This window comes from Sarcophilus harrisii, chromosome 2 (assembly GCF_902635505.1).
Source record: "Sarcophilus harrisii chromosome 2, mSarHar1.11, whole genome shotgun sequence".
Taxonomy (NCBI): Eukaryota; Metazoa; Chordata; class Mammalia; order Dasyuromorphia; family Dasyuridae; genus Sarcophilus; species Sarcophilus harrisii.
The window spans coordinates 130,061,018-130,175,575 of NC_045427.1; the positions used below are offsets into that span (position 1 = coordinate 130,061,018).

Sequence of the window (114,558 nt, forward strand, 5' to 3'; positions counted from 1 at the left end):
GAGGAACTGAAAATATTTATCCTTGAGAAAAGAAGACTTAGAAAGTATATGATAGCTGTTTTTCCATTATTTGAAGGTTTGCAATATTGGAGAGAGAGGGAGTAAATTTCTGCATGGACCTCCCATGTTCTGGGAGGGCAGAACATGGAGGAATGAGTAGAAGTTCTAAGAGAGGAAGATTTTGGCTCTTTTTAAAGGAAAAACAGCTTAAGTAGAGAAAGGAGTGGATTCCCTCTTACTGGAGGTTGTCAAGGGAAAGCCAGATGACTGTATGCTGTAAAAGGAAACTTGATTTAGGAACAGGTGGGACAGAAGCTCCTCTCTTCCCTTCTATCTCTGAGATTCTGTGATTCTAAATGGTACTATGTTGTTGTTCAGTCATGTCTGACTCTTTTTGTGTTTTCTTGGCAAAGACTGGAAACAGCTTGCCATTTCCTTCTCCAGTTATTTTAACAGATGAAGAAACTGAAGCAAACAGTGAAGTGACTTGCCCAGAGTCACACAGCTAAGTTGTCTGAGGCTAGAATTGAACTCAAGATGATTCTTCCTGATTTCTGTGCTCTTTGTGCACTATGGCAGCTGAACCTCCCAAGATACCTTGGAGTTTACTGTCTGGATTTCTTTCTTAAGGACTAGGCTTTAAACCCAAACTACTCTGATTCTCATCGATGGGCCACCAATAGATCCCAAGTCCAGCTTCACTTGGTCACTGTTTGAATCCTGATTGATTCAGATTGAATGTATATAGCAGTTATTTCTGCTTTGGTCAGAAAACCTGAGGATCTTCCCCTCCCAGATTCATTCAGAAATTTTTTTTGGACTAGGTGAAAAAGGACATTCTTTGCCACAATTGCCAACTACCTTAATTACTGAATGGGTATGGCCTCGAGTCAAAAGGAGACCGGTTAAAAACCTTAGCTTAAAAAGGTCAAGGTCTCATTACATCTCTAGTCATCTTGATCTATATCTGGCCACTGGAACTAGCTGGCTCTAGAGGGGAAAGTGAGGCAGGTGACCTTGCACAGCCCTCCCTCACTGAAATCATGTCACATCCTCTTGGAGAACAAAGGAAAAACAACAACCTAACAGCCTCCACATATATACACATATACGAATATATATGTGTGTATATATATATATATATATATATATATATATAGAGAGAGAGAGAGAGAGAGAGAGAGAGAGATGGATAGCATTTATAGCACAACCGATGCTATTTACCTGTATGTGTATCTATGTATACATTTAGCACACACCAGTGCTATCCAGCTGTATATATATATATATATATACACACACACACATGTATACAATAGCATTTACAGAACACACCTGTTATCTACCTGTATGTATAAATATACACGGGCATGAACACACATGCACATATGTATCTATAGCATTTAAAGCACACCCCATGCCATTTGCATGTACATGTGTGTACGTACCTATATATACGTGGCTAAATAGCACAGGGATGCGCAATAAGTGCTATAACACGTGTATCTACAGCATTTTCGCACACGCCTGTTATCTACCTGCATGCACACATGTCCACATAACATACACGCGTGTACACAGCGTCTATAGCACACATCTGCGCCCCCTACCCACACATGCCCGGGCACACCCGCACCGGCACATACACATTCCACCTCCACGGGCGCGTAACGCACTAACGGCGCACACACGCATCACTCCCCCACAGATGCCACCAGATCGGAACCTCCCGGAGGGCAGGCTCCGGCAGCGGCCCGCTCAGCTCCGGCCTCGGCCCCCGCCCGCCCTGGCCCCGCCTCCCCCTCCCTCTCCCGGAGCAGCCGATGACTCATGGCGGAGGCGGCTACGACGACAGCAGCCCGGCGCGAGGAGGCGGGGGAGGAGACGGCGGCGGCGGCTGGGCAGGGGGGAGACGAGTGGCGCGGGCTCCGCGGCAGAGTCGGCGGCGGCTGCGGAGGGGAGCGTACGCGCGCCGAGCGGACTCCGCGAGCAGGAGCCGGAGCCCAAGCCCGAGCCGGAGCCCGAGCCGGAGCGGCCCCAGGAGGAAGGCCGGGCGGCGGTGCAGCGGCGCGAAGGCAGCCCGGGGCAGCGGCGGCGGACCACGACATGGGCGGGGGGCTGTGGAGCGCCCGCGGGGCGCTGGCGGCCGCGCTCCTGGCCGCCTCGGTGCTCAGCGCCGCGCTGCTGGCTCGCGGGGAGCTCCCGGGCCCGGACACGCAGGAGCAAGAGCGGCAGCAGCAGCTGCAGGAGCAGCAGCCTCGGGGTGAGTGAGGGGGGACCTCCCGGCCGGCAGCCCCGGGCGTGTGGGCGCCCATCCGCCGTGACCCGGCTGCATGAGTGCCTGCGCCCACAGACCCCACAGCTCGCACGCAGTATCCCCCCCCCCCCCCAACACACACACACACAACATGCGCCACGTCTGCGGGCAACACACATCTGAGCCCCCTGCACAGACCCCCACCCTTCGCATTCCCACACGACATGCCCCATGTCTCCCAGGCAACACATCTGTCGTCCCACGACAGCCATTTTAGTGTGCACACAGCTCGCATGCAACAGTCACGCAGAACATACTCCGTGGCTCCTGACAGTCCATACCCCCCCCAGTCATACACCTGCACACAGAATCGCCCCGCTCACACTCATCGTCCTCCCCGCCTCCCTAACGACACACACACAGGCACCTGTAGTTCACACGCCACACATGACCTTTAATGACATGCAACCTAGAGACATTTAAAAGATTCATTTAAAAATTTTAAGTTCCAAATTTTGTCTGTCTCTCCTGCTCCTCCCCCACCCACTGAGAAGACAATCAATACGATGCCCATTGTCCGTGGGAAGTCGCCCAAAATGTTGCCTTTTTAGCCACAACGTACATCCATATATCTGAAATCATACCTCACCCAATAAGTGTGTGTGTGCGCACGTAGATGTGCATTTAGACACAGCAGACACGCACAGCCTTCTCTCCCTGGCAACACAGTCTGGAGTCTTACACTAGCTGCAGATGTGCCTGTGCAGACATACAGCCAACACAGTACATTCAGACGCAGAAAACACACATGCACGAACACATTCCCTCCTTTTTTTCCTTCCTTCCTTCCCCTTTTCTCCCTCTCTTCCTCCTTTGTCTTGTTCTCCCTTTTTCTTTTTCTCCAGGCTACCTCTCTCCCTCCTTCCCCACTCTCCCCTCTTCTCTTAAGGTGTTTGAATTGGCTTTGGTTTTGCTCTCAACCCCATCCCACCCCACCCTACCCTTATTCTCAATTATCTCCCCTTTTAAGCTTTGGTGAAAAGCAGGATACTAAATTTCTTTCCTTCTTTGGAGAAAAAACGTTGTTGTATTTGAAATCCTGATAGATCACATGCAGAACCTCAGCACCCAAACCCCTTCCCCCAAAACAAAAGACAAAGAACCTTCTCCACAATTTCCCCCCCCCCCAAACAAACAAAAAAACCCCTTTCCTACTAGATTAAAGAACAAAATAAAAAAAAAAAATCCTGCTTTTCCCTCTTTTTTCTTCCCATATTGGCACTATGCTTGCCTTCATATGCCTTGTAGATATATATTTTTAAAAAAGGAGTGCCATTTACCAAATAATATCAGTAAGGCATTATAAATTATTCTCCATCCAGAGTTGTCTATTATTGCATAATTGATGATAATACTAGCCAACATTTGTATTGCCTTTATTATTCCTTTTGGTCGACAAATCAAAATTTGTTTGGGAAATAGGTGTGATTCACCCACAAAGGCTGAAAAAGAATAAATTCCTGGCCCCATGATTTGTATCTTAAGAGACAGAATTTAAACTGAGGCTTTCTATACATCATCCACCAGACACTTAGTTGCCTTAATGTTGGGAGAGATTGGAAGGGAACATTGTTTCCTTCTCCAGGCATCCTGTCTGCTCCCATGAGAAACCAATTGTTCCTTGCCCACCTTGTACATCCACCCACCATCAGGAAGAAGTGACGCAGTTGAGAAGGAGCTGAAAGATGAAGAGCTTTAGAGTCAGATACCCCAGATCTGACAAAAGCAGGAGGATTTCTGGCTCTTGCCAGTTGTACTGTGATAATGATCCTATAATTCTTGGAAGAATTTGGAGATGCTCCAGATGCTTCCTAAATCCTGTATTTTAGAAGAGATGAAATTAAATGGATGAAAGGGGGAGGGGAAATCACTTACATCCTGGATTTCTGGTACCTAATAGGAGTTCCTTCAACATTATTATCATCATCATCATCATTATAGTTAGCATTTGTATAATGCTTACCATGTGCCAAAGTATTGTGCATTTTACAATTAGTATCTCATTTGATCCTTATAACAACACTGGGAACTTGATGCTATTATTATCATCATCCTCATTTTACAATTGAGGAAATTGAGGCAAATAGGGGTTAAGTTACTTGACCAGGATCACACAACGAAAAATAATAACTAACATTTATATAATTCCAGGCACTCTGTTAAATACTTTAACAATTAGTATCTTATTTGATCTTCACATCCTGAGATGTAGGTACTATTATTATTACCCCCATTTCACAGATGGGGAAACTGAGGCAGACAGTGGTTAGGTGACTTACCTGAGGTGACACAGCTGGTAATAGTCTGAGGCTGATCTTCCTGACTCCAGGTGCAGCTCTTTATTCACTGCAATATCTTCAGAGCCTCCAGTCAGTCAATAATTATTAAGTACTCATTAGGTTTTAAGATACTGGGCTAAGTATTGAGGCTAGGCAAAAATAATGCCTTCCTCCAGGAGTTTACTTTTTTTTTTTGGGGGGGGGGAGGAATGGAAGGCTAGGCAATTGGGATTAAGTGAGTTAGTTGTTCAGGGTCACATAGGTAGTGTCAATTATCTGAGGCTGGATTTGAAATCAGGTCCTCTTGGTTCCAGGACCCTTTAGGTGCTCTGTCCACTGTGCCATCTAGCCACTCCCAAAGGAGCTTATAATTTAATAAGGGAGATAAAATATACATAAATAGTTCCATATTAGATAGGGTAACCTTAATCCTAAATCATAACCCTAACCCTCAAGTGACTTAATTGCTCATGATGGACAAAAGGTTTGGAATCAGATTTTTGTTTCCTAGGCCATTCTTTGTCTACTAAATCATGCTACCTCTCATCTTGTACAAAATAGGTGTCTAATAATTGTTTGTTGAATATAATTGCATTGATCAAATGAATTTTGAGGTTCAGAGGGATCACTTGGTATCATTAGTTCCATCCAGGTTACTTATGGTCTTCTAGTACAATTCTTCAATTCTGGATTCTGGTAAAGACCACTCAAGACCTCTGTTGAGCAATTTTTATTATCATTTAATTAATTATTTTTTTTTTTTTGCTTAGTCAGTTGTGCTCAGGGTCACACAGCTAGGAAGGGTTAAGTGTCTGAGGTCATATTTGAACTCAGGTCCTCCTGAATTCAGGGCTGGTGCTGTATCTACTGCACCACCTAGCTGCTGCTTATCATCATTTTATAATATTATTTGACTGGGGGAAGTCATTGACACAAGACAGGAAAAAGAGGATTAAGATGATATTTTACTTTACTTGCCTATCCCTCATTGTGGGCAGCAATGAATGGGGAAATAACCCCGTAGGAAGGCAGAGATAATACACAAATTATGAAATTGATTGTCTATTCTATGTTTCTGGGAATAGACCTCAAGTCAAGAAGGGATGAATGAATCAAAGAGAAGTCATTTAGTAAGAGCTTATAATGTGTTATTTCCTCTTATTCAAATATCAGCTCCTAAAGGGCAGGGACTGGCTTTCTTTTTGCTTCTACTTGTATTCCCTGTGCCTGGCATCATTAGTGAGGATTAGAAAAATACTTGTTGACTTGGCAATTTGTCAAGCATTGGAGAGATGGTATCAAAGCTAGATATTCCAGGTATTCTCAAAGAACTTGCAGTATAATTGGCAAAAATCACACAGGGATTGGCAGGGAAAGGTGTTTTGGTCAGAGAAGTCCGTTGGATGGCCATAAGTTGGTTGGGGGGGGGGGTTATGAAGTGGGGGGGGATGTCAGTGGGAAGGGATATGGCTGGATAGAATGTGAAGTAGGATCTGGAGCCAGCCTGACATATATAGCAGGCCAGGATAGGAATTCCAAAGATGAATGAAGTTTCCCAGGCATAATGTCTGGAAGCAATAATCATAATAATTGCTAACGTTTATATTGCTCCTTAAGGTTTACTAAGTGCATTTCATCGTTAATCTATTTTTTCTGTTTTTAAATCTTGCTTACAGAATTTAACTGTTTGCCTTATTAAGAACAAGTCATTTAGCCTGTAAAATGGGTATAACATTCTTAGTAACTACTTTGTAGAATTGTTGTGGGAATCAAATGAAATGAAGAAACGTAGATTATTTTTCAGTAGTTTACCTTATGTTACATAAATGTAGCAGTTATTGCTTTATTAAATAGATTTGGAGAGGAAGGTGGTGTATTTTTCCTTTGAGCATGTGGTGGACAGCTAGGTGCCACAATGGACAGAGCTCTGGTCCTGAAGTCTGGAATACCTGAATTCACATTTGGATTCAGTCGTTTCATAGCTCTAGTAGCTAGGTGGCCTGGAATCATCTTTCTGAACTCAAATTCATATTTAGACACTTATTGGCTATGTGAATTTTGGGAAGTCACAGAACACTGTTTGCCCAAGTTTCCTTATCTATAAAATGAACTGAAAAGGAAACAGCAAACCACTCCAGTAGCTCTGCCAAGAAAATCCCAATTGGGATCACAAAGAGTCGGATATGACTGAAATTACTTATTAGCTTAATGACTGTAGCTAAGACACTGCCTTAGTTTCCTTAATCATAAAATTGGGATAACAGCATCTCTCTGTCTCAGGGTAATTTTGATAATATTTGTAAAATGCCTGACACTTAGCAACTTTTGTTTCCTTCCTTCCACATTACTAGGGTATCAGAGTAGTAACTATAGAGTTTTTTACTCTTTTTTAAAATAACAGTTTCAACTTATCTAAATTCTAAATATGCTTTTTCATGAATTTAACTTTATACAACAAAAAGGTTCTTCAGAACCTTTCATAATTTAAAAACAGTTTTGAACAAAACCCAATAACTGTCAGTTATTTCTTTATCTCCCCCTTCCCATCACTTTGATTGGTCACTCACATAATTATGCAATTTTTTTGCAATCGTGTATTCTGCTAGGACTATTTGCTTTGCATTTTTAATTTTGTATATTTCTATATATTTATGAAATTTGTAATTTTTAATTGGAATTAATGATATACAATATTATTTAGCCAGACCCTAGTTATTGGATTCATGTTGTTTCCAGTTTGTTACTATTAATTATAATTTTTAATATACTTATTGGATTTTATCTTCTCTTTTTAATTATATTCTTGGGGTATATTTTCACTAGTGACTTTACTGGGACAAGAGGCACTATCCATAATGTAACTTTACTTATGGAATGCCAGGTAAGTCAGGTCCATTTTAGAAGTCTTAAATGGGGATTAATTGATCATGGCTCAAGAATGGTTCTTTTCAATCAGTTTTCAGTGATATCAGACAAGATTTTCAGGGTAAAGGGTAAATAATGAGTAGAAAAGTCTGTCTATCTATATACACACATCTACTTAAATAAGTGGTGAGTAGAAAGATATATACATATGTGTATATTTGTATCTATACCCAGGTATGTGTGTATGTTTGTATATTGATGAGTTGGCTAGAACATTTAATAAGGAAGGATGAAAATTGGGAAGGGACAGTTAGTTACATAACCTACCTTACAGGGTTGTTATGATGAAAGTGTTGTGGGGGAGGGGACTGAAAAAAGGAAGAGTAAATTGAGGGAGGTGATGATCAGAAGCAAAACACTAGTGATGAGGGAAAGGGTGAAAGGAGAAACAAAAGAAAGTGTTATTTAACTGTGAACAATTAGTACTATTATTATCATCCTCATTTTACAAATGAATAAACCAAGAGTCAGAATTTAAGTGAGTTGCCCAATTTCGTATCACTAACAATAATAGCTGACATTTATCTAGCACTTGAAAGTGTGCAAAACTCTTCTTTTGACATATAATAATATATGATTTGATCCTCAACACAACTCAGTGAGGTAATTGATATTATATCATTTTTACATATGAGGAAACAGGTTCAGAGAAATTAGGTTTATGTTTAAGGTTGGATTCAAACCTGGAGCTTTCTGATTTCAAATCCAGCACTTTGTCCACCATGCTGCTTATTTAATAAGTATCAGAGGTAGGATTTGAACCCAGATCTTTTGATTGAAAAACCATTGAGCTTTCCTATCTGCCCAGATGCCTTTCTATCACTGTTGGCCCACTTAAACACTAGTCATCATATTATTTGATTTAAAAAAAAATTATCCTCTCTTTGACTTATTCCTTAATGGAGGGAAAACCTAGTCCAAATAAATTCATACAACAGAAGATATTTGAAACGTCAGTATCTTAGAATCTTGGAAGATAAGGGAAGCCTTGGTAATTCATGGAATCACCAATTTAAGTCAGATTTTTCATTGCTCTGGTTTACAATGTGCTATGCCCTTGTCTTTAACAGAAGACTTAGCTTTCAACAAAGAGCATGAGTGGGAGAGCTAAACTGTTTCCTAGGGCATAATATTAAATGGCTAGAATTGAGCATTTTGAAAAGGAAATGGATCCTCATCAAGAGCCAGCATGGTTTCACCAAGACAAAGACATCCTGGAATAAACTCATTTCCTTTAGTGATGGAGTAAGTAGGATATTGGTCTAACTGGATTTCAGTAGAACACTTAACAGAAGTCTCTCATGCTAACCTTGTGGTTTAGCTAAAGAAATATAGACCAAACTATAGTGATAACTTACAATTCAGCACATTTAGAATTGGTTAAATGACTAGACCTAAAGAATAGTTGTTAAATGATCTGTCTTTGGTCCTGTGTTGTTGAACATTTTATCAGTGACATGGATGAAGACATAGAATTTATATTTACCAGATTTGCAGATGACACAGTGCTGGAAGAATGACTAATGCACTGGATCACAGAATTAAGACCCACAGAGATTTTCATGGGTTCAAATGATAGGCTGAGTCTAATAAAATATTATTTAACAGAGGAAAAGATAAGAGATAAAGCCTGAGCTTTTCATTCCAAAAATCAAAGTAACAAATAGAAGACAGTGGTATTTGTGTCTGGATGACAGTTTTTATGAAAATGTGATAGGTGTAAAAATTATTGATTTAAATGTTAGATGAAGCATTTTTTTTGGACTCATTAGGACTATTTTACTTGGCCTTTATGTCAAGTTCACCAAAAGAAAATTATTTGGTTATAGAACAAGCCTAGAGAAAATGGAGTTTGAATCCTCCCTCTACTATTGATTACAAGGTTGTGACTCCAATAAATCACTTCTCTGAAACTCAGTTTTTCCTTATGTAAAATGAGAATTGTTTGCTGAAAACAAAAGTTAAGTCATTGGCATATGAAGGCAGGGTAAGAAATTTCTCCTTCTAGAACGTGCTAAAGAATTGTACAAAATACTATTATTGTTATTATTCCCATGTTTATTTTAGCTAGAAATTGGACATTCAGAACTCAACATCAACTCCATAGATCTCTGCATATAATGGGTGATCAATGTTGACTGACTAGTATATGGAGACATCTTTTTTTTTTTTTTCCCAAGCATAATTCATTTTTTTTTTTTAATTTAATAGCCTTTTAGTTACAGGATATATGCATGGGTAACTTTACAGCATTAACAATTGCCAAACCTCTTGTTCCAATTTTTCACCTCTTACCCCCCTACCCCCTCCCCTAGATGGCAGGATGACCAGTAGATGTTAAATATATTAAAATATAAATTAGATACACAATAAGTATACATGACCAAAACGTTATTTTGCTGTACAAAAAGAATCAGACTCTGAAATATTGTACAATTAGCTTGTGAAGGAAATCAAAAATGCAGGTGTGCATAAATATAGGGATTGGGAATTCAATGTAATGGTTTTTAGTCATCTCCCAGAGTTCTTTTTCTGGGCATAGCTAGTTCAGTTCATTACTGCTCCATTAGAAATGATTTGGTTGATCTCGTTGCTGAGGATGGCCTGATCCATCAGAACTGGTCATCATCTAAGATTGTTGTTGAAGTATATAATGATCTCCTGGTCCTGCTCATTTCACTCAGCATCAGTTCGTGTAAGTCTCTCCAGGCCTTTCTGAAATCATTCTGTTGGTCATTTCTTACAGAACAGTAATATTCCATAATATTCATATACCATAATTTATTCAGCCATTCTCCAACTGATGGACATCCATTCAGTTTCCAGTTTTTAGCCACTACAAAAAGGGCTGCCACAAACATTCGTGCACATACAGGTCCCTTTCCCTTCTTTATAATCTCTTTGGGATATAATCCCAGTAGTAACACTGCTGGATCAAAGGGTATGCACAGTTTGATAACTTTTTGAGGATAGTTCTAAACTACTCTCCAAAATGGTTGGATTCGTTCACAACTCCACCAACAATGCATCAATGTCCCAGTTTTCCTGCATCCCCTAGTATATGGAGACATCTATAACAATAAGGGTTTCACATTTTGATAAAGTATGAGTTTGTGAAGATGAAATGCTTCTCTAATTCATGTGATTTAGAGCTGTCACAGGCCAAATAAAACCCATTCTTCCCTGCACTCTCATTTGTGTTAGCTTAGACTTTTCACCTCTACATCACCCCAGCTCCAGGTCTTTACCTTTTTCCCCCTTCTCTCCTATGTATCATTTGTCACTTCTCTACAAGTGACTCTCAAATCTCTCTTTCTCTCTTCTATCAATTAGTCTTGTATTGCAGTGGACATCTTTATCCGAGTGTTCCATTGGAAACTTAAATGCATCATCATCTTCCCCTCTAAATTGCTATTCTTCCTTTAAACTTTACAATTTCTGTTGAAGATGGCCACATCTTCCCATTCACACAGATTGACAACCTCAGTGTCACCTTTCACTCTTCCTTCTCCTTTACCACCTATATTTAATCAGTTGCTAAGTCCCATTGATCTATATCTTTAACATCCCCTGCTTTCTAAGCTTGACCAAAGTCTAAGCCTATGTCCCTCTTGATTGAGCTATTTTAAGAACTTTCCAATTAATTTCCCTGATTCCAGCCCCTCCCCTCTCCAATCTAGTCTTCATATACCTGCCAGAATAATTTTTTTAAGGCAAGGGTCTGACCATGTCACTCCTCTCTTCACAGATTTTTGAGGGTCCCTATTGCTTTTAGAATTAAAAAAACACAAACCAAAAAACATATGCTTGTCATTTAGGGCTCATCACTATGATGAGTGAAAGATGAAACAACTGGAGAAACAAAGGTTTGATCTTTGGAGCCATATCAATTTATTAAGCGGTGCTTGCCAATTGCTTGACAATTCTGGAGCAGACCTCTTCAGTTTAGGCTTGGACCCTGAATACAGGTCTTAATTAATTAAAAATAATTAATAAAATAAGGGCAGTTAATGAAAAGGAAACAATGCAAGATTAAGTAATCTGATTTTTAATTGGAGAAAAGATTTGGGACTTTTCCAAGTTGGAATGCCCTTTCTGAATTCAGAAAAAAAGAGGTTTCCCACTCTTCCCATGTATCTGTGAACATACAAAGGAATATGGAAACAATAGAATGGGATCAGTTTTCAGATAAGATGTATGGGCTGCATCAGATATATAATTGTGAGAAAACTCTTTGCTTCAGTTTTTGGAACTGAATGAAGTTTCTCATCAAAATAACCTAGAATCAGGGATCCTCAAACTATGGCCCTCAGGCCAGATGCAGCAGCTGAGGATGTTTATCCCCCTCACCCAGGGCTTTGAAGTTTCTTTATTTAAAGGCCCACAAAACAAAGTTTTTGTTTTTACTATAGTCTGGCCCTCCAACAGTCTGAGGGACAGTAAACTGGCCCCCTATTTAAAAAGTTTGAGGATCCCTGATAGATCCTTGGGTCAGGATCTCTAAGTAGTAGGGAAGGTTGGTCCAGCTCCCCACCTGCACGGAACTAGGTTCAAATAATGCAGTAAGTTTTTCTTCCATTTCCCACAATTGAATAAACTTTTCTCAAGAGACAGAATTTTGACTAGACTCATAATTGAATAGAAAGGGAATTGAGCTGGCTCCAGAACTGAATTACAAGATAGAGTCAATGTGGTTCATTCAGTTCCCACAATTAATTACTTGCTGTCCTAATCCCCTCAATTCCCTCATTATCCATTCTATTTTTACCTTCCTTTCCAGAATTATGCTATATATTACTCATCTAAATTCCAGCCATATTGAACTATAGTTGTTAATGGATTTTGACATTCCATCTTCTGCCTGCCTATTTTTACATACATCTTCCATGCCTATAATATACTCCATTCTCATTTGTGCTTCTCAGAATACCCGATCTTTCTTCATGGCACAGCTTGAGTCCTGCTTCCTTCATGAAACCTTCCTTAATACTCCCTTCCATTTCCCTTCCCCATTAGTATACACTTTCTTTCTCTCTCTCTATAGCTTATGCTTAAATACATATGTATATTATACCCCTCTACTAGAATGTAAGCTCCATGAAGGTGGAATGATTTCTTTCTTTCTTTTTTGTACTATGTACTATGAATAGGACAATATTTAATTTATAGTAGGAATTTAATAATGTTAAATTGAAGTATAAAATGTGACAGGATATTCAAAGACTGGTATGGTGAGGAAGGAAGAGTCTCAGAATGAATTTTGAAAATCACTAGTTTGCAACCAACATTTCAATGTGTATAACTTTCCTGGAGGAATAATTCAATTTGTACTGTTTTCTTTCCTTTTGCATCTTAATTGGCACCAGATGTAAACAAAAGAAAATTCCCTGAGTTGAAGATGGATCAGGCTTTATTAATTATCCACTATGAACTTCACCATGGAGATGGAGATTTGAATGTCTACTGGCTTTCCGACCACTGTTATCAAGTAAGCATATTCTTTTTTTTTTCAAGTAAGCATTTAAAATTTTTTTATTTTATTTTAGACAAATGTATTCTTATTCCCAATGCTTGTTAGACCCATGTAATTCTTTAAGAATGAGTATTAGATTTTGAAGTCAGGAATACTTGAATTCAAATGTTGCCTTATAGTTGGTGCCCAGAACTATCACAATGCAAACTGCACTACAAAACTATAATCAGCAAAAAAAAATTGGGAGTAAGTAAGAAGTAAAGGAGTTGATCAATAGAACAGATCAAGTATACCGCATATAGAAACAAATGAGCACAGTAGCCTAGTTTTCTGGATAAACCTGAGGATCTTATCTATTGGGGAAGAACTCACTATATGACTGAAACTATTTGGAAAACTGGGAAGTTGTCTGGTGGAAAGTAGATATAGACCAACATCTTATACAGTTCATCAAGATAAGCTTCAAATGGGTACGTGATTTGGAAATAAAGGATAACATCATAAAGAAATTAGAAGAACACAGGAATTACCTGTTAGATTTATGGGTAGTGGAAGAATTTATGAGCAACTAAGAGATAGGTTTGTATGAGATAAAACAGTTTTGATTATATAAAATTAAAAAGTTTTTCCACCAACAAAACCTGTGTAGCTAAAAATGAGAAGAGAAGCAGGAAATAAGAAAAAAAAAATCTTTGTAGCAAGTTTCTGTGATAATGTCTCATTTTTAAGGTATATAGTGAACTAATTAACATTTTAAAGAATGTGAGCCATTTCTTGATTGATAAATAATCAAAGGATATGAGTAAATAGTTTTCAGATAAAAATAAATCTAAGCTATCAATAGCCATATGAGAAAAAGGCTCTGAATCACAAATAATTGGAAATATGCAAATTTAAACAACTCTTGAAGGTCTACTCAGCAGGATGACAAAATCGACAAAAAAGAAAATAAATACTGGAAGAGCTCTGGGAAAATAAGATACACTAATATACTGTTGGTGGGACCACAAACTGGTTCCACCAGCTTTCTGGAAAACATAAAATATGGTTCAAAAGTTATTAAATAGTGTATATCCTCTGATCAAGTAATACTGCTACTAGATTTGTACCCCAAAGAGATCAAAGTAAGATTAAAGGGACGCATATGTGCAAAAATATTTATGGCAATCCTTTTTTGTGGTGGCAAAGAAATAGAAACTTAAGAGGTGTCCATAAGTTGGCAACAGCTGAACAAATTATGATGTATAAATGTGATGGAAATCCATTTTTGTTCTTTGTATCCTCAGCTCCTGGCACTTAATGAATGCTTGCTGACTGATTGATAGATTGCCATATCCAAGTCTGTGGTGATAATATTTAATACACAAGGCTGAGTATAGGTCTCTGGGAGACTTCCTTCCAAGTTGCCATTGATGCCCTAATTAACGACCATTCTTTGTTTATGGCCATTCAATAACTTCTAAATCTTCCTATGTTGTATTTTTTCTGTTTCATATTTCTCTATCTTTTCCAGAAGAAAAGCTCAAGATACGTCATTAAATACTTTGATAGAATCTAGGCAAAGTAGCATTACTCTTCATTATCAGGCTAGAGAAATTGTCAGAAAAGGAAATAAAGTTAATCTGGCATGACTGGACTTGCTCTTGATAAAGTCATACTGGATTGATTACTGCTTCCTTTTTTAGTGGTCATACTTTTGATTTATGTTAGAAGTTTTTGGGGAATCAAAAATCAAACTCAGTGGCCTATGTTTTATAGTCCATCCTTTTAATCTTTGAGAAATTGGAATATTTGCCCTTCTCCGGTCCTGCAATGTGTCTCAAGTTCTTCCCAGTCTTTCAGAGATCACCGCTGATGGCTTAGCAGTCATATCTGCTAGTTCTTTCCATTTTTATGATGTAGTTTATTTGGGTCAATTATTTGACTTGAACTTTTCAAGGGCAACCAGATTTTTTTTTTTAACTGTTTTCTTACTTATCTAAGGCATTGATTGCCTATTAACTACTTTTTATACAAATTATACTTTTTGTATAGTTCTTTCTAGTCCAAAGGTCATTCTCTTCGTCAGAAGAAAACTAGGAATGGAACAGCTCTTTGTTTTCTCTGTTATAAGTTATCATTGTCTTATCCTGAAGTGGAAAAGCACCCCAAATGAGACCGTGAGAAATATAATCTTGAATCTTTGTAGTTAGAAATTTATTACTAGTTCTTCACTCCCTAATGCAGATGGTATTTTTAACAACCCAGATGTGCTGTCCTGACAAACCCAAGACCTTGACAACCTGATAAGCTTCAAGAAATACTGCTTATTGCTGTCTGGGAATGACCCCCTTAGAGTGATAACTTTTTCCTCCTGCTTAAAATAGAAATTCCTTTTATTATGACAAACATTTTGATGTCTCTCTCTCTCCTTTCTATAAATATGTGGCCCTGAGGCCACTCATTACTGACCCCTTCAGTCTTGGTGTTGGGGGATCAGTCTTGGCCAGTAATAAACGCTCTTAAAACTTCATTGTTTTGGCTGCCCTGTTTTCCTCTCACCTGGGTACTTCAATCCATCCTTAAATAGTGATTCTACCCCTTTTTGACTCTAGGCTGTTTCTTTTGATTATATAAGGTGTGTTCTCTGAGATTCTAGTCATGAATCTCATTCCACCAAGTCTTAGTGTTTCTTATTAATTAAATTTTCCTCTTTACATTAGAATCATTGATTTATCTTATTTATTACCCCTATTTAGTGCATTTTTTTTCCTGAGGCAATTGGGGTTAAGTGACTTGCCCAGGGTCACACTATTAGGAATATTAAGTGTCTGAAACCAGATTTGAACTCAGGAGGACAGAGTGAAAATAGATTTCTACTATTATTACCAGGTCAACTAGTAGTTGTCTTAATACCTTTCAACAATGAATCACTATTTCTTCCTCTTCCTCTTCTGCTCATCCTGTGACCCTTACTGGCCGATCTTTGATTTCAGAATCTTTATGTATCCACATTATCATTCCTTGGGAAATAGCCTTTCTTTTCAGAATATCTGTTCTACTCTCCTTTGGGAAGAATTTCATCCAAATTGCAAATCATATAATCGACTTCTGGTAACTTTATAGTAATGTCTTATTTTTGTATTTCTAACCTTGCTTTAATTTTAAGTAAAAATTATTTGTATGGAAAATAAAATACTTCTATATTTTAAAATGTGTAAGTAACTATATATGGCTGGGGATAGTGGAAGAGAATTCAACAAATAGTATTGTATCTGTTCATTGTAAACACTTAGATGAAAACAAGACCTGGTGGATGAAATTCATATCAGGATCCTTTTTAGTTTGATGTTAAAGTCCTTTAAGTATATGTGTGTGTGACTTATTCTTTGTGTGTATGTGGCTACTTTTTTGTGTGTACATATATACACAAAAAGAATTAATCACACAAACATATACACACATATATGTAATCAAAAATATGAAGAAATATTTTCCAGAAGAAGAATCGTCAATTATTTTAAGTCATGTGAATGAATGTTCCAAATCAATAACAAGAAAAATATAAATCATTGTACACTCTGCAAATTGACAATAATTGGAAATAGTGTCGGAGGGATTGTGATAAATACACTGATGAAATTTTGAAAAGCAATTTGTAATTATGCAAATAAAGTAAATAAAATGTCCATATCTTTTGAATCAGAAACTATAATTAGATTTATTCTGAGGGAAACCATCAATAAGACGAAATTCTCCATACATTCCAAAATATTCATAGTAATCCCTTTTGTGATCATTAAGAATTTTTAAATAGTATTTTATTTTTCTGAATGTCTTTAAAGATAGTTTTCAACATTCATTTTTGTAAAACTTTGTGTTCCAAATTTTTCTCCCCCTCTTTCTTTCCTTCCCCTCCCCAAAACAGCAAGCAATCTGATATGTTAAATATGAGTAAGATAATTAAGAATTGAAAACAAAGTAAATGCCCATCAATTGGGGAATAACTAAACAAATTGTGGTACATAAATGTAATAGAATATTTCTGTGCTGTAAGAAAGATGTGTAATACATACAGAGAAGCATTGGCAAGTCTCTATGAACTGATGATACAAAGTAAGCAGAGCCAAGAAAATGCACAATAATTACAACAATGTCATTGAAAGAACAACATGCCAAAAATTTAAAAGTGAATGCAGAAACATTTTAAATATTCAACCAGATTTGAATGAAGAGATAGAAGATGACACTAACCCACCCTTTTGTGGAGATGGGATCTCTGCAGGTGTTAAACACTTTGCACATGTTATCAGATTGTTTTCAATGTATTGACCAGGTGAGCTCTAAAAAATACTATTTGTCCATGGATGATTCTCTGGGAAGGGGAGAAGGAGGGATACATGAGATAACTTTGATGTAAGAAGACATCACTAAAAACTTATTTTTAAAAAAAACAGCAAACTTTAAAAATCCCCAATCCCCTTCCTTCTTGTGCTTCTATTTTTATAGTGCTTGTATCAGTTTCTGGTGTCCGTTCCAGTGCGTCTTGGACACCCTAGCATTGCAGCAGTAGCAGTGAGCACTCAGCACCCTGTCACCCTGCTTCTAAATGATACCTTGGAAAAGAAAGAGATTTGCCGGTCTGTACCTTCTTTGATGTTGACTTATCTAAATAAAATCTACATTTTCTCTCCACCCTCCTCATACCTTTTTCCTTCCCTTTCAAAACGCATCTCCATGTTGTTCTTGGTCTCCAGCAGTCATACTCCTCAGCAATGAACATATCTGTCAAATTCCAACTGTTTCTGAAATTTAAAAAAAATTTGTTATTTTCCCCAATTCTTTGCAGGATACATTATGTTTTTGGAGAATTTGGAAACTATTCTCTCAGAGTAAACCAGATGTCCTGTGACATAGTCGTCAATGAAAATCCAGTCAACAGCAACTTTCGTATGTACCCATTGTTGATTATTTAACTTAGCCTGAAAATGTTTTCAGTTTTGGGGTGCTGCTTGGAAAGAGTTGTAGCACACAAGACGTTTTGGATAATTTAAAACTCAAATTATAGAGCTCATCTCAGAGCATTTGAACCAACATAAAATGGTGGGTAGAGTATTGTATTTGGATTGAGGAAGGGTGGGATTAATTTTTCCCTCAAATATTTACTAGTTCTTAACTTACTCTGGGCAAATGACTTAATACCCCTGAGCTTCAGTTTCCTAATTTGTAAATTAGGGGTGATAATACCACTTATCCCAGGATTGTTGTCAATATCAAAAGACATACTATAGGTAAAGTACTTTAAAAAATCCTAAAGTGTTCCATCAATGCTCAGCTATTGTTATTAAGATTTTTGTTGTTGTTATTTCAGATTTTTAGTGAAAAATGAGTGGAATAATATTAGTTACCAAACTTAGACATAAACAGAACAGAAAGGTTAAGGATAAAAATTTAGAAATAGGAGCATTAAATGAAAGAAAAAACTTTATGTTGCTTTAAGATTAGGTTAAAGAGTTCATTTCATACGAGACCGTCCAAAATCTTTCATTCTCTGACAATTCTGGATGTAGAATTTGTCATCCAAACACATTTCTTGCTTGAGTTGCATTTCAAGTAAGTAAACTGTGGAGTTAGGAAGCATTATTAATAAGTGGATTTCTCCTTTTTAATGCCTTTTGTTTTTCTCCATTGCATATAGGAAAGTTAGCAGAGAAACATGGGGCTCCTCTCCAGTAATATTTTATCTTGCAGTTTTTTCAACAATGATTTATGTCTCTTATAAATTAAAATTAATTTTATGGATTACTATGATGTGACTATTTATAATGTTGACATTATTTGTGATGATATTTTTCTTTTTCTTCATATAGCTATCTACATTGCATTCCTTATTTACATAGCAATCATCATTTCCTCATCAGTAGGAAATTTCTTTGTGAAGTAAGTAGAAATTGGTGGGGGTGGGATAAATTAGAGATTTGGAAAAAGTGGGTCTTGGAATATTTTGTGTATTTCTAGAGGTTTATTTTCACTCCTTTGTAATCCTTCTCTTTTACCATGACACCTTTCCTTCAAAATATAAGAAAAAAAACCCCAACAACAACAAAAACCTTGATAACCCCTCGCTTAGAGTTAGTTCCTAACTAGAAGTCATTATACTTTTTACAGAGCTGTGGTAATCTCTGGGAATTTTAGGAGGTAATTCTCAGGCTTGAATAAAAAACCCCAAGAAAACCTAAATATTTAAATCATCATTCTTCTATGGTGTGAAGCTTCCCCACCCACATTTTCTCTGCTATCACCATTCCATAGCTAGCTAAAATGAGAAAAGACTGGACCTTCCATATTCTCAGTACTTTATTCTTGGCTCTTTCCTAGTTATTTTGATTTTGTGTTAGGATGGGCTAGACTTCTGGAAGGGATCAGAAAATATCTTGAGAAGGGATAAGAATAGAAAGAATGGTCTTGAGAAAAAATGAGAAGAGAAGAAAAGGAAAAAAGAGAAGCAGCATAATCAAAATTTGAATCATTTTGCTTGGAATTTTCATAAGTACTATTTCTTCCAAGTTGGAAAAAAAAGCTCATTTTATAATGCCGGAGAAACTGAGGCAAGATAGAGATTAGAGAGTTTTTAATATTTTATTAATTGGGAGAGTATAATTGACTGGACAGGACTCTCGTCTCAAAGTATCCAGTGACGAAAGTGAGTTCTCAATGACATATATAGCCACATGGCTCAGCTACAGGGATAGACCAAAGCAGGGTTGGAGTCAGAACATTGAGAGTGGGAAGTTTCAGGACCACAAATTTGGTTCTAGCAGGATGGGGGGAAACTGGAAGCCAGAGTCAGGACGTCTGAATAAACAGAAATAAAGATGTCAATGAGGTATCTGCGATAGTCTTATCTTTTGGAATATTTTAGAGGGGGTAGTGTCATAAATTCTTGAGGGCAGAAGGAGTTAGGAGCCAAGAAGTCTGATCTCCCCCTCATCTTGAGTCTCACATTGACAATTTATAACCTTAAAGCAAATGGTCCTCAGTCTTAATGGACCAGAGGAGGGTTTTATAACTAAGGGGATTGAGGGAAAACAGTTAAAGAGACTGAGGCAGAACAATTAGGGAAACTCAGGACAATTAGGGAAATTAGTGCAGGGAAACTGAGGTAGAACAATTCAAAGAGACTGTGGCATAACAATTTTGCCTAAATTCCAAATAGAATTTTTGTCTCATAAGGTCAGTATTGACCTTCTTTTGTCAGAACTGGAGACCAGGTTTAGTATAACAGAAATCTAGTAACTCTCAGGTACGCTGAAGCCTTTAAATCCATAAAAATGTCAAATAGCCTAGGAATGTTTCAAAGAAGAGCAAATTATAATTTTTGTTCTATGATAATGTAGAAGAATAACAGTTTTTATATGATTTCATGAAGGAATAGGAGAACATGGGAAAAGATGAAGAGGAAATAACCAAAAAAATATAGAAATGCAATAAATAGTTATAACTTATGGAAATTTTATGGTAAATTATATTCTTACATATAAAACACACTTAGGATTTGTTGTTTAAAAAGTCATAAGTGTTTTTGTAACATAAAAATCATATCCTAATATATATTTTTGGTTTTGATGTATGTAAATTGCTTTGTGATCATAAGGTATAATACTATAATAATAATAATTATACTATAACAGTATAATGTAATCATGTTAATACTATACTATAATATGATACTATAATAATAGTTATAATAATAAGATATAATAAAATATTATTACTAAGTTCATTTTATTTTCATAGTACACTTGTGTGAACCAAGATACCATGCAAAAGGGTCAAAGGATAAATCCAGAAAAAATTATATAAAAACCCTAGCATTTTAACATTATATTCTTCCCTTCAATATAAAATTTGTCTTTCCAGTATGCCTTTAAATGAATATATATCAAGGAAGATTAGCTCTCTTACCCATTAGAACCTTTAGGGTAAACTGTGCTTTTTAAAGAGACAGATGACTACAAGAAGGCCACTTCAAGTGTATGATAGGGTACTAGAGTTCAGGTCCAATAAGCTTAGTTCAGATTCTTAAGTGGTTAGTCACTTAATAGCTGCATGACTTTTGGCAGATCAGTTAACATTCCTGGACTTCATTTTCTTCACATATGAATGAGTGGTTTGGACCAGGTGACTTTGAAGGTACCTGTGGTCCTGTGACCTCACCCCTTTGTGGGAATGATCTCTTTGAACAAGAATTTGATTTTTTGTGATTTGTGAATAGGTGACAGGATAAATACTCCTTCTTTCATCATTTCTTAGTGGAAAATAAAGGCCTTTTTGTCATATAGTCCACTTATGATTTAACTTTCAAATAGAATCGTGGAGGGAACATGGAGCCAGAAGTAGGGAGTAGATAGCAGTTTTGACAAGTCTTGGGAAATTCTCTGTTAAGTCTTAGATGTATGACTTGGAAAGAAATCTGATCTCTACTGTTGTTATCAAGTAGACCTTAATTCCCCTTAGTAAGGAATCACCCACTCAACTTTTCTCTCTTCCTCCTGTGACTATTTACTTTTGGGGAATGGATATTTCCCTTTGTTTAAGAGAGAATCAGATAAATTGTTGTTTTAACATCCTAATTTCTCCTTTTTAAAATTTTGAGCTTGTCAACTGTTGACAGACATGAACATTTTACTATACAAAGAGAAAAAGAAGATTGTATTCAAGACTGAACTCAATTAGTTTTGATTGTATTAATTTTTTAAAAAATATTTTTATTTTTTCCCCAGTTACATTTAAAACAATTTTTACATTAGTTTTTTTTTTAAACTTTGAATTCTAGATTTTCTCTCTTCTTCCACCTCCAGCCCCCTTTAAGAAATCACATATGAAGTTATATAAAACATTTCCATAAATCATGTTGTGAAAGAAAATATAAATCTCCCCCTTAAAAAAAAAACTTTAAGAAAAATAAAGTAAAAAATAAAGAGAGAAAGAGATTATGCATCAGTCTGTATTCAGATACAATCAATTCTTTCTCTGAGTATGAATAGCATTTTTCATCATAAGTCCTTCAGAGTAATTGTGGATCATTGTATTGCTAAGAATAGCAAACTCATTCATAGCTGATCATCTCACAATATTCCTATTACTTTTTCACTATGCATTTCACTTTGCTTGAGTTCATAGAGGACTTTCCAGGTTTTTCTGAGAGCATCCTGCTCATCATTTCTCACTGAACAAAGAGTATGTTAAATTTAATGAGAGTAACAAAGATGGCCTGCTTTTCTGTGTATTCTTCTGAACTTCATTCTGCTCCCTTTTGTGGTTTTTGAATGTTTTATTGACTTTTATTTCTGTTCCTTTTTTTTTTTTTACTATCACAAAACTACCAATGTTCTCTCTTCCCAACTTTTAGTTCCTCGCTCCTCAAATAAAAGCCTTCCTTTGTAATTAATATGGTCAATCAAAACAAATCAACACATTGGCTATATTTCCTTCTATATCTTTAGTATATCTCTTTATATAAATCTCAGGTTTCTCCAAATCTGTCATTTTTATATAAATTCTTACATTATACTCCATTACACTCATCTACCATAATTTTCTCAGACATTCTTCAAGTATTGGAAATCCACCTTAGTTTCCAGTTTTTTTTGTGACTACTATTAATATATTGTATATGTGAGCTATTCTTCTGAATTTGACCTCTCTGGGGATATGTGCATAAAGGGGCATGTATATTTTAGTAACTTTGGTGGGGAGGACATAATTCCAAATTTCTTTCCAGTGTGTTTGAACCAATTCACATACAGCTCCACTAACAGTACATTATTTTGCCTTTCTTCCTATAGACCTTCAGCAATTACCATTTTTATTTTTTGTTTATCTTTGTCCATCTGAAGGTTTTTGTAAAATGGAACCTCAGAGTCATTTTAATAATTTCTTTAAATTATTCATTAAGATCTATTTAACTCTTTTCCATAAAATGATATTAGGTAGAAGTAGAGAGATGATTTATGAAAGAAAATACATTTGAAAACTTTACATTGATTAAATAAAGATTTCAGCAAAATTTGTGTAGAACATGAATGCTTATGGGAAGCATGAGTTTCATTTCTTTTTTTTGCAAGATAAATTCATGTACTTTTGTGAAAGATTTCTTCATTTTAAAGCAGAATTATCAGCTCTAACTGTCTTGTGCTGTCTTATTATGAATTAATTTAGCAAGGGATATCATTTTAAGGAAATCATTTATGGAAAAGAATGCTGACAGATTCTTATTAATTTACAGACTTGATCCTGTTCGGAATTGGTTGTATAAAAAAATGAATCCCAGAGAAACTGATCGTCTCATTAATTCTGTGAGTAATTGGAATGCCCTAATTTAGGGTCTTCTCTATCGTCTACAAGATTTAGAATTTTTTTCTCCCAAATGTAATAATTGTTGCTTCTAGTTTAATAGTTCTTATCCATATTTGTCACATAGTTGCCTAAATCCACTCATTGAGTGGATTGAGTGGCCTGTGTTCTCAAAGGCTGTGTAATCAGAATCATTTCTTCCAAATGTAATAATTGTTGCTTCTAGTTTAATAGTTCTTAACCATATTTGTCACATAGTTGCCTAAATCCACTCATTGAGTGGAAGTGAGCCTGTGTTCTCAAAGGCTGTGTAATCAGAACCCTCCAAAGTGGGGACAGTTTTTAAATCTAGGATCTGTGAGAGAGAGAGAGAGAGATGATGTATGTTAGCTGAGAACCAGAGTTAATATACTCAGAAACTTTTGTTTTTGCTGTAGTGACTTGAAGCTGATGAGAAGTTATGGAGGGATGGTTCATATCCATTAGATAACAGGTCTTTGAAGGATACCTAAGTATGTCTGTCTCACTTGCACTGACATAGTGTTCTTTCTAGTTCCCTTTGCAACGTTCTAGCTGAATTTATTTCAGACCTCTTCTTGGTAGCTATGTCTTTCACGTGTCCCATGGACAAGCTTAGGAAAAACAGCACCAAATCAAGTGAGGTTAAAATCTGAACCTTAAGATCAAGTAATGAATACATTTTTTGTTTTCTTTTCTTGCTGAAGGAACTGGGATCTCCAACCAGAGCAGAGTCTTATAGTAGTGACCTGCAAGTTGAAGCATGGAGACTGACCCTTCCAGTGTATCGCCTTCGCTCTCTAGATACATTTAGAGGGTAAGTAGAAGTTCCCTCAGAATTTTGTTTGGATCCTGGTATCTCCCATACCTGACATGTACTCTTTGTCATTTCAGCCTGTTAAATCTTACCCATCCTTGAAGACTCAGCTCTGATGCCATCTCTTCTGTGAAATGTTTCCTGATTCCCCTCATCTTCTCTTTCCTTAAACATTTTATAATATTTAGTCTCCTCTTTTATATTTTCCATAATCCAATCAGTATTACAGTTTTTTGTGTGTTCTTATGGTATCCCTACTTCCACCAAGATTCTATTTAGGTCTTCTAGGTGGTGCAGAGGATGGCGTGGCCAGGCCGAGAGTCAGGAAGATTCATTTTCTTGAGTTCTAATTAAATAGCCTTGGACACTTAGTAACAAATTGTGACCCTGACCAAGTCATTTAACTCTGTTTACTTCAGCTTCTTCATCTGTAAAATAAGATGGAGAAGGAAATTACAAACTATTTCAGTTTCTTTGTCAAGAAAACCCTAAATGGGGTCACGAAGAGTAGGACATGACTGAAACAATTGAACGACTATAACAAAATTTGCACATTATAGATACTTAATATAACATTGTTGTTTTTAAATGAAAATTTGACATCTTTCAAGACAACCCAGATGCTTCCTTCATTGTCTTTTATTATATCCATCTCCTTTTCCCTTTTTGTTCCATCATCCTTCAAGAAAAGATACTTGCCACCGGGGAACATAGAACTTTATGGTAAAAGTAAGTTATATACTAAGAGTTCTGAAGAATGGCTTCAGAACACACTAAAGTCTAATTAACAAGCTTTTATCCTTAGAGGTACCATCTTCTTTTTCCAGTGATATATTAGCACCACTCTAAATTCCCTCTGATCTATCATAGCTCCTGAACAATATGGGTAAAAGAATACTTTCAAGTGATCTAGTCTAATAGGTAAAAATTATCAGGCAATCTAACTTCTTACCGATAAACCCCATTTGTACAAGTTAGTCAGTCAGCCTACAAGACCCTGTTCTATGCCCGACATCACTGACGCTGGGATGCTGAGAAGCTGTTAAATAAGACTTCTCTTTGTGGGTATAAAATGTTTGTGTTAAGTCTTCCACACTATCTTGGTATGTGGACTCTGCATTCTTTGTATTTTCTTGCTTCTTTTAGGATTGCTCTCATCATCATGGTTTTCGTGAACTATGGAGGAGGAAAATACTGGTTCTTCAAACATGAGAGCTGGAATGGTAAAGTATTTGTTAGTCAGTTTTGCCTATTTCAGTCAGCTTTTGAGAAATATGAAGAACAAAGTCTTCTGTCCCACCTTGAAGGGTATGGAAGCAAAGTTTCATGACCTTCCTCGTTTATGTTGTTTATCTTAAAGATGGTTTGTCCACTGCAGTTAGTTGTTTTGTGAGATTTTACATCTCCTCTAGCAGGCCATGGGCCCATAAACAAGGTCCAGCAATAAGAACTAAGAGTGTTTATAGGTGTTTCTTGATAAAATGGCTTCTGAGACTGTAGGAAAATAACAATAATTTGGCCTTTTATTGTTTTTGCCATATTCTATGTCTGCCTTTGTTACAAATCCTTGTACTCTTCAGTGTTGTATTTTAACAACATCTTAACTTCTAAGTTGTCACAAGTGCTAGGAACTTTCTGTGTTACCCTGAATAATTCTTGTGAAATCTAATTTAGAAGTTCCATGATTAGGATTAGCCCTTAAGACACTGCTTTAAAATGATATTCTTCCCTTTCAGTGCTCTATTTCCTTGTTTCTGGATCATTGCTTTCTCACAGTAGATGCTCACAATAAATGCTTTTGACTCATAGACATAACAAAAGATTTTTTTTCAGTAGAGTTTTCACTGGAATGTGGAATGAGGTTTTCACATTTCTTTCATCTGTGGAGGATTTCTTCATTTTCATAGTACTCCGTGAGTCAAAGGGTCATAGATCCAGAGTAGGAAGGAGCTAGTTGGTCTGACACCTTTTCTTTAAAAGTCCAGATAGAAGATTCTACATCAACCTTCAGAATTAGAAAGGATGCTTATGTGAGAGCTGGTTTTCCTTACTATTGTTGTATTGTTCTTTAGGTTTGACTCTAGCAGATCTGGTGTTTCCATGGTAAGTTGGCAGTGCCTTTTCCCTCCCCATCTACTCTAATATCCAAGAGCATTTCTAGCCAGATTATATCAGAGCTTTGTTCTAAGGCCATTCTTGAGATGAATAGCATTAGTTTTTTGCTTCTAGAGCTTGTGTGATATCAGATTCCATGTAAATTATAAACAGTCCTTGTATTTAGGGATCATCTAACTATTTATTGCTCAGGACATTGTTGCTTATGAAAGAAGCCAAAGGAAGCCAAGAAAAGTAATGTCTGAGTCAAAATATATAATTATTAACAATATTATAAATAATATTATATAACATAAAATTTCTCTAAGAAGTTCAGTTAGCTTTCTGGGTTCTGTTTGTTTTAAATATCAAGGAAATTTAATTAGAGAATAAAAAGATGTGGTTCAATAGGGTTCCTAAGATCATTTAAAAAAAAATTAGCAAGCATTTGTCTTTTCTTTCTTTTGGAAAAAGGAAAACAGAAAAACGAAATCCTTATAACAAATATCCATAATCAAGCAAAACAAATCCCCCCCATTGGCTATCTCCAAGAATATATGTCTCATTCTGCATCTTCAGTCATAACTTTTCTATTGAAGAGTGAGTTGTGGTTTCCTTATTAGTCTTCTGGACCATGAGTAGTCATTGCATTGATCCAGATTTCAGGTAGCTGCTTTGGCTTGTAGTTGGAAAGAAACAATTATCTCCCCTTTTACCTGGTTCAGGAACCAAGGATGGATTTAGGAAAGGTGAATACAAGTTTTCTGTTTCTATTTCAGAGAGTTTTAGGGGCAAATATTTTGGATTCCTATAATTTTATTTTCTGTTTCCAAACTGCTTGAATAGTCAGTCCTTGGGGATTTCTGGTAGTGTTCACAAATGTGCTTTTGTAGCAGAATTTGAAGATAGCTTCTCCAGGAATAAAAAAGTCCCAATAGTGGGCACTTTCTTTGTCATCTATTGTTAACCAATTCTTCTTTTTTTTTTAAGGTTTGTGTTTATTATGGGTTCTTCCATTGCCCTCTCCCTGAGCTCCATGCTGCGACGGGGATGTTCCAAATGGAAGCTGTTGGGAAAAATCCTGTGGAGGAGTCTTCTGCTCTGTGTGATTGGAATCTTCATTGTGAATCCTAATTATTGCCTTGGCCCCTGTGAGTAATTGTTTCGCTTTTGTTAAAAAACTGAATGCACAAGTTGTAAGGTGAAAATTAAATAGTATCATGTAAAGGGAAGATGTTTAATTAATTTCAAATGCTTATCAGCAGGAAGAGTTAATTAATAGGAATGCATTTATTTCCCATTATACTTTTTAGTTTAGGAAAAGGAAGTTTTTTGGATAGTCATGGAATAACAGAGAGATGGAAATGGGGGCATCAAAAACTCTTCATTTTACAACTGCAATACGAAGAGATTAGGGGACTGTGAGGTTTCATATCTAGACAATGACAGTATCTGTGTTTCTACACATATATCTGTAGACACACATACATATATATTTGTGCATATATGTATATGTATATATATATATACACAAAGCTCTATACATAAATATAAACATATGCATGTGTACAAACATGCACATACAAAACACATACATGAATAAAATACAAAAACAAAGAGAAAGAGTGAATTGCTCAGTGCTGAAGATACAAAGACATCATTGAAACAGTCTCTGCTCTGAAGGAGTTTATGTTCTAATGGAAGAGACAACAGGGGCATAAATAGGTACATGCAAGATACCGTACATAAGAGCAGGGAATGGGTAATCTTTTAGAAGTAGGTACTAGAACCCAAGTATTTTAACTCTTTAGTATTCTTTCCATTTTACCCCATAGTTACCTTAGTTTCAGTAATTTTCATAATGAGGGTTTTTTGTTGCTGACCCACAAATTCAGCTAGGTGGTTCTATGGCTAGAACACTGGGTCTGGAGTTAGGAAGACCTATTTCAAATCCAGCTTCAGATACATACTAACTGTGTGACCTGGACATGTCATTTCTCCCTGTTTACCTCAGTTTCTTCACCTGTAGAATGAGCTGGAAAAGAAGACAAGAAACCATTCTAGTATCTTTGCCAAGAGGAGTTAGATAGGACTAAACAATTCATCTTCATTTTTTTGCATGGTGGTTGAGATGCCTTTAAGGAATCATGCCTCTTGATCCAGTTTAATGCTATTATTTATCACTGGGGCATGGAGCCTGAAGGAAGGGTTTGAGGCACACAATGACATAACCTCTCAATCTCAACAACCGGGCATTGTGTTTATTACTGAAGGGGGTACAAAGAAGGGTAAGATTCATTATATAATCTTATCTATGGAAATAAGACACATGGAACAGATGGGGAAAAGTGTTTTGAGAAGGGCAAATGCTATGAACAAAGAGATGTCTTCAAATCTTCATCATTGCCTTCAGGGATCAGAAAATGGGCTAGTATGACTGGTGCCGAGGGGTTCTTGTAGAAGAATAATGGGAAATAAGGTGGAACCACATGGGACAAAGATTTGGATACAACCTAAGGCATTGGCTTCCTTTCCTTAGACAAGAAAGCACCATTATAGGTCTCAAGTGGAAAAGTGCCTAAGCGAAGAGGTGTTTTAATGGGATTCATCTGACAGTGATGGATAGATGGCTTGGTGTTGGGACTGGAGACACAGAATCCTACAAATTGTTGTAATAGTCTAGGTCTGAAGTGAATAAAGACTTTAATTAGGAGTAGGCAACATGGGTATGAAAATAGAGAGGACTGATTTGAGGGACTTGGTGAAACAATAATGCATAAAACTTGGTGATTAGATTGAATGTGGGTAGCAGTTGTGAGAGGGAGGCAGGTGTCAATGATAATTGAAGATTACAGCTTGGGTGACTAAGAGATGGTGGCACATGAACAGAAATCGGAAAGTAAGAGGAAAAATGAGATGTTGGGGTTTTTTGATCGTTTGTTTTTTGTTTTGGTGGGATGCTGGTTCGGCACTGTTTTTTGAGTTTGTTTTTCTACATTTTAAATTTCATCTAAGAGAGGTAGCATGTTGCATTGAAAAGAGTGTAAATTTGGAGTTCAAAAACCAGGTTCAAATCCAGATTTTGCTACTTATTACTTGTGTGATGTCTGGAAAGTCATTTTAATTCCTTGGGCTTTTGTCTTGTATTTAAAATGATGGATTTGGATGAAATGACCTGGAAGTTTCTTTCTAGCTCCAAATCTATGCACCTAATTCAGCAAGTGTTTATGATCATTTGCTTAATATATAAAACAATGCTACTAAGAGTTGTAGAAGGCAAAAATAAGAATAGCATGTCATTGTTGCCCTGCACAGCTTAAAATCTAATTGGGGAAATGAGACACATGAGTCAAAGGCAGTGTGTAAGTACTGCATGACTGGGACAACTAGATGCTGCAGGGCGTGGTTGTTTTAGGGAAGGGGAGATCAAGGGGTAGGTAGATGGTGCAGTAGATTGTTAAGTAGACACTTAACACTTCCTAGCTGGATGACTCTGAGCAAGTCATTTAACCCAATTGCTTTGCAAAAGAAAAAAAGAGAGAGAGAAAGGGAGATCATTTCTTTTTCTTTTTTTTTTTTTTTTTTTTTTTTAATTTAATAGCCTTTTATTTACAGGATATATACATGGGTAACTTTACAGCATTAACAATTGCCAAACCTCTTGTTCCAATTTTTCACCTCTTACCCCTCACCCCCTCCCCCAGATGGCAGGATGACCAGTAGATGTTAAGTACATTAAAATATAAATTAGATACACAATAAGTATACCTGACCAAAATGTTATTTTGCTGTACAAAAAGAATCAGACTCTGAATTATTGTACAATTAGCTTGTGAAGGAAATCAAAAATGCAGGTGTGCATAAATATAGGGATTGGAATTCAATGTAATGGTTTTAGTCATCTCCCAGAGTTCTTTTTCTGGGTATAGCTAGTTCAGTTCATTACTGCTCCATTAGAAATGATTTGGTTGATCTCGTTGCTGAGGATGGCCTGATCCATCAGAACTGGTCATCATCTAGTATTGTTGTTGAAGTATATAATGATCTCCTGGTCCTGCTCATTTCACTCAGCATCAGTTCGTGTAAGTCTCTCCAGGCCTTTCTGAAATCATCCTGTTGGTCATTTCTTACAGAACAGTAATATTCCATAATTTTCATATACCACAATTTATTCAGCCATTCTCCAACTGATGGACATCCATTCAGTTTCCAGTTTCTAGCCACTACAAAAAGGGCTGCCACAAACATTCGTGCACATACAGCTCCCTTTCCTTCTTTATAATCTCTTTGGGATATAATTCCAGTAGTAACACTGCTGGATCAAAGGGTATGCACAGTTTGATAACTTTTGAGCATAGTTCCAAACTACTCTCCAAAATGGTTGGATTGTTCACAACTCCACCAACAATGAATCAATGTCCCAGTTTTCCCACATCCCTCCAACAATCATCATTATTTTTTCCTGTCATCTTAGCCAATCTGACAGGTGTGTAGTGGTATCTTAGAGTTGTCTTAATTTGCATTTCTCTGATTAATAATGACTTGGAGCATCTTTTCATATGACTAGAAATAGTTTCAATTTCTTCATCTGAGAATTGTCTGTTCATATCCTTTGACCATTTTTCAATTGGAGAATGGCTTGATTTTTTATAAATTAGAGTTAATTCTCTATATATTTTGGAAATGAGGCCTTTATCAGAACCTTTGACTGTAAAAATATTTTCCCAGTTTATTGCTTCCCTTCTAATCTTGTCTGCATTAGTTTTGTTTGTACAAAAACTTTTCAGTTTGGTATAATCGAAATTTTCTATTTTGTGATCAGTAATGATCTCTAGTTCTGCTTTGGTCATAAAGACCTTCAAGGGAGATCATTTCTACATAGCTAGTAATACTTTTCAGAGAGGTAGGATTTGAACCAACTACTAAGCCCATACTCTGCCAAACAGTGTACTAAGCAATGGGGTGGTACGAATACAGAAACTTTTGTTTTTGTATAGAATCTCCTGTTCTTTTTTTTTTTTTTTTTTTTTTTAATAGCCTTTAATTTACAGGATATATACATGGTAACTTTACAGCATTAACAATTGCCAAACCTCTTGTTCCAATTTTTCACCTCTTACCCCCTACCCCTCCCTAAATGGCAGGATGACCAGTAGATGTTAAATATATTAAAATATAACTTAGATACACAATAAGTATACATGACCAAAACATTATTTTGCTGTACAAAAAGAATCAGACTCTGAATTATTGTACAATTAGCTTGTGAAGGAAATCAAAGATGCAGGTGTGCATAAATATAGGGACTGGGAATTCAATGTAATGGTTTTTAGTCATCTCCCAGAGTTCTTTTTCTGGGTATAGCTAGTTCAGTTCATTACTGCTCCATTAGAAATGATTTGGTTGATCTCGTTGCTGAGGATGGCCTGATCCATCAGGACTGGTCATCATCTAGTACTGTTGTTGAAGTATATAATGATCTCCTGGTCCTGCTCATTTCACTTAGCATCAGTTCGTGTAACTCTCTCCAGGCCTTTCTGAAATCATCCTGTTGGTCATTTCTTACAGAACAGTAATATTCCATAATTTTCATATACCACAATTTATTCAGCCATTCTCCAACTGATGGACATCCATTCAGTTTCCAGTTTCTAGCCACTACAAAAGGGCTGCCACAAACATTCGTGCACATACAGGTCCTTTCCTTCTTTATAATCTCTTTGGGATATAATCCCAGTAGTAACACTGCTGGATCAAAGGGTATGCACAGTTTGATAACTTTTTGAGCATAGTTCCAAACTACTCTCAAAATGGTTGGATTGTTCACAACTCCACCAACAATGAATCAATGTCCCAGTTTTCCCACATCCCCTCCAACAATCATCATTATTTTTTCCTGTCATCTTAGCCAATCTGACAGGTGTGTAGTGGTATCTTAGAGTTGTCTTAATTTGCATTTCTCTGATTAATAATGACTTGGAGCATCTTTTCATATGACTAGAAATAGTTTCAATTTCTTCATCTGAGAATTGTCTGTTCATATCCTTTGACCATTTTTCAATTGGAGAATGGCTTGATTTTTTATAAATTAGAGTTAATTCTCTATATATTTTGGAAATGAGGCCTTTATCAGAACCTTTGACTGTAAAAATATTTTCCCAGTTTATTGCTTCCCTTCTAATCTTGTCTGCATTAGTTTTGTTTGTACAAAAACTTTTCAGTTTGGTATAATCGAAATTTTCTATTTTGTGATCAGTAATGATCTCTAGTTCTGCTTTGGTCATAAAGACCTTCAAGGGAGATCATTTCTACATAGCTAGTAATACTTTTCAGAGAGGTAGGATTTGAACCAACTACTAAGCCCATACTCTGCCAAACAGTGTACTAAGCAATGGGGTGGTACGAATACAGAAACTTTTGTTTTTGTATAGAATCTCCTGTTCTGAGGAACTTATGTTCTAATAAGAAGAGATAACACATTTTAGGGAGTTTTGGTTTAGAGAGTTTACAGAGATGGTAAGTGGAAGCATATGGGGATAGGTTGACTCACGCTTTCTAGTTGCAGAGCCAGTATTGATATGATTATGGTTCCACAAATCTTTATGTGTCTATGAATGGAGGAATATGGGAGGGAGAGAGGTATTCAGGGGAAAGCAGATAAACTTACTATAGCAGTGGTTTCATTTAAGGGGATAATGGATGAGAGAAAAGGCTAAAACAGTTGAAGTGAGAGTATGAAGGGCCTTGAATGCCAGTTTAGACTTTAATCTATTAAGCTTTGCAGAATCATTCAAAATTCTGCATTTGAAATAACAATAGGACATTCCAGTGGAAATAGTTGGCAGTCAGATATTTGCCATTAGAAGTATAGGAATGGAATTGACAGAAGACATCAGGACTGGAGAGAAAGTCTTGAGACTTAAATCAAATAGAGGTGGTAATAGTTGAAACAATCAAAAAGATCCATGATTCTATCAGCATCAGTGCTCTTCACTTGGGTTAGAGAACAGAGAAACTTTAAAATAGGTAGCTTCAAAGAGGCTTAGGGCAGCCAGGATATACAGTGTATAGATCCCCAAACTCAGGAGGACCTGAGTTCAAATCTGGATTCAGATTTTTATTAATTGTGTGACCTGAGCAAGTCATTTAATCCTATTTTCCTCAGTTTGCTAATGTGTAAAATGAGCTGGAGAAGAAAATTGCAAACCACTCCATTGTCTTTGCCAAGAAAACCCCAAATGGGGTCATGGAGAGTTGGATATTACTGAAATGACTTACCAACACTAGAGAGACTTTTCCTTGATATATCCTTGGTCTAACCTCAGATTCCTTAGTGACTAGAGTCCAGAAGATTCAGGAGTGAACTGTGCATTCATCTCCAAATGCTTCTAAAAATCTATTTAGGCATAGCATAGTTAGGCTTTCTTTCTTTCTTTTTTTAAATTCATTTTTTATAATAGCTTTTTATTTTTAAAATACATGCAAACCAGAAAAAGAACTCTGGGAGATGACTAAAAACCATTACATTGAATTCCCAATCCCTATATTTATGCCCACCTGCATTTTTTATTTCCTTCACAAGCTAATTGTACAATATTTCAGAGTCTGATTCTTTTTGTACAGCAAAATAACATTTTGGTCATGTATACTTATTGTGTATCTAATTTATATTTTAATGTACTTAACATCTACTGGTCATCCTGCCATCTGGGGAAGGGGGTGGGGGGTAAGAGGTGAAAAATTGGAACAAGAGGTTTGGCAATTGTTAATGCTGTAAAGTTACCCATGCATATATCCTGTAAATAAAAGGCTATTAAATAAAAAAAAAATTATAAAAATAAAATAAAATAAAATACATGCAAAGATTTCAACATTCATCCCTGCAAAATCTTATGTTAAATTTTTTCTCTCTCCTTTCCCCACCCATCTCCTAAACAGCAAGTAATCCAATATAGGTTAAACATGTGCAATTCTTTTAAACATATTTCCACATTTATCATGCTGCACAAAGAAAATCAGATCAAAAAAGGGAAAAAATAAGAAAACAAGAAATAAGCAAACATACAACAATAGTTAGAATTTCTTGCAGACAAAAATAATTATGGTCTTTCCATGAAATAAGATATGCTTGCTAACAATTTAATATGCATTTTCTCCAGTGTCCTGGGATAAGCTGCGCATCCCTGGTGTGCTTCAGCGCCTGGGATTGACCTACCTTGTGGTTGCAGTTCTAGAGCTTCTCTTTGCCAAAGCCGTACCTGAAAACAGTGCCATGGTGAGACCTTCTACTTTGTATAAAGAATATTCTGAGATTCAGTGATGGTTTTTTTTCCCAAAATTCTGAACTTTACTACTACCAAATAAAAGGATCATGTCCAGATACAAAGTAGAACAGGACTGGATATGAAAATACAAATCTTCAAAAGTACAACTTGCTTTTCCTTTTAAGTGAATATTAAATTAAATTAACAATTTAAGTAAATATTAAATTCAATTCTCCCAAATCCCCTCTGATCAAATTGAAAGAAAAACAACTATGGATCAGAAATGAATCATCAAGCAGAACAAACCCTATACTGGGCATATCCAAAACTTGTGTGTGTCAACTATGCAACTCTCTGTTAGGAGTTGTGCACCATGTTTCACTATTGGTCTTTTGGATTCACAGTTTGTCATTTTGTTGATCAGAGTTCTTTAAGTGTTTTTCTTTACTATATTATTGTATAAATTGTTCTTTCTCTATTTACTTTTCTCTGCATAATTTCACAAATGCTTTCAAGATTTATGTGAAATTGTCATTTTTTTCATTTCTTATAGTTGTTATTTTGTTTTGTTTTTTGCTGAGGCAATTTAAGTGACTTTCCCAGGGCCACACATCTAGTGTTAAGTGTCTGAGGTCCTCCTGATTTCAGGGCTGGTGCTGTAGACGCTTCACCACCTAGCTGCCCCGTTTTTTTCATTTCTTAAGGTGAAATAACACTGCATTTTACATATATACCAAAATTTGTTCTGCCATTCTCCATTTGATGGGGCTTCCATCTTTTCCCCTTAATTTCTAGTTTTTACCCCTACAAAAAGAAACTGATACACATTAGTTTTTTATATATTATCCTTTTTCTCATTCTTTGATCTCTTTGGCATATAAGCCTACTAGTGGTTATCACTGGGTTAAAGGGTGTGTACAGTTTATGACTTTTTGGATTTAGTTACAAATTGCTTTCTAGAATTCCAGATCAATTTATAGCACCAATAGTGTTTTTAATGTGCCTGTTTTCCCACAGCCCCTCCAATATTTCCCCTTTTTGTCATAAAAATTGTTCATGTTATCTGTTATTTTCCTTTCTGTCCTTTATTTGATCATGAACTCTTCCCCTATACATATTTGCTGTAGATATTTTATTCCATTGACCTTTCAAATTGCTTATGGTATGGCTTTTTATATCTAGGACATATATTTATTTGGAACTGTCCTTGTTAATATGATAGGAAGTATTGGTCTACTCTAAACTTAATTTCTACCAAACTGCTTTCCATATTTCCCAACACTTTTGTGTACAATAGTAAGTCTTTGTTCTAGAAGCTGGAGTCTTGGAATTTACTAAACCTTATGCGGTGTTCATTTTCCTAATCTGCTCAACTGATTGACTTTTCTAATTTTTTTAAACCAGTATCTGAGAGTTCTGACAATTACTGCTTTGCACTGTTGGGCCTTTGTTCACTTTTTTTTTTCTTTTTGGTTGGTCCCTTGAAATTCTTGACTTTTTGGTCCCTCTAGCTGAAATTTGTTATGTAACATCCCCATAAGGTAATCCTATGATAGTAATTCGTTTTACACTAATTAGATTCATCAGCTCAGCTGTTATTGTTATTTTTATGATATTGGCTCATCCCACCTAAGAATAGCTAATATCTCTCCAACTATCCAGGTCTCTATTTCTAGGAAGTGTTTTGTGTTTGTAGTCAAATAGCAATCTGGGGCTTTCAAGAGCATTTACAATATAGATTCCCTACCCTGTGGTAATGTACCATTTCAGTATTATCTGTCCTTCTCATATATCAATTTCTTACATAGGTGAGCTATTTTTAAAAAAGATTTTATTGGCATATTTTGTTTCTGTATTACCTACATTTCTCTTTGTATCCCTTTCCTTTTCCCCTTTCCAGGCAGCCATCTCTTATTTAAAATATTTTTTTAGAAAAAGAAAAAAAAATCAGTTAAATCAAATAATATATGGAAAAAAATCTGACAGTATATGTAATATCCCACACCCATGGACTGTTGCAAAGGAACCAAATAAAGGGACAGTGTTTTCTCATGTTTCATAGCTCAAGGTACTAAATAATCTCACTTCATCCCTACCAAACTAATGGGATTATTTAATCTCTAGGAGCACAGACTTGTTTCTCCTTGTAGTCTTCATTATTGATACAGAGGACTTGTGTCTGTAACATTTCAGGGATAATATAAAACTAGTTCAAATCCAGCTCAGAGATTGAGCTGCTACTTTTAAAGCAGTCATTAATGTACTTCCTGTGTGTTTTTGTGGATATTTCTACTTCCCTCTTTGCAGAGATTTGATTTGAGTGGTTTTCTGTGTCTTCTGTAGGGGGGTAAACTGTATTGCAGAGGTTAGCTCATCACCAGCAGGTTAGGTAACAGGTGATGAAGTCTTTGACCAAAGCAACCCCTGACGGGGAAAAAAGGAATCCAAAGTGACTCTCAGTTCTATGTAGCCTTGCTTCTGTAGAAATAATGGCTGAGTGGTGGAAAAAGGGAGAGAGGTTGCTAAGAAACGCATAATTTTTCAGGTAAACACAAATTTTCTGTTGCTTTTCTGTATATGATATCCCTCTCCAAATGACCAACAAGTTGATATACTTCTAGAGGATTTGAACCGTTTCAACTAGCTGGATGGTATAATGGGTAGAGGCCTGCCCTTGCAGTCAGAAATATGAGAGTGTAACTATGGACATGTCATTTAACCTTTCTCTCAGTCTCAGTTTCCTCATTTATAAAATGAAGACAATGATAGCATTTATAGGATTCACAGGATTGTTTTGGGGAATCAAATAAGAAAATTATTAAGTATTTTGTAAACTTTAAAAAGCTGTGTAAATGTTGTTATATCATCACCATTATTATTATAATTGTGATAATTATTCTTATATTTTTAAGTGAAACCAGAAGATATAAGGAAGTAGCTGTTAAACAGAAAAATGACTCAAGGGGTTTTTTTGGTTTGTTTGTTTTGTTTTTTAGAGAGGCTTAAAAATAAAAGGGCAGAGTTGCTTTCATCATGTGCCCCAATGCAGCAGGAAGCATCTTTTCATAAGACGCTTGATCATCTTCCCTTTCAGTGCTCATGATGAGCATAAGCAAAAAGGCCACCCTAAGGATAATTACAGCTCGTACAGCAATAGCCACTAAGGAAGATGAAAAGGTGGAGAAATTCTATGAAGAGTTCATCAGAATCCTCCAAACCAAATCAGCCATTCTGTTTTTTTGCTTATTGACTACAGCCCAAAGATGAACACAGACAGGGAAAGGAGCAGAATGACATCCCATATCTTCAAGGTTCCTTTCCTGGAGAGTTAGAATAGTTTGAATTGCATTTATACTACTTGGCCAAACCATCTCCCTTGAGAAAACTATTGCAGTATCAATTCTGGTAGAAATATTTATTTGTTCTCTTTTGATGTCTCTAATCATTCATTTAGAGTCAATCAGTCACAGATATTTTTTAGGAGTTTGCCATATGGCAGGTATTTAAAAGATTTTTCTTTAGTTTTTTTTCTGCCTCTCAGTATAGGTAGATTCTTATTAGCAGATTTAACATCTTGGGTTTTTCTTATAATGATCTTTTAACATTCACAGTAATAATAAACAGCACTTACATAGCATTTTAAAGTTTGTATTTAGAAATGTCATTTGATGTGTTCTGTTAGGTTCTGTTATTATACCCATTTTGTTGATGAGGAAAACTGAGGTTGAGGTATAAATAACTTGTGTAGAGCCACACAGATTGTAGAGTCTTAGCTATGGCACCATGTCCAAGGCTCTCCCCATTATGCCATAATTTATGCTTTCAGACTGATTTTTAATTTTAACACAGCTGGTGGCTGGATACAACTCTGGATGTCAGGAAAACCTGAGGTCAGATCCAGCTTCAAATACATCCTGGCTTCATGATTCCTAGCTCCTACCTCCAAATCCATCCTGCCCATCCTGGGTGGGTCCTTAACTCAGTTTCCCCATCTGTAAAATTAGGATAATAATAGTACTTCCCAGGGTTATTTTGAGAATAAGTTGAGATAATAAAGGGCTATGCAAATTATGTAAATGCTAATTATAGTAATCATGTCATTTATATAACTTGGATTAAAGTTGAAAGTATCTCAATTTACACTGAAATTACATTCTCCTGCATATGGTTCATGGGAGGCAGTGCATAGTTGAGAGTACAAGCCTGGCTTTAGGATTCAGATAATAAGTCATTCAATCCTCTCGATGCCCCCAGACAGTTGGATCTTTAAAATTTTTGACATCTGTGACCTGCTTTAGTAAAGGGAGTTTATGCACTGAGTATTCTGTTCACTAATGAAATCATACATCTGAACCCCAGCCTTATAGATTGATAGCTCATCATTTCTATAGGAAATGGATCTAATCCAGGACTGGTTTGTTAGCTGTAATGAGTTTATTCTGTATCTACTGGCCCCCTCTGACCCTCTTCCTGACCATTTCCTGTCACCAGCGATATTTTGTAGGAATTTAATCATAATGTTTTAATTGTTTAATTTCCTGGTGTAACTAAATATTCTGCAACTTACAGCATGGCTTAAATGTATTATTTACTTGTGTGATTTCATTTCAGAAATTTTAAACTGTATGTGTGCTGGAAGCTAGATGAAACATCACTGAGGGCTGTTAAATAAAGCCTGCCATGGAGTTCTTGAAAATTGATTTCTCTTAATGCTTTCATTGTGATTCTTCATAAAACAAACAGCTTAGAACCCACAGAAATTCATCTCTCATTTCCCTTCAGCATCCCAAAAATAGAGTCCGTGAGTTGAAGGTCATTTGTCTAGAATATTACACAAGGGGTGCCGTGGATAGAGCAACAGTCCTTAAGTCAGGAGGACCCAAGTTCAAATTTGACCTCAGACACTTAACAGTTCCTAGCTGTGTAACCCTGGGCAAGTCACTTAACAACTCCAATTGCCTCAGGGGAAAAATGAATAGTAGAATATTACACAAAGCTCATTTTTTGCAGTCAGTCCTATTTCCCTTTCTGCCATTCATAGTGGAGAGGTCCTGTTCTTCTTTTCAGGATATTATCTCCTATTGGCCGCAGTGGATTTTCATTCTGATGTTGGAAGCCGCTTGGGTGTGTGTGACCTTCTTGTTACCAGTTCCTGGCTGCCCAACGTGAGTAAACTCTCCTTGCTTTTTGCAGATATTAAAAAGGAAAGGCCGGGGTGCAGAGTGGGTACAGCCCTGGATTTGGCCTTTCATGGAACACTTGAGGTTTTTATGCTGTATTTGATACTTGCTGACTATGTTGACTGAGGAAATCCCTTACCTCTCTGAGCCCCAGTTTTCTAATCTGTAAAATGAGGGAAATAAAAATAGTAGTAGTAGTAGTAGTAGTAGTAGTAGTAGTAGTAGTAGTAGTAGTAATGGTGGTGGTGGTGGGGCAGCAGGAGGAGTAGTAGTGAAGCTCAGCATAGCTAGACAGCTCAAATGAGAAAGCATCCAAGAAAGTACTTCCCTTCTTTTAAAGGGCAATGTAAATACCAATTATTGTCATTCCTGTCATGATAGCATTTTTTTTCTGCATATTATAAATTTTATCTGAACTATTTTTGGCAAATGAATCTTTCATCCGCCAACTCTCTACCATGTAAAAACCTTACAGAGAGAAATCCACAGTATGTCCTGAGAAATATTTTGGTGTAGTTTCTTAATTATCTTTTGGAATGGGAATTGTCAGATTTAATAACAGCCTACAAATAATAGCAAAGGCCTCTCTCAAGAGGCCTCTCCTGGTGCTTACAGCTGTTGATGCTCACCATCTCCTCCCCTCTTAAAATATTTTGACTTTAATTATATTTGTACATGTACATGCACTTTATAAAAACTCTCTGTTTTTAACTTTGGATCTCCAGTGCCTGATACCCAGCAAGAGCTTAATAAATGCTCCTTGAATTGTTGAATCAAATTAATGTAAACTTTATTTTTTAAAAATTCTTTATAGCACAACAGTATTGTAAATAATACTTTATTTTTTCCAATTATATGTAAAGACAAGTTTTAACATAATATATATATTTTTTTAAGTTTCAAATTTTCTCTTTCCCTCTCTTTTCCCTTCCCTTAGAAGGTAAGCAATTTAATATAGGTTCTATATGTGCAAAAATGCAAAACATATTCCCAAATTAGTCTGTTGTGGAAGAAGAAAAAAAACCCACCATAAAATAAAGAAAGTGAAAATAGTATGGTTTGATCTGTATCCAAACTGCATCAGTTCTTTCTCTGGATGTGTATAACATTTTTCCTTCTAATCGTTTTAGTAACAGTCTTAACATAACTGCCATTGTGTTACTGAGAAGAGCTAAATCACATTTAGTTGATCAATTACTATGTATCACATTCTCTTGTCTCTGTGTACTTCACTTTGCATCACTGCATATAAATCTTTCCAGGTTTTTCTGAAAACAACCTATTCTTTATTTTTTATAACAGTAGTATTCCATTACATTCATCTATTCCAACTTGTTCAACCATCCTCCAATTGATCAGCATCCCTTCAGTTTCCAATTCTTTGCCCCCACAAAAAAGAACTGCTCCAAGTATTTTTTTTTAACAAATAGATACTTTCCCTTTTTTTTTTTGATCTCTCTGGGATACAGTGATATTGCTGGATCAAACAGTGTGTATAGTATGATTGCCCTTTGGTCATAGTTTCAAATTGCTTTCCATAATAAGAGAAACACTTTTTCACAACTCCACCACCAGTGCAGTAGAGTCCCGGTTATAAACATGATTCTTACACTCCTGTGATGGGCAAAAAGTTCAATCTGTCAATTAATAAGGGATAGTGAACCCTTCTAGGTACAAGGCACCTCAGCAAGGTGCTGGGGATACACAGACAAAAATGGAGCAGTGCCTGCCCTCAAAGTGCTTGCATTCTTTTTTTTTTTTTTTTTTTTTTTTTTTTTAAACAACTTTTTATTTTTCAAAATACATTCAAAGATAGTTTTCAACATTCACTCTTGTAAAACCTTGTGTTCCAAATTAATCTCCCTTCCCCCCCCAAACAGCAAGTAATCCAATATAAGTTAAAAATATGCAATTCTTTTAAACGTATTTCCACATTTATCCTGCTACACAAGAAAAATCAGATCAAAAAGAAAAAAATAAGAAAAAAAGGAAGCAACAACAAAAAAGGTGAAAATATTGTGTTGTGACCCACATTCAGTTCCCATAGAACTCTGGATACAGATGATTCTCTTCTTCACAAATCTATTGAGATTGTCTGAATCACCTCATTGTTGAAAAGAGCCAAGTCCATCAGACTTGATCATTATCTAATCTTGTTGTTTCTGTGTACAATGATCTGGTTCTGCTCCCTTCACCCAGCATCAGTTCATGTAACTCTCCAGGTCTCTCTGAAATCATCCTGCTGGTCATTTCTTACAGAACAATAATATTCCATAACATTCATATACCACAATTTACTCAGCCATTCTCCAACTGATGGGCATCTACTTAGTTTTCAAGAAGCTTACATTCTATTAGAGGAGGTGTGTCTACGTGTGTGTGTGTGTGTGTGTATACATGTGTGTATGGACATATAAACATACATAGATTTCTAAGTATAGTACATTAATGCACATACAAATATACACATATGTGCATCTATATATAGACATCTCTTCTAATAGAATATAAGCTTCTTGAGGACAAGTATTGTTCCATTTTTGTTTTTATCTACTTCACTATAGTTAGATATAGATATATGTACATGTATATAAATATATATGTTTATATGTTTACTCAAGAGATATGCAAGATAATTTGATATGAAGGGATTCAAAAAGTCTTTGTGTAAAAAATAGTGTTTAAGTTTACCCTTTGAAGAAAATCAAATATTCCAAGAGGCAGAGGTAAGGAGAGGTGCATTCCAAGAATGGAAATGGAAGATGGAGTATTGTGTCAAGTATAGTAAGAAGGTTCAACAAGATATCAACGTTTCATTACAAAGGGAATCAAAGGTTTAGAGGTGGAAGTAACCATAGAAATCATCTAATCCAACCCATTTTACAAATGAGGAAATTGAAGCTAAGGCCATAGCCTTCCTGTAATCTGTAAGCATGTATAAATAGTTCATCTAATTATATATTTAATAATTTTATTATTTATTGTTAATGTATTCTGTATTTTATAAATTTAATATTCATGATTTCATCCATAAATTTATTGTCATTCTTTATGAGGTTTCATAAAGTAAGAATTTACTTTTTACTCTCTCTAGTGGTTATCTTGGTCCTGGTGGTATTGGAGACTTTGGAAAATACCCAAATTGTACTGGAGGAGCTGCTGGCTACATCGATCGTTTGCTTCTGGGAGAAGACCACATTTACCAGCATCCCTCTCCTAATGTGAGTAAAATTAGTTCATCCTTGAAGAAGTGAAAGGAAGGTAAAAGGGTACTTCATTGAAAACAGCCTGTACTCAATTGTGGTGGCTCATTTTAATTGTGGAGTACTTTTTGCTGCTGATTGCTTCTGTTATGTGAATTTTTAAAAATCTTTGCGTTATAAAATTAGGCAAGAGTGGATCAGATATGGAGCATGGTAAGTCATGTTGCAGGTAAATTTTTTCTAAGTGTTTCATTCTAATGTTAAAAATTAGGAGAGAGAGAGTGAGCATAGTGTCATGAAGATTGTACAGAGCTAAGCTTATAAGCCTTAGGGGCTTATTAAGTGAACTAAACTTGGCACCATCATTTTATTGGTAGTATTTTCTTAGGTTTCTGTGTTAAAGTAAAGTAGGTTAACATTTACATATGCTCTGCTATCTTAGGATATTTCATCTCTGGAGTCCTTCCTGGAATTTTTTTCTTGAGGCTTTGTTTAGGAGCTTTATGTTTAGGGAAAGACCCTTTTCCAAAAAATCTTATTTTTGTTGATTTGTTTTATGTCATCTTAATTTCCAAATTTATCCTTGCTCCAGCTTCTACCAGAAGAACCATCTCTTGTGACAGAAATTAAGAAGAAAAAAAGAATAAGGGGAAAGAAAAACAGACCAATAAAACCAACCAGCCATCAATTGATTTTGACAGTATATATAGTTTCACACCTATAAGAGTTTCACTTTTGCATAGAGAAAAGGAAGACATTCTTTGTATCTGTTCTTGGAAGACACATTTGGTCATTAAAGTGTTTAGTTTAATTTTTTTCATTCTTTCCATTTATGGTTTAGGCATTGCTTATTCTCTTTGCATCAATTTTTGTCTTTCTTTGCTTTTCTAAATTTAGGCCCATCATTATTTCTTATAGCACACTAGCATTCCTTATATTCATGTACCACTCTCTGTTTAGCCCTTCTTCAATTGATGGAGCAGCTAAATGGGTCATTGGGTAGAGTGCCAGGTCTAGAGTTAGGAAGATCTGAGCCTCAGGTACTTATTAGTTATGTGACCCTGGGCAAGTCACTCAACCCTATCTACCTCAGTTTTCTCATCTGAAAAATGAATTGGAGAAGGAAATGGCAAACCATTCTCTTATCTCTTCCTGAAAAACCCAAAATGGGGTCATGAAGAGTTGGATATGATTGAAATGACTGAATAACAACAGTTAATGGGTGAAACTTTATGTCCAGTTCTTTACCACTACACAAAATGCTTCTGTAAATATTGTGATTATATATATATATATATATATATATATATATATATATATAAATGGGAACTTTATTTTTGTCATTGACCTCTTTGGAGTATGTGCCTAGTAGTGGGATCTGTGAGTAGAGATGTTTTAGTTGGATTTTAAGTGTCATTCCAAATTGCCTTCCAGAGTCTAGTCATAGCTTCACCAATACTTTATTAGCATGTGTATCTTTTTGTTTCTTTCCACCACTGATTTTTTTCCCCCATATTTTGTGTTCTTTGCTAATTTTCTGCTTTTGAGCTGAATTCTCATAATTTTTCATATTTACATTTCTTTTATTAGTGATTTAGATTTAAATTTCATATGGTTATTTATTAGAAGTTTACATTTTTTCTTTTGAGAACAATTTGTTTATCTGTTTGATGGATAACAATTTTTGTCCATCAGGGCTGTGATATATTATATGATAATTTCCTGTATATAGAAACACTTGATGAGGATGCTGGCAAAGATGCTTGTGACGTGCTAAACCCATCTTCACCACTAACTTTCTTCCTGTCTTTCTTGTCCAGGTGCTCTACCACACCAAAGTTCCTTATGATCCTGAAGGACTCTTGGGAACTATCAACTCAATTGTGATGGCATTTTTAGGAGTGCAGGTAGTTTTTCTTTCAAATGCTCTTTTCTTGAAAAATAATATTCTCTGAGTGAACCAAAACAACAAAACAAATTCCAAGGAGCTTCTCCCTTCCACCCACTCCAAGTTAAAGATGCTTTGCTTATACAGTTTAAAAAGTCTATTTAATACTCATTCCGTTCATTGAAACAATGTTCCATTTTACTGCTTGCTTTCTCAGAGCAGATGGGTGAAGTGGATCGTGGGTTTATGATTTTATCAGTATAAGCAATTTCTAGGGTGGAAACTCCCTCTATTGGTAGAGATTAATATTTTATCTATAATTTATAGTCAGAGAATTATGTAGGTCAGCCAGACTTTGTGACTTAATAATAATGATAAATAATAATAATAATAGCATTTAGAAAATGTTGTAATATTTGCAGAATGCTTTCCAAATATTATTTTATCATTAGGACATCCCTGGGAGGTAGTTGTTATTACTATTTCCATTTTACAGAGCAAGACACTGAGGCAGACAGTTTAGTGACTTATTCAGGGTCACACAGCTAATAAATATCTAAAGCTGAATTTGACTTCAGGTCTTAATGACCTCAGGTGCACTTCTCTTAACTGCCTTTGACTTAACCCTGGTCTTACTGCTAGTAGGTGTCCAAGGCATGACTTGAATTTGGGTATTTTGACTCTAAAACCAGTCCTTATACCATTGCAGCTAGCATTTATATAGCACCTAATTTGTAAAGCACTTTACAAACTTTATCCTCATATGAGCCCAAGTATAGAACAGGGGTTCTCAGGTTGTTAGGCCCCATTCTTTGGTGAATACTGCTTACCTCCTGTCAGATTGGTAATGGTACAAATTGAGACCATCAGAGCAGATTGAGATTTTTTTGGGGGGACATGACCAAAGGGAAATTTGTTTTGCTAAATTCCACTACTTCAAGAAATCACAGGAAATTACAGGTATTCCTTCCATACTGCCATTTTCCTCATTGCAGTTTTGATATATTGTGGATTGGCATAAAAAATTAAATGGGAACCTTTTGGGGAATTTTGCAGAAGCTGCAGATGACACATGAAGGTGTTTAGAAACAGAAAACATTTAGAAACTCCGATATGCATAAAGTAGAGTGTTGTCATAATATCTCACCCCATAAAAGAAAAAGAAAAAATTCAGACTTCTTCTCTGGTATAGAGAAAGGGCTAAAAACATTTATGTGCATTTTCCAGATGGCAGAGATGTCATGACCCTAATCCCCACATTATGGAAGAGTAATTGTATGTGTCAGTGCTGTCTGTCTTGGTCAAAGCAATGCAGTCAAAAAGAGATCCATCTTGAGAATGAGAGGGCTTGGGTTCTTGTTCTTGTAAAGATGAGGATGATAGTGTTTAAACCCTGCTCACTTTGCAGGTTTGTTCCAAGGCTCTTGGGGGATCATCTATGTGAAGGGACTCTGTAAATAAAGTTCTAGAGTTGCATACAAATGAACAAGTTCATTAGTGATGGTTTTTTTCTTAGGCTGGAAAAATCCTCTTGTTTTACAAAGATCAGCCCAAGCAGATCATGCTGCGTTTCCTTTTGTGGAGTGCCATGTTGGTAAGTGATGGATTTATTACTATCATTTGTTTTCACTGACGCTCAAAAGGACCACAATTTAAGACTATCTCGAAGGGCCAAGCTGTCTCCATTTTTTAATCCATGAGATAGAAATATAGATGGGATGGCAGTTTTTACTTCAAAGTAAAATTGAAATCAAACTTTTACATTAATATGCTTGGTCATGAAAAATTAATAGAAATGTGAAAATAATTAGGAATGTCATTTTTCAAGTGGATGGTGAAGGTCTGGCTTTTGATTTCATTAATACAGTGGACTCGGGTCTGGAACCTCCCTCCACTGATGCAGATTAGCAACTCCTTTGCAACTTCTAGTGTTGGAAGGAGTTATGAAGTCCGCTGAGAGAGTAAATGACTTACTTATTTTACCAGAGCCAGTGTGTGTCTATGGCAGGACTGGAACCAGTTTTCTGATTTCAATGCCAGTTTACTGGTCATTAAGCTGTACTGCCTCTCATTCATGAAATATGTCAAAATGTGTATAGTTAGAAATACCTGTAAAATCTCTCAATTTATATCCATTTCTATTATACATCCAATGTTTTATTTTCATTGTAACAGTGAGCAATCTTTGATGAATTACCTGCCCTGTCTCAGATTTATAGGAAAAAACCTTCCTTTTTAATTAAGGAGAGGGCTTCTGCTTCTGCACATTAGATTGTCACATGAATAAGAAAAACAACTGTTGTGTTAAGACCAGGGGCTATTTTCCCATGTTGTGTTCTAGAATTGAATATAAAAATTAAATTGGCAGAGACACTGTTTCATGCTGTTCTCCTCTTGGTCACTGATTCCGTGTGTGGGAGTGGGAGCCAGTTCAGGCTTCCTGTTCTCTTCTGTTTCTCGCATATAAATGTTAATAAGGATGAATCAGAAATTACCATTAGAATGACTTTATTTTTTAAATTATAATTTTCAAAGAAAAATCAATTTTCTCTTTTCTTCATCTCTCCTTTCCCCACATAGAGAAAACAAAAAACCTCAACTGTTATAAGTATGAGGAGTCAAGAGAAACAAATTCCTGCATTGTCTACCCCCCCCCCCCCAAAAAAAAAAATACTTCCACCTGCACTCTGAATCCATCTCTGTTGGGGAATGGGCAAGATGTTTTATCACAAATCTTTAGAAATTGTTTGGTTAATATGTTGCTCAGTTTCCAAGTTTCCCCTCCTCTGGCCACCCTCCTTCACTATTTATTTATTTTTTACTTTAAAAAAATTTTTTGGAGTTCCAAATTCTCTCCAACCCTCTCCCCACCCACTGAAAAGGTAAACAGTAGGATTGCTTCCAAGTCTTTGAGAGCTGTTTGTCCTCAACAGTATTGCTGTTATTGTGTAGATTGTTCTCCTGGTTCTGCTCACTTCATTTTGGATCAGTTCCTACAAATCATCCCAGATTTCTCTGAAACCATCCCCTTCATCACTTCTAACAGCACAATAATATTCCATTTCATTCTTATACCGTAATTTGTTTAGAATGACTTGAAAATATTATTTTGTTATAAAGAGTTCAGTAATTACAGTAAGGATATTTTTCCCCTTGTTTGGTAGTGTAAATTTTATATATATATATATATATATATATATATATATATATATATATATATTATATTCCTCTGTCTTTTTTTTTTTTTTTTAAACAGGGTATCATTTCCGGTGTTTTGACCAAATTTTCTCAAAATGAAGGCTTCATCCCAGTAAATAAAAATCTCTGGTAAGTGGAAAGCAAAATATTATTTTAATCCTTTTATTTGATTACCCTGCAATATACTTTAGTGCACAGATGACTAACTATCATTATCTTTTCTCCCTACACCTGCCTAGGTCCATCTCCTATGTGACAACTCTGAGTTTCTTTGCTTTCCTTCTGCTCCTGTTTATGTATTTCTTGGTGGATGTTGCAAGACTGTGGTCTGGAGCTCCCTTCTTTTACCCAGGTCAGTCAGATTAATCCAGGAGCAAAAGTTTACTGTGCTGATAGTTGCACACCTTGAGATCTATGGAGCAATGACTTGGGAATATTTCTGTAAAGAGGGGCACTGAAAAAAGCTTGCCTAGAGGTGAGCCTACTCTGTGAACCTTGCATTTGTGTATGTATGGAAGGGTAACAAGGCTGTCTTTTTGGGATTAGAGACACAAAATATATACTCCATTGATTAGTAAATTTATAATTAGTAAATCTGGCATCATAATAGTTCTCGTGCATTGTCCCTCCTGGAAGACATCAGTCTTTTAATAATATGCTTAATTTTTGTTTTTCTTCCTGGGTTATTTTTACCTTCTGAATCCAATTCTCCCTGTGCAACAAGAGAACTGTTTGGTTCTGCACACATATATTATATCTAGGATATACTGCGACATATTTAACATGTATAGGACTGCTTGCCATCTGGGGGAGGGGGTGAAGGGAGGGAGGGAGGGGAAAAGTTGGAACAGAAGTGAGTGCAAGGGATAATGTTGAGAAAAATTACCCAGGCGTGGGTTCTGTCAGTAAAAAGTTATAATTGTTAAAAATAATAATAATAATAACAACATGCTTAGTTTGATTTATAAGGTTTTGTGCAACATTAATACTTTTCCCAAAATGAAAAATGTCAGAGAATAAGATAGTCTGAGGAAGGATAGTAGTCCCTCCCCTAGTAGGAGGGAGCCAGCATTGGAATGAGACCCAGGGTTCTAATTCTGCTTCCTGGATGTCACAAGCAACTTACCTGATGTCTCTGGGCCTCAGTTGTTATTCTAAATCTCTACGATTTTAAATTACAGATGAGTTGTTGATCCGCATAGGTGAAGGAAATTTCCAATACTGTGAGTTCCCATTCATCAACTCCAGATCTGAGTTCTCCCCTCCATTACATTGTCGAAATCTCTTTTTTATCTCTCTCTAAAACACATTATTCTAGTTTCTCTTTGAAGAGAATGGGGGCAGTCATATGGGGGCAAGCATGTCTGCCAGGATGCAGTCCCCAGTTTGTGAGTCTGGAGCTGAAATGTCCCTTCAGCTGATAATGACTTTTGAAAATTTCTTTTTAAGGAATGAACTCCATCCTGGTGTATGTTGGGCATGAGGTCTTTGAGAACTACTTCCCTTTCCAGTGGAAGATGGAGGACCACCAGTCTCACAAGGAACACTTGACTCAGAACCTGGTGGCCACTTCCCTCTGGGTGGTCATTGCTTACGTGCTCTACCGAAAAAGGATTTTCTGGAAAATCTGATGGTCTTTGCATATCCATTTCATTGAATTGATTCTGGAGGGGCCCAGGGAGATCAGTGAAACAAATAGGCTGTCATCTGTATTAGTGAGAAAAGTGGATGGGCTTTGGAATGTTGGGTTATGGGAATATGATGAAATCCTCTTTTAATGTGCATAAATTAGATGCTATAGTCCTGTGAACTGGTTTAATCCCATACATAGCTCATCAGAAACCCTGTCTTCTGTATATTTGTAAATCATGTGTTTGTAGTGTAACTGACCATGGTAGTTTTTCTCCTTTATTCTGTGTAAATAGATGTGTTTAGGGGCAGCTAGGTTGCATAGTGGGTAGAGCACCAGCTCTGGAGTCAGGCAGACTGGATTCAAATCTGGCCTCAGGCACTTGCTAGCTGTGTGACCTTGGACAAGCCACTTAACCCCAATTGCCTCAACAACAAAAAAAAGTTTGTTTGACAGTTTTAATTCCCTTTTGATGAGGTCTCAGAAAAAGGGAATTATTGCAGGCCTTTTTGCTTTCAAGTTTGATAAAAAACAATTGAAGACCTGATTCATTTCATTTTCCTATAAAATGACCCTTTTAGAGCTTATATACCCCGCTTATGAAGAGCAGCCTTATTTCTCTTGTGAACTGTAAAAGTTATTGAATGTGTTTTTGTGCTGATATGCTCTGCTTTATTTAAAAATCCCAGCTTTTCTGCCGTGTGATTCCTTCTAAGTGAGTTCCAAGAAAGCCTACCTTTCTAAGTGCCCTTTTCAGATCTGCCAGGCGCTTGCTGTGTGACACATGTTTCTGTTCCCTGATGCTTCTTGAAAAAAAATGCCTCTTTCTGCCAAAAGACTTTTTCTTTTGTTTCATTTTTTTTTTTAAAAGATATCATGTATTGAACTTCTTTTCTCACCAGTGTTCTGTAGCTATCTAGAATTTACCTATCGTTTTTCTGAAATTCTCAGTAAAGGTGTATTTTATTATGGAAAAATTCCAATTAAAATGTTTGAGCAGCATTTGTCAGACTATTCTTTGTATAACCCCTCGCCTTAAAACTTTACAATAGAAATCTGCTTTCTGCCCATTGTCACCACAAGGGAGTGTTTTCCATAATGGAATTGAGAAAACCTAAAATAAGAATTAGCAGGTTTCATGTGCTTCATTAGCACATGTTGGTGGGGAATTTTGGAGTTTGGTACTTGGTGGACCCATGAGTTCATGAATGTGTGGTCCATCCACTAAGATACGCAGACTATTGCCCCACTCACACATTTTCCTTGTGAGGCTCATCCCGATTTTTTTTTCTTTTCATTATTTGAAAGTGTTTTGTTGGTGCCTTTTTTTTTTTTTTAATACTCCTTTTACTCCTGAATGACTCCTTTCTGTCCCTAGCAAACGTTCACTATAATAAAAAGTCAAGCAAAACAATATAACACATTGGCCATATCTGCATGTATATGCTTTGCAGCTAGAGAACTCCACCCCTTTCCTGAGAGGTATCCACTATCAGTCTTCAGAAACCAAAATTTATCCAGGAATTTTAGAAATCTTTCAAAGGAGCTGAAGGTCTTCCTTCTTTTAGTATTTTGGAGATACTGTTATGCCTAGTCAAACTATCTATCTGTTATTTCTCATTCCTACTCCTTGACTTGTATAATCTCCCTTTTCAGTCATGTGTCTTCACTACTCCTTGCACCTGATGCTCCCAGAGCTTTCCACAGCCTGTTCATGCCCCCCACTCTGCTTTCCACTGTCCTTTGATTTGTCATTTTAGTTCTCTTGAGAGCTTGATGTGACCTAAGTCATTTGATATTATTGGGAGATGACTGGTGTTAATTCAGAGAAATTAGAGAAAAATAAAAATAATTGCTAGAGCCCCACCCAGTGATCATGAAACAAATACTGCCTCATACAGTTGTAAGAATCAGCTCAGGGGTCACCTTGAGTGTTAAGCCATTTCCAGTCCCCTTAGGGAAAGAAGAGAAAACCTGGGAAGAATTCAGCATTTATTTATCTGTGACATAGGGGCCATTGTTCTCACTTTAGTTGAGGAACCCAAAGCAGACAGGGGAAGTGACTTGCCTAGTTGTCAGTGCTCGCTCCTGCATAAAGTAACAGGAGACAGCAAGACAGGCAGACTTCCAAGAAGCTGTGATGCACTCAGGTTCCAATCTGCAAAACTCTGACCAGACCTGGAAAAGATAGAGACCGAACTTTGACAGGGAAACCCAGAAGTCACTGTGATTCCTTTGTTTGGTCCAGATCAGCACAGGGAGACTGAGAAGTCTCCTGACATTGGGAACTAGGTCAGGACAAGAGCACATCATGGGTGTGCGCTCCGGCTCCTAGGGAAAGGGCAGGAAGAGTTCCCAGACCCCTACTAGGACACCTCCAGACCTACAGCTGTCCACAGAGACAGGGACAGGTACTAGGTAGCAGCTTTGTCGTGCTCTCTCCAGTCCTGGGTCACAGATCCACAGTAGACTGAGAAGGGAACTTGCACGTGACTGTCCTGGAGAATGTGCTACAAGAAGAAAGTCCACTAGCCATCAGCTACCGTTCACACACCCCCCAGGAGCAAAAATAGATTCCAGTCCCAGCATCTAGCCCAGTCTGCCTGCAGAAAACTAATGGAGGGATCAAAGGGGAGCCTGCAGTTGTCACTGAAACAGAACTTCCTAGCCGGCTGGTGGGGGCTGTGTCTAGCTGCATTCTGTAATTGCTCTGACAGAAACCTGGGTCAAGAACTTGCAGAATTGGGAGGAGGGAGAGCAGCAATCAGATTGCCCTGGATCAGACCACTTTGGGAATGCTGAAACTCACAGGTCTTTGGTCTGTGTCTAAGATCATAAAATAACACAACATATCCTAAGAAAGCAGCAATAGGACCAGCCAAAGAATGATTATGGGACAATGAGAAATATTAAAATAAGTCAAAAGGCTAAGTAAAAATAAAGAAAATTTAAGATATTTTATAGCAAAAACAACTGCTCTGGAAAATAATGAAATTTTTTAAAAAAAGAATCACTGAACTCTTTGAATGCTATGACAAAAAAAAAAAAAAAAAGCCTAAAAATCGTATTTCCAAAAATCTTAAAACTGCCCAGATCTCAGAATCAGAGGGCAAAGTGAAGAGAGAGTGACCAGCAGAAACCACAAAATGAAAAGGAACATCATGATGAAAATCCAGAACTTCCTGGATTACCGCCAACAGCCAGAACATGAATTCAAGAACTAAGGAGTCATAGGATCATACATGATTTAGCAGTCACTACTATAAAGGAGAGGAGAACTTTGAGTATATTTCCAAAGGCAAAGAGTATGTGCTTAGAGCCAAGAATAATTTATCTGGGAAAACTGAGTATAATTTTGTTTTAATTAAATAGAGGACTTCCAAGCCTTTCTGATGAGAAGACCAAACCTATTATTTCATTAAGGCAGTTCAAACACAGGAGTGATGGGAAGCATAAAAAGATAAACATGGATGATGACAAAGGACTAAAGGATAAACTGCTTACATTCTAACCAAGGGAGATGATACATAATCTAAATTATCATCAGGGTTCAAAAAAGGAGTCCAATTAGATGAAGCTGATGAGTGGTTCTCGTAAGGTTTTGATGATCTTAAGAAAAAGAATGGAAAGAAGAGGAAGAAAAATGCTGGGGATGGGAAATGGGGGTTGGGGAAGGGAAATGAAGGTTGGGGAAATTAATCTTAAATGATTAGGATACACAAATAGATATTTATATAAACAAGGAGGGAATGGGGGAGAGCAGCTGGCACTTCAATTTTATTCTCATTTGAACTGGTTAAAGGAGGGATGAACACACAGAATTGGATAAATACATTTCACTCAATAGAAAATGAGGGAGGGGGGAGATGAAATTAAAGGAAAGGTAGAAAGTATTTTAGCTCTTTCCTTGAATTTCTAAAGTTTTTTTTTTTGATTAAATGACTTTTATTAAAGCTGTTTATTTTTAAAACATATGCATAATTTTCAATATTCACCCTGCAAAACCTCATAATCCAAATTTTTTCCCTCCTTTCCCACCACCCCCTCCCCTATTCAACAAATAATCCAATATATATTAAACATGTGCAATTCTTCTATGCATATTTCCACAATTATGTTGCACAAGAAAAATCAGATCAAAAAGGAAAAAAATGAGAAAGAAAACAAAATGCAAGCAAACAACAACAAAAGAGGTGAAAATGCTATGTTGTGATTCTCTCTCAAGGTGCAGATGGGTCTCTCCATCATAAGACCATTGGAACTGGCCTGAATCATCTACTTGGTGAAAAGAGCCATATCCATCAGAATTGATCTTCATATAATATTGTTGTTGCCGTGTATAATGATTCTGGTTCTTCTCATTACACTCAGCATCAGTTCATGTAAGTCTCTCCAGGATTTTCTGAAACCATCCTGCTGGTCATTTCTTATAAAACAATAATATTCCATAACATTCATATACTATAACTTATTCAGCCCTTCCCTAATAAGCATCCACTCAGTTTCCAGTTCCTTGCCACTACAAAGAGGGCTACCACAAACATTTTTGCACATGTGGATGCCTTTCTCTTTATGATCTCTTTGGGACACATTAGAGACATTTCTGGATCAAAGGACATTCAGTTTGACAGCCCTTTGGGTATAGTTCCAGATTGCTCTCCTGAATGGTTAGATCAGTCCACAATTCCACCAACAATGCATTAGCACCCCAGTTTTCCCACATCCCCTTCAACATTCATCACCTTTTTCTGTCATTTTAACTAATCTGAGAGGTATGTAGTGGTATCTCAGAGTTGTCTTAATTTGCATTTCTCTGATCAATAGTGATTTAGAACATTTCTTTGTTATAACGATAAATGGTTAAATTTCATCTGAAAATCATCTGTTCTTATTTTTTGACCATTTATCAATTTGTTTCAGTTCTTTTGAAGTGGTGAAGAATGGAATGTGAAAAGATTCCTAAGTTAGGAAATGAGCAAACAAATTATTATATATAAATGTAATGATACTGTCATACCATAAAAAATGAAGAGGATAGTTTCAGAGAAATCACGGGAAAACTTGTAGATGGAGTGAAATGAAAATAAAAACCAACCAAAACCCAGAATAATTAATAAAAATGACAGCAATATTGTTAAGATATTGCTTTGAATTTGTCGTGCTCTCTCATCCTGGGTCACAGATCCAGGATCTTTGGATCTTTGAATCCAACTTTGAACTTTGAAAGAATTAAGAACTCTTATCAGTGTAATGACTAATCATGGGTCCAGAGGAACACATGTTACTCATGTCCTGATAGGTAAAGTACTTCAGAGTTCAGAATTAGTCAAAAAATTTTTTGGACATGGCAAATGTGGAAATCTGTTTTGATATTGTGTGTGTGTGTATGTGTGTGTGTGTTTTAAACAGGATTTATTTTTCTTTAGTTCTTGGGGTAGAGGGATGAGCTAGGATGGGGAATAGTTAAAGGGAAGAGGAAGATCTTAGTTGATAAAAAAAAAATTAGAAAGCAATCATGTGTAGACTCATTCACATGTTAAATGTAAACTTCTTCAGACAGACTGTCTTTCATGTTATTTTTTATATTCTTGGCAACTAATACTTTAGGTAGACCCCTGAGTGTTTGTTGAATTGAGGCTCTCAAACAAAACTAGAGAAACTACAAATAAGAATAATAATAATTTTTATAATCAATTATCCCAAGGTTAATTTCTTCCACAGAGCTTGTATTCACTCTTTTATCTGTTCAGAAGTTTATATCATCTTTGCAGCTCCTTCATCTTCTTGTTCAATTACCTTGAAGTGTCTACCTTATGATCTTTCACATTTTGTTTAGTTCAACAGTTGATCTATTTTATTTTCTAAATTAAATTTTATTTTTAACTTATAATCATTCATTTTTTCTACTTCCTCTTCCAACTTGGAAAGAAAAATAGAATTTTGCCACAGCATATTAATTATAGATATCTGAAATGCCAGCAAAATAATCTTTTGTGCCTGAAAATATTTATGATTGCAAAGTGGACAATTTTTCAGTACACAATAATTGCATTGTTTACATTGATCATTCAAATTAAACCATATTTTATGAATGAAACGATGCAGACACCTGACAGTGAGAAAAGATTGCTAGCCCCATTCTAAATTGCAATACTTGCTGGGTCCACTTCTATTGTTATATATTTAGGCAAAACGGGTATATAACTAATTCGTATTTTTTTAGAGTACTTGATAGCTGCTGTGTAGCCCATTTATTCAACTACTAACTGGGTATGGTAACATTTTTTAAAAATATGATCCATATAATTGTACTTTTAAGATTAAAACTATACTTAGACAAGCTCAGCAGTTAGGGTTTTTTTTTTTTTTTATCATTATTTAGGAGCCTTTTCAAAACTGAATATGTAGCATCATCTAGTAGCAGAAAATATTGTCAACTTAGAAAAGTCTTTTATTGGACATTTATTTAATGTTTCTGTATTTATCCTTATGTTTAAGTTTGTATTTTTAGTATGCTTAAGTGTAGGTTCTAAAACTTACTTATTTACTTCACTAGTTTTAAAAACACCACTATGGGGTAATACAAAAGACAATGGACTTGAGTAATGATTCTTGCCTCTGCTACTTATTACTTGTGTGACTATGATAGAATTCTGTAACCCTTCTGGGCCCTTAAAAGTTTCTTTATTTGAGACAGATTGTGGAGAGTACTGGTGTCTTGAAGACATGAATTCAAATCTTTCCCTAGACACTGAACTACCTATTTGACTGTGGGCAAATCATTTAACCTGATTCAGTTTCCTAATCTATGAAATGAGACCAAAAAATAGCCCCTCTCCCTCCCATGTCTATTGTGAGGATTAAGTGAAATTATTATAAAGTACTTTGCAAATGTGAAGGCATCATATAAAAATATTGTCTATTTTTTGTTATCTAGATGAGGTGATCTAAGATTTTTCCTTTTAGTATTCTTTAAGTGCTAAATCCTATGAGTCTATAAGCCAAAGCAAGGGCATCCATAGATATGTAGGGTCCAAAAGTAAAATTTATGTCCAAAGAATATTAAATGGTGATTTTTCTTATATATCAGTTTTTATATCCTTACATCGGCTGCTGTATCCTGAACCTCTATAATAATGAATTGAAATCATTGACTCTTCACTCCTTAGGGTGAGAAAAAGACAAATGAACTTCTGCAAAAAACTTCCTTAAGAGAATTTCCCAATGTGACAGAACATAATTATGAATTTAGTTATTACCACTTCCCAGAGGTAGAGATCACTCTAACAAGTGGAAAAGCTTAGGAGTAGATTTTGAACCAAGAGTAAAATTAATACTCACGATCCTTCTCACAACAGAAATAAGGGCTAGAATTTCCAACATAGCAGCAAGAGATAAGTTCTTAACTCTCTCCAAACATGTAAAACGCTAACATTAACTAATCGACAAATGTAATCCGATTAAATAAACTCATTTCAATAATGAAGCAGTTTCAGGTACAAATTCTCTTAACGTCTCAGAGGTTCTTGTAAATTTTGAAATTAGGTAGAAAAGAATAGTTTGCTCAGTTGTAGATTCATTGAGTCTTTTCTTTGCAACTCTTTTCATTAGTTTATCATAAGCCAATATTCTTTTAGTAATCAATTTGTTGGGCATTAGTTACAGTAATTTCAAACTTTATTATGCTTCTCTCTTCCAAGTTTTATGAATTCTTACGTTTACTGTTGATAGAAATTCAAGATGTTTGCATTATATCACTGAATGCTAGACTTTTTAAAAAAATCCCTTGATTTGTGGACAGTGCTAAAACATTTTTTAAAAGACTGATGTCTTTTAAAGCTTTGGCTTTCTAGCTTAGCATTTCATATCAATTCCCAGGAAGTCCTTTCATGACAGCTTGGCAACATCCCATGCAAATGGTTCCCACAACAGCACTATATTTTATTGAGCTCTGGCCAAAATAGGTTCTGACTGTTGAAAATGTTACTTTTTGTGTGAAAACATTTCTTTTCCAGTTTCACAGTTAATTTCTTTGAGCCTTGCTCAAAGATTAGTTCTTGTCCATTAGGAGACCATCTCCTTGTCACCTGAGCCAACTGTACACTGATACTTATCTGATAACTGATAGTTATAAAATCTTTATGTAACTTGAATAACTTTATACACATAATGGAAGCACACTGTAAATGGAATATCAAAGGTAGATTCCTAAAGTTTATATGTACTAACACTGTTGATTCTGAGTTAATTTTGTTTCCACAAATGCAATGCATGAAATTAGAGAGCACCAACTAAAAATTAGTGTGTCACCAATATGTTGAAGGTTAAAAACAATGAGAATGAACTGTTTAAAATTTTTACCATTTCATATTATTGATCTATGGAAAATGATGAGTAGGATGCTCTCAGGAAGGAAAAAAAAAAACACCTTGGAAAGTCCTCCATGAACTCAAGCAAAGTGAAATATACTATATATACAAAGCAATGCTGTGGGATGACCAGCTGTGAATGATTTTGTTATTCTCAGTATAACAATTATCCATGACGACTCTGAAGGACTTATTATGAAAAATCCTATCCATACCCAGAGATCGTATCTGAGTACAGATCAAAGCATTTTCCATTTCTCTTTTTTTTAACTTAATTTTTTTCTTGAGGATTTTTATTTTCAATAAGGTGGGAGATCTATGGGTTTTTTTTTTCTTTTTCTTTTCACAACTTGACCTTTATGGAAATGTTTTGCATAACTTCACAAGTTGGTTTCTTAATTGTGGGTAGGGATAAAGGAGAGAACCTAGAACTCAAAAATTCTGGAAACAAATGTTAATTTTTTGTTTTGTTTTGAATATAACTGGGGGAAAATATAAAACTTTTTTTTTTTTTTTTTTTTTTTTTTACTATTTTAGCATCTAAATGCAATTTAAATGTACTTCTATCATAAGCATATCCAAAGTTATTAGATCGTTCTTCCTTCTCCCCAGCCCCCATTCAGTTTGTTTGCTTTTAGTAAAAAAAAGAAAAAAATCCTTGCTTTGTTGGCACAAAAATACAATATCATCTTCATCACTGATGTTCAACACACACTGTGATGTAGCACAGTGCCTTGCAAACAGTAGGCACTTAATAAAATGTTTGCTGAACTAGATATAAAAGACAAAGGGATGGATTCTTTTCATTTCATCCATGCCACATGAGCAGTGTGCCTGGTCCATAGATAAGCAGACTGTCAAAATAACCTTTTTACTTTACCCAGTCCTAAAAACAGCCAAAACCCACTGGCCTCTGAACTGGAACTAGTCACTGAAGGCAAATGATCTTGTTTTCCTGCAAACAGCAACTTTGGATCCAAAGTACATAGATTTGATGTGTGCTGCCCAAAAGATAATCAAATTATCTGAATAAGGGGTTAGGGGAGGGGGAACAAGAGTAAAAGAATAAGCATTTATACAGCACCAATGTATACCAGGCACTATGCTGAGCACTTTATATGTGATGCCATTTATTCCTCAAAACAACTCTATAAGGTAGGGGCTATTATCATTACCCCTTTTACACATGAGGAAACTGAGGTGAACAGGGTTAAGTAACTCACCTAGGGTCATCTAGCTATAAGTTATCAGAGACTTGATTTGAATCCAGGGCTTCCTGACTCCAGGCCCAGGCTCTACACACTGAGCCACAGGAGCATATTTAACTAGAAATAAGGCATAGAATGAAACATGTCATGATTTAAAAAGACCTGATCACATATTCATAATGCACTAATACAGCGTATTAGAAACTAACACTTAAAAAATAAACTAAAAGTTTTCAATGATTGTAGGCTTTTTTGCTGATAATAGCAAGTATCTGTAATCACTACTTTTGTTCTAGTCAGATGACTGTATAGTATTTGACAAGGGTTTTAAACTTCTATTTTGAGCCACTGAAATCCTAACTCCTTTTTTGCATTGTTTTTGTCACCTACAACAGAACTTTGGATTCATTTTTAGGTCACTATATTTACTATGCTTATATTCAAGGAGAATGATTTGTATTTCTCCAAAATATACGTACTAGTTGGCAAGTTCTTCCTTCCCCTCCCCAAAGCGTGGCTTACTCCTCCCAATCTGACAGAACTGAGAGCCTGCTCGGTTCTGCGCCAGGTGGTCCAGCTGGCACTTGCCTTTGTTCCCTCTTGTCCTTATATCAACTGGGGGAATAAGGGTCCTGGGAGCGGAACCTACTACACTCTGAATGATCACAACTTAAAATTAAAGCTTCTCAAAATACAAACCGAATTTCTTTTATCTAACGATCTGAATGATGTAGAAAAGTACTTCTGCCAACAGTGAGAACTTTGGCAATGTGTCCTCTGGCAGGATGCCGCAAGGTTATCTATCCATACCCTGAAAGTTCACTACCAAGTCCAGTCACGCCTCAGACTGCTGGCTGTAATGTTTGCCAAATTACAAAGGAGCTGCTTTGAACAGGGTTCCCTGGAAAGGCCAACACTTCAGAATATGTGTGGAGCTTTGGAACTCTAACCTGAGCCCCCAATCCAGCTGACTGGTGCCTGGGCGCATGCACTTCAGCCCCAAATGTCTGCAGGCCAGGCCCAGGTACCAGGCCTTGTATCAGCTTCTCAGGCCATGCAGGCCTCCACAGATTCTCTCACCATCTCCCTACTGCTTTGTGCATCCCTCCCCTTGTGAGCTCCTCGAGGGAAGGGCCTATCTTTGAAAAGTTCCCAGGGCTTAGCACACAGCCTAGCACGTGCTTAATAAATGCTTTTTCATTCACTCACAAAGTTTTTTTAAGGATGGGTTTTATTTACAAAATGTTTTTTACTCTTCTTTTATAAAAGTTACAAAAAATGGGATTTAAAAATAGAAATACCTTCTTAGACTTTTGTGTTCCACATTAAAAGCAACTAAAGTTAGCATTCAGATGATTTCTTTTTAGAGTCATAAAGCCACAGTGTTATTGATCACAACTTCTAGTAAAGAAAACTGTGCTCATGGGAATCGCTTCATTTAGGCCAGAGCCTGAAGCAGCAAGATTTTCTCATTAATGCAGAACCTATGGAGTACGACCATCAAATTCTCGCCACAGCGGGACACCTGGCGCTCCATAGCCAGGCGGAAATCTTCTTTTACACCTTTGGTGATACCCCTGGTTACTGTGTGATGCCTGAAGTTAGCAACAGGAAAACAAAGAGAAAAAAGGATTATCATCTATGCCTGAAACCATATAAATCCCAAAGAGTAAAGTCTAATACATAAAACTGCCTTCTATTTAAGAGAGTTAAGCCAGTAAAAGAAAAATAAAAAAAATCCTTAAAAAACCAAACCAAACAAAAAACCAAAACAATAAAACATAAAATACTACCCAAATTTTTAAAGATAGATGAGCATCTTCAAAAGTTATCTTCACCATTTTCCCCTTATAAAAAAGGCATAGGTACATTTGACTGGTTAAAATTTAGTTTTGTTTTTTAATCCTTGTCTCCTGCTAAACAATTGAAGCTCTTGAGTCCAACAGGGGAAGATTCCCCCTTACATGTGCAAGGCCTTCACTGTCATTTCTGGGAGCTCACCTTGGAAGTGGAACCAAGGAAAGGAACCATCTAAACTTAGCTCTGTTTTGGAACAGCAATGACAATTGGCAAAGAGGTCAGAGACTCTGAGCAAAAACCAGGCAAATCAAGCAGGAGTGCAGTAGGCTCAGTAATTCAATGGCGTGGCAGCAGCCCTTACAATCTTTCACAAAACTGCCACACATTTGGCACTTGTGAGATCTTGGGGGTGGAGATGAACAGGAAAGTTTGAGGTGGTGTAACATTTTGGGATGCCATCAAGAGCATACTTAAAAGTTCCTTAAATAAGAAGAGAAAGAACAGAGAAAATCCAATAAAACAAATTCTTACCAATGAATAAAATAAACGAGCAGGAATCAATAGCTATGGGGAAATGGGTCCTAGCTTTACTATTTCACTGATTGGTCAAATTTAGATAAATTCAAACAAGAAGTCACCTTGATTCCATTATTATAAAAGTGATGTAGAATGGAGTTATACATTTGCATAACTAAAAATTGCTTATAAACTATCTATTTTTTATGATGTGAAGTAAAAATAACTTCAGCTAGAATAACAAACATTACAGGTGCCACAATCAAAAGTCACACCCTGTATCATAAGCAGGAAGCTTTAAATTGCTTGCTTCAGGGAAGTAGTTTCATGGTAGGAAGTCTTTGGTACAATTTACAAGAGACCTAATTCCTTCTAGGTTTATCAGAGATAACGTACTGATCCATTCAAGGTATCTGAGTTAGGACTGGTGATTGAGTTTAGGTAGGGGACAGTACTAAGAAGATGAATCAGTGTCAAGGGTTTTCTCCTCTAGGTCAGTTAACTTCACATCTAGGAAAGTTGTATTCCAGAGCAACAGACCAACTGCAGCCTGACTTTTATGTCATAACATTGAATAAAAGGTTTGATTCTACCATTAACAAAGTCAGTGTATGGGTGACACAGACAAATCTATCCCCACTGCTAGAAAACCCCCAAGTAGCTTAAATGATAAAAAGCTACTATGACAGTCTGTCCTATTCAGTACTTAAATCAGGAATAGTGTACTCTAAAGAAACTGCCAATGGCGAGGGGGGAAAAATGTTGAAATCCAGCCTATTAAAAATAGTGAATTTAGTCTTAGAAAAACTGGGTTCCAATCCTATGCCACCTAGACAAGTCTTTTAACCTCTAGAACCTCAGTTTCATGATCTTAAAATAGGTGAGTTAGATAAGCTCTCTTCCAGCTCTGTATCTATGATCTCTAATTAGATAAGGGAAAGAAGAAACAAAAAAGAAAAAAAGAAAAAGACTAAAACTGTAGCCAAAACAAAAGGCTGGTAAATCTTACCTATATTTAGAAAAGAGAACTTGTTTTAAAAAATAAGCTAACATCTTAGACCGGCACTTAAACTAGTATAATCTAATAACAGTTTCATATTATCTTCATTTCAGTTTTAATTTGGTGGTGAATATTAAATTGAACACACACACACACTGTCAACTTATGGATAAAAATAAGAAATGTTACAATATTACAACCAGATGGTTTGCTGAGGAATGCAGAATAAATTAAAAGAAAAGCATGGATGAGGGCACTGGGTAACAGAGAGCTGAAAACCATGGGCAGTACAACATGTTGACGAAACAGCACACTATGAGCAGGTGTGTTTTTTCCCACTTGGTACCTGTCAGCAGTCTGTATGCTGGGCTGTAGTACAGGTATGAATTCCTGCTGCAGTAACCCCATGGGAGGGCTAGAAGGCCTTTAAAAAACAGCAAACAGCAGCATTCAAACACCCACACCGACTCACCCTGTACTGTAAAACACTCCAGAGAAAATACAAGAGAGAGCTGGAAGGAGACCATGAGTGCTTTTTTTTTTTTTTTTTTAAACCTGCAACAACCACCTTAGTCCAGCTATGTGCTAAAAAGGAAGGGAGCAAAGCCACCATCCATTTTCATGATGCCCACTGATGGAATATTGTCCAGGTTTTACTTAGTAGAATTTGATTTGAACTGAGTCTCAAGATCAGCATGGTGTCCAAAGAGAGCAGTGAGGAAGTTGAGCATGATGAATTTGCAGTGGGAAAGGAACTACACAGTAAAAAAGTTAATTTTTAAATCCCACTCATTCTTTTTCTCACAAAGTCCAAACCTATATACTGACAAAATCTTTCAAATGCAATTATGTCAAGGTTTAATTAGGAGATAATTCAGTGCTGAGTGATTACATGGCACACACAGTATTCCACTGAAAGCAAAGCATAAACATACCAATACTGCTTATTTCATTCTAGCTTGATCCAACTATAAAAAATATGGCAGACATGTATAAACTCCTTTCTTAAATATATAAGTAAAAAACCTTTAAGTCACAGACTCTTAACTTGGAGTCCATGGACCTCCAAGGGATCCAACCATGAATTCAGATGGGATTAAAAAAAAAAAAAATCACAATTCTATTTTTGCTAACCTGTAACTGAAATGGAGCATTTCCTTCACTTTTGAACATGGATAATAAACATTATTCTGAGAAAGCATTCAGAGGCTTCAGTAGATGGCCAAAAAGGATCCCTTGATCCCCCAAATTAAGAATCCCTGTTTTAAGAATAAAAAAATATATCTCTTTCACCTTTCATCCTTTTTGGATGTACCACATCTGAAACAACTTTGACAGTCCTACAGCGAAGGGAAGAGTGAATAAAATGTCCAAAGCTGTTAACAGTATCTTTATACTGTTCCACAAATAGTATACCATATATATCGACTACCTTATAGCTTCTGAAAGTAATGGAAAAAGGCAGCTATACAATGGGTCCAATTCATTTGTGACCTAGATATTTTCGCAATTGCCTTTTACCTATTTTTAAGATTGAAGTTTTTCCTGATTTAGCATAAACTACCTGAGCAAACCGGGTGTTTTCTGCAGAAGATGCTCATATTTCCACTTCTACAGAGAGAACTAAACCTAAAGATAGGTTACAAGTTGACCACAGATTTTATTACCATCTTCTCTGTTCTTTTATTTACAAGATCTTAATTCTGCACTTTAAAATTATGACCATGTAGCTTAACAGTTTACAACTACAAAGGGTGCAAAGTAATATAAACAGCTTTTCATTATGTCTGGAACAGCTTTTTGAAATAATTTTATAAATCAAAGGAAGTCAATGCATTTTTATTCAGGTGTCTTTCTGAATTTCTTATTGTTGCATCTGTTCTCCTTGCTATTGCAGTTTAGATTAGATAGAGATTTTAGAATGACTATAAGACGTCCACCAAGTATATTAGGCAAATTTCATCGTGCCAAACTATTAAGTAAAGGTCCCAGAAGTATTGGGAGAGTCCAACCCCATCCTGACTCCCACTCAGATAACTTGCTGTTTATTTGTTTTCAAGAATTGAAAACAAGGCCCAGCATGTAGGAAATGGTGTCAGTTGCTCTTAAAATGAAGGCTGGTGTCCTGGAAAGGATAATGGACTTAGCATCAGTAAATTTCTGGATTTGAATCCTACTTCTCTACATATTAAATTAGCTATGTGATCACAAGCAAGCATCTTATACCTTCTGAGTCTCACTTTCCCAATCTTTAAAATGGAGATAAAACCAGCATGTCTCTCACAGAGGTTTGCAGTGAAGAATCAAGGTACAAATTCGACAAACACTTTACAAATCTTCAAAGGCTATGCAAATATCAGCTAGGAGCAAAAGTCCTTAATTTACCCTCAGGATCTCCTGTGGATATAGGCTCTCTGGGGCTAACCTTGACTCTCCCTTCTCCTCCAGACACCTCCCCTGTCTGGGGCTTGTCTGCATTCTAGGACATCTCCTCTGTGACTTTTTGTCTGGCTTGAATAAATCATTTGGTGGGGAAATATTTTGGCTATTCCTCGCATGAGATGCTGCATCTCTTGGCTTGTCTCCCATTCCTCAAATGCCTTCTTCTCAGCTCTGCCTCCTGAAATTCTTGGATTCCTCTGGTTCCCAGCTCAAATCCTGTTTTGCATAGGAAACCTTTCCTGATGATGCCCTCTAATATTAGTGCTTTCACGCTGAGATCATCTAAATTATCTTGTTTCCTTCTTGTTTGTACACCACTGTGTGCGTGGTGTTTCCCCCAACAGAATGGACTGTGAAGTCCCTAGGAACAGGGATTGTCCTTTGGCTCTTTTTGTATCCCTAGCACTTAGCACAATATCTGGCAGATGGAAGATGCTTAATAAGTGCTTGATGACTTGACAAGATTAAAGCAAATAGTTAAAAAACCACACCAGTGATCTCTTATCTCCAAAATAAAAACAATAGTTTTTATTTGTGAACATTTTTCATTGAGAGAGGTTCTCATGTCATTGAGAGAATCAGTCAAAAAGCAACTGCAATGTCTATTTTCCAATCTTTAAAAAAGCACAGGGAAAACAAACGTGCCTCATTTAATTCTTACTAATTCTTTGTGTCTTCAGTATCTTTCTTTGCAAAAGTTTACTTCTCTCCTATGGTCTCTTATAAGTGTGGGGAAGGAAAGGGGAAGCACAGTTGCTACTAGATAGCATGCCATCTTCCAAATTAACTCAGCGAACTTACTGGCCAAAGACAACATTCCTTTTCCACTCTAAATCCCTGAGAAATTAATAATAAGAATCCAGAGAATGGAAGGTCTGAAGGTAAAGAGAGAAAGAGGGGGAAAGTATTGTCTTTCTGTTAACTGAGAACTCATCAATTCCATAGTGAAGAGGAAAGAATCTTGACCAAAGCCAATGATTTAATCCTTTTCCATCTGTTTTAACTAAGGACTTGTTTTCTTGAAGTGACCATAATACTGACCTTTGGGAACAGCAAAAACAAAAACTCAGAGTACACAATTATTCAAACTAGAACTAGTGCTGCGCAGCAGAGGAAGTTCTGTGACTTATTCAATAATCTGAAGGGTTGCTGACTTGGTTGTGGTAAGGGGGCAGGGGGAAGAATCACACTTACTGCTGTGTCTTTTTCTCATCAATAAATATTTATTGAAAAGAATAAATTTCAAATAAGACTGTAGTTTCTCCAGGAGGTACCAGGCTTAACTATTTATTTTGTGCTACGTTAGAGTTGAGTACTTATTTAGCACAGTATCTAGCACGTAGTAGGAATTTAACAAATTCCTACTGACTAAGCAAAACTTGCAATTCAACAGCTATTTGTATATATGACACAGTTGCTAGTCTTTGGGAATTTTTTGCCTCCAGCAAAGAGGAGCAAAGATTTTTTCCATTTTAAAAAACTGAAATGCTTCAATGGCCAATGAAGTGTGTGAGTGGTGCTGGTGGCAAGAAGAGTCAAAAGCTCTCAGATTCAGTCCCAGCCCATCTATTTATTACCTGTCTATGGCCTTGAACAAGTCTTTTTCTCAAGGGCCATTTGTAAAACAAGAGGAAGAGACTAGATGACTCTAAAGGACCCTGCTAGCTCCAAAGCCTATAATTCTATCAAGTCTGTACATTTAAGAAAGGAAAAATAAAAGAAACCACAAACGAGACCTTTGTGTAGTGAAACACCTCTGAAAAATGACAGAAGTAACACCATAAAAATAATGAATGTCATATTAGAAATTAGAAAGTCACTGTGAAAACTTAAGCTTTCAAAATGTTTCCCAAACCTAATTCTGTTCATAGAAGCTGAGACTCAGACCTGGACTTTTATCTTTTTAAAAGATTTTAGAAATACATTATTATAAAGATATTTCCCACAATACACACAAAAAATTCAAGCAAATGATTTAAAAAGCAGTTATTTGTTACGCAAAGTCTTCTAGCAAGAAATAGTTAAATCTTAAAATGGCATTAATGTCACTTACTTGATTAGCATTCCTTGATTGGGCAGTAATTCCAAATGGATTTTTCCACCTTCCTGGGTTCTCAAATAAGCAAATTCTTCCAGCATGTCTATATCTGTAGGCCTAAGTTCAGGGTTTGCCACAAAACTTTACATATGATACTAGTGATAATAAATTAGCTAAGTATTCTAATGAATAAAGAAATATTACTCCTTTGAGCTAGAAATGACAAGATCAAAACCAAGGAGCACTGGAATAATCACCTTCTATATATGTAATAATTAAACAGTCTAGCTACCCCATGTTTTCATCAATAGACTAATCTTCTCTGTTCTTCTAAACTACCTTAAACAGAAGAATTTGCTTCCCACAGTACTGAAGAGAGCTGTTAAATGTGCCTTCTCCCTTCAAGTCTTATCTAAAAAATCATTTATCATTCCTCATTCTCTTATCTTTTATATCAGTCTCTGAAGTAGAGATTTTCATGCTCTCTCTCTCTTGATAAAAAGGTGATAGATTTAGGGTGCAGGATTAAGCATACTTTTTTTTTTTTTGATAGAGCCAATGAAGAAATTTATTTTGGCTAACTACTTATGTTATTATTACGAGGTTCTTTCTCCACTTTGCATGGTTGGAAAAAGAAAGAGAAAACTGATTTCTGTTTATTGTAAAAATTAAAATTTAATTTAAAAAACTGAATGTAACATTTTTTACCAAGTCTATCTCTTTTATTCCCCTCTGGAAGGTTGTACCATCAATTATTCTTTTTTTTTTTTTCTATCATCCTCTTTTTATCAGTGGGCTACTTTCCTATCACTTAAAAACAGATAGGTTTCTCCTATTTAAAAAAAAAATTCTTTTACTTGATCCTAGAAATTGGGGCCAGATTCTATAGGTTTATGAGCTAAACAGGGAAGTTGAGCAGGGAAGTCCCAAGGTCAGATGTATGTTTAAGGAAAAATAACTTTGGCAGCAGTGTATAGAATGAACTGGAATAGGGAGACTTGAGAGGCAGAGAGAACAGTTAATAGGATATTGCAATAATATTAAAGACAGGGTATTGTCTGTCTTTTGTTCTTAAAGAGAACCACAACGTCAGGGAGGTGATGCTTAACATGCCAGTGAATTGAATTTCATCGAGGGAGGGCTGTGCAAGGTCATCTGCCTCACTTTCCCCTTCAGAGCCATCTGGGTCCAGTGGACATACATACGTCAGGAAGGCTGGAGATTGCAGATGTTGGACTTTTTAAGCTAAGGTCTTTAAAAGGTCTCAGTTTGACTATGGCCAAAACCCAATGAATGATTAAGACTAGGTAGGAATGTAAATGGAAGGAATGGGTCTGATTTGAGAGACATTGATAGACTTAGAAATGGCAAAATTTTAGCAGCCATTTGAATTCACGAGGAAAAAGGAGTTGGGGATAATGTTGAAGTTATGAATCTGGGAGACTATAAAGAAGGTGGGAAGTTAGGAATAAGAGAAAGCTGAGGGGGAAGCTAATGAGTTGTTTTGTACATTTTTAGTTAGATATGTTAACCCCTGTTTTGAAATATCTCATAGGAAGCTGATAATGTGAAATTCAAGCTCAAGGGAGAAATTGGGGCTGGATATTAATCATCTGCATAGAAATGATGATTAAACCAATGGGAATGGATGAAGTTACTAAGAGGGAGAAGAGGGTCTGGGCAAAACTTTGGAAAGCTGCTTGGGAAGTTTGGGAAGTTGTGTGATCTGGACTTTGTGCCAGCAAAGATGACTGAAAAATAATCTTCAAACAAGTAAGAGAACTGGGAGAGAACAGTGTCACAAAAACCAAAAGAGGAGACAGTAGCCAGGAAGAAGGTGCTTAATAGCATTAAATACTGCAAGTGGATAGATCAAGTGAGGAAAGACTATCACATTTGGCAATTAAGAGATAACTAGGTAGCTTTAGATTAAGTATGTTCAGCCCAATGCCTAGTACACAGAAACTTAGTAAATGTTTGCTGTTTGAATGAATTAACTTCAATTTTTAAAAGCTCATGAGTAAAAATATGCCAAAAATACATTAGCTGTTAAAGAAAAGAATGAGGAGCAGCTTGACAGCAACTTTTAGGAGATGGATACTCCATGTCAGAAATGGATATCATAGGGCAAAACAGCTAATTATATTCCAAGGGGAGCCAAAATCCTAACAAATGACAAAACTGGCATATTGTGGCTAGAAGAAAGGAAGAGGGCCACCCCTTGACTAGAAGCAGCCACTATGAAGTGCTTGGGCTGACTAGCACTCACAGACCACACGTTCCACTGATTGAAGAGCACTGAAGCTTCTTATTAAAAGATGACCTTTGGATCACTGCTCTGACATCTTTTACTCCTTCTTTCATATCCCATACCTTCCTGCTTTTATGTATACTGTTCTTTAAGCCTTTAATGCTTTCCTTTTTATCTGTACTTGTTAAGTTCCTAGGTATCCTTCAAAACCCAGCTCACCTGCTACCTCTTCCACATAATATAGCTTTTCCTGATGTCCATAATTTTTTCTTTCTTGACCATCTCACACCTCTTTTATGCAATGATCACATTCTGTTTTGTACTACAGTCACATTAATATGTCATTTCCTATATTGGACTCAATGCTTCATGTAAGCAGAACTACGTTTTTATTTATTTATGTATCTTCCCTAGTATCAACTGACTACACTGTAGAGCCTAATTTCTCATACTGTTACAAAATTATGATTTATTATCAGTAAATGTTAGATGTGTATATCTATTTTATGTCTATATACCTGGGATCACATAGAAATTTCTTAGGTGAAAAGGAGTTGTGCATGGAAAAAGTTTAAGAAGTCCAGTTCTAGAGAAGAAGTTTTAAACTAGAAAACTCTCAATGATGCCTGAACCAGATTAAAATATAACTGAGAAATGTTTTATGTTCATTAATATGTGGCCTGCAGGGATCAGTTTCTATTTGAGTTTGCTCTAAATTAGCTTAATAAATGTTGAAAATAAGACAATCTTTAAAGTCTTTTAAAAATCTCTATTCTATTTTCTCTACTCCTCTTTAGTGATGGTTTTCAAGGTAGAAAACAATTTTAAAAACTCAGTACTAAATAAAATACACAATGCAAAAGTCATTCTTGAAAAAGGGATCTGAAAATTGGCTTAATATGAAAAAAGGATACTTGTAACATAGTTGAAAAAATTCTCATACTGAAAGTTGCCTTGCTGACAAATTTTATTGACAGCTTTCAAAAACAGGTTCTCTCCACGTGGCCATTCTTGTTGAAGCAACACGATTACATGGCCCAATGCCATATCATCTCTGTTATCTGTGAAAGCTCTTAACTGTAAGACAAGGATTTAATCAAACAAGAAAAAGGAAAAAGGAAAAAAAAGAAAATGAAAAAATCACCTTAAGAAAAAAACCATCTAAATATATCCTTTCACACTGTGTATAAATTCTATGATAAAACATACCTATGATAAAACACACCTACCATATGAGTTGAACAGAATTCACTTCTTATGTTGTTCTATGAGACTACAACACTTTAACTTTCCATTCCTACAGAAAATCTCTCTAGAGAGTTTCCAATTTAATAAGAAAGCAGAGGCTTTGTTTTGTTACACCAAGTTTCCATAAGATTGTAAAAGGAAGAAAAACACACAAAATCCATAAAAAACAACTTATTCTAGAACAAAAGGCACAATCTTACTAATCTCACTAATAATCAATTTATTTCATCTTAGGAAAACAAAACAAAACAAAACATGATGTGTGTTGCTTCATCTCTAGTTTATCCATATGAATGCAAGTGTAGTACCAGGTCAAAACTCAATGATGATAGTTCATAAATGCTTTTCTAAAAGAAAATTGACCTTTACTATAGAAATAACATTTAGAAACCATGGAGGAAGTTTTAGCTAAGAAGCCAGTCTGAAAATCAGACTGAAACATTTATTAAGTTCCAGGCTCTGTGGTAAGTTTGGGGGCAAGACAATTCCTAGCTTCACGAAGCTCACAATCTAATGGAAACAGGTTTTTTTCTCTCTCATTCTAAAGAAGCATGAAATTAAAACCTGAATTTTTGAGCTGGAAGGGGCTTAATGATGTCCTGTCCAGAGCCTTTCTCACCAAGATGAGGAAAATGTGGTCCCAAGAAGTAAAGTGATTAGCTCAAAATGAGAAAGTAACAAAAATAAAATTTAACCCTCCATTAGGTAGCCCTTTCATAGCCTAAGAATGGAGGCAGGCCCTTCTCCTATAAGGGAGAAGCAGTTATCATACATGATATTATCTTTTATGATCATCACTTTAAAATCTGACAGGAAAATTAAATTAATGTTAACTTGGCAATTCCCATTACTACTTGAAGCCCTTGAAAACTTTGGAATAGAGCCTTTGCTCTAGAGCCAGCTTTACCATTAAACTGCTAATTGAGCAAGTAAGAAATTCTGCCTTGTTACTACACTATCCCTGCTAGATCTGTTCTCTCTGATAGATGATCCCTATGGTTTCTAACAGATGTTGCATTCTGGAATCTAAGAAAATAACATTGGGGAAAGTCCCTCATGCCAGCCAAGCAAATTATGATGTAAAAAACATACCACTTATTTCTAAATTTCAACATTTTAACAAATAGATTAAAATTAACATGTAAAGATTGAGAATTTTTTGGACATGGCCAATGTGCAAATTTGTTTTGCTTTACTATACATATTTGTAACAGGGCTTCTTTTCTCAGCAGGGAAATAGAAAATAGAAGGGAGCTAATGCAAACCTGAAAACAAAATAAACTTCGTTAAAAAATATTAGTCTAATTTCTTTGAAAGAAAATTACTTCTTCCTTACACAAAGATTCTTCTTTGTACATACTGAATAAAATGCTCATGTAATTAAACGTTATAGAATGTATTTGCTCTACTGATTTAAAAAAATTTAAAAAGTAATAAAAAAAATTACAAAGTATTTTAAACTAATAGAAATCCCAGTGAAGATCTTTAGACTTACCTTAAAACAGGCTAACATTAAATGTAGACAATAAGGCATAATAGCCTTATTAGTACAGGGCAGAAGTTTCAAATCTGATCCTTAAAAAAAAATACATTTGTTAGCTTAAACAAATGCAACTTTACATATATAAATATTTAAGATGTTTTCAGTCAAAAAGATGAGAGAAGTCATGATGTCAAGGACATAGAGCTCATGACTATTTATGGCAACAGGAGACTGAAACAACTCTAGGAACAATTCAAAAGCCTTTGTTCCCATCTAAGCCTTTTAATAGGGGCATGAATTTAAAAATTTTTTTAAAATATTTTTTTACAAGTAGCAAGAAATAGTTTTATTTTCTTTTCTCCCCAATCCTGATTTTTGCTGGAATTATTAGTGGGCTAGCTACATGGCATGCCAAAGTAGAAAGGATGAAGCAGCAATAAAAAAAAGTTAGCCTAAGAAATGACTATGTTTTATAACCATACAACCATCAGTATGTCTCAAATTAAATAACATCTTCAAGTACTTTTGGAATATAGGCTTTTTTTTTTTTTTTTTTTTTTGGTAGGGCTTTTATCTCATGTATATATTCTTGTCCCATTTCCCCTCAGAAAGTTGTCATAAGACAAAAAAAATTTTTAGAGAGGGGGAAAAAGGCATAATTGATCAGTATATTGAAAAGTCTGAAAACATGCATAATGTGCTACATCAATGGACCTTTCACTTCCATGCAGGAGTAAGGTTGGGGATGTTCTCTCACATCTTTTCATTTGAATCCCACTTGATCTGAACAATTTTGTCACATTTACTTTTGAATTTTGAGGTGTTCCATTTATGTTGTAATTGCTAGCTCTGCTTACTTCATTCTTCATCAGTTCCTATAAATCTTTCCAAGCTTATCTGGATTCATCACACACATCATTTCTTACAACAAAGAAACATATTCCTTTCTTGTATCACAATTTGTTTAGCTATTCCCCAAATGATGGGCGTCTACTTAGCTATCATAAAAAGTACTGCTGTAAATATTTTGAAATATATGGAGACCCTGGGATATAAACCCAGTAATGGAATCTCTAGCTCAAAGGATATGGACATTTTATTTACTTTATTTGCATAATTCTAAACTGCTTTTCAAAATAGTTGTACTATTTCATAGTTCTACCAACAATATATTATTTTCCATAATTCCTCCAACATTGAGTATTGCCATTTTTGTCAATTTGCAGAGTAAAAGATAAAAGTTCAGTGACATTTTGATTTGCATTTCTCTTGTTATCAATGACCTGGCACACTCTTGTGGTTCAGAATACTTTGCAATTTTTGGGAAGTGTTTATTCATATCCTTTGATCATATATCTATTGGAGAATTAATCATACACAGATATCTATTAATTGTTAATATATTTTACATATCAAATGCTCAGCAGAGAAATGTGATAGAGATTATTTTCCCACTTGACTACTTCATGTCTTTTCCTAGCTACATTAATCTGTCTGTGCAGGAGCTTTTTAGTTCAGATTCCCTTTTCTGAAGTAAACACACTATTATGGTCCTTCAGTTACTTTAATCTTTTAATGTGGCCACATTTTCAGTGGCTCATTTCTCCTGACTACTGATCCCCTTTTCTTGTCTGATGTCCTTTTCCTTTTAGGGTTTTACTAGTTCTCTTTCCTCTTCTGATTTTATGTTTATATATTTCTCTTCACTTCCTTTTTTTGTTTCAGTAGACTTCTCCTTCCACTCTTCCTAGCTAGTCTTTTTTTTTTCTCTCCAGTTTTTTTAGCTAGTACTGTTTCTCAGATTTTAAAATTTCATTTTTTGCACCCCTGTTCAATAAAGGATTTCTCTCACTTCACCCATCTTTTCTTTCTGTTTATTCTCTGATTCATGGTCAATATAATTATCTGATCTCTCTCACACAATCAAAATGTTCAAAATATTCATTCTATGTTCTCCCCTCTAGGTACTTTCTATCACTACTGATAGGACTTATTCCGTGGATTCCACTTTTCCATTGTGACTCATTCTTAGAACAATGTCAATCATTGTAGGTATCAGAAAGAATGCTGACCCATGGTAGATTGTATCCCCTCCACCCCCCCATTTGATGTACCTTCTCATCCTGGCTCTTTCTTCTTTTCTTTTCTTTTTTAAATGGTGTATGTGCTGCAGGATATTTATTTGGGTAGTTTTGCAAACTCTTTTTCTTTGTTATAGAGAACAAAAGTGTGGAATAATAAATATGCAAGTGTTTACCCTGATAATATTCATTTTCTTTTCTTTCTGGTTATATGTGTATATTAAATTTTTTTTAAAGACAGACATTTCTTTATGGATCATGTTGGGAGAGAAAAATCAGAACAAAAGGGAAAAACCATGAAAAGGAAAAAGAAACAGAAGAAAAAGAAAAAGTAAACACAATATGTGTTGATTTACATTCAGTCTCCAAACTTCTCTCTCTGGATGGCAAATGGTATTTTCTATCCAAAGTTTATTGGGATTTCCTTGGATCACTGAACCCTTGAAAAGAACCAAGTCTTTCATAGTTGATCAATGCACATTCTTGATGTTACTACGTACAATGTATTCTTGGTTCTGCTTGTTTTGCTCAGCATCAGTTCATGTAAATCTTCCCAGGCCTTTCTAAAATCAGCTTGTTCATGATTTTTTTATAGAACAATAATACTCCATTACGTTCATATACTATGGTATATTGGTATAATGATTTATTCAGTCATTCCCCCAATTGATGGGCATCTACTCATTTCCCAATTCTATGTACTGACCCTTTTTTCCTACATTTGCCTAGAAATCTAATCCCTGTGTCCATATTCTCTTGCTCATTCAGCAGCTAATTCCTTTAGAGGATTCAACTCCTCCCATTATCAGGACAAGGTGATTTTTCAAACATGAAATTCCCTAGATCTGATCCATTATTCAGTATTCATTTCCCTTCACTAGCCTTCTCTCTTTCTTAAAATAGTTATTTTATTTTAAAAATTTCTAACATTTATTGAGTTCCAAATTTTCTTCCTCCCATCCTATGCTCCCCCTTCCCTAAGATGGTAAGCAATGTGATATAGGTTATATGTGCAATCATGTAAAATCTTATTTCCTATTAGTTTTGTTGTAAAAGAAAAAATTGTAAAGCCATTACAGTTTGCAAAAGGAAAAAACTGAAAAAAAAATAAGGAAAGTAAAATCAGCATGTTTTGATCTGCTGTTAGACTCCATCAGTTCTTTTTCTGGATATGAACAGCATTTGCATCATGAGTCTTTTGAATTGTCTTGAATCACTGTGTTGATAAGAAGAGCTAAATTGAACATAAAGCACAGTTGAACATCGCATAATATTGCTGTTACAGCATATAATCTGATTCTACATGTTACACTTTGTGTCATATAAAAGTTCCAGGTTTTTCTGAAATCTGCCTGCTCATTATTTCTTACAGAACAATAGTATTTCATTATATTCATATGATACACTTGTTCAGCCATTCCTCAACTGATGGATATCCCTTCATTTTCTAATTTTTTTTGCCAACACAAAAAGAGCTGCTACAAATATTTTTGTATGTGTAGGTCCTTTTCTCTCTCTCTTTTTTTATGACCTTTTTGGGAAGGAAACTTAATTGGAGTATTACTGGATCAAATGTTATAGTGTTTTATGGTCCTTTTAGCATAGTTTCAAATTGCCTTCCAGAATAGTTGGATTGGTTCACAACTACACCAATAGTTCATTAGTGATTGACCATCTCATTTCACTCATAGAAGTATTTTTTAATGGAATTACCTCCTTTCTCTATAGTAAGGTCTCCCTCCTCTACCACCCTGCAATTTTTTTTCTTCTCTTCATTCAGTTCTTTGTAAGCTTCCCCCCCCTACCCCTCCGAAACCAAAGAGTTCACTTTTTCCTTATTGCTATTCCCTAAATTGGCCCTGGCACATCATTCACTTCTCTTTATTCTCTGGTCTGCTCTTCCCTTATGATGAAATGTAGTTTTATAAAAAAAAGCAGATTTCGCCTATATATAGGATGTTAATAGGTTCTGTCCATAATACACTCTGTCCACATCTTCATTGCCATTTCTACCTTTAATCTTGTCTCCTTCTGTACATTCACAAAGAAATCTTATCAATCTTTTTGCTGTCATCCTGTTGCTGTTTCATTTTTTCACTCCTTAATTTATGTGATTTGGGGTGGTTGAGAAACAAGTAATTGTTAAAGTTTTATTTGTTTTTTTCCTAAAAATTTTTCCAACTCTTCTTTATTACTGAACAATCTTTCTTTGTCCTGTATGGCTAAATTCATATTTGTAAGACAGGTCACTCATGGCTGCATTTTGATCTCCTTGCTATTCAGAACACATTTCATTCCCTCATTTTTCTAATGAGTGTGTAATAATCTTGCATTATTTGAATATTCTTTCTTTTATATTTGAAGGTCTTTTTCCTGATGACTTGCCAGACTTGTTTCTGAACTATTAAATTTAACCTCTAGGTATTTTGATGTTTGATGTTTTTGTTAAACTATATTTGCAGTACATAGAGCCCAGGATGAATTTGGGGTTGATGGAAATAATTAGGAGGGGTAGGAGGTGAAGTTCTTGGGTTCTTTTCTAGAGACAATCTGTGATATCTTTCAAATGGAATTCTATTTTCTACGATCAGAATCTGAGCAGTTCCCTTCTATTATTTTCTTCATCATGATGGTAAGATTTTTTTCCCTCAATCCTATTCTCTGGAAGACCTACAATCAGTCTGTTTGGCTTGCAGAGTGAACCTATTTTCTTGTAATGTTCTTATTTTCTGCTTCTCTTCCTATAGATTGTCCTTTATGTCTGTGTATTTGCATTCACAATCTAGTATTTTCTCTTTTATTTCTTTGGTGAAGTTTGCCACTGCAGATGCAAGTTTTTCTACTATGCTCATTTTTTTTTGTGGTGGGGTGGGGTGGGTGGTAAACTTCTGTCTTTAAAATTCTCATTTTTCTTTTAAACACTCAAGAAACAGTATTTTGTTGCTTCATGCTCTCCTCAAATTCTGTAAGGTTCCCTGTCTCATCAAATATTGAATTAATTTCCATTATTTTGCAGTCTTCATTCATAGATGTCTGAACTTGTTTACTAGATCTGAAGGCCCTATTTCCTGTTGACTTATCTCTGTTCAAAGTGTAAGTTTTTTCTTCCTGAAACCTTTGGTATTTTGAGTTTCCCCCAGTCACTTCCTCCTTATGTTCCTAATCATTCATTTCCTGGTTCTCTCCCCCAATTGTGGTTTTCTTGGGGGCTGGATCTCAGTGTCATCTCCTTCTACACTAGATAATTTACAGTTCCCACTAACCTGTCTTTGCCGCAAGTGCCTTTTGGGTGGTTAGAACTGGCTCCACTTTGATGCTGTAATCTTTCCTTAGACCTGACAGAGTACGATATTATATCCTCTCCTCCCTCTCCTGGTGTCCTATCCTCCTGTCCCCACTCCCTCTGTTCCTCAGTTCTCTGGCCTGCACTGGGCTTTGTAGTCCTAGATCTTCCAGGTTGTTCCCTTGCCTCAGGCTTTTGCTCATAAAATGCTGTGGCCACATTGGCTGTAGAGGCCTGGGTAAACTCTTGAAACCTGGAGCCAGGGACTCCACAACAAGGGAAACATAGGGAAGGAGGGGGAGTGCTCTATGCTGGCAAGAGTGAGTTTTCATCTAAGTCTCTGTTATGTCCTTGGTTTTATTAGTACAGCTTTGAGCTGGTAGCTTGAGAGATAGGGAAAGAACAGTAATCTCAAGGAAAGTAAGCATCAGTTGCTAGGTTTTAAGATTGCTGCTTTTTTTGTTTGTTTGTTTTTTAATCTTTTGGATTCTGGGTGTCCTAGACCATGAGGAACACTGGAAGTTATTTTATCTTTGGTGGATAAATTTCTTCTAGAAAAGTTTGAGATGACATGGGAACTGGAGAAAATATCTACTTCATCATCTTGTTGCTCATAAAGATGTTTTAGCTGATATTTTTTGGGGCTAAGTGGCATGGTAGATTAAGTATTAGATATGCAGTGACGAAGAACTAAACTCAAATCTAGCCTCAGATACTAGTTGAGTAATTCTGGGAAAGTCACACAACTACTATTTGGTTCAGTTTTTTCATCAGTAAAACAATGATAGCACTTTCCTCCCAGGGTTGTTATAAGGGTAAAATTAAATAATGTTTACAAAGGGCTTTGCAAACCTATAAATGCTACCTATTATTATTTTAGCTATTATTGGTATGATAGTATCCACTAGGGAAGCATAACATAGATTAGCTACAATCCTAGCTATCAGGGCCCTTGGACTTTGATGGGAAATGCTCATAGTCACATTAATTTAAGAAGCATTAGAGATACATACACAATCTAATTTATATTTTAATATATTTAACATCTACTGGTCATCCTGCCATCTAGGGGAGGGGGTGGGTGGGTAAGAGGTGAAAAATTGGAACAAGAGGTTTGGCAATTGTTAATGCTGTAAAGTTACCCATGTATATATCCTGTAAATAAAAGGCTATTAAATTTAAAAAAAAAAAAAAGAGATACATACACAGAAAGGAAGCTTACTGGCATAAGTACTGCATGTGTAAAATAGTCTTCCAAATGCCAAATTACAGTGTTCAGGGGATCACAAACTTTTAAAAAGTATCTTTTTGAATAGGTTATGGTTTCACTGGTAGAGGAACTTCTGATGAGCAAATTTCCTCCAAGAATGGAGTTGTCAGTGCAGACTGGTGACAAGTCAAGTGATTTGATCATGGTCAGAACCTAATATCTGCCTGCAGTGAAATCTTTTAGTTGAATAGTCCTTATCCATCATGCAATACTACCCCTCTCTTATCAGAAGTATGCATGACATAGAGCCCAGAGAACCTGGGTTTAATTCCTCCCTTTGACATATACTAGTTGTGAGAACCTGGGCCTAGTTAAATATTTAACCTTCATATATATACTTTTAATAAGTTCCCATGACTTTACTAGTAAGTCATAGATGGGTATAGGCTATGAAAAAAAATCAAGTCAAGTTAAATGCATAAAACTGTCAAGTCTTGTACAATTAATAATGTTATTTTACTAGCAATTGTTAAAAAGTGCTCTTAATTCTCTTGAGATCCAAAATAAAAATAAAATCCAAACTTAATTCTAACTTACCTTTTCTAAACTTGGGTTTTACTTTAGAGGGTTCCTCATGAGGTTTTCCTCCATCTTGGAAAGGAAGTACCATGTAGCACATAAGATCCAGAATTTTTTCACACGTCAACTAAATTAAAAAAAAAAAATGTAAAAAGTACATATGTGTATATTTACATGTCATGTTCACATGTAGACAGATGCATATATGGATTGATCTGAAGCTGTCTAAAAAAATTGATTCAAATTGAACACCAGCAGTGTACAAATCAAAAGAAACACGGGGCAAAAAATATCTATCTGAAGGGTTTAACACCATCTCAGGATAGTGTATTCTCTTTCTGGGATTATCACATTGTTTGTGAGGAAATTAAAACTAAAATTAAATCAGTTTAGTTTTTCTCTTTAAAGGAATAAGCTCTACCCTTTGGAGTGACAATGCTAAAACATCAAAATATATAAACCAAGAGACCAAGAAATATTTACTGATTGCTTGCTATATAGGTAAGATCATCCTATCCAAAGATATGTGAATCAAAAAGTTCCACTCACATTTCTATAGCAATTAAATAAGATTTTAAAACTATTTTTCTCACAATGACTTAATAAGGTGGTCATTTATTTATAAAAGATATATAAAATATAAGCTAAAGTGTGCAGCAGAAACCACAAGTGCTCTAGGAGTTCAGCAAAATAAAGAGCAAAACTCCATGGGAGGGATGAGATGTGAAATAGCCTTTTGAAGAGAGGATAGGATTTAGATAGAAAAGTATCTGGTTGGTCTTCTTGCCTCATCTCTCCTCACTCCAGTCTACTTCTCACTTGCCTAACAAATTAATCTTTTTAAAGTGCAGGTTTGACAATGTCAGCTCTCTTAGTTTAATTGTAGCAGTCTCTTAGCACTAGAAAGATCAAATAAAAAACCTCCTGTTTATCATTCAAAGTCCTTTACATCTGGCCCTCTCCTGACTTTCCAGTCTTCTTATAGCTTACCTGCACTAACCCATCCACACACGTACTCAATGATCCAGTAACACTGGCCTCTTCCTTCCTATTAAGTGGCAAAGGCAGGACTCAACCTAGACCCCATGAAACAAAATCCAGTGCCATTTTCACTACACAATAATGCCTCCCCAATAATTCAATTCAACTCCAAGTTTTAGCAAATATATTACATTACTATTGTTATTATTAACACAACAATATCTAATTTATATAGCACTTACTTTGGGCCAGGCACCAAACTAATCATATGTTTTAAAATGATTATCTCATTTGATTTTCACAACAATCTTGCATGGTAGGTCCCCATTTTACAGATAGGAAATTAAGGCAAACACAGGTTAAATGACTTGTCTAGGGTCAATAGCCAAAGATGATTCCAATGTTTTGGGTCTAAAGGCCTAGAACTTTATAAAGATGCAGTGAACTAAACAAGAAAAGTAACATTATCTAACAACATAAAAGTGCTTGAAATGGCTAAATGCATTTGTGGGTATGTTCACAAAACACATGGTACTTACTCTGTATTCCCCAAGAGCAAAGTGACAGGTTGCTAACTGGATGAGGGCTCTTTGATGTTCCAGTGTTCCTTGTCCAGTAATCTGTTGCTGAGGATGTGATCCCTGAAGAGCTGCTAAATGATGTAAGCTAGCTATTGCCTTTTTATACTGCCCCTTCAAAGCCATAAAAAGTGGAAATACCATTTAGAGAAGGGGGTGAAAACTTTATTTTGTAAAAAGTTTATATCATCAATCAGGTAGAAATAGTCTAGTAATTGTAAAGAATTGGCAATGCTTTGACCTTCCAGTAAGTAGCAAGGCAATTCTGCAACAGAGTAAAACTGTATTATTTAAAGCTATACAGAATTTCTAGAATTTTACCTAAAAGCATAGAGTTTCTCTTCAGGACTCTATGAATCTTACTAATCTTGTGGTTAATATAACCACAAAACCTCTGGGAAATTGCAATTACCACCTGTAGTCTTTAAGGGGTATAATTCCTCAAAGAACCAATGATTGGAGATCAAATATAATCTCCAAGTAGAGTTTGTGCTAAAAAATATAAATGTAAAAGTCAGAGCAAGTATAAATGCTATTCCCATCTTCTTGATAGCTGGTTGTTAATACAAAGAAAGAGAAAAATCATAAGATTATTAAAACAATTTCTTCCATTAAGTTGTTATTCCTTTATTATTCACCTTAGCATTTCTGATGTTTCTCTTCATTTTATTTATGTCATTTACTTTTTCTTATTTTTCTGAAAGCAATATAACCTTTATAATTAATTAGTTAAAATGACCCAAGTCCAAGTGAACCTCGGCTCTTCAAATTATTTAATTAACAAATGTAATAAGCCTACTTGTCCCTTCTCCCTGAACTCACTTCTGAAAGTAGAAAATTATATTTTCATCTTATTCTTTGATCATTTACTCTTTTTACTTTAAGGTTAGATGATTCAAATCTAAGGCCACAAAGGCTATATCTCAATACAAAAGGGTCCAAAAAGTTTCTCTTTTCTACTTCAAAAAAACCATCCAAGGATTTCTGTGACAGGTTTAGGACACTTTGTTCTTTATATTTAACAAAACATATTTATATATTACTGTGAGTATGAATTGAGAGTTCTGTATCAATGGACCATACTTATGAAGACTACAAATGAGCAAAGTTTAAAAGATACATGTAGACTATTTGATAGAATAAAAGCAAAATCCTGCACACCATTAAAATGGAAGCAAGATCTTTTCTAAATGGAATTTAGTATGTTTCATTTTACCTGATAAATAATCATGTCAGTGAGAAAGATTCGTAGCCAAAGCCAGGTGTCTGTTTTCCATGCTAAACATATTCTTGTAAATTCTGTATGAAACAAAAAAGGCAAATTTACTGAAAAGATTTATTGTACAGGAAGGTTACATATAGGCGAGTTTTTTGTAAATCAGGATGCTCAGAATCAATAAGATAAATTATGGTTGGCATCTTACAAAAGCCTATTTTTTTCTATATTCTATATTGTACACTACGTAAAAAACCCCACCATATGCAATAGTATAAGATATATACTTGTATATGCAAATATACAATAAATGAGTAACTTCAAGAAGGACAAAATATATATTCATCCTGATAGGATAATCTGCCATTCTGTGTGCCTTTGGAGTTGTCCTTTGAAGTTGTTTTCATGGAGCCTATAAAAGATGAGTTTACCTTCTTGCTACATTTTGAATGCTATTCAGCTACCAAAAAGCAACCTTTTTAGTCACTTGTGCAACATTTCACCGAAATTAAAAATAAAAAAATGATAGCAGGAGTGACCCTGTTCCTGAATTATTTGCATCAATCCCATCGAACAAGATGATGACAATAGTAACATATATTAATGATAGTTGGCATTTACACAGCACTCGAAAATCTGGAAAATATCTACATTATCTCATTTGCTTAATCCTTAAATAATCTTGTGGGGTGTTACCCCCACTTTAAATGTGAAGAAGCTGAAACTCAAAGTGATTAGAGGCCTCGCTCATGATCACACACTGATAAAAGTAACAGAGGCATGATCCTAAACCAGATTTTCAGAGCTCCACATCCAGCACTTTATTCACTACATCATACTCTTATTGAAACATGTCCCACAGTTCTAATATTCCAGAACTCCATCCCTCTTTCTCCTAGCAATGGGGATGGTGACAAAAAATATGGAGAACAACCAAGGTGAATTAGAGATTCTAACTCAATGAAGTAAATTTCACCTCATAAGTACCAACTGATAGTTGGTATAGTAAAATGCAAAACTCAATATGGCTCTAGAACATACCTTATTGGAAAGAAGCTACACTTAACATTAAAAGAAGAAAGTAAATGATCAAAGAATAACACGGAAAAAGAATTTTCTACTTTTAATAGTAAACAAGAAACAAGAAAAAACATGTTAAGGGAAAAAATGATTGGAAAGAGATGGTAGAGGGGAGAAGACAATTATAAGCAACAACTTTTATTTTGTATTTATCTTCTTTGCCAAGGACCTTTGGAATAGAATAGAACAAACATGGATAATAATAATAAGAAACCTAAGAGAAGTGATAAGAGCACCTAACAGTCCTCAGAGAGATCAAGTGACCAGGTCCCAAGATATAGAAAGAATCTGAGGACATGCTTTCTGAGATACTACTAGCAGTGCCTGAAATGGGAAAGATACCATAGGCCTGAAATAGGTAAAATGTCCTAATTTTCAGAAATATGGGAAAAGGCAAAGTCTTCAAATTCTAAACTTGTGACCATTCTTGGCAAAATTCTAGAACATAATATTAATAAAGAGACAGTAAATATCTACAAAAGAAAGCAGAGATTACTAAGAAACAACAAAGTAAATCATGCCAGATTTACTTCATTTCCCTTTGAAAAACGTCAGGGAATTTTTGTCAGGAAAATTCTATAATATGGAAATTTAGTTTACCTAGATTTCAGTAAATCACTGAACAAAAATTTCTTATACTAGTCTCGTGGACAAGATGGAAAGATGGAGGCTAGACAATGGGAAAGTAAGTGGGAATCTATAATTGCTAAAATACCTATACCACAGAATAAATCTAAATGAAATTATCAGTGATCTTGTAATAGTTAACATTTTTAATAGTTTGAATTAGGGCAAATCAAATTTATAAGAGCTAAATATTGGAAAGGAAAACTAAAGTTTTTGATGACAAGTTCCATAAAAATGTCAATAAGCTAGAATTCTGGGCTGAATATAATAAGATGAAATTTAAGAAGAATAAATGTTACAGTCCTATACTTTGGTTTCAAAAAGTAACTTCTTAAAGTCTAAGATGGGGGAAACATGGCTAGATAGCATTTGATCTGAAAAAGATATGGGGATTTTGGTGAACTTTAAATTCCATTAAGTTCCATTAAGAGTCAAACATGATAGAGCAAAACAAACAAACAAATCAGTGAAGTTCTGGGTTGAATTGAGAAAAGAATGGAATACAAAAAAAAAAAAAAAAAAAAAAAAAAAAAAAAAAAAAAAAAAAGGGGATAATCCCACATTCTCTGCTAAGGCTAAACCTGCAGTACTATGTCGATTCTAGGGACAATATTTTAAGAAATTCTTTGGTTAACTGGTAACAACCAGAGCAGGGTGGCTAGGACAATGGGGAATGCTGGTTGGAGAGTTTTAGAATGTTCCATTCAGAATTAGTAAGGATACCAAGTAAGAGTTGTGTGAGGGTGACCAGTAAGTGAATAATACAATTGGTTATACTGTGATGTAAAAAAACAAAACTTTTCTCCTTCCAAAAAAGTTTAGTAAAAATGATCATGGTCAGGAAATCCATGGTAAAGGAATCTGTAAACAATGTTTAACTATTCTTCTTTTCATCACAATATAAACCCTTTTCCCTCTGTTGTATTTTCATAAGCTGTACTGTCCCTTCCCCTGCAACCTCTGCCCCAAATGCCAGGTTATAGTTTCAGATATATTTATTTTTAGGAAAAAGTGTGGGCAAAGGGGAATGAAGCTAAATGCTTATTCTATCGTATATTCACCCACATGTTTTGGAAGAGCCAACAGAGAATAAGAAAGAACAAAAGACCATAGCAAAGAGGGAAAAGAATTGGAGGGGAAAGGCCAAAAATATGAAAAGTGTTTATAAAACATTCTTGAAAATCATCAGGTGCAGCCAAGAATTAGCATTTTAAAACCACAAAGCAACATTAGCAATGGATGATTTCTGTTCAAAAGTTTAAAAAGGCTTAAAATGATGTACTATTTCCAATCATTTGTACAGTCCAACTAGGCACTACTGAAATAACACAAACAAGTCAGTTTGATGTGAGAACATTCCTTACCCTTGTCAAGGAAATCTAGAGAATAGAGCAGTTCCCAACTATCACGTGCCAATTTGAAGCTTTCTAGGACTTCAACTGAATTGACAAGTTCTGCTTTATTAACAACAATGTGTCGACTTCTTCCTTTTCCTGAACATTCTTCATCATCAGAACTCTGCTTTAAAAAAAAAAAATGTGTTTAATTCAACTTTCTATAACTAACTTATCTATTCCACATCACATTTTAAATAAAAATATTTGTCTCATCTCAGGAGATTGTAAAGATAGCATATTATAGATTAGAAGCAGAGAAAGTGACATAATAAACTACCTTCAGTTCAACAAAGATTTAATAAGTTTCTCTTATATGATTTTATCATGTTTAACTCTGTGTCTCAATAACAAAAACATACTGGGGGAAGAGTGGATGGAGTAGAGATTTAGAGCTGTGTCCAAGTTCTTAAATGGTTTTCATGTGGAAAAAAATATTTGAACTTGTTCTGCCTTGCTCCACAGGGCAAAATAAGAGAGGATCAATGTAAGGAAAAATTTCCCAACAGAGAACTATTCATAAGTTAAACAGATTGCCTTAGAAGGTAGTAAAATTCTCTCACTAAAGGTGATCAAGTAGAGGCCTTGTACAGAGTAGACTGATTTGAGGCTGACTTTTGGGAATAGTGTAGCAGTGATTATTTAGATATGGAAAAAAAACAGGCTATTTGACATCCATATGACTCAAATATAATATGACAGTAAACAAAAAAAAAATTATAAAAATAAAATAAAAAAGTATAGGGAGTTCTCTACTTCCTGGAAATTAAGTTTTGAAAATTAAGCTTTTATAAGTGAAAGAGTTCAACATACATCTTTCAGATCAAATTTAATTCTTAAGATAAACAAGAGAGAAGTTAAGGAACTGAACAGAAATCTAGAAAAATTAACTATGCTAGATATGTGACAATTACTGAATGGGATAGATAGAAAGGAACATAGTCATATATGGCATTAAAAAAATTGACTGTGTTAGGGCACAAAGACCTTTGCAAAGATAAAGTGAAGCAGAAATATTAAACACATCATGTATCGAGTCTGATACAATAAAAAATATATATTCAATAAAGGGACCTTAAAGAAAGGTTTAAAAAAGTGATTGGAGACTAAAAAACTGGTGGGTCAAAAATTAAATTACAGAAATCAACAGAAAATTTCATGGAAGAAAAATGACAACCAAAAATATAGCAAAACTTAAGGGATGCATCTAAAATAATTTTTAGGGGAAAATGTTTAATTCTAAATGGTTTTTATTAACAAATGGCTAATGTGATTTTTACCAAAAGCAGGAAAATGAAGTGTATATTAAAATGAAAAAGAACTCACAATAACTGAAGAGGAAATAAAAGAAATTATCAGAAAGTATTTTGCCCAGTTACATGTGTTGATAACTTAGAAGAAATGGATGAGTATTAGCTAAATATTTTATATTTTTGTAAACAAAAGAAACAGATAATTTAACTAATTCGCCACCTATAAACAAATGAATAAATAAAATTGAATGAGCCATAAATGAACTTCCCAAGAAGAAAAAAATTCTGTCAAATAGATTTATAAGTAAATTTAACCAAGTATTAGAAAATTGATTCTATTGATATATTCCATTGATATATAAAATTGATATATTACAAAAAGCAGAAATCCTTCCATCTCTTACTATGATATGATCCTAATACCTTAACCAGGGAGAGAAAAAGCAGAGAAAGAAAATTAAAGATCAATATTCTTGTTTTTTTTTTTTTTTTTAATAGGGTCAAACTGTTTAATCAGACCAATACAAGCTTGCAAGGCTCTAACACAGGTCAGCACAAATAATTCATATGAACATTTAGAGTGGAAATGTCTCTAAATCTCCACATCTCACTTTTTTTTAGCTATTGAAATGCTGCTTTGCTCATAGAGTAGAGTGCCTTCTTTTCTTTCTTTTTTTTTAATTAAAGTTTTTTATTTACAAAACATATGCATGGGTAATTTTTCAATATTGACCCTTGCAAAGTCTTCTGTTCCAAATTATCCCTTTCTTCCTCCCATCCCCACTCCTAGAAGGCAGGTAGTCCAATACATGTTAAGTATGTTAAAACATATGTTAAATCCAATATATGTATACATATTTATACAGTTAAAAGATCAATATTACTAAAGAATATTGATAAAAACATTTTAAATAAAATGTAACTAAGTAGCCTATCACAATGTATTAGAAAGATTATACACTATGATCAGGTTGGGCTTATACCAAGAATGCAGGATTGATTCAGCATAAGGCAGATTATAAATACAATAAACTATAGTTAATAATATAAATAATAATAATTTAAAAACATGATATCAATACATGCAGAAAAGATTTTTTGATAACATTCAGTACTTATTTCTATTAAAAACTCTGGAAAGCATAGAAATAAATGAAATTTTCTTTTAACACAGTAAATAACATATACATAAATTCGAGACCTTGAAGGACAACAAACAATCAATGAATAAATTTAAGTTTCTTGTTAGCTTCTCCAGAACAGGGACTACTTTTACCTTTCTTTGTATCTCTAGCTGCTTAGTATAGTGCCTGGCACATAGCAGATACTTAATACACAACACTGAATGACTGACTTGCACAGTGTCACACAGATAGTAAAATATGGATCATCTTGTGTAAACTGGCATTGTCACAAGATTTAGAGATTAGCCCTTCTACCTTTGATCTTTTTCACTTGTGATTTTATGTGTCTTGTGCACTGGGTATCCTAAATGGTGTGTACTGTTGTTAAGGGTAGGAAATCAGAAAAAAAAAACTTGAGATAAGAAAAAAGAGCAGTGGCAGTAAGAGAGCATAAGTCATGGGGAAGGTGTAATGGGCCAGAACTCTGGAGAAATATACTTGAGGCAAGGATTCTTACCACAAGGTGTTAACTCAGTGGAACTGATAAGACAATGGTTATCTAGTTTAGCATGGTGATTAACAATTCTCTAGTTCAGTATGAGTGATTTAATCTTACAACAAATAATGGTTCTCTAGTGATATAATGATTGGCGTATGCTCAATATGATGAATTTATTTAACTGTAATAAAGTATATAAACTAGGGACAAACTCGACAAACTCAGCCACAGAAGAGAAGACTTGACCAGCCTCATGGTGGCTCTCCTACCTTCACCACTTCTCCACTAAAACCAAGGACTCTGGCTGGTCCCAAGATCCTCCAATGAGCTAGTCTGGATGCTATATTTTAGTCCACCCCGGTGTTGGGGCTCTAGAAAGCAGGACATTACATTGAGATGTGCAGACTGCTGGCTGACTGAGACTGTTGACGCAGACTGGGAGACTGAAGGAGACAATAAAGACTTTGGATTTTATCCCTGACTATTCTCATGGTGATTATTCTGCTGAGAACAAGGCTGGTCCAAAGGCCCTCCAGAAAGCTAGACAAAGGAAGGTATGTAGGTCACCAATGAAGGTGAGCAGTAAAAGGCCTAAATTCTGATTATTATAACTCTAATCAATGTTAGGTCAGCAAACTATTGCTGTTGAGAATGGTTTTTATATTTTATATTTTAATATAATATTTTATTGTATTTTTAAAAATGTAAACACCACTCTTATCGTGAAGGCTGTGGAACTTGGGGTAATAGTTTGTCAAGTCCCAATTTACAGATAATCAGGAAGACATCTGACACATTTCTGACATACACTGACTGGGTGCCCTAGGTAATTCCCTCAGTGCCCCAGGTAACTTAAGATTATAAATTGTAGAACAGATATAAATCTGCACTGATAAAGGGAGCTTCCTTACCAAAAAAAAAATTATGAACTAAAAAAAAAAAAAATCAGTAAAGAATGAACCTGGCTTCATCTTTTATGTTGTACAATGAAACAAATTCTTGATGGATAAACAAATGAATAATTTTTAAAGCACTAAAATAAAACAATATATTTATACCACTCATGGAGGGGGAGATAATTCTTGATTATTAAAGAAATTAAAGTGATAGGATGGACGTCTAAATATATACAAACTTTAAAACGTGTTAATATTTCATTAAATTTTATTACATTTCATCATGCAAAAGGAAAGTGAAAAACTGATGTTAAAAAGTCTTATTATTCAAAATAGGGAAAGAACTGACACAAATTTATGAAGATTCCATTTGGTTAACAGTCAAAGAAAATAGTAAATTATCATATGTAAAAAATCACACTTGCTCTTAAAGAAATAAATATTAAAACTTTATTGTCACACCCTTATTACTTATTATTATTAGTGTTACACACTAAGAAAAGTAGGTAAAGAAGTGTCACTCTCCAAAGTGTGAGCCGTTCTCTTTCTCCTTCACTTCTAGACTTTCCCTTAGTGATCCACACAGCAACTATGGGTTCAAGGATATTTCAATGCAAATGATTCTCAGATCTACTTTATTTAACTCTCTCTCCTGACCTGTAGTTATGCATCACAACTTCCTCTTGGACAATTCTAACTAGATATCCTGAAGGCACTTCAAATTCAACTTGTCCAAACCAGAACTTATTTTTCTTACAAGAGCTGCTTCCCCTCTTCCAAACTTCTCTATCATTATGTGCTAGAAAAGTCCAATCACCACTGCCATTTTGAGTCTCATCATCTTGCAGACCCTGTAAGTGACAGCTCAGGACCCTGAATTCAAGTCTTTGGAATGGCAATGCTTCCAACCCAAAGTTCATAGCTATCATAATTAGAAGCAATCCTTGGGGAGATGTGGCTTGGCAACTATCCTGTAGATGCAATAGCAACATTTGTGAAAGACCCAGAAAAGAAAGTTCTTGATACTAATGTCTTTGTCACTCCTAAGTGGTTCAACATCAGAAACTGACAGGACTTTATCAAGAGAAATGACATTAAAACATTCTCAACTGCACCACACCCTGAGGTGTTGGGATATGAGAGCTACCTGCCAATGGCTGCTGGAGGTCTAACTGAGACCTATAGAATGGATCTGTTCATGTGAGAGGATGATGATGATACAAAGAGACTGAGAGGCATTTGCACTGTCTGACCTCTTTCCTCTTCCCTCTTGCCTCCAATTTATTTCATTCCCAATCCACAAGGAACATCTGCGAAGGCTGCTTTGCAACTCCTTCAAGTGATATGATTCACAGCTGTGGAGGCTCTCGGAGAATTGACCTGCCCCTTTACCTAGGCATGGTCTTTAACACTGAGGACCATAGGGCATTGCCCAGGATCACACAGTGCAAGACTGGATTTGAACTCCAGGCCCAGTGCTCCATCCACTGTACCACCTTGTTGTCTCCTTTTGTACATAATAATTGTTTAATAAATGCTGATTCATTCATGGGCATCAGCACCCTAATTTTATGTCTTGATTCTCACCCAAAACTCAATCTTTTGCTAAACTTTATTATTTCTACCTTCATAATATCTTCATAATATCTATATCTATATCTCTCTATATAGATATAGATATCTTTCTCTATATAAAAATGTCTGTCTGTCTATCTATCTATCTATCTGTCTACCTACCTACCTACTTACCTATGTCTCCCTTTCTCTCCATTCTCACGGCCACCATCCAAAGCCCTCATGGACTCCTGTAAGAGCTTTCTGATTAGTCTTGCCACTTCAAGGCTCTCCTTACTCAATACAACCAATAAAAAGCTGCTCAACATAGGAATAAATAAAGTTTTCCTTAAAATGATCAGTACCATCTAGCTAAATCCATCAGCAAGCATCATATGTAATGGCGATAGACTAGAAGCATTCCCAATAAGATCAGGGGTGAAACAAGGTTTCCCACTTTCACCATTACTATTCAATATTGTATTAAAAATGTTAACTTTGGCAATAAGAAAAAGAGATTAAAGGAATTAGAGTAGGTATAATGAGAAAACCAAATTATCACTCTGCAGATGATATGATGGTATACTTAGAGAATCAACTTAAAAACTCTAAGAAACAATTAGCAACTTTAGCAAAGTTGCAGAATACAAAATAAATCCTCATAAATCATTAGCATTTTTAGATATTACCAACAAAGTCCAGCAGCAAGAGATACAAAGAGAAATTCCATTTAAAATAACTAGATAATATTTGGGAGTCTATCTACCAAGATAAAGTCAGGAATGATATGAACAGAATTACAAAACATTTTCTACACAAATAAAGTCAGATCTAAATAACTGGAAGAATATCAAGTGCTCATGGGTAGACTGAGCTAATATAATAAAAACAACAATTTTACCTAAATTAACCTACTTATTTAGTGCCGTACCAATCAAACTGCCAACAAACTACTTTATAGAGCTAAGAAAATAATAAAAAAGTTCATCTGAAAGAACAAAAGGTAGAGAATTTCATTGGAATTAATTGGAAAAAAATACAAATGAAGGTGGCCTAGCTGTACCAGATCTAAAACTATTTTATAAAGCAGTGGTCATCAAAAACCGTTTGGTGCTGGCTAAGAAATGAGTAGTGGATCAGTGGAATAGATTAGATTCAGAATTCACAATAGGCAAGAACTACAGTAATCTAGTGTTTGATAAACTCAAAGACCCCACCTTATGGGATAAGAACTAATTATTTGACAAAAAATTGCTGAGAATTGTTAACACTGGAAAATGTTATAGCAGAAACTAGGTATTGACCAAAACTAACACCCTTTACCAAGATCAGATTGAAATGAGTTCATGATTTAGATATAAAGAGTGATACTATAAGCAAATTAGAAGAACAAAGGATGGTCTACCTCTCAGATCTATGGAGAAGGAATTTATGGCCAAAGAACTAGAGTACAGTATCAGATGCAAAAGCAGTTAATTTTGATTATATTAAATTAAAAAGCATTTGTATAAACAAAACCAATACAGACAAGATTAGAAGGGAAGCAGAAAACTGGGGAAAAAATCTTTACATTCAAGGGTTCTAATAAAGGCCTCATTTCTAAAATACATAGAGAATTGACTCATTTATAAGAATACAAGTCATTCTCCAATTGACAAATAGTCAAAGGATATGAATAGACAATTTTCAGATGAAGAAACTAAAACCATTTCCAGTCATATGAAAAAATGCTCTAAACCACTATCAATCAGAGAAGTACAAATTAAGGCAACTCTCAGATACCACTATACACCTCTCAGACTGGCTAAAATGACAAGAAAAAATAATGATGAATGTTGGAGATGTGGGAAAACTGGGACACTAATACATTGTTGGTGGAGTTGTGAACTGACCCAATCATTTTAGAGAACAATATGGAACTATTCCCAAAGGACTATCAAACTGTGTCCAGCAGTGTCTCTACTGGGCCTGTATCTCCAAAAGATCATAAAGAGGGGGAAAGGACCCACATGTGCAAAAATGTCTGTAGCAGTCCTTTTTGTAACTCAAAATTGATTGGCTGCCCATCAGATGGAGAATGGCTGAATAAGTTATGGTATATAAATGGAATGGATTATATTATTGTTCTGTAAGAAATGATCAGCAGGATGATTTCAGAAAGGCCTGGAAAGACATGAACTGATGCTAAGTGAAGCGAGTAGAACTAGGAGATCATTATACACAGCAACAAGATCATGCAATGATCAATTCTGATAGATGTAGCTCTTCTCAACAATGAAGTGATTCAGACAAGTTCCAATAGATTTGTGATAGAGAGAACCATTTGCACTCAGAGAGAGGACTGTGGAGACTGAGTGTGGACCACAACATAGTATTTTCATCTTTTTTATTGTTGTTTGCTTGCATGCTTTTTTTTCTTTCATTTTTTTCCTTTTTGATCTGATTTTTCTTGTGCAACATGATAATTATGGAAATATGAATAAAAGAATTGCACATGTTTAACATATATTGGATTACTTGTTATCTAGGGGAGGGAGTGGGGAGAGAGAAAGGAGAAAACTTTGGAACACAAGGTTTTGCAAGGGTGAATATTGAAAACTATCTTTGCATATATTTTGAAAAAAATTATTATTAAAAAAAAAAAGCTGCTCAAACTATTTCCCTAAAGCTCAGGTCTCCCCCCATCATTCCCCTGGTCACATAAGTCCGGTGGCTCCCTTCTCTCAGGATAAAATATAAAGTCCATGTTTGGCCTTCTGTAACCTGATACCTTCTCATCCCTTCCCAGTCTTCTTATATTTTTCTCCCCTCCACTTTTTCTATGTACTGTCAGCAACTTGGACTTTACTGCTCTTCACACATGAAATTTTATCTCCTAATTCCATGTCATTTCCCTGGTTAACCTGGAATGCTCTCCCCTACTAATCTCAGTCTCCTGATTTTGTTCAAGATATGGTTCAAACCCTACTTTCTATAAGTGGTTTCTCCCTGAACCCTACTTCCATAGTAGTGCCTTTTCTCTGAGAATAACTTCCATAAATAGAGAGAGTGTGTGTAATTTTTGCTATGTTGCTTCATTAGAATATAAGTTCCCAGTAGCTAGAAATTATGCTTCTACCTCTCTCTGTATCATTAGTATTTAAACACAGTGCTTATAATCCTGTTTTCAAAATTTTTGTTACAATCCAATGTTGGAGATCTGAGGAAATGGGTATGCTGAAGTTAATATAAACATTCTTTGGCCTGATGATTCTGCTCCAGGCAATGTAACTGAATAATCTAAGAGGGAAAGAAAAAATGTTTACACATCTCTAATTTGTACAAAGACGTCCACTGGCAACATCTTTGTGAAAGAAGTGCTATAACAACCAGAAGCCAGAGAAATGAACTTGGAGTTATAAAAGGAAAGATGCTTTTTCCTTCAAAGACTGTAAAAGAGAATAAAGAAGATTATTTGACCTTGGGATGAAAATCAGACTGAATGGGAAAAAGGATAAGTAGTACAATACTTGGTAAAAGTCCATTTAGAGCTTTCAAATCATCATCAGGGAAATCAGCAAAGGTTACATGAGTGCTGATAAACCCATCTTAGGCTAGTTGAACAATATGAAACATGACAGGATGAGGAACTTATTAACTGTACATAGATAAAGAATATGACTGGTAGTTTATTTTGATTTGCATTCTCTTTCAATGTCTGATGAACAAAAATGAAGAAGGGGTAAGGATATTGGCATAAGTTAGGAGAAAGTTTACATTCTTAAGGATCTTTCTTCCCTTTTACTTTTTTGGATGGTAGAAAAAAAGAAGGAATTCAAAGTTTATCTTATGGGTGAGACAATACCACCCTTGGGCTGGAAGAACAGAATTCCTAATTGTGTTACAGTCTTCTCAGATAGTCTGTTGTCAAAATACCCTTCTAATGTTTGTGCTACAACTCAAAAGGATGGTCTCTAATGATGGGAATTCAGACGTTCTAAAAGAGTCTTTGGGACAGATGAAATTAACCAGAATAGCTGACACTTGTATAACACTTTATAAATATGACATCAACTAGTTTTTACAATAGCTTTGTGAGTTAAGAAGTAAAAATACTATAATTTTCTTTATACAGATGAGGAAACTAAGGCTGAGAGATATATGACTTTCCTATGTTTACAGAGCTGTCAAGTATCAGAGGCAGGATTTGAACCCAGGTCTCTTTAGTCCAAGACCAATTCTTTTTTCCACTACACCAGGCTTCATCTTAGGAAGGCTGGACCTTGTGGGATCCTTCAAATCATCAAGACAACTTGTGGAACAGGCTCTGCAAGGCAACAAAAAACTAAAAAGGTACATAATTATCTAACCAGACCTTCTAGCATCATCTAGTTTTATTTTAGATCAAAAGAAAAATTTCCAGTTGGTACCCATAACAATGATCTAAAATAATACAAACATGTAACTCAAGCACCATAGTTACTGATAGTATAAATTTTGAGTAAATGAAAAGGTTACCATGGTTTTTTCTCTTCCTTCTGCAAGTTTCCTCTTTTTATGTATATGTTTGTTACGATCTATTTCCACATCACCATAAACATTTGATACATCCTCAAGAAGAACTAATGGAACTTGACTGGGGGTCGGACCTATAAATAAAAATAAAAGTATTCTTAGAAACTTCACCTAATTCATAAAAAGTCTTTGTGAGCACAACCCTCACTCTTTTCTGATTTTGCTAAATTCTACTGCAGGCATTTATTATTTTTTTTCTTTATACACTTTTAGAGACCTTTCAAAGACAACACATTAATTAAAAAACTAAATTCCAACATAATGCAAACCTGAACACATGACCTACAGTTAAGCCTTGACCCAATAACAAGGATTTCAATTATACATTCCATCAAAGTTGTTCCTAAACCCCGTAAATGCTCATCTTTACCACTTCCACCCTCACCATAAACATTGATTTAGGACTGTTTCAAGATCTCAGGACTAACCTTGGAAGAGAGATGGCTGTATGCTACTGACATACTGGTATGCATTCTTAAAGAAGACAAGCATTGTAGAATACACTATTTGATTTTTATACTTTGTATGAGTTTCAGTGTCAAAATTATTCATGTATCTGCAAAGGTCTTTCATTCTATGCAAAATATCACCAAGGTTTCTGAAAGACAAAAGATAAACAAATGTTCGCCAAATGTTTATTCAACTGTCTGCTTACATAGCACAGCGATATGCATTATGTTTACAAAGACAAAAAGTATAGCAAGGGATAAGAACATGATATCACCTGGCCTAAATATACTTAATGGGTTTTTATAACTGCAAACGACATGACAGACTTACTGAAAAAAGTCTCAGACACATATTAAAACTGTGGTGAGAAAAAGTTTTTTTTTGTAAAGTAAACAAATGCCCTCAGACTTTTATTTGACATAAATGCAGATCATGTAACTTTGTTTCAAAGCAGGGAATACTTCCATACAAAAGGCTTTTCAAATCGCATGATTTGTCCTCTTATTAAAGAACTGTGACAACAAAGTCAGCAGATCAGACACAAATGCAAGAGTAAAGACCATTCCTTACTTACCGTCTTCCTTTATCCATCTGCCATTCACATCTCATTCCTATGACAGACAAAATTTTAAACAACCTCTCCCAGGGGTCTACAATCTGGGAGGACTTTTCAGTCAGGCCATCTATAATGTACTTCTGAGAGCTGCGCTTGCTTGGGGACATGAGATCAGGTGTATCTTGGGTTCCTGAAAAAGGAAAGGGGGAAATCTCTGTATCACTCTTATGCCTTGGTGCTTGTACAGCATTTGATGGACAGTAAGATGAGCTCCTTTTATAAGCGCCCCTCAGCCCACATGCCACACCCCCCAGACACACATTCTGTGAGGTAAGCAGGAGGCATTACCTTCATTTGAAAGATTAGGACATGGAGGTCCCGAAGTCTTTGGTCCAAGGTCACACACTGGTATAGCTAGGAACAGAATTTTGAGCTGCATTCTATATAACTTCTGTGCACTAATGTTGTATGACAGCAAGTAGTGTCCAGATCAAGGGAAGTAACAGTCCCACTGTATACGGCAATGATCAGGCACATCTGCAATACTGTGTTCAGTTCTGAATGCCACATTTTATGAGGAATGGTTGAAGGAACTGGGAAAATTTAACCTGGAGAAGAGAAGGCTTGGGGAGGGGAAGGTGCCTGAGTGATATAACGATCATCAACACATGGCTACACAGGCCATTGTGGAGAAGAGGAAGCAGTTACTCTGTGTTGCTAAAGAGGGCAGAACTAAGGCTAATGAGCAAAATCACAGGGAAGCAGAATTCAATTAATATTAAGGAAAAACATTTCAATGTTAAAGTTGTTAAATATGGAGTAAATTGTCCAGTGAGGCAGTGAGCTATCTCTGGAAATGTTTTATATGAAAAGACTACAAAACTAGTCAGATCTGTGGAAAATATTGCTGGTTGGAGGTTGGATGAGACAGCTAAATGAGATATCAACAAACAGTTCTTTTACTCTGAAGATTCTCTGAAGCCACTAAACCATTTTCATTTCTTATCTATGAAGAGAAAATTTCCCCTACTTGTCTCTGCACTTCCAAATCCTACTTTCTATCTCTACTTCAAAGTCAAGCTTAAGTTCCTCCTTATTCATGAAGCTTCTCACCTCCCATCATGGCAATCTCTATACTACACATTATGGTCCTTCTTTACAATACAGTGTCTTCTATTGCTACTTGTTGCCTGCATTATCTCTGTCACTGAATCTTCCTGATGATCCTACTTCTTCATTTCTTGCAAGAACTGGTATCATGCTAGGTATATAGTATTCAAACAATACCACTGCCCAGCATCTATCCGGTTCTCTAGCACTGGCCAGTCTTTAGACTTTTTCTTTTCATTCTTATCTTAACTGCTCAACTTCCATCTCCTTCATCCACATCTTTCCACAATGACAACCCTATATATGCTAGTTCCAAACATCCCCCAATGTGACGGTCTAATCAGACTGGGTATCTTTCCATTGCTCACACACAACAGTCCGTCTCCCACTGTGTGCTTCTCAACTGGCCGCCACCATGTCCAGAATATGTTCTCCTCACTTCATAGGAGCTCCAATTTCCTTCAAAGTTCAAATGCTCCCTCCTAATGACTGCCTCTGTCTTCTAGATGCTACTTTCCCTTTTACCATCAAATAGAGTCATTGGTGAAAAGATTCAAAAAAGACTCATCACAATCTGAATCCTAACGTTTGGATCCAAACCAGTTTGGTTTTGATGCTGTAAATATGAGTAAGAATGAGGTAGAGTAATGATAAGACTTGTGCCACACTCCTGCACCCATTCTTCATGTTTGAACCCTTAGAGCCACCCTGATTCCTCACTGTCCCTACCCACACACATTCAATGGCCAAATCTTGTCATTTTATAGGGCCACTGTCCCTTCTCATCTAGACTACTGAAAAAGCATTCTAATTGGTTTCTCTGTCTCAGCTCTAGAAAGATTACATGGAAAAGTGGACAGAGCACTGGCCTTAGAATAAAGAAGGCCTGAGTTCAAATCCTGCCCTGACACTCACTACTTTGTGTGTCCGGCCAAATCACTTAAACCTCCTAATCCCTCATCTTTGTTCCACAGTTCATCTTCCACCCAACTGTTAGGAGTGTTATTCTTAAAGCAGAGATCTGACAATTACTTCCTTGTTCATTAAGTTCTAGTAGCTCTCCTATTACCTTTAGAGTTAAATACAAACTCCTCTATTTGCCATCTGAAACCCTGAACAAACTGGCTCCAAACGAACCCCAATGTGACAGTCTAATGAGAATGGGTATCTTTCTGTTGCTCACACACAACAGTCTGTCTCTCCCCTGTGTGTTCTTGAACAGGTTGCCACCCAGGCCCAGAATATGCTCTCCTCCTTGCAAGAGCTCCAATTTTCTTTGAAGTTCAAATGCTACATCCTAATGATCTTGCCTCTGAACTCTCAGATTCTAGCTTATCCTTCTGAAATTATTTTGTGTACGTGTTTTGTCTTCATATTGTCAATGTCTAGCACAGAGTAGGTATTTAATAAGTACTTGTTTACTGATAGGTCAAACAAGAAAGACATTCTGATTGGAAACATTTGACAATACAATCTCAGGCTAGTTTACTTACCCTGATGCTGATTTTCCGTCTGAGTAGACCTAGTGACATAATTAATATAAAATTCAGCTGCTTTGTTCAAATACTTATATAATAGGCTGGCAGGTAACCTAACATCAGGGTTATTAATTATTAGAGGAAGGACATCACAAACTGTGGAAGAAAAAGAAAAGGTTGTTTTTTTCCCCCATCAGAATACCAGCAAAATAGAGTTCATTGGAAATATGGTGATCTAATTTCTTATTAAAGAAGAAAGCTGTGGCAAATACTTTCTTGGGTAAGTAAAATATAAAAGTGCTGAAAAATGGGACATTACATTAAAACCCCATAATACATAAATGGTTACATTAATCTGAGTCTCCTGATACATTTGGCAACTATAACAGGAAGCTTCCTGCCCACCAACTCTCTGGATGTTTCTTGGCTTGAAATAAGGAAACTGTTCTTACCAAATAATTTTCTAAAGCAGTTGACAGGGGATTCTTGTTCATCAATATTTTCAGCTTCCAACAGTGTTTCTCCAAGGCCAACCTATTTTAAAATGTAAACAAATGTAATTCTAATATAGATTTTGGTAAGAACTGATAAAGTTAAGAGTCTATAATAGAAACAGAATAACATTTTGGATATATATATATATACAGTATTAAAAGATGAATTTTTTTTTTGTAAATCAAATATCCTCATTTTTCATCAAGGAATATCCATGGCAAAGCCAAGAATAAAATCCTAAATAGATCATCAGACCTATTCTCATTTTTACTATTTTAGTTGGGAAAACTGAGAAATTGGTATCATCCCATCAGGTATGGAAAATGAAAATTACTGCAACATTGTATGGAAGCACAGAGAAGGGAACTTTTCTCTGTGGGGTAACTGTACCAGGACTTGCTCTTATAGCTGCAGAAGTCAATGCTAAAGAGCTCTGAAAGGCAAGCACTTAAGATACTGGGAAAGATGGAATTCTTTTTAAAATTATAAGGACATCTGTAAATTTCTGAGCTTCAGGCTGAAAGGGTTTTTAAAAGTAATCTTTCTCACATTTGTAAAACTAATGATTACACATTTTAACAAAACACTACATCATGGCAGTGGTAAAAAAAGTAATATGCACAGAAGAGGAAAAGCTAAAATCAAAGAAATACTAAGGGGAGTGTAAAAGAATAGGAAAATTTGGTCAGCAAGACAGCAAACAAAGTCAAAGGAAGAATAGATCTGACTAGATAGAGTTGAAAGAACTAATGGTAAAGTGTGTCAGAAGGAAAGCAATATGGCCAAAGAAGGGATTGAGCCAGAAGCAAATCGGGACTGTCAAAACATAATTGTTATCCCATTCCTGAAGCACACCAAAATTAAGAATTTAACATTGTTTAGTTCCAAGAAATACAACATTTTTATAGTTACTACTTGCTAAGCACATATTTTATCACAGTTCAGTTACTGTTTTCGTAGCATAATAAGACAAAGTTTAATATCTTCAATAATACTGCAAATTTCTAAGGATTCTCGGTTTAAAATCTAGATTATTACTATTTATCACACTGTTTTTATAGAGAGAAATCAACGTAGAAAATATCTGAATTTACTTGCCAGCTATCAGGTTCACTTCCACTCTGATCTAAGAAAAACAAATGTATCAAGTGAATGGGAACATTTATTAGGGTACAGCTGTATTAAATCTCTTACCCCATGTTGTACGACGGTTTCAGGAAAACGTCTCAAAAGCAGAAGTAACATTTCTGCTCGCTCCAATGTATTAAAACATTGTTCTGTGGCTTTTAGTAACATCTCACATTGTACCCGACCAGGAAGGGTTTCAAAAAGACCTGTACAAAATAACATTTTCTTTTTCTTATTTTTGGCAAATGAGAAGAGGCAGAGGCAAAAAGAGTAAAAACATGTTAATGTTCAGACCAGTCAACACAAAATGAAGACTTATCCTGTTGTATTAATTTTTATTATGTCTTGCCAATAGCAGCCTAACAACAGAAATTCTGTTATTGCTAGTCACAAGCAGTACTGTCAAAATGATTTTCCTTAAGTGCAAGTCTGACCATGTCATACCCTTCCTCATCCCCCACAAACTTCAGTAACTTCCTAACATATCTAAGATGAAATATAGTCACCTGGCATTAAAAACCTTTCTTAACTTCCCTCCACACTCCCTTCACCTTTCCAGTCTTCCAATCACTTACAATTTTTTTCACATATTCTTTTAGAGAACAAGAACTCTGGATTCCTTATTGCCTTTGGAATAAGATCTTTCATCTCCTGACCCTGAGTTTTTTCCCTGGGCTGGATGTTTGTTCTTGCATCTTCCTCATCTCTGCCTCCTGGGTTTTCTAGGCTTCCTTCAAATGGCAACCAAAATACTTTCTTCTACAGGAAGTCTTTCTACCCTTATTTAATTTTTGTGGCTTTCTTCCATTGATTATTTCTTATTTGTCTTGCATATGACCTATTTGTTCATACTTAATTGCTTGTTGTTTCCTCCCCTCATTAGATTGTGAGCTCCTTCAGGATAATTACTGTTTTAAATCTTTCTTTGCCTCCCCCCTGCACTTAGCACAGTGTCTGCTACATAGCAGGAATTTAATAAATGTTTACTGCCTATTACTGCATAGTCGAATAAGACAGATTGCCTCACTTTTCTTTTTTCATGAAGACCTAAAATCATTCAGTGTTCTCTTACTGGACATCCATGGCTTTCCTTTCTCTAGATGAAACAGACAAAACAATCTCAACCTTTGTTTCCTCTACATTTTGCAAGAAATCTGGCTATTTGGTAGTCTGTTTTTCTAATCACTTCAACTGTGATACTTTTTTCTTGGTGTTAACAAAAAATAAAAAGATTACAAAAAAATTCTTAAGAAACAGTAGTCATTCCTTCATCTCTGTACTTGTAACTTGTTTACTTTTAGGCTTTTTAATAGTCACCTATTTTAAATTAGAACATTTCCTCAGGAACAATGATAAATTCATTTCTCTCCAGGGATGCTAAGGGACTCCAAGAAAATGCTCATTGGATTCCTTGACATCATCTAAACAAATTTAGATGCCAGAAACAATGCCCATAGTTAGAAACAAAGCTCAAGACCATTAATTTTTATTGCTAAGAAAATCTGAGGTTCAGAAAAGTTTACTTTATAATATGTAGGATTGCCATGCCTTACCTCTTAAAAACTGAGTTTGTTTATCCTGGGAATCATTCCTTAATGCAGAAGTAATAACACTTATTTCTCTCCATACCACTGGTTGGTCTGGAAAATTCACAAACCTTTAAAAAAAAAAGAATACTTTTAAAATAAAATATGTACAGCCAGGATGTCCCAAAAGTCTTGAGCAGTTTTAAGTTATGTTACAAACTTATAAAAAAACATTAATTGAAAGTTTAATTTAAAATATTTTTAAAACTTAGTTTTATGAATTTTGATTAATATATTTGCAATTTTAATGAGACAGAGGAGCTTGTCATTATGCATTGCATATATGATAGTTTCTGGATGATACTTTCTCAGATTGGTGGATCAGGAGAGGAGGTCCTTTTCCTGAGCATCTTGTTCATCTGATCTATCTCCACCAGACTTGTTATTGTAGAGTCCTGTCAAAATGCCATATGCACTAAAAACTTGTTTTTGGATGATCTTAAGGCTAGGATGACAAATGTTAATTTTTTAGTCACCATGTAGCTATTGATGAAAGTTTTATGAAATTCAAAAACTGACTAGAGAATACATAATCACAAGATAGTAGTTGCATTAAATGTTACCTAATTAACCTTTCAAATGTTAATTTTTACAACTTTGTGACATATATTTCTAAAGTTACTAAAGTTTAAAACTACACTAAGATTTTTGGGATATCCTTTATTTGTGTGTGTGTGTGTGTGTACACATACGTACTAGAATTCTAAACTTTCAAATAGGAAATCTGCTTATGTTAATGTTCAGACCAGCCAACACAAAATATTCTATAAAAGAAATATTCTATTGTGTTAGTTTTTATTATTTCTTGCCAATAGCAGCTTAAAAAAAGAAATCCTGTATTGCTCAGATCTCTATGGTGCTAAGTTGACAAAAGAATTTTGATTAAAACAAAAATTACCACTTTTCTTTCTTCTAAGTGAAGAAAGGTCTATCTCTATACTAATAGACTCAAAAAGACTACTGAGAAATGGAATTGATGGGTAAGAAAAAACAAGGCTGCTTAAGAGAAAGCAACAGAAGTCTAAGGCATGTGAAGCTCAGTGTACTTATCTTATGCCTTCCATTTATTCTTCCAATAAACATTTATTAAGTACCACAAGACAAGACCAAAGAGCTGCCCCAAACTTCAAGGAGCTTCCATTCTAATAGGGGTGTGGGGAGGGGAGAAGAGAAGAAGCACCTGGTGCCCAATTAAACAGATATAATGTTTTAGTCTGTACCAGCGATTTGATTGGTAGCAAGAAGTTCAGATGAAGAAAGCCCCTCTGCCAATGCAGGCAGGGCCTGAGATGCCTTGCCAAAGCAAGAAGTAGAACGTGAACCCAGATCTTTCTGACTCTGAGACTGGCTCTATACACTGTGCTGTTTCTCAATATGAACTATAAAAGGGAGAGATCACCAACCTATGATTTCACAGAATTCCCAGGGAAGGGAACTCCTTGTACCAATGCAGGTCTACTCTAAGAGCAGGAAGCGACTTGGCCCTGGCCACAGCTGGCATGGGCCAGGGAGGGATGTAAGCCCAGGTCTTCTTGGTATTGATGCTGGGTCTTTAAGAGCTCTAACATACTGCTTCTATAACACACATAAAGAAAGTAAATAAACTAAGTGGGAGGAAGGGATAGATGCCACTCCCAACCAGGAAAAACAGGACAGGCAGCCTGCCAAAGGTGGGACTTGAGGAATTGAGGGCTTTTAAGGGATTGAAGTGAGAAGGGAATGAGTTCTTGGCAGGTGGTACAGGCAAGGAAATGTCAAAGACAGCATCTTTTATACCCAGGGAACTAATATGCAATAGGCTTGGAAAGACAGGCTGCAGCCAAACTGTGAAAGGTTTTAAATGACGTAAAGCAAAGAGTTTATGTGCATGAAGGATGACTTGGAATGGATACTGAATCTTCTGTTTGTTTTTTAAAAAATATTATCTACACTGACAAAAAACCTCCTAAACAATAAACTCTAGTGACTTGGGTAAGCTTGCAGATAATCCTTGTACTGCTAATTCTACAACCAGATACAAAGTCTCATGAAGAAATTCAATGAAGAAAATATGTCAAGTCAAAATATGTTAAGAGCCGTCTTCACTCACATGTCATATAGGAGCCTTCCAGCTGAAGCCGTCCGCTCTGCATTCCGTTCAATGATATACATCTCATACTGAAACAAAACCATTCACATTTGGTATTATCCACCATCTCTGGGCCAGAGAAAGCTACTTTCTAACCTTGCTTGTTTCATTCCTAATCTGACTCTTGGTGTAAATCATCACCATCAGCTAACATTTATTGAGCATTCATGACATTTTATGTCAACAATACACAGAAATGGAGTGATTTTTTCTTTTGTAATGATGATACTACATGTGGTTAAAAATATGTACAGTGGGATCAGCAGCCCTGTTAGTCTTGCCATTCACTGTAGGGTATTGTAAAATTGGAAAAGGGAGCAGAGAGAGAAGGAGCAGGATTCAATTTCAAATTTTAAATTAGCCTGCTTTGTGCTAAACACCAGAGATTCAAAGACAAAAATGAAAAAATGTTTCTCTGTCCTCAAGGAGCTTACATTCTACAGGGAGAAACAAGCAAATCGAAAAGCAGACACATCATATAGGCTTAGAACTGGAAAGGACTTTTAAAGTTCATCTAATCCAATCTACCCATTTTATAGATGAGGAGACTGAGCCCCAGAATAAATAACTTGCCTGAGGTAATCTGGGACAAAGTCAGAATATAGTAATTTGAGGAAGGAGAAAACAGTAGTGTCTAAAATAGAAGAGAACAGCTGGAGAAGAAAATTTAAAAAAAGGAGAGGATATGACAAAGAAATACAGAAAATATAGAAATAAAGAAAAGAGTCCCAGAATGCCACTGGGAATTTTACTTCAGAGAACTGTTGTAAAAATAATAATGATAAATAATAACCACAATAATAACTAGAATTTATACAGCTCAATACTTTACAAATATTATTATTATTCACCACCACCCTGGAAGGTGCTATTACTATTTTTAATGAAGATTAATAATAATATAAAAATAACTGGCACTTATACGGCGCCTTTAAGGTTTGCAAAGCACTTTACAAACGCTGCCGTTTAATCCTCAAAATGATCTTTGTAAAAGAGGAACTGGTATTATGATGATTATTCCTGATGAGGAATAATGAGAGAAATGATGTGCCCCCAGCCAAGGAACTAGGAAGTGCTTGAGGCAGGATCTGAATTCAGGGTCTTCTAACGAGCCACCCAGCGGGCTCCTAAAAGCAGGCTGAGAGACTCCAAGTTCAGAATCTCTGCTCTAGAGTTAGGCTTCTTCACTTCTGCTTGTCCTGGCTGGAGCCCATACATATGGTGGCTTTTTTTCTCTCCCGCTCTCCTTCCACCTCACATCCCCCACTGTGCAAACACTAACACTATCCGTATACCTCACGCTTTAATGCATTTTATATACACACATGTATAATATCCACACACACATTAAACATACACAATACACACATATTCGCATTATGTGCACGCGCTATGTACACATACACTCTGTACACGCGCTATACACACCACTGATGCGATATACAAAAGTGCACAGTTCATACACACAGCATATACGCGCAATGTACGTCTGTGTACAGAATATGGGTACAGTATACGTAACATAACACAGCGTATACACACACACGTGCTACACAGCCCTCCCCCTCCCCCAAGCCCAGGGTATTCCCCACCCCCAGACGTGCGCACGCAGGGACACGCAGTGACAGTCCCACAGCTGCCCAGACACACAAGAGCGCGCGCCCCCACCACGCACGTCCGGTTCCCAAACACAAGCACGCGCGCGCACGCCGGGCCCTGACCTGGATATTGAAGTCTGCCGGGTAGAGGCTGCGCGCGGTGATGAGCCAGGCCTTGGCCGCCCACAGATCTTGCTGCACCAGTTCCCGGGCTCGCTGCACCAGGAACTCACAGTCGCCTAGGGACGACATGACACTGGAGCAAGCGAGTCCCTTGGACTCGCTGCCCGACCCTCCGACCCCGGGACCCGAACCCGTGGAAAGCCTACTGCGCATGTCCAAAGCCGCGCCATCACCTCCAGAGGCTGCCTCCATTTTTCCGGGTTTTATCAGCAGCTTTTTAGCCCGGCCCCAGGCCGCCCTTTCTTCGCGTTCGTTTTCCTGAGCGATTCTATTTTAGTGGCGGCCCCAGCCGTCACTAAACTATGGAGAACTGGATTTAATCTCCCGTTCGACTCTGGTCCGTTCCCAACAAGCATGCGCAAAGGAAAGGAAGTCTATTGGCTCTTTCCCGTGGTCTGGTTGTCCCTCCAATCCCTCTCTTCTTTCTTTTGTTGTAAACCCTTGAGGGGGAGGAGCGGCAATCCCAGAGTCCGGTCGCGAGAACCTAGAGCCTGAGTCAGGGTCGAGGGAGGAGCGAGCAAAAAGAGCCTGCGCCTGGGGGTCCAACTGCGCATGCGTCGGGGCGGGGGGGAGGCGGGGATTTGGCTTTTGGCGGTTGGAGTGTGAGGAAGGAGTGAGATGGGGGTGGACCATGAAGGGCTACCTGGTTCCGTCGGTGCTTCGGCCGGGAAGGGGAAAGGGCGCTAGAGTGTGGCTCCTCAGTCTGAAATATCCTTCCTAACATCATATAAAAAAGTAAGAGAGCTCAGGCCCAGAGAGGACAATAATGATCATCATAATTTGAACACGTTCCCCAAAGCACTTTCCTTATAATAACCCCGTAAGGTGATTTTTTTTTTTTTTTTTGGTCCCAACTTGAGATTTTTTTTTGTCCTGTGCGGAAATGCTCCTGGCGGAAACCGCCTCCGCGATGTAAAGTGGACATTTCATCCGGAATCTAGCGCTTAATAGGCCACTGAGGAGTCAGTTGGGCAAACCTCATGGTCGGAGGGTTCGCGCTGCCGCCGCCGCCGCCTCTTCCCATCCTGCGGATGAGCACGGACTTCCTGGCCAGTGAGAATTGGGCATTTTCAAAGTGAAGACCAATCCTGTCCCTTCAGGAGATTTACAGAATTAACAGGCTGTGCCCCAAAAGAAAAATGCGTTAATAATGCTGCTAATAACTGGTGGTGTTTTTGTGGATGACCTCTAAACTTGTAACGTTGGATTCTGATGTCTTGTAGATATTTCAAGCTTAGTGGGTACGAAATTAAGAGTACTGTCTTTTCCAGCGGCTAGGTGACTGAAATTACGCCAGATTTTCTTGGGCAATTATCAGTAGCATACACGTTCTGCCAGGGTTTTTCAAGGCAGTAAGGTTTCTAATCATTGAATCAGCCCCTTATTCCCTTTTCAGAAGACCAGCTTACATTAGATCAGCAGATGCGATTTAAAGTCAGAAATCAGTTTAAGTATTTGCAACTGTGCTGGCAATACAAATAATAATTTAAAAAACTACCCCCCAAAAGCTTATATCCTAATGGATGAGGCAAGTAGGTGCAAAAATATATACAGCATAAATGTAAAGTTAAATAAAAATCTATACTAAGTAGTTGAGGGTCAGATTCTAACAGCCAACATGGCATAACAATGATTTCTTGAACTGGCTCGAAAGCCAGGAAGATCTAGGTTTGAGTTCTGTCAGTGATATATGTTAGTTTGTTACTCTAGACAAAGCCCTGAACCTTCAGTAATTCTCTTAGACTAAATAAATTACTGAATAGTTGTCATTCATATTAGAAGAGACATTTTTCTCATCTGATTGGAGGAATGTTCTCCTTTTGGTCCTCAGACCAACTCTAGGTAGCTAGTTCCCTCCTTTGCAACTGTACCTCACAGTCATTGGTCTCAAGTTGTTCAGTCATTTCAATTGTGTCTTAACCCTTTGTAACCCCATTTGGGTTTTTCACTAGAGTGCCTTTCCTATTTCTTTCTCCAGCTCATTTTACAAGAATAAGAAACTGAGGGAAACGGCATTAAGTGGCTTGTCCAGCATCACACAGCTAGTAAGTATTTAAGGTCACACTTGAACTCAGATCTTCCTGACTTCAAGAATGTTGTTCTGTCTGCCACCTAATTTATTTCATTTAGAAATAGTCACATCTAGTAAATGGCAGTAACAGTACTTGAACCCAACTACAAATATATTATTAACTAAGGCAAGAGACTTCTTTGAGCCTCAGTTTCCTTATCTCCAAAATGGATATAATATCTATAGAGCCAATCTCATACGCTTATGCCATGCTTAAAAGATATCTTTGATTTAGAATATGAATTGTAGAGTTCATAATGTACATAGAGCACCTTGCAAGGTTCTATAATACCAAGAAAACACAGATTTTCCATTAGCCAACACCACACCATCCATATGTGGAACATGAGCTACGGTAAATGGTGAAGTTCTGAATGCTGTGGATAAGTTCACTTACCTTGGACCTATACTTTCCAGGGATGTCCACATTGATAATGAGATTGACACTTGTATTGCCAGAGCTGGCTCAGGTTTCATAGGACAGTTTTGTTATACAATGCCAAGAAATTAAGTCACTTCCATTTGAATTGTTTTAGGAAGACTCTGAAGATCACCTGGCAGAATAACATACAGACATCGATGTGCTTTCTCAAATTAAACTGACAAGCATTCCAACTCTACTGCAGATAGCATGACTCTGCTGGGCTGGTCACATTGTTTGAATGCCAAATATATGCTTGCCAAAAAAATTATTTTATGGAGAACTCACACAGGGCAAGCACAAAGTGGTTAGAAAAAAAGTGATACAAGCACACTCTCAAGGTACCTCTTAAGAACTTTAGAATGGATTGTTTGACATGGGAGACACTGGCACAGGATTGTCCAGCATGGCATGTCCTTGTCAAAAGGTGCTGTGCTCTTTGAGCAAAGCATAATTGAATTAGCCCAAAGGAAATGTGAAATATAAAAAATTAGAGAGGCCACCCCAAAATGTTCATATGGACTATTTATGTCCGACCTGTTGCAGAGCATTCTGAGTTTGTATTGGTCTGACCAGCCAGCAAACCACTCGATTCTAATAGTAATGTCATTTTGGACGTCTTTGAAAACGGAACAACAATAGGCATTAAGACAACTTGTGAATTCACTAGCATAGGGAAGTGCTGGTGAAGAAACTCCCTCAGCTGCCTAAAATCATTAGTATTTATAGCTTACAAAGTGCTATTAGGATCATTATTTTACTTGAGCTGCATAACAACCCTTCAAAACCGAAGCATAATGTTATCCCCATTTCATAGATTAAACATATTGAGATGAATTAATCTGGAGTCACAAAGTTTATTAAACCAAGTCTTCTGGGTCCAATGTTAATATGTCTTGTGTTTTATGATGATTTTAACTTTTTCAAAGTATTATCATATAACCTTTCCCCAAATGAAAAAGGGGATGGTTACATAGTCACTGAGAAGGGGCCTTCTTCTCATTAATGCAATCACAAAAGATTCCAATTCTAGAACTTTTTTTATGAGATTCATCAATATTACCAAATTTGGTGTTGAATTAGGGATCATCAAGTTAGCATCTGTTAGTCCCATGACCTGCATTTTTAATAGTTTGCTGTTGTGGTTGTTCAGTTCCAATTGTATGAATTAAGTTAAGACTTTTTTTTTCAAGATTTAAATTAAATTTCTTTTAAAGATAAATATTAGTAAAATAACATGTTAACATCTTTCACTTAAAACTAAAGTATTGAAAAGTTACTATAATTTAAGGAAACGATTGAGACCCCTAAAAACTTGCATAGAGTTTGAGTTGGGATTAATTCACTTGATGGGAATAGTAATTCTTTTATTCTGATCTCCTAGGCTATCATAAGAATCTGAGAGAATATATGTAAAACATTTTGTAAATCTCATGCCTATAAACTGTAAAGTATTAACTATCACTAGATGGTTTCATGATCTCATCATTGTGGGCTTCCTCTAGCTGCAAAGATGTCAGACACCAGTACCTTTTCATGTTGGGACAATTCTTGTCCATCTCTATAAATACTCAATGGAAGATTCACTCACTATTCTAGAGATCTTCCTTTTGTTCCTTTTCAGTTTCCTTTGCTGGATCATTGGATCATGCTTGTTAATGTTGCAATATCCCACAAGACTCTGTTCTGAGCTCTATCTCTTCTCCCTCTATATTTTCTCACTGGTGATTTCATCAGCTTTCATGGGTTAAATTGTTATCTCTGCAGGTGATCCTCCATTCTTTTTTTTTTTTAAATCCATCTCTAACATCTCTCCTGACCTCCAGTCTCCCATTTCTAATTACCAACAGACATCTAGAACTGGATGTTTTATGTGCATCTTAAATTCAACATATTCAAAACTGAATTCATTATCTTTTTCCCAAATTCTTCCCTCTTCTGAACTTTCCTGTCTAGGACATCACCATATTCAAAGTGACCACACATATCTAATCTATTGCCAAATCAAGTCATAACTGTCTTCACAATATATCTCATGTCAATTCCTTTCTTTGATGTAGCCACTACCCCAGATCCTTGTGCTCATCACCTCTTGCCTAGACTATTCATGCTGAAAACTGCACTAAAATTTTTGGGACACTATATTTGTATAATGTATACATTCATCTATATGTGCAATTTATATATATGTGCACATAAGTACATATGTATTCTTGATGTATACAATCTCTGTGTGCATATATTATATATTTAAATATGTGCAGTAGATAAAGTTATTTACAAGGTGGAGAAAGAAGATATTAGTAGTTGGGGAATTAGGAAATGCTTCAAGTAGAAGCTGAAGTTTGAGCTGTGTCTTAATGGAAGTACAGAAAATATGATGCAGAAGTGAAAAGGAAGTGCATTACAGATATGGGGGATAGCCAGTATAAAGGCAGGGAGATAAGAGGTGGAGTTCTGTGTGTCAGGAACAGAGAGGCCTGATGGAGTAGGCTTTAGAATATGAGAAGATGAGTAATGTTCAACGAGACTGGAAAGATAGGTTGGGACCAGGTTATGAAAGACTTATGGTTGTTATGAACTTCAGGTTGTTATGAACAACCTGAAAAAAGAAGTTTCTGTTTTATCTTAGAAGTAATAGGAAACTATCTGAATAGGGGAGTGTTTTGATCTGTGCTTAAGAAAAACCTTTTTGCAACATATGAATGAGATTTTGGACTGGGCAGGGACTTGAGCCACTGAGCTCAATTAGAAGGCCATTGCCATAGTCCAGAAGAGAGGTGATGAGAGCCTGAACCATGGCTGTGTGGAGACTGAAAGAGTTTCATTTAAGAGATGTTATGGATTTGTCAATTGATTGAATATGTGTTATGGAGGAGAATGTGGACTTGAAAATAATGCTAAGATCACAAACTTTGATGCCTGGAAGAATGCCTGAAGTACCTTCAACAAAGTTGGGTGGGTTTGAGATGAAGAACTGTTTTTTGAGATGAAGTACTGTTTTTTAATATGGTGAAATGTCTCTAGGACATAGAGTTTGAAAGATCCCTTTAGGTAATTGGTGATGTAGGACTGAAGCTCAGGATAGAATCTGGGGCTAGATATAAAAAGCTGTGAGTCATTTGCATAGAGATGACAATTAAACTACTGGGACTTGAGATCCCCAAATGAGTAGAGAGAAAGAAGAGAGCAGGACCCAAGACCCTGCTTTGGGGAACACTGACAACAAGGGATTGTTATCTGAATGATGAGCCAATAAAAGAGACTAAATGGGGTTTCTAAGTTGGGAAGAGAGTAAGGAAAAAGCAATGTCATGAAAACCCAGGGAGGAGACAAAGTATCCAAATGTAGCAGAGGTTAAGAAGGATGAAGGCTGAGAAAACAACATTAGATTTGACAATTAGAGCTTTTCTGGATGAGAAAGGTAGGAGAAATATAAGAAGATAATGAAGAGGTGGTGGGGTCTGGTGAAGATTTTAAGGATGGGGGAAATTTGGGCATATGTGAAAGTAATGGGAGTTGAACAAGTGGACACCAGAGATTTGATTAGAGATGGGAGACTATTAAGGGGAACATCTACTGGAGAAGAATGAAGAGGGTACAAGTAAAGGAATTGGTCTCTGCAATAAGAAGCGCCATCTCATTTTCAAACAATGGAGAAAAGGAGAAAATGGAACATGGTGGCAGAGAGTTTTCAAATGAACAAAAGTCAGAAGAGAGAGCTTGCAACAAATGGCCTCAATTTTCTCAGTAAAATTAAACAAAGTCTTCAGGAGAAAGTGTGAAGAGGATTTGTAGAAGCTTGTGGAGAGAAGTTTTGTAATAGCTTCCCAGCTCTGGAAAGCTGGGACAAAACAAATGATAGGGAAGGATAGATAATATATGATAGTAGGACTAGTCCAATGTCAGAAGTTTTAGCAAGAGATTGAGTCTAATGATTTGAGAGTAGAGGGTAATGTGGAATTGAATTGGTTAACTATATACCCTGTAGATGGGAAAGAGAAGAAGATGAAATCAGTACAGGAGTAATTATGAGAAAATATTGAAATATAGGGGAATTGAAGATTGCAATAAAGGTGAAGAATAGGAAGGGGAAGAAGGGGGGAAGAATGGCAGAGAAGTAATGATAGGAGGTTATGGTCATAAAGGAGTGTTAGAATTTTTTTTTATCACCGAAATGGAATACATCTGGGTAACTGTAACTCTGTGACTGAGGTAGAATAGAGAAATGGGGTTTCAGATTTGAAGAAATTGAGGAACTGGCAGGTGAATGTAGTTAGGGAGCATCAACATATAAAGTGTCCTAGCATAAAGAACTGGGAATAAGAAGGAGAATACAATGAATTAGGTGTTTAAGGTGATCAGGTGGTCATTGGGGATGGTAGCAAACAGCCACAGATGAAACATGTCCCTTGCTTCCAACCATAATTAGTTATTTAGGCAAAAACATTTATAAAGGGTTTACTATATTCCAGTCTCATTGTCACTTTTATGAGAATTGAATGAACCAACTTGTGTTGCAGTTCTAAAGCTAGCTCAGTTTTCTTTCTATTTAATTATGGGTCTAGTCAAATTTCTGTTTTATGAGAAAACTATGAGAACTATAAGAAGATTTCATTGCATTGTTTGAACTTAGTCCTATGTGTTTGAGAAACTGGACCATCTCTATCTACTTCTTAGAGACTCTTTACTGAGGAGCTAGGTTAGGCTGACCAGAAACCTTGTCAGATCCAAAAATTGATGCAAGGAGTTTTTTTGTTTTTGTTTTTGTTTTTTTTTTCACAATTATATATCTCAAGCAATCCTGGGGTCACTAGTCAAGTGGTTACTGTTTCCATGTTCCCTTGATTTGTTCCCCCCCCCCCCTCTGATTTTAGGGAAATTGTACTTTTTCTCTTTCACCATCCCGATTTGGATCCCTAATATTTCTTCCACTTTGAAACCAGATTACCTAATCTTGTATCCTGGTTTATAGCCTGTTAATTGTTTTCTTTTGAATGCATAAAAATGTATTTCCTCCTGTATTTAGGGTCCAGTGCCACACCATTTTTTAAAAAATTTAATTGGCATGCATTGCTTAGTAAATCTATATACTCAGAAACACAAACTTTTGTTTCCTGTTATTTCACTTACTTGAAACCATGTGTTGGGCTTTAGCTATTGAACCTCTTCACGTCCATCTGCTATTCTCTGATTCGATGCGCTGGGGTGTAGTAGCTATTAAGCCTTTCCCTAGCAAAGTGGGCACTAAAGATGTATTAGTGCATAGCCCAGGATTGTAGAGCAGGCAATCTGTTAAATAAGCCCCCCAAAACTTTGACATTAATATTAAGTCTACTCTTTTGATTGCCTTCTTGTGCCAGTTTGAAGTCCCTGTCTGAAGGGACAGAAGTCAACCATCTGATTTAGGCTTTAAAAATTTCCTTTAACTCCTGTTAAATCTTGATTATTAATCAGCGTTCCCCAATTTATTTCAGGAAACTATCCCCCAAAAAATCCCACAGCAGCTGTGAAGGATGAGGCCCTGCTCAGGTTCTTAAAATGCTCCTGGATTGGCATGTGATAAACTTAGAAGCAAAAACAAAAAGTCTAGATGAGGCCATGGAACTATCAACCTTAATTAACTCTATTCCATATTTCTGTCTTTGCTTTGCATACCTTTCCATGATAGATGATCTGGCCTTTGTTTAATATTCTGGTCAACTCTGTACTTATAATGATTATCAGTGCTGGGCATATTGTAAGGCGTAATAAATATTTGCTGATTGACTTCAAAGATTTTTGAGTACTTCTAATGTCAGGGTTAATGTGATTTTTTTTTCAAAGGACTCCCACTTAATAGGGGAATGTTGTGAAAGTTGAAGTAGATTACGGACTCACAGACTTGGAAATATGATTTTCCTCACTCTTAACATGTCTTTCTTCTTTATTTCTGTCTGAATAGCCTTTGGGATTATTAAGGGTTTAATGTGTTAATTCATTGCTAATGATGAGATTTGGCACCAATTAGGAGGTTGACACCAAATATTGGAGTTGGGATAGCAATTCCTAGTTCACATGTGAGATGCAAGGCACAAGGCACATGTGAAGAATTCACAGTGGCTTTCTCTTTGTCAAAAGGTACCTTTATGAGAAGAGGTTACAGACAAAAGGAAGAGGTAAAATAGACACCAGTTGCAGTAAATATGAAATAGTATCAGGGGAGTATATAGTTAGCAAGGAAAGGTTTATTTTTTTTTTTTTAACAATTGACAAGGGAAAAGACAAGTTCCCTGGTATAATTCACAATTAACCAGGAAAAAGGAAATGTGACATGAAGTAGGAGTATGCCATTGACTGGCAGGCTAAATCCATAAAGAAATCTAGCACTCTAAAATACTCCTATAACGTGCAAAAGAACACCATGAGGCATGGGAGAAGGAGGTAAGAAGAAACACACCACAAAGCAGAACTCTGGGACTGGCTAACC

General features: G+C 36.0%; 2 protein-coding genes and 1 long non-coding RNA gene across 12 annotated transcripts; 2 read left to right on the forward strand and 1 right to left on the reverse strand.

The window, feature by feature from the left end:
* Nucleotides 1-1,815: 1,815 nt before the first annotated feature.
* On the forward strand, nucleotides 1,816-50,623 carry HGSNAT (heparan-alpha-glucosaminide N-acetyltransferase). The gene is made up of 18 exons (XM_031950807.1): nucleotides 1,816-2,263; nucleotides 12,888-13,009; nucleotides 17,483-17,613; nucleotides 17,823-17,923; nucleotides 18,844-18,913; nucleotides 23,262-23,331; nucleotides 24,055-24,164; nucleotides 25,311-25,387; nucleotides 26,237-26,267; nucleotides 27,249-27,409; nucleotides 34,418-34,533; nucleotides 39,590-39,687; nucleotides 42,797-42,923; nucleotides 44,726-44,812; nucleotides 46,310-46,387; nucleotides 48,050-48,120; nucleotides 48,231-48,343; nucleotides 49,441-50,623. The coding sequence occupies exons 1-18, from the start codon at nucleotides 1,831-1,833 to the stop codon at nucleotides 49,620-49,622; spliced, it is 2,178 nt and encodes a 725-aa protein (XP_031806667.1). The 5' UTR covers nucleotides 1,816-1,830; the 3' UTR covers nucleotides 49,623-50,623.
* A 7,868-nt stretch (nucleotides 50,624-58,491) lies between these two features.
* Nucleotides 58,492-106,004, reverse strand: INTS10 (integrator complex subunit 10). Of its 10 annotated transcripts, none has more exons than XM_031950804.1 (20): nucleotides 105,771-106,004; nucleotides 105,538-105,653; nucleotides 103,778-103,845; nucleotides 101,656-101,759; nucleotides 100,169-100,308; nucleotides 98,932-99,013; nucleotides 98,495-98,635; nucleotides 96,240-96,305; nucleotides 95,910-96,081; nucleotides 95,314-95,483; nucleotides 94,829-94,959; nucleotides 84,976-85,132; nucleotides 81,905-81,987; nucleotides 80,650-80,802; nucleotides 79,148-79,256; nucleotides 71,989-72,068; nucleotides 70,160-70,322; nucleotides 67,010-67,103; nucleotides 62,861-62,938; nucleotides 58,492-60,793 (listed from the first exon to the last, which is right to left on the reverse strand). In XM_031950804.1, exons 1-20 carry the CDS (start codon nucleotides 105,787-105,789, stop codon nucleotides 60,637-60,639), a joined length of 2,283 nt encoding a protein of 760 aa, XP_031806664.1. In that variant the 5' UTR covers nucleotides 105,790-106,004; the 3' UTR covers nucleotides 58,492-60,636. The 10 variants fall into 10 exon arrangements, with proteins under 10 accessions (XP_031806664.1, XP_031806663.1, XP_031806658.1 ...); XM_031950803.1 differs by having other exon boundaries at nucleotides 105,744-106,004; XM_031950798.1 differs by having other exon boundaries at nucleotides 84,976-85,129; nucleotides 105,538-106,004.
* Nucleotides 106,005-106,163: 159 nt separating this feature from the next.
* LOC116421416 lies at nucleotides 106,164-108,926 on the forward strand. Its single transcript, XR_004231762.1, has 3 exons — nucleotides 106,164-106,332; nucleotides 107,576-107,642; nucleotides 108,205-108,926. It is a non-coding gene; the product is annotated as an uncharacterized LOC116421416 (long non-coding RNA).
* Nucleotides 108,927-114,558: the final 5,632 nt, after the last annotated feature.

What these genes read in the sequence shown, in the direction of transcription:
- INTS10 (XM_031950797.1), bottom strand. Translation starts at nt 105,789, where the DNA reads ATGGAGGCAGCCTCTGGAGGTGATGGCGCGGCTTTGGACATGCGCAGT. An exon ending in AAACCGTCGTACAACATGGG is followed by an intron (nt 99,014 to 100,168) that starts GTAAGAGATTTA and finishes ATTTTAAAATAG; the next exon opens with GTTGGCCTTGGAGAAACACT. An exon ending in AAGGAAGAGAAAAAACCATG is followed by an intron (nt 85,133 to 94,828) that starts GTAACCTTTTCA and finishes TTTTTTTTAAAG; the next exon opens with CAGAGTTCTGATGATGAAGA.
- HGSNAT (XM_031950807.1), top strand. Translation starts at nt 1,831, where the DNA reads ATGGCGGAGGCGGCTACGACGACAGCAGCCCGGCGCGAGGAGGCGGGG. An exon ending in TCTCTAGATACATTTAGAGG is followed by an intron (nt 24,165 to 25,310) that starts GTAAGTAGAAGT and finishes TGCTTCTTTTAG; the next exon opens with GATTGCTCTCATCATCATGG. An exon ending in AGCTCCCTTCTTTTACCCAG is followed by an intron (nt 48,344 to 49,440) that starts GTCAGTCAGATT and finishes TTTCTTTTTAAG; the next exon opens with GAATGAACTCCATCCTGGTG.